The sequence below is a fragment of the Schistocerca americana genome, chromosome 8 (assembly GCF_021461395.2).
Source record: "Schistocerca americana isolate TAMUIC-IGC-003095 chromosome 8, iqSchAmer2.1, whole genome shotgun sequence".
Taxonomy (NCBI): domain Eukaryota; kingdom Metazoa; phylum Arthropoda; class Insecta; order Orthoptera; family Acrididae; genus Schistocerca; species Schistocerca americana.
The window spans coordinates 373,028,306-373,155,363 of NC_060126.1; the positions used below are offsets into that span (position 1 = coordinate 373,028,306).

At 43.2% G+C, this 127,058-nt stretch overlaps 1 protein-coding gene and 1 pseudogene across 1 annotated transcript; one reads left to right on the forward strand and one right to left on the reverse strand.

Annotated features, from left to right (window-relative positions):
- The first annotated feature begins 17,814 nt into the window (after positions 1-17,814).
- On the forward strand, positions 17,815-120,579 carry LOC124545175. Its single transcript, XM_047124014.1, has 5 exons — positions 17,815-17,944; positions 105,038-105,253; positions 108,964-109,203; positions 114,117-114,247; positions 119,535-120,579. The coding sequence occupies exons 1-5, from the start codon at positions 17,856-17,858 to the stop codon at positions 119,747-119,749; spliced, it is 891 nt and encodes a 296-aa protein (XP_046979970.1). The 5' UTR covers positions 17,815-17,855; the 3' UTR covers positions 119,750-120,579.
- On the reverse strand, positions 20,911-21,029 carry LOC124546064 (annotated as a pseudogene).
- Positions 120,580-127,058: the final 6,479 nt, after the last annotated feature.

Below are 127,058 nucleotides of genomic sequence, written 5' to 3' on the forward strand. Positions count from 1 at the left end.
ATGTATTAAATGTGCTCCACCATCCACAATATCTGAAACATGTCCAGGAGATTGCTCAAACAGGAGCTAACGGCTACGCAACATTTGGTTCAACAGGTAGTGTTTACATAAGAATGTTACTCCAAAATTCGTCAACATTGGATCAAAGTATACTTCGTCAGCTACAATGAAAGCTAACAAGGTGGACGAGAGAACGTGGGTAAGAGAAGAAATTCGGAACAGGTCCAGGATATGTGATTACGTTAACTTCACATTTAAAACTTTGTCACGCGCTTATTACAACCGTTACTCATCCGTGCGAGTTCGACAGTTTTCATTGAGATGCGGGTGTAGGTGTAAATGCAATTGTCCACCAAATATATCTATGTCAAAAAGAAAAACTGTTGCAGTTAACAAAATATGACACCTGTTCACAATCAACAGTTCGCTGATCGAAAAATGTACTTACCAAATATAACGATTAGTGTGGATGAGCTCAAAGTAATGAAAATAAAGGTATTAAATACGAGTGTGTTCCGTCATGCACAATTTCCGCAACAACTACAGACCAGCATTTTGTAAAACTAATAACATATAAAAAATTTTATTCAGTAGCAAAGACAAAATGCAACGTTTGGAGTAAAGTGATGTATATAAAATCACTTGCAAGCAGAGTGAAAAAGTGGGTACTAATCAGTCAAGCAAAGCTGTGACAGTTAGGCTACATGAACGAGAGAGAAGCTCGCGATTGAGGAAGAAAGATTCGATCTTTGCTGAGAATCTTGTAGCAGAAAACCATTCATATGAAGTAGAAAATCAGAGAAATGGCCCTGCTGGAAATACTGCTAAACGACAAACACATGACGCGGAATACCAGCCTAGTATTAAACGATCAGACTCAATTGCCATTTTCCCTTTTGTTAAATTAAGTTTTCGTTGCAAATACTACATTAAAAACGGTAAATTCATCTTATTTATCATCATTTGTCAAATGTATCTTCACATAAAAAACTTTGTTTACCTCTTTTTTTGTTAATTTAATTATTGTAATGTTTTCCTGTCAAAACACTCCGTCATTTAATATCTTTTGTACACAGTCTAATACATACACTCGATGGTGCGAAAGTTGACAGCTGTAGCGAAACTAATGCTCCAAGCGATGAGAAAGCAGAGTCACATGCGTCGTAAGGATAATGTTTGTTTTTAATTATTTTCTACTTAATTAACGAAATCTCTGTTATATTTTTGCGTTCTATGCGTTAGTATATTACCAAGGCACATGAATTATCGTGAAAAACATGTAAAACAGCCGAAATACACTGATTCGATGACATAAGCATTAACTTATTCATGAAGAAATACTTTCGAATATGTGTTTATTTGCAGCTTTTTCCGCTGAGAGCATGAGAATATAAACAAGTATTTCGTGCATAAAAATAATATATTTTTGTTGTTCTTTTCTAATGCAACTTTCCTTGGCACTTAAAACAATTTTATGGAGTCTAATGATTCGCGCATTCTTACGCTTGAGTCGACTAACTAATACACGAATATTTTTGTGAATGTGATCACTTTTGCTTCAAAAACGAATATGTTGAAGGATTTTGCCGTTTGTGGCTCAGATTTAGCAACAATTCTGGAATTGGTTTCTTCTGTGATGGGTAACAGTTTTGTTGCTTTTGATGATTTATTATCACGTTTACGTGGCTTTCCCTTATGGTACAGTTGTGGTGGCTTATTTTATACTTTAAATAATATAGGTTTTATATTCCATATAGGTTTCCTACGTTCCACATTCAGTAATTTGGCTGAAAGAGCAGCGAACAAAACTTTGCCTTGCTGGGCAGGTACATGACGTTTTTCTGCAAAACGTCAGGCCTTCTGGTGTTAACTATCAATTTTTTGTTATCAAAGGGCAACGACATTATTCAGCAAGTGTCTGTTACAAGAGAATCGCAAATAAACTGTTCTGCAATGCAACGTTTTTTACCTCCCAGGGTCCTAAGGAAACTAAATAATGGCAAAAGTGGAGTCATTTTTTTATTTATTGTCGGTCTTTATGGCACTCCATAAATTCCTTATTCTAAAAGCTATGTTACAGATCAATATAAATATTAGTATTCCAACTCATCCGATATCGTATTGAGAGGTGTCGCTTGTTGGTCGCTTGGGGCGCTGCTATCTCTGTGGGTATCAAAAACGAGACTGAGCGTCACGACTGTGATGTTAGACTGTGCTTTCGTACAAATAATATCTGTTGTACTTAATTGTTATCTGTGTTTGCTACTTTCAGTTGTTACCCGAAGATCGTCCGAGAAGGTGAATGCCGGTCAGTGACCGAAAGAATATAATTCTGCAGAACTTTTGGAAATGAAATAATATCTGTCGTACTTAATTTTTATCTGTTTTTACGACTTTCAGTTGTCACCTGAAGATCATCCGAGAAGGTGAATGCCGGTCAGTGCCCGAAAGAATATAATTCTGCAGAACTTTTGGAATGTTTTCCTTTTTAAGCGAATCATAACAATATTAATTAATTTTATACAGGAGCATTAAGGAATAGCTTGAAGAGATGTTACATATGGAAGGTAATTTGAAAACAGAGTAAAAGATAGATATTTATATTTAGTATTCATGTTTACTGGTTCGTTCCCTTTGCACTTATTTAATGTTTAACACTGCAATTAATTTACCACTTGCCTGTCAAAGATGACATTTGCTTTGTGTGTGTACCTTACTCTTACGTGTAACTTTTTTTTTTAATGTGGTTTACCAATATAATATTCTCTTTGTCGACGATAGCCAGTTGAAGACTGATGGTGGCCTTGTAAGCCGGAAACCGGCTGAAGAAATGAATCCATAATTTGGCGCTTTTGATGTAGCATTAAGAAGTTTTTCATGCAAGAAGCGACGGCTGCTGCTGCAGATTAAGGGTTTGAAGAGGCTAAACATCTAGGAGCACCATTCTGTTATTGACCCCTAGGACGGAATCTTCGCACCCCATATTTTTACTTGCAGTGTTAATTCTATGTGAAACTTGATGTGAAGGTCGATGGCAGCATGTCGCGACCTCACACAAATGCAGGATGCTTTCGATCGGTACCCCTGGGATTTGCAGGCTAGCACAAGTGGGGTGGTTGTAGGAATCTGGAACATTCTATAATAATTAGTACTGGAATACTTGAGTAAATAACTTTTACTTAACTTTGTCCTGCTACTGCACTCCAAGAACATAACAAATAACAACTATCTTTCTGGAAAACAAATGACTCGTTAACAAACATTAACTGGATTACACAACAAGCAAGATAACAAAATTCTGGTATTACGTGCGTAATACTTGCACGAACTACAGGCTGCGAACCTAGCGAGCTGAAGGCTATTCTAATCTGACTTCGCTCGCAACCTGTAACTGACTTGGCCGGTGCGATCTGCAAGACTGTCCGTGCGATACGGCGCCGCTGCAAGCGCCAGCGAGTCCAGAGAGATTGCAAGTGTTAGTCCGCTATCGATTATCGCAGCCTCTAGCGTGGTGCCTGACGTTGACATTACACGACTGTGAACTTTCGCATAGCATGCATCCGAGGCGGCACGTGGGTACCAACCCGGTATTCAGCTAGCGTGATGTGAGACACTGTCGATAAACGATATCCAAGCCGGCAGGCTCAGCAGCCATCTGCCCTCGTCGTTAATCCGTAAATGCATTTGATCCAGGCGGGGCTTGCCTTCCCGAGTCCTTGAAGCGGAGCGTTAATGCATTTACCTACCCAGGTAGGTAAGAAGTGACGAGAGAATAAGTCGGTATGTAGTTTGTATCATCACCGACACAAATCAAAGCATCACTCAAGCAATAAATATCCTGGGGAGAGAAAAAAAAGGAAAAACCTACACTGTAGTCAGCATCTTAGGATCCAAGTGCTCGCCAGACATGGTGGCCGAGCGGTTCTAGGCGCTTCAGTCCGGAAACGCGCGACTGCTACGGTCGCAGGTTCGAATCCTGCCTCGGGCATGGATGTGGGTGATGTCCTTAGGTTAGTTATGTTTAAGTAGTTCTAAGTTCTAGGGGACTGATGACCTCAGATGTTAAGTCCCATAGTGCTCAGAGCCATTTGAACCAAGTGCTCGATAAAGGACGAAAGTCTCAAAAGTGAAATGTCGGTTTATCGAAGAAAAAAATATCCTCTACTTAATTGCAAGACGTTCAGTAGGAAACATTTTCTCTTGTGAATGGGATTTGTTTTTTTACGACGGGCTTTCAATAAGTAATGCAACACATTTTTTTCCTGAAACCAGGCTGATTTTATTCGGGATCCTAATACACCATATTACACCCCACTCTTTTGGCTACAGAACATTGTTTTTCATCATAATCTACCCTCAACGCGCCGGCGTTACGCCACCTTACTGCGCCGGCCGTTGTGGCCGAGCGGTTCTAGGCGCTTCAGTCCGAAACCGCGCGACCACTACGGTCGCAGGTTCGAATCCTGCCTCGGGCATGGATGTGTGTGATGTCCTTAGGTTAGTTAGGTTTAAGTTGTTCTAAGTCTAGGGGACTGATGACCCCAGATGTTAAGTCCCACAGTGCTTAGAGTCATTTGAACCATTTTTGAGCCGCCTTACTGGGAGGGCGAGTATGCCTGTGTGGTACCACTCTGCTGGTCGATCTCGGAGCCAACGTCTAGCTACAACAATAACTTTCTCATCATCCACGTCGCTTCCCGCGGACTTTATCCTTCATTGTGGCAAACAGATGGAAGTAGGAAGGTGAGAGATCCGGGTCGTAGGCTGGAGGAGGAAGAACCGTGCAACGAAGTTTTGTGAGCTCCTCTCTGGTGCGTGGACTTGTGTCAGGCCTTGCGTTGGCATGGAGAAGGAGAAATTGGTTTGAATTTTTGTGGCGAGGAACACGTTGAGTCGTTTCTTGAGCTTGTTTTGTATTGTATGTTAACCGGGGACCTAGAAACGACGGAGAGGCTCCGTCCCCGCCGCAGCCGCATTGGTCCACAACCCCACGACGACTACCGCAGTCCACTTCACCCCTCCGCCGCCCCACACCGAACCCAGGGTTATTGTGCGGCTCGGCCCCCGGTGGACCCCCCAGAGAACGTCTCACACCAGACGAGTGTAACCGCTATGTATGCGTGGTAGAGTAATGGTGGTGTACGCGTACGTGGAGAACCTTCTTGCACAGCAATCGCCGACATAGTGTCACTGAGGTGGAATAAGGGGAGCCAGCTCGCATTCACCGAGGCAGATGGAAAACCGCCTATAAACCATCCACAGACTGGCCGGCTCACCGGACCTCGACACAAAACCGTCGGGCGGATTCGTGCCGGGGACCAGGCGCTCCTTCCCGCCCGGAAAGGCGTGCGTTAGACCGCACGGCCAACCGGGAGGGCTTCTTGAGCTTACTGGGGATAGCACAGTACACTTCAGAGTTGATCGTTGCACCAAGAGGGAGGGCATCAAACAGAATAACTCGATTAGAGTCCCAGGAGTCCGGCGCTATGAGTTTACCGGCTGACGGTCAACTTTGAACTTTTTCTTCGAAGGAGAGGTAGTGTGGCGCCCCTCCATGGATGGCCGTTTTGTTTCCGGTTCGAAGCTGTTTCATCGCCTGTGACGTTCAACAAAAACTGTCACATTCAGCCACGTAATGCGCAAGCAATTCTGAACAGATTGTCCTTCGTTGCTCTTTATCGTCTTCTGTTGGGCTACGTGGAAACCAAAGGGCACACACCTTTGAGTACCCCAACTGGCGGACAAATGACGAGTGTGTCAGAGACGTCTAGTCGAGCAGCGAGGTGTTTGATTGTGATCCGCCATTACTTTGAAAGAAAGTGTCAACGCATTCCAATATTGCACGAGTCACAGCTGCGTGCGGTCGACGGCACGTGCGAGATCGGATACGTTTGCGCGACTCTGTTGCGATAATGACAAACTTATCGTCCAATGACTTATCACGGTATAATTGTATATGCATGTATGTGGGTGTGTGCACTTATCACGGGATAATTATATATTATTTTTATAATTATATATTTTATGATTTTGGTTGGGGTGGCTTTAAGTATTGTGGGCTAGCATGAGACTTTTAATTAACTTATACTGCGATAACACTCGTACGGACTTCGGCTGCCCCAAAGTACGTACGATATAATATTTTTTAAACACAACGCGTGACTCACCGCCTTCTAATAACTAGTTTGCGTGAGCACTGCTATTTAGAAAAGAAAATATGCTTATTCTTACGCAAACTGTAATTATTACTATGGGTCTCAGGGGCTACTGGTTATTTATGTACCAAACTACATAAAGATTAAATGAGATATTGCGGAGCCTACTGGATAAAAATATTTTCACTCTTTTTGTTCATTGTTTTCAAGGCAAAACTGGAGAGAATCTCATGTGCCGTTAGGCGGCCAAACTCGAAACATGCTGAACTCATTCAGTATTCTAAATATTAATAAACGAAAACTATTTTTACCCTGTTAACTTTGAGACTATTGTAAGATCAAGGTAGAGAAACCTCTCACATTTACATTTAATATCATGAATCGTCAGCGTAATGGCCGACTATATCCTGCTGGGGGAGATGAGCTCCGCCCACTACGAAGTTCTGCCAAAACTTTGTTAATTATAATTGTTGTTGTTGTTGTGGTCTTCAGACCTGAGACTGGTTTGATGCAGCTCTCCATGCTACTCTATCCTGTGCAAGCTTCCTCATCTCCCAGTACCTACTGCACCCTACGTCCTTCTGAATCTGCTTAGTGTATTCATCTCTTGGTCTCCATTTACGATTTTTATCCTCCACGCTGCCCTCAAATACTAAATTGGTGATCCCTTAATGCCTCAGAACAGGTCCTACCAACCGATCCCTTCTTCTAGTCAAGTTGTGCCACAAACTCCTCTTCTCCCCAATTCTATTCAATACCTCCATCTAATCTTCAGACTTCTTCTGTAGCACCACATTTCGAAAGCTTCTATTCTCTTCTTGTCCAAACTATTTATCCTCCATGTTTCACTTCCATACATGGCTACACTCCATACAAATACTTTCGGAAACGACTTACTGACACTTAAATCTATACTCGATGTTAACAAATTTCTCTTCTTCAGAAACGCTTTCCCTGCCATTGCCAGTCTACATTTTATATTCTCTCTACTTCGATCATCGTCAGTTATTTTGCTCCCCAAATAGCAAAACTCCTTTACTACTTTAGGTGTCTCATTTCCTAATCTAATTCCCTCAGCAACACCCGACTTAATTCGACTACATTCCATTATCCTCGTTTTGCTTTTGTTGATGTTCAACTTATACCCTCCTTTCAAGACACTGTCCATTCCGTTCAACTGCTCTTCCAAGTCCTTTGCTGTCTCTGACGGAATTGCAATGTCATCGGCGAACCTCAAAGTTTTTATTTCTTCTCCATGAATTTTAATACCAACTCCGAACTTTTATTTTATTTCCTTTACTGCTTGCTCAATACACGGATTGAATAGCATCGGGGGGAGGCTGCAACCCTGTCTCACTCCCGTCCCAACCACTGCGTCCCTTTCATGTCCCCTGACTCTTATAACTGCCATCTGCTTTCTGTACAAATTGTAAATAGCTCTTTCGCTCCCTGTATTTTACCCCTGCCACCTTCAGAATTTGAAAGACAGTATTCCAGTCAACATTGTCAAAAGCTTTGTCTAAGTCTACAAATGATAGAAACGTAGGTTTTTTTCTTCTAAGATAAGTCGTAGGGTCAGTATTGCCTCATGTGTTCCAACATTTCTACGGAATCCAAACTGATCTTCCCCGAGGTCGGCTTCTACCAGTTTCTCCATTCGTCTTAAGGAATTCGCGTTAGTATTTTGCAGCTGTGACTTATTAAACTGATAGTGCGGTAATTTTCACATCTGTTAAGACCTGCTTTCTTTGGTTGCTATCATGAGAGGTGACAACTAAGTCAATAATACACACTTTCTAATAACAATTATATTTTACTAAATTACAACCAAACTTACATTAAATATTATCCAGCGCTACAATGGCGGCCTATGTCTAGACGAAACAAAAACAAAAGCACTTTCAATAAATCAATCGTCTCTGGTCATGTTCATTTTCATTACAGAGATAAAAAGAATGTTCTTTTATTTTTATATCACATCGCTGTTTGTGATTTTTGGTGGTATTATTTAACTTTTTTAATCTTACTTATACATCGCGCACACGTACACAGTCTTGAAATAATTTATAATTCACACGTGACACAAACAGAAACTTTTTTTTTTCCTTTTCTCCAAATGTCCATTTATGTGACGTACCGTCACAGACTCCGCTTGCTTTTTTTTTCACTGCCAGCTCTCCGTAGACATTCTACAAGTGCCTATAGTTATCTGCGATGCTCTGGTTCTTCTCCATCAAAAGGAACTCAGTGACAGCTCTCTGTTTGGAACGCACCCCCATGTCGTGTGACTAGGGGCTCCCGTCGGGTAGACCGTTCGCCGGGTGCAAGTCTTTCGATTTGACGCCACTTCGCCGACTTGCGCGTCGATGGAGATGAAATGATGATGATCAGGACAACACAACACCCAGTTCCTGGGCGGAGAAAATCTCTAACTCAGCCGGTAATCAAAGCCGGGCCCTTAGGATTGACATTCTGGCACGCTGACCTCTCAGCTACCGGGGGCGGGCAACACACTTCCATTACAGACGCCGGTAAAGAGCCGCTACCTATCAGAACTTCATGTAACTATAAAGGCTGCAGTGGGAAGATTCCACTGTGTCCCATAACAAAAATTCCTCACTCTTCAACTGAAATCGACCGAGAAAAGTTGTGTTGCATTACTTAGTGAATGTCTCTTGTAAAAACCAGCATTTCCCAACTCACGCACAGCGTGCTGATATAAGAAAGAAGTGAGTGTTCGCGACCTTGTAGAGTGGTGTCATTCCTTGAATTCCAGATGACTCTCGGAGCGCCTTCAAGGAGAGCTGCCGCTCCATTTCCGATCGCGCAATGTTTACGGGCAAGTTGGTGAGCCTACGCGATGTAGTCACCCGTGAGTCAGCGACCTCGCTGTTCAGTGAGAGGCGGCAGCCGGAGCGGGCGCTTCCAAAGCTGACCTGGAAACCTGTTGTACACAGTCGCGACCGCACTCTGTTCGTTTTTGGCCCGGCGCAAGGTACAGTCTGACCGTAAAGTGAAGAGCGTGTCAAGTTCGTGGTGGAGGACACTGCTTTTCCGAGACAAAAAACAACACTCCATCACTGCCGTACATGCTTATCAAGAAACTGCTTCCTGCCCGACTACATAGTGCGGTATGGGATGGTTCTGCAGTGTCTGTTCGTGTGCGTTTCTTGTGTTAGTTACTAACGTTAGTTCAATAGCCTTTTCGCCAGTAGCACGTGTTTCCATCATATAAAATCTTTGCTCTGTGTGGGACATATGGCGTCGCTTCAACTTGTATAAAAATGCCGCAGGAACTGTGGAAGTGGATACTTCGGAACATATTCTGCCACCAAATCTATGAAACGGTTGCTATCCATTCGATTCTAAGAAATTAGATTACATTAGTACTTGTTCCATAGATCATGAATACGACACTTCGTAATGATGTGGAACGTGTCAGGTTAGTGAAAGGTGTCTATACAAGATATTACATTACACAAAATATTACATGACACTTAATATTTTTTTTTATATGGGGGGGGGGGGGGTTGGGGAAATTACCCACTTGCTGTATCCAAAAATTCATCTAATGAATAAAAGGGGTTGCCATTAAGAAATTCTTTTAATTTCCTTTTAAATGCTATATGGCTATCTGTCAGACTTTTGACGCTATTAGGTAAGTGAGAAAAGACTTTTGTGGCAGCATAATTTACCCCCTTCTTAGCCAAAGTTAGATTTCACCTTGAGTAGTGAAATCATCCTTTCTCCTAGTGTTGTAGCGATGTACACTGCTATTACTTTTGAATTCGTTCGGATTGTTAATAACAAATTTCATAAGTGAATGTATATATTGTGAGGCTACAGTGAAGATATCTAGCTCTTTAATTAAGTGTCTGCAGGATGATCTTGGATGAGCTCCAGCAATTATTCTGATTACACGCTTTTGTGCAATGAACACTCTTTTATTCAATTATGAGTTACCCCAGAATATGATGCAATACGAAAGCAGAGAATGAAAATATGCGTGGTAAGCTAATTTACTGAGATGTATATCACCAAAATTTGCAATGACCCTAACAGCATACGTTTCAGCAGATCCTCAGTGTGTTTTATCCAGTTCAACCCCTCATTAAAGCATACACCTAGAAATTTTGAATATTCGACCTTAGCTACCGATTGCTGATCTAAGTCTATATTTATTAATGGTGTTATTCTATTTACTGGGTGGAACTATATATACTGTATTTTGTCAATGTTTAATGAGAGCCCACTTGCAGAGAAGGACTTAAGGATTTTCTGAAAAACATCGTTTACAATTTCACCAGTTAATTCTTGCCTGTTGGGTGTGATAGCTATACTTGTATCATCGGCAAAAAGTACCAGCTTTGCATCTTCGTGAATACAGAATGGCAAGTCATTAATATATATTAAGAACAGCAGAGGACCGAAGACCGAACCTTGCGGCACCCCTTTCTTGATTGTTCCCCAGTTTGAGAAATCACCAGTTTTTTTCATATTATGTGAACTGCTTATTTCAACATTCTGCACTCTTCCAGTTAGGTATGATTTAAACCATTTAAGCATTGAAAACACCTTCGCAATGGCTATGCTCAACCGTGATGAGAATGCCATCGAAATTCATATGCCGGTTATTGAGTTATAAGCGAACGAGTGTTACGTTCTATACTTCTAATAGACAGATAAATTCTGTTTTAAATTTTATCTGACTTACGACATCTGTTCTTACATAATGAACGGGGAATCATTCCATCACCAATACAAGCCGCGAAAGGGGAAATCCAGTAACGTAAGCGACTTTGAAAAGGGCAGATTGTTAAGATCCAGTGCCTGGGAACGAACATCTCGGAAACTGCCAAACAAGGCATCTATAAAAATTGGTTAAAGGACTGTGAAACCAGTAGTAGCTGACAAGGTGTTTGGCGTCCGTGCCTCACCGCAGATAGAACTTGTGTCTTCCGTAAAGCAGTTTGACAGCGTCAAATGAGGCAAAATTTTCGAAACTCTGAGAAATATGGAGGTCTATGCGGAAAGACGGATAATGTACAAAACACCCGAGAACCATGAGGGAACAATAAAACTGAAAAACCAAGAACGAAGTGTTCGGATTGAAAAGGGATGTATTATTTTGCCCCTACTATTTAATCTGTATATCGAAGAAGCAATGACGGAAATAAAAGAAAGGTTCAAGAGTGGGATTAAAGTTCAAGGTGAAAGGATATCAATGAAAAGATTAGCTGATGAAATTACTGTAGTCACTGAAAATGAAGAAGAATTACAGGATGTTTTGAATGAAATGAACAGTTTAATGAGTACAGAATATGGATTGAGAGTAAATGGAAGAAAGAGGAAAGTAATGAGAAGCAGAGGAAATGAGAACAGAGAAAAATTTAACATCAGAATTAGCGATCACGAAGTAGATAAAATTAAGAAATTCTGCTACCTAGGCAGTAAGCTAATCCATGATGGACGAGCGGGAGGACATAAAAAGCAGACTAGCACTAGCAAAAAAGGCATTCCTAGCCAAGACAAGCCTACTAGTATCAAACATAGGACTTGATTTGAGGAACAAATTTCTAAGCACAGCGTTGTGTGGTAGTTAAACATGGACTGCGGGAAAACCTGAACAGAAGGGAATATAAGCGTCTGAGATGTGATGTTACAGAAGAATGCTGAAAATTAAGTGGACTGATAAGGTAAGGAATGAGGCGGTTCTCTACAGAATCGGCGAAGAGAGGAATATATGGAAAATACTGACAAGAAAAAGAGACAAAATGATAAGACATATGTTAAGACATCAGGGAATGACTTCCATGACACTAAGAGGCAGCTGTAGAGGGTAAAAACTGTAGGGGAAGACAGACATCGGGGACGCAGGTTGGCCGGCCGAAGTGGCCGTGCGGTTCTAGGCGCTGCAGTCTGGAACCGCGAGACCGCTACGGTCGCAGGTTCGAATCCTGCCTCGGGCATGGATGTGTGTGATGTCATTAGGTTAGTTAGGTTTAACTAGTTCTAGGGGACTAATGACCTCTGAAGTTGAGTCCCATAGTGCTCAGAGCCATTTGAACCATTTTTGATGTAGGTTGCGAGTGCTACTCCGAGATGAAAAGTTGGCACAGGAGAGAAACGAAACAAACCAGTTATTACTGACTGACTGACTGACGAAAAAATAAATAATAATAAAAAATTAAAATAAAATACGCAGGATAGGCAGCGATTTGTGGCAGATTTGATGGCAGAGTACAATGCCGGTGTAGGCACAAGCGTTCCGGAACACGCCATACAGCGCACATTATTGGAGATTGAGCTCAGCAGTAGATAGCCTCCAAGGTTCCCACAGTGACCCAACGATGTCATCAACTACTACAATGCCGGTGTAGGCACAAGCGTTCCCGAACACGCCATACAGCGCAAATTATTGGAGATTGAGCTCAGCAGTAGATAGCCTCCAAGGTTCCCACAGTGACCCAACGATGTCATCAACTACTACAATGCCGGTGTAGGCACAAGCGTTCCGGAACACGCCGTACAGCGCACATTATTGGAGATTGCGCTCAGCAGTAGATAGCCTCCAAGGTTCCCACAATGACCCAACGATGTCATCAACTACTACAATGCCGGTGTAGGCACAAGCGTTCCGGAACACACCGTACAGCGCACATTATTGGAGATTGCGCTCAGCAGTAGATAGCCTCCAAGGTTCCCACAGTGACCCAACGATGTCATCAACTACTACAATGCCGGTGTAGGCACAAGCGTTCCGGAACACACCGTACAGCGCACATTATTGGAGATTGCGCTCAGCAGTAGATAGCCTCCAAGGTTCCCACAGTGACCCAACGATGTCATCAACTACTACAATGCCGGTGTAGGCACAAGCGTTCCGGAACACGCCGTACAGCGCACATTATTGGAGATTGCGCTCAGCAGTAGATAGCCTCCAAGGTTCCCACAGTGACCCAACGATGCCATCAACTACTACAGCAGTGCCCACCGGATCATCGAGATTGCACCGTAGATCAATGGAAACTTGTCGCCTTGTCGGATGGATCACGCTTCTTATTACGACCAGTCGATTGTTTACTCGAAATATACTGCCATCCATGCGGACGTCTTTTCTAAACACACACTGTGTCACAGACACAGGCCGTTGGGGGCAGTTCTGTGCTAAGGGGATACATCCACCTGGGCTTCCATGGGACCTGCGGCAGAAATCGAAGGTACAGTGGCACATGTGGACTACACGAACATTATTGTGGACTACTTGCATTCGTTTATGCTTGATGTCTATCCCAGTGGCAATGGCAACTTTCTCTAGGATAAATATCCGTGTCACATGGCCAAAATTGTGCTACAGTGGCTTGAGGAGGAAGATAATGATCTCACGTTGGTGTCTTGGCCACGAAATTCGCCCGACCCGAACCTAACGGAACACAGACGGGACGCTACTGGGTGCCAACGGCACACTCACAAACAAACGGCCCGTACTTAACGGGAATTACTTGACCTGTGCGTACAGATCGAGTGCCACATACCCCCGCAAATCTACCAACGAAATGTTTAATATATGCCACACAGAATCGCTACTGTATTTCATTCCGAAGGTCGACCAATACGCTATAAAGCCTCAGTGTACGAAGGGGTGATGGGGGTGGAGGAAGGGGGGGGGGTTGGATTAATTTATGTCCATCTTTTGAAAATATGTTACTTTATATTTCAAAATTTTGAAAAAAAATTGTTTTTAAGGAATTCTTCAACAACTTTCCACAATTTATTTCAAAGTTTTAAGTTACAGTTTTAAAAAAATTAAGTCACAGGTGTATATATCACTTCCCCAGTGATTGTCATATTCGATATTTTCAGGTTCAGGACCTTACTCACATCCTAGTATCCCATTAAAATGCGTATTGTGAGTAAAAGTCAACAACAATTAACGAAGTTTGCATTTCTTAATTTGATTAATGGGGTGCTGGGATGTGTAAAGTGTCCTCCCCCCCTTTCCTCTCATATTGCTAAGAGTGTGCTAAAATACATTTTTAGCTTCTGGAGCCTACTTATACATCAGCATCTCTTTGAAAAGTGTGATGTTGATGTAAGTCAACAACAAATAACGAAATTTTTTACAACTGGCGTGAAGTACCCTCCGTCGCCCCCCTGGTAATGCGCGTCATGAACAATGCGTTGGTATTGCTAGGGTTAAGCCGGTGGTCATAAAGTTTTGGGCCCACAGCACATGAAGTAAACGCCGACAGAATGAAGTGCAATTAATGGAAAGTGGCAGATTACCAAAAATACACTACTGGCCATTAAAATTGCTACACCAAGAAGAAATGCAGATGATAAACGGGTATTCAGTGGACAAATATATTATACTAGAACTGACATGTGATTACATTTTCACGCAATAGATCCTGAGAAACCAGTACCCAGAACAAACACCTCTGGCAGTAATAACGGCCTTGATACGCCTGGGCATTGAGTCAAACAGAGCTTGGATGGCGTGTACAGGTACAGCTGCCCATGCAGCTTCAACACGATACCACAGTTCATCAAGAGTAGTGACTGGCGTATTGTGACGAGGCAGTTGTTCGGCCACCGTTGACCAGATGTTTTCAATTGGTGAGAAATCTGGAGAATATGCTGGTCAGGGCCGCAGTCGAACATTTTCTGTATCCAGAAAGGCCCGTACAGGACCTGCAACATGCGGTCGTGCATTATCCTGCTGAAATGTAGGGTTTCGCAGGGATCGAATGAATAATAGAGCCACCGGTCGTAACACATCTGAAATGTAACGTCCACTGTTCAAAGTGCCATCAATGCGAACAAGAGGTGACTTAGACATGTAACCAATGGCACCCCATACCATCACGCTGGGTGATACGCCAGTATGGCGATGACGGATACACGCTTCCTATGTGCGTTCACCGCGATGTCGCTAAACACGGATGCGACCATCATGATGCTGTAAACAGAACCTGGATTCATCCGAAAAAATGAAGTTTTGCCATTCGTGCATCCAGGTTCGTCGTTGAGTACACCATCGCAGGCGCTCCTGTATGTGGTGCAGCGTCTCCGAGCTGATAGTCCATGCTGCTGCAAACGTCGTCGAACTGTTCGTGCAGATGGCTGTTGTCTTGCAGACGTCCCCATCTGCTGATTCAGGGATAGAGACGTGGCTGCACGATCCGTTACAGCCATGCAGATAAGATACCTGTCATCTCGACTGCTAGTGATACGAGGCCGTTGGGATCCAACACGGCGTTCCGTATTACCCTCCTGAACCCACCGATTCCATATTCTGCTAACAGTCATTGGATCTCAACCAACGCGAGCAGCAATGTCGCGATACGATAAACCACAATCGCGATAGGCTACAATCCGACCTTTATCAAAGTAGGAAACGTGATTGTACGCATTTCTCCTCCTTACACGAGGCATCACAACAACGTTTCACCAGGCAACGCCGGTCAACTGCTGTTTGTGTATGAGAAATCGGTTGGAAACTTTCCTCATGTCAGCACATTGTAGGTGTCGCCACCGGCGCCAACCTTGTGTGAATGCTCTGAAAAGTTAATCATTTACATACCACAGCACCGTCTTCCTGTCGGTTAAATTTCCCATCTGTAGCACGTCATCTTCGTGGTGTAGAAATTTTAATGGCCAGTAGTGTAGTTTACAACCCAAGCCAGTGGGCCGAAGGTTATTGGAAGACGTAGGAAGAGATAAGGATTATGAGTGACAGAAAGAGTCAGATGGTATAAAATTCCTTTAACGAGGAGAAGACGACATTGTGACTTGAAAGAAGTTTACCATGTTTTGTTGACCGTGTGGTACGAATGTATGTGGTGAATACTCGCTGGGTGTACCTGCGCTGTGTTGCCACCGCTTTAAAAGACGCGCTATGGTATGGCCTATAGGTGCTGAAGAAGTATGGGCCCCACAACGAACTTGTGACGTCACACCAGTCGGCTTATTCACCACACTTCGAGAACGCTCGGCTCCAGGTAGGGCCCACGGGAAATCAGTATGTACAGGGTGGCGCACGAAAAGTGTTACCAATTGTTTCTTTCAAAATTTACGACGCGCGTTAGATATCCCGCTCGGATCTCTACAGCAGTAGCAGCAGAGCTTGGAAAAACAAATGAGCTACGAAATGACGTGTAATTCACGATACTGCCGCTAGGAGACTAGTAAGCAGCAATGGCTGACAATGGAAGTCTGACGACACAGCAACGATCGGCAATTGTGTTACTTTTTCAAGAACGAAAAGCCTTGTTGTGACTCAGAGGCGTTTTCGACAACAGTTTAACACACGATGGGTCCCTTGCAAGAAGACCATCCACAGGGTGTACGATAAATTTGTACAGGAAGGGACAGTATTGGAAGCGAAGCGACGTCGGTCTAAGCCTGTTTGTTCGCCAGAGAATATTGAAGCGGTACGAGTTGCTGTACAGAGAAGTCCCGGCAAATCGTGTAGAAAGGCAGCAGTGCAACTGGGAATATCCAGACGCTCCGTTCAACGCATTCTTAATGGTGACCTCCATATGTACCCATACAAGATGACCTGTGCACAGAAGCTCACTGAAGAACACAATCAGCAGAGACTACAGTTTGCTCAGTGGGCGGAGGATAGGGAAGAAACTCTCAACAAAGTATGGTTTTCAGACGAGGCGCATTTTCATTTAGACGGTGTGATTTACAAACAAAATGTACGCTTTTGGGCCACTGAAAATCCACAAGTGCTTCATGAACGACAACATTATGCTCCGGGGGTTACAGCGTGGGCAACAATTTCCAGTCACGGACCTACTGGACCCTTTTTCTTTGAAGAAACTGTGAACAGCGAGCGTTATTTGAGCATGCTTCGCAATAGCTTCATTCCACAGCTTCTTGCTACTGCCTTGTCATTCAATACGCAGTGGTTCATGCAAGACGGAGCAAGGCCACATACTGCAAATACTGTATTGGAGTTTTTACATGAGCATTTCGACATGTGGATCATTTCACTCAGGTTTCCAGGTCACTTCAATGACGGACAAAATTGGTCCCCCAATAGTCCAGACCTCAATCCATGTGACTTTTTTCTTTGGGGGTACCTAAAGGAAAAAAATTTTCCCGGAAGGTCCACGTGATTTAATGGAGCTCAGAAGACTTTTTCTTCAAGCTTGCAGTGAAATTACGGAAGACATGTGCCTAGAGTAATAAATAATTTCAGTGTTCGTTTGAAGGAAGTTAGGAAATGAAATGGTGGACGTATTGAGCATGTGGTGAGTTAGAACAAATCTCCAGGGACGGCTCTTCATTGTAGTATACGTTCCTTTCAGATTGTACTGACAATAAAGTTTATATTCAAAAACAAAATGCTAACACATTTCGTGCGCCACCCTGCAATTGAAAAGGCACCTACTAAAGGTCTTAACTTTGTCGTGTGCTATCGAGTGCTCGCATTCATGCAAACCCGTAGTCAAAAATTGTTAAACTCGTCTGAAATAGTTGCCCGCTCCCCTCCAGAGACGGCTGCTGCCTCTCGTAACACCTGCAGTGTGCCGTGCTGTGAGGTACGCACCACGGCCTCGACGTGTGCTTGTGACGTAGTGGAGAAGTATGGAGAGTGGGGACTCGGGAGCCCGGAGCCCATTTCGCCGGCAGACTGTACTACTGGCGGCGTCTGCCTCTTGCGTCACTCAGTGAGTCCTCGCCATGCTGTGCTGTTGTCCACGCTTGTTGCTGCTGGCTGCCTGCGCCTTGCTGCTGCGGCGGACACCCTGCGCACACGCCTCGCCCAGCAGGTACTGTCCTTTCACTATCAACTACCTCTGTTAAAAATACAGTCGTCTGGCATGCTTGGCTGCGAGAACCCGAAGGGCAGGTTTCAGCAAACCTATCTCAAAGGTCCTTCCTGTCCTTCGCGCCACTGGCACCTCTCCTTCGCGAAGTGAGAATTTTATGTTAAGTGTGTGTGATTCTTTTTCATGACTATAATGTGTGTATGTGTGTGTGTGTGTGTGTGTTTGTGTGTGTAGTACGGTGTTTTACACTGACGGGAAAAAATCGCAGCACAAAAAAATAATTAATGTGTAGTAATGAAATTTAGGGAATACATTCTAATCTACATCTACGTCTACATTTATACTCCGCAAGCCACCCAACGATGTGTGGCGGAGGGCACTTTACGTGCCACTGTCATTACCTCCCTTTCCTGTTGCAGTCACGTATGGTTCGCGGGAAGAACGACTGCCGGAAAGCCTCCGTGTGCACTCGAATCTCTCTAATTTTACATTCGTGTTGTCCTCGGAAGGTATAAGTAGGGGGAAGCAATATATTCGATACCTCATCCAGAAACGCACCACCGAGCGAGGTGGCGCAGTGGTTAGCACACTGGACTCGCATTCGGGAGGACGACGGTTCAATCCCGTCTCCGGCCATCCTGATTTAGGTTTTCCGTGATTTCCCTAAATCGCTTCAGGCAAATGCCGGGATGGTTCCTTTGAAAGGGCACGGCCGATTTCCTTCCCCATCCTTCCCTCCCCCGAGCTTGCGCTCCGTCTCTAATGACCTCGTTGTCGACGGGACGTTAAACACTAATCTCCTCCTCCTCCTCCCAGAAACGCACCCTCTCGAAACCTGGACAGCAAGCTACACCGCGATGCAGAGCGCCTCTCTTGCAGAGTCTGCCACTTGAGTTTGCCAAACATCTCCGTAACGCTATCACGCTTACCAAATAACCCTGTGACGAAACGCGCCGCTCTTCTTTGGATCTTCTCTATCTCCTCTGTCAACCCGACCTGGTACAGATCCCACACTGATGAGAAATACTCAAGTATTGGCCGAACGAGTGTTTTGTAAGCCACCTCCTTTGTTGATGGACTACATTTTCTAAGGACTCTAGCAATGAATCTCAACATGGCACCCGCCTTACCAACAATAAATTTTATATGATCATTCCACTTCAAATCGTTCCGCACGCATACTCCCAGATATTTTACAAAGGTAACTTCAACCAGTGTTTGTTCCGCTATCATATAATCATACAATAAAGGATCCTTCGTTCTATGTATTCGCAATGCATTACATTAGTCTAGTTGTAACACAGTTACGTGATTAACATTGCAAGATCAGAGGTTAATATACGTGGGAGATAAGCCATTGTAAATGTGAAATGCTGGTATATTAATAAGCAGTGTAACTTCCAGAATAATGAGTGTAAGCATGAAGCCTTGTATGCATAGTGTCGTACAGGTGCAATATGTCAGTTTGTGGGCTGGAGTTTGATGTATTTGGTTGGTCAATACAGAGGCGATCAATGCTGTTTGTGGATGACGCTGGAGTTGTCGTTCAGTGATGACCCATATGACAGATGTGGTGACCGAGCAGGTCAAGGCAACATGTCAACACTCTGTAGAATATGTTGCGTTTCAACAGAGGTATGTGGGCGAGCGGTTTCCTGTTGGAATGCTGTTCATGAATGGGAACACAACAGGTCGAATCACCAAAGTGACGTACATATCTGCAGTCAGGGTGTGTGGGATAGCCACAAGAGTGCTCCTGCTGTCTACGAAATCGCACTCCAGACCAAAAAACCAGAGGGAGGTCCAGTATGTTTAGGAAAAAAAAATGGTTCAAATGGCTCTGAGCACTATGGGACTTGACTTCTGAGGTCATCAGTCCCCTAGAACTTAGAACTACTTAAACCTAACTAACCTAAGGACATCACCCACACCCATGCCCGAGGCAGGATTCGAATCTGCGACCGCAGCGGTCGCGCGGTTCCAGACTGTAGCGCCTAGAACCGCTCGGCCACCCCATCCGGCTGTGTTTAGCACACAGCCACGTTAGTTGCAGGATCCCAAGTGGCCTCCTTCTAACCAACATACGGCCATCACTGGCACCGAGCCAGAACCAGCTCTTATTGAAAACACAACAGTCCTTCACCGTGGCTTCCAATGAGCTTGACACTACTGAAGTTGCAAATGGCGGTGGTTTGGAACCAGTGGAACGCATCCTACACAGCGCCAGGTTCGAAGCTGTCGTTGACGTAACCGACTAATAGCAGTTGATTGTGTGTCTGTTGTTCCAACCGCTGCTCATACTGCACGATAGTCTACCACTCGGTAGTGACATATGGCCGTCCGGGGCCCGGTCTTCTTGTGACCGTATATTCTCGTGACCACCACTGCCAGCAATCACGTACAGTGGCTACATTCCTGCCAAGTGTGTCTGCAATATCGCAGAAGGAACATCCAGCTAATCGTAGCCCTGTTACCCGACCTCGTTGAAACTCAGTGAGCTGTTGATTAAGGGGTATTTCTCACCTTAAACGCATTCTTGACTAATATCAACTCACCTGATATGCTGCTAGCGACACTTTACGCGACTGGCACGAAATTTCAGTAGACATCGTCATTCAGACGTAAAAACATGCCTACCAACTTTCGTTTATGTCGCACAACTCTTACCTGGTGTCGTGATCTTTTTTCCATTGTATTTGTGTTGGATGATGGTAAAGGGAGAAGGGAGAGTGTGAAACCCGGTGCCGGCTCATAGGCTACTCTTCCCTAATAGCAACCAGAGGGCCACCCAACTTAACGCCCCCATGCGACTGTTGGATTGCCGTCAACAGTGTCACACAATCTTATTTCATGAGACGCTGAGGAGAGGCTTGGAATTTAGTTCAGGATTTTGGCACAGAGTCTGATAATCGGGAACATTATGCCATAACCCCTCCTTCCCTTTGCCGGAATGCTGAAGGGAAAGATGTTAACAGCGCGTGGAGTTCTAACACGGTCACCCATCCAAGTACCTATCACGTCCGATATTGCTTAACTTCGGTGATCTGACGGGAACCGGTGTATCCAACGAGGCAAGGCTGTTGGCACAATAGCTCGGTGTTGGGTATTCCTAGGTACCGAGAAATTCTTAAATGTTATTTATTCGCGAGAACCGATGTCGCGTATTCGGTTACCAGATTCGAGAGTGAGACCTCCCGTTTCACTTCGTGTATCGGCGACTCTCCAGACCTGGAGGGAACACTAACTGATTGACTCGTAACATATCTTCGACGTGTATTTGATTCCGTTTATTTCCTGGTGCCTTTTTCTACGGGAAATCGAGGTACGACTTTCACTCGTTCATTTTTAAGGTTCAGGCCCTCAGTCAGTAAAAACTGAACCGTTATAGGATAACTTTGTTGTCCGTCTGTCTGTCCGACCGTTTAAGACCCGTTTTTCCCAGGAACGGTTAGATGTAACATGTTGGCGGTATGAAAAGTTTAAGCAAAAGGTCAGTGCAATCAAAAGATACAGCCATATTTGTCACATAATTTGATGCTCGCTAACTCACTCACAAAATCTATAGATGAACTATTTACACATATCTTGGGTTTGGTGGTCTAGCGGTGAATTGCGTACCTGGATACCATGAGGTCGCAGGATCGGATCTCGGTCGTACCACGGTTTCGTTTTCTTCGATTTTCGTTGTAGACTAGCCTTCACCTCTAAACGATGTGAAGGGTTGCCAGAAACCACACTTAGTTCCGATTCGACGTTAAACTGTGGGTCCCCTTTTCCCGGTTTTATAACTGGGGTGGGTTAGGAAAACACATGTCGCCTGACTGGCGTCCAGTTAAAAAGAATTGCACCAGGTCAGTTAGATGCACATAAATTACTACTGTTATCTTCATACATAATCAAGTTTGTACGAAACCATCAGGGCACGAGTCGTAATTGCAGTTGTCCGGCTTCATTTAAGCAAAATAGAATTTTGTAGCAAAAGGTGTATACAACACTACAATTAATTTATGGAATACCCACGTTTGTCGTATCTGAGCCAAATGAGTTTTTGTAGACTTGTAATTATTTCTTTCTTAGCTTCCCGATTTATCCCAGCTGGTTCGATAGCTACTCCTGGATACTTAAATTTCTCTGCCTGGGTAATTGTGTCGAATTCGGTGATAAAATCTGATTGTTGAATCTCGTTCTGATCCCTTCAGTGTGGTGCGTCTTCTCCTATGAAACTTGGAACCAATTTTTTCCGCTGTTTCATTAAGTTTCTCCACAGATTGGATTGCTTCTGGTCTGTAATTGGAGATGACAGTAAAGTTGACAGGAAACAATAGACAACAAAGGCGAATTTAATTTTGGAGGCTTCTGTAAATATTTCTGCCTTTAGTTTCATTTTACCATTTCCTGATAAATTTCTCCAAATCTAAACTGACAAATAATGTCGATAATCCATCCCCTGACCTAATCCCTCTTCTGATCTCAAATGGTTCAGAAAATTCTCCAAAATATTTCAGTATTGCCTAAACTGTTTTTATTTTGTTTGTAGATTCGTGAGCAATGCAATACAACAGTTAAGATTTGATAGGGCGCAGAGCAGTTTATATGGCAAAATGCATAAAATGTATGCAGTAAATATGAGCTGTTCATAACTATTCTGTTAAATTACTGCACGACTGTTCATACGAATAAGACACAAGTAATGCTTTGGAAATGAACTTTGTGTAAGGAACTAATCAGCAATGAGTTTGGATGCTTACGAAATCGGACACAAAATTTAAAAAATGCAGTTAATATTAGTTTCACGCGTGTGTTACATTTTACATTAACAAAGCCTCACGCAGTCCAGTACAACATGTTTAATTAATTTTCGGTAACAATTATGGAAGCAGCAGAGGCTGAAATACTGATGAAGAATATTTTAAATAATAATTTCAAACTATGAAAAATCCAGGATGGAATGTAACAACATTATAAAAAGGAAAGTTGCTGCTCACCATATAGCGGAGATGCTGAGTCGCAGCCGGCCGCGGTGGTCTAGCGGTTCTAGGCGCGCAGTCCGGAACCGCGCGACTGCTACGGTCGCAGGTTCGAATCCTGCCTCGGGCATGGATGTGTGTGATGTCCTTAGGTTAGTTAGGTTCAAGTAGTTCTAAGTTCTAGGGGACTGATGACCACAGATGTTAAGTCCCATAGTGCTCAGAGCCATTTGAACCATTTTGCTGAGTCGCAGATAGGCACAACATAAAGAATCTCACAATCAAAGCTTTCGGCCATTAAGGCCTTCTTCAACAATTGATGTCAGACACACATACACGACTGCAGTCCTCTGAGTTGAGTTTGCGTGAGTGTGTGTGTGTGTGTGGGGGGGGGGGGGGCGGAGGGGGGGGATGGGTGGGTGTGGGTGCGTGTCTGGCACCTATTGTTGACGGAGTCCTTAATGGCCGAAAACTTTAATTGTGAGAGTCTTTATGTTGTGCCTATCTGCGACTCAGCATCTCCGCTATATGGTGAGCAGCAACTTTCCTTTTCATAATATTGTTGAATAATAATTTGTTTTCGTAATACACTGAGGAAAAGAATTAAAGGGTCACTTTTTGAAACCACGTCATTTTTTTACCCACTGTGTCGTATAGTGTGAAATTTGGGTCAGAGATGCCTACAGCCAACCCCTGTAATGGTGCAAAAGCATGGCGCCCTACGGCGTCAGCCTCGGGCTCGACGATTCTTTGAACACTAAGGTGGTCTACACAAAAGAAAAAAATACCAGAACCCAGAAGTTCATATGAGACGTAAGGTGCGTTAATGATGTCACATTGACAACAAATTTTCACAATTCTGCCCTGCGTCACCGTGAACATGTCACACAATGGGAAGGTGTACTCCTCCTCCTCCCTTCCTCCTTATCCACATCTCACACCATCGCTTGGCGCTTCTGCGATGGAAGTCACAACTGCGACACCCGACGTTGAAATTACGCGGTTTTCGTACTCGTGGACGAGGAAAACATTTTAAACACACCACCGGTCAGAATCGACATGAAAAGGCTTCAGGAGGTTGCACAACGGGAGTCAATAAAACCACATCATCCCTTTGGGACTTCATTTACATGCATTTCCCGATCGGAAATGATAGTTTGCAGTCTGATGTACAAGAGAACAGCTCTTCTCTAAGGACGTAGTGGTGCTGAAACGGCAGAGAACGTGATCTGACCCGTTTGGAGTATAGCGCAACCACAGTTTTTTTCTCTGGTAAACTAGGGGGGATTCAAAACCATTCAATGTGATTTGAACGTGATCCGAAGCAGCGAAGGGTGTTTACACTTCTCAGCCATACTGTTTCGCATCGTCCTGTGTATGATGACTGGGACGCTGCAACATTGACTCGTGCATGAATGAAATGACAGAGGCTCCCTGTAAGATGCCTCAGTTCGGTGACACCCTCGATGCCATTCACGTACCGTTGTTAAGCAGTGTAAAAATTTACCTGTACAGAGACAACCCTTGACTGATTCGTAAGCATCTTCATTCGGGCGACTCTACCAGCACACCTCAGATTCCATATGCCTGCAAGCAGGCTCTAGGGCAGCAATGAAGCGTCACTCAGTTGTTGGGTGCCGAAATGGTATCCTGTCCGTAGACGCCTAGGATCGGTCACAGGTTCTATCTGTACAGGTAAGTTTTTAAAGTGTCCAACAAAGGAGCGTAAGTAGCACCGAGAGCATTGCCGAATTAGGGGTCTTAGAGTGATACTCGGCCATTTTACTCATGCATGTGTTAGGACGACAGAAAAGGGTGCGAAACAGGAGAGCTGAAAAAGCACAAACTTTCTTTGATGCGTCAGACCACATTCCGATTTCATCGAATGGTATTGAGCGGTCCGTAGTAGTTCCACTGTATATACCAGAGCAAAAATTGCCCTTGCGATGCACTCCAAAGGGACCAGATTACGTTATGCATCTACATCTACATCTACATGGATACTCTGCAAATCACATTTAAGTGCCTGGCAGAGGATTCAGCGAACCACCTTCACAGTTCTCTATTATTCAAATCTCTTATAGCGAGCAGAAAGAACGGACACCTATATCTTCCCGCACAAGTTCTGATTTCTCTTATTTTATCATACTGATCGTTTCTCTCTACGTAGGTCGGTGTGAACAAAATATTTTCGCATTCGGAGGAGAATGTTGGTGATTGAAATTTCGTGAGAAGATTCCGCCGCAACGAAAAACGCCTTTGTTTTAATGATGTCCACCCCAAATCCTGTATTATTTCAGTGACACTATCTCCCCTATTTCGCGACGATACAAAACATGCTGCCCTTCATTGAACTTTTTCGATGTAATTACAATGAAATGAACACCCTTAGCTGTTTACAGGCGTTGACATACGTCAACGGGGACAGATGAAAATGTGTGCCCCGACCAGGATTCGAACCCGGGATCTCCTGCTTACATGGCAGACGCTCTATCCATCTGAGCCAGTGAGGACACAGAGGACAGCGCGACTGTAGGGATCCGTCGGCCGGAGTGGCCGAGCGGTTCTAGGCGCTACAGTCCGGAATCGCGTGACCGCTACGGTCGCAGGTTCGAATCCTGCCTCGGGCATGGATGTGTGTGATGTCCTTAGGTTAGTTAGGTTGAAGTAGTTCTAAGTTCTAGGGGACTGATGACCTTAGAAGTTAAGTCCCATAGTGCTCAGAGCCATTTGACTGCAGGGATTTATCTCTGGCACGCCTCCCGCGAAACCCACATTCTCAACGTATTGTTCCGCACTACATTCATAGCCGATTCCCGTAAGAGTTCGGACACTGTTTGTGCATTCGCACAGAAGAAGAAGATGGTCAAGTGACCGGTGAGCCTTAACTATATATGTACTAAGATGGTATCTGTTCTTTCGGACATGTCTTTCGGATATGTCCCCCGACCAGGATTCGAACTCGGGATCTCCTGCTTACATGGCAGACGCTGTATCCATCTGAGCCAGCGAGGACACAGAGGACAGCGCGACTGCAGGGATCCATCGGCCGGAGTGGCCGAGCGGTTCTAGGCGCTACAGTCCGGAATCGCGTGACCGCTACGGTCGCAGGTTCGAATCCTGCCTCGGGCATGGACATGTCCGAAAGAACAGATACCATCTTAGCATATATATTTTTCACTGTAATCCGTCAGTCCTCTCTGGTAAAGATCCCACACCGCGCAGCAGTATTCTAAAAGAGGGCGGATAAGCGTACTGTAGGCAGTCTCCTTAATAGATCTGTTACATTTTCTAAGTGTCCTATCAATAAAACGCTGTCTTTGGTTAGCCTTCCCCACAACATTTTTATGTGTTCCTTCCAATTTAAATGGTTCGTAATTGTAATTCCTAGGTACTTAGTTGAATTTACGGCCTTTAGTTTTGACTGATTTATTGTGTAACCGAATTTTAGGGGATTCCTTTTAGCACTCAGGTGGATGACCTTACACTTTTCGTTATTAAGGGTTAGTTGGCAATTTTCGCACGGTACAGATATCTTTTCTAAATCGTTTTGCGATTTGTTTTGATCTTCTGATGACTTTGCTACTCGATAAACGACAGCGTCATTTGCAAGGAACCTAAGGCGGTTGCTCAGGTAGTCTCCCACATCGTTTACATAGAAGATAAGGAACACCAAACGCCAGAAATCACTTCTGTTGTACTCGATGACTTTCCGTCAATTACTACGAACTGTGACGTCTCTGATAGGAAATCACGAATCTAGCCACATAACTGAGACGATATTCAATTAGCACGTAATTTCACTACAAGCCGCTTGTGTGGTGCAGTGTCAAAAGCCTTCCGGAAATCCAAAAATACGGAATCAATCTGAAATCCCTTGTCAATTGCACTTAACACTTCATGCGAGTAAAGATCTTGTTGTGTTTAACAAGAACGATGTTTTCTAAATCCATGTTGACTGTGTGTCAATAGTCAGTTATGGTTCAAATGGCTCTGAGCACTATGAGACTTAACATCTGTGGTCATCAGTCCCCTAGAACTTAGAACTACTTAAACCTAACTAACCTAAGGACAGCACACACATCCGTGCCCGAGGCAGGATTCGAACCTGCGACCGTAGAAGTCGCGCGGTTCCGGACTGAGCGCCTAGAACCGCGAGACCACCGCGGCCGGCCAATAGTCAGTTATCTTAGAGGTAACTCAAATGTTCGAACACAGTATATGTTCCAAAATTCTGCTGCACATCGACGTTAATGATATGGGCTTGTAGTTTAGTGTATTACTCCTACTAGCTTTCTTGAATACTGGTGTGACCTGTGCAACTTTCCGTTCTTTGGGTACAGATCTTTCGTCGAGCGAGCGGTTGTATATGACTGTTAAGGATGGAGCTTTGCATCAGCGTACTCTGAAAGGAACCTATCATTTTTATTAAGTGATTTAAGTTCTACAACTACATACATACTCCGCAATCCACCATACGGTGCGTGGCGGTGGGTACCTCGTACCACAGCTAGCATCTTCTCTTCCTGTTCCACTCCCTAACAGAACGAGGGAAAAATGACTGCGTATATGCCTCTGTACGAGCCCTAATCTCTCTTATCTTACCTTTGTGGTCTTTCCGCGATATATAAGTTGGCGGCAGTAAAATTGTACTGCATTCAGCCTCAAATGCTGGTTCTCTAAATTTCCTCTGTAGCGATTCACGAAAAGAACGCCTTCTTTCCTCCAGAGACTCCCACCCGAGCTACTGAAGCATTTCCGTAACACTCGCGTGATGATCAAACCTACCAGTAACATATCTAGCAACCCGCCTCTGAATTGCTTCTATGTCCTCCCTCAATCCGACCTGATAGGGATCCCAAACGCTCGAGCAGTACTCAAGAATAGGTCGTATTAGTGTTTTATAAGCTGTCTCCTTTACAGATGAACCACATCTTCCCAAAATTCTACCAATGAACTGAAGGCGACTGTCTGTCTTCCCCACAACTGCCATTACATGCTTATCCCACTTCATATCGCTCTGCAATGTTACAACCAAATTTTTAATCGACGTCAAGCGCTATTGGTCTGTAATTTTGAGGATCCGTCCTTCTACCCTTCTTATAAACAGGCGTCACCTGCGCTTTTTTCCAGTCGCTCGGGACTTTACGTTGGGCAAGAGATTCGCGATAAATGCAAGCTAAGTAAGGAGCCAATGCAGTAGAGTACTCTCCGTAAAACCGCATTGGAATCCCATCAGGACCTGGTGATTTATTTATTTTCAACCCATTCAGCTGCTTCACAACCCCAGGGATGTCTATCACTATGTCCTCCATACGGGAATCTGTATGAGACTCAAACGGCGGTATGACTGTACGATCCTCCTGCGTGAATATATCTCAAATGCTAAATTTAAAATTTCAGGTTTCGTTTTGCTGTCTTCCGTTGGATGGAAGCCTTCGACCCGCATACCGATTTTACGTAAGACCAGAATTTCCTTGGGTTTTCAGCAAGATCTTTTGCTAAGGTATGACGGTGGTAGTGGTTGTATCCTTCACGCATCGCTCTTTATACTGTTGCTTCACTACTCCGAGGATATCTACTTCTACGTTACTCATGTTCAAAGGGGTGGCAAGACCATGATGTTGTTAGAGAAGAAATGAATCCTACCGGGGGTTTCGGCAGTCTGATAGGCTGTGAAGAACGTTCTAGATCTTGAAATGTATGGGAATCGACTCGCCAATGGAAGGGGTGTTTTCATTGACACCATTTATACACCACCTCCTTAGGCCCCTTCTTGTCGATTCTGAGTGACGATGCGTCTGAAATGTTTTCCTCGGCCACAAGAGAACCGCATGATTTCATCGATGGATGTCGCGGTTCTGACCGACTTCGCAGAGGCGTCAAGAAAAGGGGTGAGATGTTGGGGTGAGATATGGAGAATTGGGGGTGGTGACAACGTTTTCATTGTGTGACATGTTCGCGGTTGCGTTGGGCAGAATTGTGGTGGTGAATGTTGTTACCAATGCAGCAACATTAATCCGACGTCAACTTCTGGTTTATCTAGACCTTTCTTCGCGTGTGTCGACACCTTGGTGTTTGAAGCTCCGCCGAACCTGAGGCTGATGTCAAAGGGTGCCACGCTTTTGCATCGTTACAGAGATAGTTTTCAGGCAGCTTTGAGCCAAATTTTACACTTCTGTGTCGCAATGGGGTGAAATGACGGGGTTTCAAAAAAGTGACCCTTTAATTCTTTTGCGCAGTGTATTGTGATAGCTCAGACGTCCGGTGTTAATTTTAGCCAGAACTTGTAGGTTGAGAAACCTTGATCCTAGTATAAAACTTCTCACTAACGTTTCGCCCCAGGGTATAAACATCTGTTAGCCGAACACATGAGGAACTGTCGCTGCGGAAAAACTGGTAAGTTGGCCATATTATAACAAGCAGTACAATGTGTAAACAATTAATTAGACGAAGAGAGTTTGAAATTGAATAATATAAAATACGGATCCTCAATTTTCGTAGGGAGGGGGGGGGGGGGGGGGGGGTAATCTCAAACGATTACTTTTAATGTTCGTGTACTTGGCCTGAAGATATCTCCTACTGATGAGGAAGAAACGTTGCTGAAAAGCTTCATTTTACTTGTTTTTTATTTGTTCATCAGATGGCTTGGGACCATGCGAGCTACAGCTACGTGCTATGAAAAGAGTCAACACGCAGTTTAGAGAATACTGATTAGAAGCTTTATGAGCAAAAGATTAAATAATTAATAAAATACGAAAAACAGGAAGTGCATGAATAAATAACACACCACAGAAGAAAGTTGTCAGCTACTGCGAGGGACTCCTGTACAGAATAGTAGTGTGCCACAAGGAAATTTTTCGACTTGGATTTGAATACTTGGGGTTTACCACTCAGTTATTTCAGTTATGCTGGAAGCCTATTAGAAATGAAACCTGATGAACAGTGCACACCTTCCTGTCCAGTGCTTGAGGGAGTGTACGAGTAAATCAAGCGCGTATCGTATTTCCGCTTAGCGTTCTCTGAATGAATGTTGCACGTACTTCTAATGAGTCAATATTTCCAGAAACAAATCACAGTGTGGAAATATACTCTGATAGAAAGTAACTGAATCACCAAGAAGTAGCTCTCCAGCACAAACGAAACTTGGTAGGCGTGTTTCTACTGCTGGAAGATGATGTCTATTAAAACTTCGCACCAGTCGCGTAAGAGTGGCGCTAGTTGGGATGCAAATCAGATTTGTTTTAAATATACGTTACAACGTTCGTGAGCGTTAGTTACCTTTGATATTGGACGTGGTTAGTTGATGTTTTTCAAGAACGTCTTATCAACACCTCACTGAATTTGAAAGAGGTCATTTAATAGGGCTGCGAGAAGCTAAATATTCCTTCTCCGAGACTGCAGAAAAACTTGCCAGGAATGTGTACTTGATTGCTGGCGCAGGGGTCATGAGAATGTACTGTCGCAAGGAAACAGGTCTGTGGATGGCCAAGTCGCACTACCGAGAGGGAACACTAACGTATTCTTTGTATGGCTCTGGAGCATCGTAGTGCATCTGCAGCAGCAATATGAGCAATGGTTGGCACCACAGTGACACAACAGACGGTTGCAAATCGGTTACTTCAATGACAGCTCTGAGGCAGAAGCTCTGTAGCGTACATTCCACTGACCACAAACCAAAGCCATCTGCGACGTCAGTGGTGCCAAGCCAGATCATATTGGAGGGCAGATTGTAGTGCTGTGTTTTCTGTTGAATGTTGGTTCTTCCCAGATGCCAGTTAAGGCAGTGTATTGGTTAGAAGGTGGCGAGTTGAGGGCCTGCGACTAACCTGACTACGTGATGGACGCACTGGACCTACAACTTGGCTCACAGTCTGGATTGCGATTTCGTATGACATCAAGAGCACTCTTGTGGTTATACCATACACCCTGGCTGCAGAACAGTATGTCAGTCTGGTGATTCGACCTCTTGCGTGACACAACAGACGGTTGCAAATCGGTTACTTCAATGACAGCTCTGAGGCAGAAGCTCTGTAGCGTACATTCCACTGACCACAAACCAAAGCCATCTGCGACGTCAGTGGTGCCAAGCCAGATCATATTGGAGGGCAGATTGTAGTGCTGTGTTTTCTGTTGAATGTTGGTTCTTCCCAGATGCCAGTTAAGGCAGTGTATTGGTTAGAAGGCGGCGAGTTGAGGGCCTGCGACTAACCTGACTACGTGATGGACGCACTGGACCTACAACTTGGCTCACAGTCTGGATTGCGGTTTCGTATGACATCAAGAGCACTCTTGTGGTTATACCATACACCCTGGCTGCAGAACAGTATGTCAGTCTGGTGATTCGACCTCTTGCGCTGGCATTCATGAACAGCATTCCATTCCTGAGCTGGGGACTGGTAAGCGCCGCCAGTCCCCTGTCACCGTAAGCTCTGAGCATACTTCAGCGACCACCGTGCGGGGCGGCGGTGGAATGTTGTGTGTCTCAGGGAATGGGGATCTTGGCCTGACCACCCGGGTCGCGAGGATGGAATACACCTCTATAAAAAACCCCTCAATCTCAAGGTGTGCTGCGCGCCGATGAGATGCATGGCTGTTGAGGTGGAACAGTCGTTAGCGGGCGACCTCTGGGGAGTCTGCCGCACCTCAGTTGTATAAGGCTTACCTAGGCACGCGGGGCTCTGTCTAGGTGGACTCCTAGTTCCCTAGCTGCTCGTGGGACCGAGATGGAACCCTCGAACTTTTCTTCTTCTCCCCCCAGCGGAAAGGGTGGGCCGCTGGTAGGTTCTAACACCCAATCTCACAAGAGGGCTCGTGTCGCCAGTCCTCCTGATTCAGGTAGTAGTAGTAACAGAACGCATGCTGCTTCGCAGAATGTGTTTCTTATAATTAAAAGAAAAGATGGGAGTTTCGACAAAGTTTCGCCATTTTACATCCAGAAAGGCTTAGAAGGTATTGCTGGTACATTAAAATCTGTAAAGCGCTTGCGAAATGGCACCTTGTTGGTTGAAACATCTAGCTTCCAGCAAGTCCAGAACCTTCAGAAGGCACAATTTCTTGGGGAGTTTGCGATTGAGACTGAATTTCACAACACCTTGAACTACAGCAAGGGTGTTGTGACTTGCCGAGATCTCGTTGATATTCCCCTAGACGAACTGAAGGCTGAATGGTCCCGGGAAGGAATTGTCGACGTGCAACACGTTATGAAACGGGTGGATGGTGCTCTCCTGAAATCTGACTCGTTCATCCTTACGTTTAACAGCACCAAATTGCCCGAGCATGTGAAGGCAGGTTTCCTACGTCTCAGTGTACGGCCTTATTACCCCAACCCCATGCGGTGTTTTAAGTGCCAACGCTTTGGACACACTACTCTCGGCTGTAGAGGGGAAGCCACTTGTGGGAATTGTGGTAAAGCCGCCCATGAGGGAGTTGGTTGCTCCTCTCCTCCCAAGTGTGTGAACTGCTCTGGGGATCACCCTGTGTGGAGTAGGGAATGTAGAGTTTTCCTTGAGGAACGGAAGATCCAGGAACTTAAAACCACCAAACGCATCCCGTACGGTGAGGCAAAGAAAATTTACAAGTCCCTGCAGCCGCCCACGTTCGCTGCTTCCTTTTCTTCCGTTCTGAAACAGCCAGTCTTGAAAACTGATGCCGCTACACAAACGGAGGTTGCTACTGTCAGCACTAGCACCTGCGTTTGTCAATGTACGTGTGCTGCTGCTGTTCCTGTGAAGCCTGCTGCTCCTCCCCGGCCTTCTGACCAGGCCGTGGTAGCTGACGTCATGGAACTTCCTGCCCCTTCCCAGGTCCAGTCTTGTGCAATGCCCAGCGCTGCTACACCCCCTACTGCTTCTGAGGTTTTGGCTCCACTGCCACCTCTGGCCAGAAAATCGAAGCCCAAACCAAAGGTGAAGACTCGACCGCTCAAGGAGACTGACGTTCTACAGTCTGCTGATGTTGATGTCATTCTTTCTGACGTCTCTCTCGACTCCTCTTCAGAGGCGATGGAGGTTGATGTCAGACTGGGGCAATCATCTCGCCCCAAAACTGAGCCTCCACCTGTTGTGGGCTCTCCTCCCCGACAGAAAGTGAGACTGAAGGTCCTCCCACCCTGATCGATGGCTCCCATTATACAGTGGAACATGAATGGATTCCGGGCACATGTGGAGGAACTGCACCTCCTAGCACGGCAACGCCCCCTGTGCTTGTGTTTACAGGAAACACATCTAAAACCCTCTGATGCTCCTGTACTCAGGGGCTATACGTTGTATCGCAAAGATGACCTGACTGGAGACAGAGCCAAAGGCGGAGTCGCCGTGTTTGTCAATAATGACCACCACTCCTCTGCTCTCCCCCTGGATACTGACCTGCAAGCAGTTGCAGTTGCAATTCATTCCCGTCGAAGGCTTACTGTTTGCTCCCTTTATTTACCCCCTCTGGATGCAATGACCTTAGACGCTCTCACAGATCTTATCGACCAACTCCCCCGCCCCTTTCTCCTCCTGGGAGACTTCAATGCCCATCATGTCCTGTGGGGTTCCACTTCTCTTTGCACTCGAGGTCGAATTTTGGAGAGCCTCCTCACATCTCAAGTGTTGTGCATCCTTAACACAGGTACTCCAACTCATTTCTCTGCCGCTACTGGGTCATTCTCAGCCATTGACCTATCTTTCTGCTCTCCCGCCCTCACCGACTCTGTTCACTGGGAGGTCATTGACGACCTTCATTCCAGCGATCACTTCCCCATCCTCATTCATCTCCTGGATGGTGTATTGCTGGGGCAGAGGCCGCCATCGTGGATGGTTGGCAGGGCTAACTGGCCTCTGTTCACTCGATTGGCTGTCTTTGAACGCCACAACAGCGTACAGGAATGGGTGGATCACATCACACTTGTGATTCATCATGCTGCTGACCTGTCCATGCCACAGTCTTCTGGCCCTCCTAAGCGGCGCCTTGTGCCTTGGTGGACGGATGAGTGCCGTTCAGCCATCCGGGACAGGCGTGCGGCTCTTCGCCGATTTAAATGCCGCCCAACAGCAGTCAATCTTACCGCCTTTCGCATCGCGAGAGCCAGGGCACGCCGTGTCATTAAAGAGAGCAAGAAAAGGTCATGGCAGGAGTTCCTGGACTCCATCAACCGTTCCACTTGTTCCACAAAAGTATGGGAAGCCATCCGGAGGATTTCCGGTAAACACAGCCGTCTACCAATAGCTGCAGTCCTGAACCAGGGATGCCTCCAAACAACACCCAGAGCCATTGCTCAGACGCTGGCAGAGCATTTTGCACAAAGTACTGCCACTGCAACCCAGGATCCAGCATTTCGTCGCTACCGTGCGACTGTCGAACGAGCGAAGCTGGACTTTCGGTCGAACAATTCTGAGGCCTACAACTCCCCTTTCTCCATGTGGGAACTTGAATCGGCACTTACTGCGGCTTCTGACACCGCACCAGGTTACGACCGCATCCGGTACTCCATGCTTCGCCATCTGCCAGCGGCGTCAAAGGAAATCCTCCTCGAATGTTTTAATCTCATATGGCGGACGGGAGTTTTCGCCACCTCGTGGAGGGAGGCAATCCTCATCCCTCTCCTCAAACCAGGAAAGGACCGCACATGTCCCAGTAGTTATCGTAGTATCGCCTTGACAAGCTGTGTCGGAAAGACCCTGGAACGGATGGTTAACCGTCGTCTGGTCTGGCTGCTAGAGACCAGACAGCTCCTTAGCCGCTTTCAGTGTGGATTCCGAAAATTTCGATCCACAGTCGACAACCTGACCCTCCTCGAGGCGGCTATTCAGCAGGCTTTCCTCCGTCAGCATCACTGTATCGGTATCTTCTTTGATATCAGTAAGGCATATGATACTACTTGGAGACACTGTATTCTTGCACAACTGCATCAATGGGGCTTTCGTGGCCGCCTCCCTATTTTCATTCGGTCTTTCCTGTCTCAGCGGTTTTTTCGGACCCGCGTTGGTAACACACTGTCTGATCGCTTTGAGCAAGAGAACGGTGTCCCCCAGGGCAGTGTTTTAAGCGTTACCCTCTTTGCCATAGCAATCAACAGTATAACGTCTACAGTGCGGAGTCCAGTACAGTGCTCCTTGTTTGTGGACGACTTTGCTGTTTTCTGTTCCTCCTCTAGTGTTGCATCCGCGAGGCGTCAATTGCAACTAACGGTGCGGCGGTTAGAGGAGTGGGCTGCAAAGACGGGTTTTAGGTTTTCTGCCGATAAGTGTGTTTGTGTTCATTTTAATCGTTCTCGTCGTCTTTTTACGTTGCCTGCCTTGCATATGGGGGATACTGTCCTACAGTTTGGAGACACAGTGCGGTTTCTAGGCCTAATTTTTGACTCCAGGTTGTCGTGGTTGCCACACCTACGTGACTTGAAAGCCAGAACGCTGAAGGCACTGAACATCCTCAAGTGCCTCAGCCACAGGTCTTGGGGAGCGGACAGGGCGCGTCTCCTTCAGTTTTATCGAGCTTTCGTGCGCTCACGGCTGGACTATGGCTGCACAGTATATGGGTCAGCGAGGCCGTCTTATTTGCGGATCCTTGACGCTGTTCACCATGCTGGGAATCGACTGGCTACGGGTGCTTATCGGACCAGTCCCGTACCCAGCCTCTGTGCTGAGGCTGGCGAACCGCCACTTACCATCCGGCGGCAGCTCCTGCTGGTGCGCCAAGCTTGTAAGTTTCTTGCAGCTCCCAGCTCGCCTGCTCACCATCTTGTTGCCCATCCACCTCTGGATCGCCTTTTTTCCCGCCGTCCCCGGGCTACGTTGCCGTTTGGGATCAGAGTGCACCGTGTGCTTGAGTCCCTCGGTGTGGAGTCTGTACAACCCCAAATCCTGGATTTTAACCGCCTGCCACCCTGGTTACTGAAGAGGCCACGTGTGATTTTAGATTTATTGCAGTACAAGAGAGATTGCACTCCTGCCACCGTTTTTAATGCCGCATTTTCTGCTATTTTATCTGAGCACCACGACTATGTAGCTGTTTTTACGGATGGTTCGAAACAAGGGGATTCCGTGGGTTGCTCAGTTGTTTTTCCGGATCGTGTCCTCAAGGTCCGCCTGCCTCAAACTTTTACTGTCTTTGATGCAGAATTGTCTGCGATCTTGCGGGCACTGGAGCCGATGAGACTTTCTTCCTCTCTTAAATTTCTTGTCTGTTCCGATTCACTCAGTGCCCTTCAATCCTTGCACCGTTTGTATCCGGCGGATGAAGTAGTCCAGACCATCCAGGATGCCCTCCTCCGACTACAGCGACTAGGGAAGGTTGTAGCTTTCTGCTGGGTTCCGGGGCATGTCGGCATTGCTGGGAATGAATGGGCAGATCTCGCAGCCAAGGAGGCGTGTCTTGATCCACACGTATCTCAGTGTGCTATCCCGTTGCACGCACTCACCTCGCTGTTGAGCTCCAGAGTCATGTGTCGGTGGGAGGATGAGTGGCTGGAAGTGACTGACAATAAGCTCCGTCTAGTCAAGCCCACAACGCGTGTGTGGTGTACTTCCTTTCAGCCCCATCGACGGGACGAGGTTCTCCTCACTCGGCTTCGAATAGGCCACAGCCCTATGACGCATGGCTTCCTGCTCCGGCGAGAAGACCCTCCATTGTGTGGTGCTTGCGGCGTCCAGGTCACTGTGAGCCACATTTTACTGGATTGTGTTTTATTTTCTGACCAGCGGGCCTCGGCTGATTTGCCAGCGGACCTGCCAACTCTTTTAGGCAACACTCGGACGAATGTGGTTAAAGTTTTAAAGTTCTGTGCCTTGTCAAATGTTTTTACAAAGATTTTAGGGAGCGGATTTTAATTTGCTCACTGTGTGACAAGCTCGCCCATCTTTTCTGTAAGTGCCCAGCCAATGACACATTCCTGTGTCATTCTTGTTGCTCTGTTTTCCCTTCCCTTCGGTTATACTTTCTTATGTAGTAATTTCCCTCTTTTCCTGTTTTCTTTGAATGTGTTTTTCAGTTTTATTAGGTCTCTCCACATTCGTTCCTTTTAATGTGTGTCAGGGCGCTGATGACCTCGATGTTGAGCGCCCATAAACCCCAACACACACACACACACACACACAACAGCATTCCAGGGGTGTAGGGGTGTTTTCCAACAGGATAACACATATCCACATGCCACTTTGGAACCCAACTTGTTGCCTTGTCGATCACCAGAAAGGTCTCCAATCGAGCACATATGGAAGATTATCGGACGACGACAATTCCAGCGTCATCCATAAACAGCATTAGCCGTTCCTGTGTTGACCGACCTACTGCAGCAGGCTTAGAACTCTATCCCACAAACTGACATCTGCCACCTGTACAACAAAATGTATTAACACATGAAGGTTTGCATGCATGTATTCAACATTCTGGCGTTTACATTAGTTATTAAGACACCGGCATTTCACATTTGTAATGACGTATCCCGTGCTTACATTAATCTGTGATCTTGCAAACTTATTTCATGTGTTACCTAGAGAAATGTAATCTCGAAATTTATTTCATTGTTCTAGATTTAATATTTTTGGGTGTAAGACACCTGAACAGCCGGATACAATAAGTTCGCGAAATGAGACCGCAGATCAGAATGAGTGCGGTCTGTGATCGCAATGTTGCCCTAATATAATGCCGTACGAGATAACAAAATGAAATTATCAAAGTTGACAAGCCTTCATGTGTAAACCTGGGCACAGACAAAAAAAAATGTTCAAATGTGTGTGAAATCCTATGGGACTTAACTGCTAAAGTCATCAGTCCCTAAACTTACACACTACTTAACCTTAATTATCCTAAGGACACACACACACACGCATGCCCGAGGGAGGACTCGAACCTCCGCCGGGACCAGCCGCACAGTCCGTGACTGCAGCGCCTTAGACCGCTCAGCTAATCCCGCGCGGCGACGACACAGACATGCTGCCCGAAAATTTTAACTGGAATAGTTACCTTTCAGTTAATTATCTATGTCCGTTCACAATAAACTTTCGCAGAAAAGAAAATGTGATTGATGGCAAGTCTCTTGATTCAGTAGGTCACCCCACATTCCTCTTCAAACTTCTCAAATGCCTGACTTTTCGATCACTCTGCTGGGAGCTTCTTCAGAATTCCATTGGTGCTCCTGTACAATTGAACTAAGAAGATGTTAGCTTGTATTGTAGCATTTCAACTCAACGACTTCTACGTCAGTGTTAACAAGTCACGTTATAAAGCATTTTTTTCAAACTGGTAGGGGTAGGTTGTAGGAGCAGTAGTTATTCGATCTACAAAGAATGTGAGAAAAGTAATGAGACTGACAACACTGCGAGTGATCTGGCAACACTGTTCTGCTTGTGTAGACCGGTGTGTTCATCCCTTCCAGATGCTCTGTCTGAGTTTCAGCTCCGTACAGCCATCATGTGGTTTTTGAGAGAGCTATCAATGAAGTTGTATTTTTGTTATGTGTTACAAAAATAGAACAGCGGAATTTGGAGCAACGTTATGCCTTTAGGTCTTGTATTAAACTCGGATATTACACGAGTTACATTTGAAAAGTTGAAACAGGTCCATGGGGAACATTCTTCAGTAATAGTATAAGTTTTTAGCTGGCATAAATAATTTTTGGAAGGCCGGAAACACGTTGAAGATGAGTACATGGTTCGTTTGTTACATATTTTTACGAGCTTTCAACAGGAACGACTCCAGTAATGGATAGGAACTGTGATTGCTGTGTACAGATGCGAGCTGAGTTGGCGACTCTTCGCTCACAGCTCTAGGCTCTATTGGCTAAAATGGTTCAAATGGCTCTGAGCACTATGGGACTTAACTTCTAAGGTCATCAGTCCCCTAGAACTTAGAACTATTTAAACCTATCTAACCCTAAGGACATCACACACATCAATGCCCGAGGCAGGATTCGATCCTGCGACCGTAGCGGTCGCGCGGTTCCAAACTGTAGCGCCAATAACCGCTCGGCCACCCCCGGCCGGCTAGGGTCCATTGGCTCCCGTCACGCAGCTTGAGGCTGCTGCCAAGGGGTGTCACTGTGGGGGGCCGTATGCGGGGATGGGAGGGACGTCTAGCACGTCCCACGTGTCCCCCAATCGGTCCACTGCTGTGGCCGCCCATGGTACTACCTGCGCTGAGGTTGACCCCTCACCCATGGTCAAGTGGGAGATCATTCCAAAGTCTGGCAGGTCGCGAAAAACTTTCCGAGGGGCCGATCGTAGGGCCTCCCCGGTTCGTTTGACGAACAGGTTTCAGGCGTTATCTGTCGCTGACGATACCTCTAAGCCGGATGCAGTCGTTCAGAGGAAGCTTCTCGGCCTGGAAGGTCTGGGCATTCACGGAGGGTGGGTTTTCTGGTAGTTGTGAGCTCCAACGTTAGGCGCGTAATGGGGCCCCTTAGGAACATGGCCGCCAAAGAGGGGAAGGAAGCCAGTGTGCACTCCGTGTGCATACTGGTGGGAGTCATTCCGGATGTGGAAAAGGTGCTTCCGGATGCCATGAAGAACACAGGATGCAGCCAACTGCAGGTGGTGACTCATGTCGGTACCAATGTCGTGTGTCGCTTTGGATCGAAGGAGACTCTCTGGTTTTGGTCAGCTAGCGGAAATTGTAAAGACTGCCAGTATTGCTTGAGCGATTAAGGCGGAACTCACCATCTGCAGCATCGTCGACAGAACCGACTGTGGTGCAGAGCCGAGTGGAGGGTCTGATTCAGAGGCTCAGGTGGTTCTGTGATTGTGTAGGCTGCAGATTCCCTGACTTGCGCCACTGGGTGGTAGGTTTTCGGGTTCCGCTTAATAGGTCAGGAGTCCACTACACACAGGAGGCGGCGACACGGGTAGCGGGGGCTTCGTGGAAGGGACTGGGCGGTTTATTAGGTTAGAGGGTCTCAGGGAACCACAGAAAGGGCGTCCGTCTGAAAGGGGGCAGGAGAAACACAGTAAGGTAGTTATAGAAACGATCGGCATTGTAGTTGTAAATTTTCGTAGCTGTGTTGGGAAAGAACCAGAGCTCCAAGTCCTAATAGAAAGCACTGAAGCTCAAATAGTTGTAGGTACAGAAAGCTGGCTAAAGCTGGAAATAAATTCAGCAGAAATTTTTTCAAACAATCTAATAGTGTTCAGAAAGAATAGGTTATATACAGTTAGTGGTGGAGTATTTATTGCTGTCAGAAGTAGTTAGTCTTGGAGTGAAACTGAAGTAGATAGTTCGTGTGAAATAGTATGGGTAGAGGCTATAACTGACAATCGGACTAAATTAATTATTAATTGGATCGTTTTACCGACCCCCAACTCAGAAAATATAGTTGCTGAACAGTTCAAAGAAAACCTGGAGTCTCATTTCAAATAGGTAGCCCACACATACAGTTATAGTCGGTGGTGATTTCCATCTGCTGGAAAAAATTATACGTTTAAAGCCGGTGGCAGGCATAAAACGTCATCCGAAATTCTACTAAATGGTTTCTCAGAAGATTATATTGAACAATTAGTTCATGAGCCCATTCGAAGCATAAATGGTTGAGAAAGCATACTTGACTTCTTAGCAACAAATAATCCTGGACAAATAGCGAGTATCGTGACGAATTAGCGACCACAAGTCAGTTGCTGCTAGGCTGAATACCATAAAACCTACAAGCATCAAAAAGAAACTCAAAGTATATCTATTTAAAAAAAGGCTGATAAAAATGCTTTTAACGCCTTTTTAAGAGACAGTCTTCACTCCTTCCGATCGGATCATATAAGCGTAGAAAAGTTGTGGAATGATTTCAGAGAGATAGTATCGACAGAAATTGAGAGTATATACCACATAAATTAATAAGTGATGGTACTGATACCCCATGGTATGCAAGACGAGTCAGATCGCTGCTGCAGCAGCATCGAAAAAAGCATGCCAAATTCAAAAGAACGCAAAATCCCCAAGACTGGGAAAGTTTTGCAGAAGTTCGAAATATAGCGCGTACTTCAATGCGAGATGCTTTTAATAATTTGCACAACGAATTTCTGTCTCGAAATTTGGCAGAAAACCCAAAGAGATTCTGGTCATACGTAAAGCACACCAGTGGCAAGACGCATAACAACGATGACGTCACTGATGACAGTGCCACTAAAGCAGAGTTATTAAACACGGTGTTCCGAAACACCTTCACCAAAAAATACCAAGTCAATATTCCTGAGTTCCAATCGACAACAAATGCTAAGATGAGAAACATAGAAGTAGATAACTTCGGCGTAACAAAGCAGCTTAATAAAGCCAAGACCTCCGGTCCAGAATGTATACCAGTCAGGTTCCTTTCAGACTATGCTGATACAATAGCCCCAACTTTAGCAGTTATATACAACTGCTCGTCCACAGAAATATCAGTACCTAAAGACTGGAAAATACCCACAAAGGGAAGTGGAGTAATCCGCTGAATTACAGGACCATATCACCAACGTCTACCTCCAGTAGGGTTTTCGAACATGTACTGTATTCGAGCGTTATGAACTACCTCGAAGAAAACGATTTATTGACACATAGTCAGCACGGATTCAGAAAATATCTTTTTTGTGAAACACAGCTAGCTCTTTGTGTAATGAGTGCTATCGACAGGGGATGTCAAATTGATTCCATATTTTTAGATTTCCAGGAGGCTTTCGATACCGTTCCTCACAAACGTCTTCTAACCAGACAGCGTGCCTATGGAATATCGCCTCAGTTGTGCGACTGGATTTGTGATTCACAGTTCGTAGTAATAGACGAAAAGTCATCGAGTAAAACAGAAGTAATATCCGGCGTTCCGCAAGGAAGTCTTACAGGCCCTCTTGTTCCTGATCTATATTAACGACAGGAGTCAATCTGCGTAGTCGTCTTAGATTGTCTGAAGATGATGTTGTCATTTACCGTCTTGTTAAGTCATCAGATGACCAAAACAAATTGCTAAATGATTTAGGTAAGACATCTGTGTGGTACTAAAAGTGGCAATTGATCCTGAATAAAGAAAAGTGTGAAGTAATTCACATGAGTACTAAAAGAAATCCTCTAAAATTCGATTACTCGATAAGTCACACAAATCTGAAGGCTGTAAATTCAACTAAATACTTAGGGATTACAATTACAAATAACCTACATTGGAACGATCACATAGATAATGTTGTGGGTAGAGCAAAACAAATACTGCGATTCATTTGCAGAGCATTAGAGTGTGCAATAGGGCTACTAAAGAGACTGTTTACACTACGCTTGTCCGCCCTAATCTGGAGTATTGCTGTGCGGTGTGGAATCCGCATCAGGTGGGACTGACGGATGACATCGAAAAAGAACAAAGAAGGGCAGCTCGTTTTGTATTATCGCGAAATAGAGGAGATAGTGCCACAGACATGATACGTGAATTGGAAGGGCAATCATTAAAACAAAGGCGATTTTCGTTACGACTGGATCTTCTCATGAAATTTAAGTTACCAGTTTTCTCCTCCGATTGCGAAAACATTCTGTTGGCACCCACCTACGCAGGGAGAAATGATAATCACGATAAAATAAGAAAAATCAGGGCCGTTGGAGAGTGGAACGGTAGAGAGACTGCTTGAAGGCGGTTTATTGAACCCTCTGCCAGGCACTTTATTGTGAATAGCAGAATAATCACGTAGATGTAGATGTAGAAGTCGGCCGTGCCGGTTCAAAGGAATCATCATGGCGTTTGCCTGAAGTGATTTAGAGAAATCACGGGAAACCTCAATCGACGCGGGTTTGAACCTTCGTCCTCCCAAATGCGAGTCCAGTGTGCTAATCATATTGAAAACACTGACTAGAAGAAGGGGCACAATGATAGGACATTTGTTAAGGCGTCAGGGAATAACCTCTACTGTACTAGATTTAATTGTAAAGGCTAAGAAGTGCAGGTGAAGACAGAGATGAGAATACACCTGGCAAATAATTGAGGACGTAGGTTGCAAGTGCTACTCTGAAATGAAGTGGCTGACAAAGGAGAAGAATTAGTGGTGGGCGGCATAAAATCATTCAGCAGACAGATGACTTAAAAGAAATACAGTTTTTCAAAAGTATTCATCTGGTTTCACAAGACTACACTATCTGATAAATAGTATCCGGACACCCCTATGTAAAGCGTAATTGACGACTAGATGTTACCAGAGTTGCAGTCAGTGGAGTCAGTAGAGAAGTAGTAGCACTCCTTAGCTGAGTGATCAGCGCGTCTGACTCCGATGCAGCGGGCCGGGGTTCGATTCCCGGCCGGGTCGGAGATTTAATCCACACAGTTACGCGACGTTGTCTTGTCCTCAGCACCATTTCGTCTTCATCGGCGTGCAAACCAGTCAATATGAAGTTACCTAAAAAGACTTGCAAACTCGGCAGCCGAAGTACCGCAGTTGGGGTCTTCCTGCCATCGATGCCATACGATCATTTGATTTCGGCAGTGGAATGGCATGGACAAGACAGCTCAGTGATACCGAAAGTGGGATCGAGGCATGTGTCGCAGTGTTTAGCACACTGATCTCGCATGCGGGAGAAAGACGACTGAAATCCGTCTCTGGCCATCCAGATTATGCTGTCTGTGGTTTCCCTAAATTGCTTCAGGAAAATTCCGCGATGCTTCCTTCCATAGGACACAGCCAATTCCATTCCCATCCTTGGAAAAATATGAGCTTGTGATCAATGATCTCGCTGTCGACGGGATGTTAAAACACTTAATCTCGATTCCCTCTTTCGTTCGAACGAGGGCTAGCCAATGGATGTCATCTGAGTAACAATCCATCAGGGACATTTCAACCCTTCTAAAGCTGCCCAAGTCGACTGTTGGTAAAGTGATTGTGAAGTGAAAGCGCGAAGGAACAACTACAGCTAAACCAGAAGCGGGAAGACCTCATGTACTGTCGAACATTGCAGAGGGTGGATGTAAAAAATCGCATGAAATCAGCGGAAGGGACAAGTCCTCAGTTCGAAAGTATTACAAGCTGTCCACCGTGCACAATGACCCTGCGTAGGGAGTTAAAAAGAATGGGACACATTGGTGGGGCAGCTTCTCACAAGCCACACATTTCTTGCAGTGAATACCAAGCGACGCTTGACGCGATGTAAAGACCGACGCCACCGGACAGAGGTGACTGGAGGGCAGTAATTTGGAGTGATGAATCACGCCGTGTCCTGTAGCATTCCAACAGAAGGGCTGCGTTTGGTGAATGCCTGGCTGGACGTTACCTGCGCCAACAGAGACTTACAGAGAAGGTGGTGTTAAGGTAGATGGGTGTCATTCGTGCCTAGGTTGTGGTCTCCTTACTGCAGTTATCAAAACGCTAACTGCTGAGGGTAAGAATATGTAAGTATTTTAAAGCATTGTATAATGTGCACAACATAGAGACTGTTCGAGTATGATTACTGTTTGCGGCAGCATGACAATGCACCCTGTCATAAAGCAGCACATGTGAGTCAATGGTTTGTGGAAAATAACATAGCTGAAGTGAATGGAAAGTGTTGTGGTGCCATTTTTCAACAGGACAACGCTTAATCGCACCTGTTACATATGTCAAAGAACTGTATGCGTGATGTTGAGGTTCTCCTGTAGCCAGCAAGTGCCTCAGACCCTTTCTCAAAAGAATATATGTAGACCAACCCTGCTGTCAACTACTTCCTGGGAGCACTATTAAGGATATCGAGAACCAGTTACACAGTTGTGAGTCAACTTGCCTCAGGAGAAGATGCGACGACTTTATGACACCCTTCACAACTGAATCACTGCTTGCATCCATGAACTAAGGTGGTGTAACGTCTTTCGGATAAGAAGTCTCTTACTGTAAACTTCTTTGTATTGTATATTTGACTAGAATTTGTAATTAATGAAATCAGACCACATACACTATGTGATCAGAAGTATCCGGAAACCTGGCTGAAAATGACTTAAAAGTTCGTGCCGCCCTCCATCGGTAATGCTATAATTCAATATGGTGTTGGCCTACCCTTAGCCTTGATGACAGCTTCCACTCTCGCACGCACACGTTCGATCAGGTGCTGGAAGGTTTCTCGGGGAATGTCAGCTCATTCTTCACGGTGTGCTGCACTGAGGAGAGAAATCGATGTCGGTCGGTGAGGTCTGGCACGAAGACGGCTTTCCGAAACATCCCAAAGATGTTCTATTGGATTCAGGTCAGAACTCAGTGCGGGCCAGTCCATTACAGGAATGTTATTGTCGTGTAACCACTCCGCCACAGGCCGTGCGTTATGAACAGGTGCTCGATCTTGGTGAAAGATGCAATCGCCATCCCCGAATTGCTTTTCAACAGTGGGAAGGAAGACGGTACTTAAAACGTCAATGTAGACCTGTGCTGTGATAGTGCCACGCAAAACAACAAGGGGTGCAAGCCCCCTCCATGAGAAACACGACCACACCATAACACCACCGCCTCCGAATTTTACTGTTGGCGCTACAGACGCTGACAGATAACGTTCACCGGGAATTCGCCATACCCACACCCTGACAATAGATCGCCACATTGTGTACCGTGATTCGTCACTCCACACAACGTTTTTCCACTGTTCAATCGTCCAATGTTTACGCTCCTTACACCAATCGAGGCATCATTTGGCATTTACCGGCGTGATGTGTGGCTTATGAGCAGCCGCTCGACACTGAAATACAAGTTTTCACACCTCCCACCTAACTATCATAGTACTTGCAGTGGGTCCTGATGCAGTTTGGAATTCCTGTATGATCGTCTGGATAGACGTCCGCCTATTACACATTACGACCCTCTTTAACTGTCGGCGGTCTGTGTCAGTCAACAGACGAGGTCGGCCTGTACGCTTTTGTGCTGTATGTGTCCCTTCACGTTTCCACTTCACTATCACATCGGAAACAGTGGACCTAGGGATGTTTAGAAGTGTGGAAATCTCGCGTACAGACGTGTGACACAAGTGACACTTTCGAAGTCCGTCAATTCCGCGGAGCGCCCCATTCTGCTCTCTCACGATGCCTAATAACTACTGAGGTCGCTGATTTGGAGTACCTGGCAGTAGGTGGCAGCACAATGCACCTGATATGAAAAACGTATGTTTTTGTGGGTGTCCGGATACTTTTGATCACACAGTGTATCATCTCAGACTGTCAAGTTTTATTTCGTCTACTCCCCCTCTTCTGTGGCTGGTAAGACGATCCGCTGGTCAGATGTGGTCGACAAGACCCTTGACGACGAGCATGCAACCATTCACGTTCCCACGCAATCCAGCACCGGGTCACTGAAATATCCGAATGTGCCACAAATCTGGATACTGCGACAAATGGAGACCCCCAGTGAGGCCCACTTGAAACTTCGTCAATTTCTGACAACGCGTCACACGATTATTGGCGTCTCCGCTTCCTCCACTCCGATCTGTTAACATCAGACGCTTGTCACGCCCAGGCCCAGTACCAACACTAAACACCAGCAACACAGACGTACTCTGGTAGCCGTTTACCTGTCACAGGGAACTGCAAGCCTAATCACTTACATGCTGCCTGGTGGTGTGCACATGTGCGAAGTTACGTTGACATCTGATCATATCTTCTGATTCATCATTCATTCGCCGGCCGCGGTGGCCGTGCGGTTCTGGCGCTGCAGTCTGGAACCGCGGGGCTGCTACGGTCACAGGTTCGAATCCTGCCTCGGGCATGGGTGTGTGTGATGTCCTTAGGTTAGTTAGGTTTAAGTAGTTCTAAGTTCTAGGGGACTTATGACGTAAGATGTTGGGTCCCATAGTGCTCAGAGCCATCATTCATTCACGCGATGAGACCCAGTGGACCGCGCGCCACCACAGTTAGAGCTCTCCATTCGTCTCTGTCTTCTGCTATCTGTCTGCAGTTTTCCGTGACTCCCAGCTGTATCAAAGTCTTCTCTCACTCAATTGATCCACCTCTTTCTAGGTCTTCCCACTGGTCTGCCGCCTGACGGGATCCAGTCCATTGCAATTTCGGGCCACTTGTTGCCTCCATTCTAACTACATATCCAGCCCATTGCTGTCTTTTGCTTCTCATCACTCCCAAGATGTTAGGCTCCTTGTACAGCTCTTCTAATTCAGTGTTATGGCGTCTTCTCCATTCTTCAGTTGTCTGATCTCGGACTGGTCCAAACATTTTCCTGAGGACCTACCTTTCAAATGTAAGCAGTTGGTTAAGGTCTTGTTTTCGAGTGCTCCAGGTTTGAGAACTATAAACTACTACTGGCATTATCAATGTCTTATACAACCGTAGCTTCAGTTGTTGAGAGACACTTCTACATTTTAATATAGGGTCTAGAGAGTGATAGCATTTGTTTCCCGCATGCAGTCGTTCATTTATCTCTGCTTCAGTTGATGTTACTTCTGTAAAAACTGATCCAAGATATTTGAACTCTTTCACACGTTTATACCTGGTGTTGTTCACAATTAAATCTTGAGAGTTTTGGATCTTTCTTCCTATGGTCGTATACTCAGTCTTTTCAGAGATAATTTGCAGACTGATCCTAGCTGTCAATAGCTCCAAGGTCTTGATACTTCTCTTCAGATCTTCTTGTGTGCATGCTAATAGTGCAATGTCGTCTGCATAGGTCAGATATGTAATGTGGTCATTGCGAATTTGAATGTCCTGGAAGTTTTCTTTGTTGAAATCCCGCATTACCCTCTCATGTTCGAGGTTGAAGAGGACAGGTGATAGCCCATCTCCTTGGCGTAATCCTGTTACAACTTGGAAGCTTTCTGTCATTTTATTGCCTAACTTGACCATAAGTTTTGTGTCATTTAGGCATACCTCTACCAGTTTCACCAATTTCAAAAAATGTTCAAATGTGTGTGAAGTCTTACGGGACTTAACTGCTAAGCTCATCAGTCCCTAAGCTTACACACCACTTAACCTAAATTATCCTAAGGACAAACACGCACACCCATGCCCGAGGGAGGACTCGAACCCCTGCCGGGACCAGCCGCACACTCCATGACTGCAGCGCCTTAGACCGTTCACCAATTTCTTTGGTATATCGGACTCTGTCATAGTTCTAATCAGACTAGGTCTATGTATTCCGTGGTAAGCCTTCTTGAAGTCAACAAACAGGAGATGTATCTCTCGTTCGCATTCGTACATTTTTTCACAGACCTGTTTTAGGACAAAAATCTGGTCCGTGGATGATCGTCCTGCTTGAAAGCCTCCTTGGTATTCTCTCTGTTGCTAGAGGTTTTATTCGTTCTAATGGGCAGTCGGAAAAGATCTTATAACAGGTGTTGTAGCGCTATGCCCGTATAGTTGTCACATACTGATTTGTCTTTCTTTTTATATATGGAGCATATCACAGCTACCTTCCATTCCTCAGGTATTTAATGTTTTGCTCAAATTTTCTCGATTATCTTGTGGATTTTGAAACAGAGTATTTCCTCTCCAGTCTTGAGAAGTTCAGCGCGAATTCCATCCTCTCCTGGACTTTTCCCATTCTTAAGTTTTTTATCTGGTTCCTTATGTCTTCAATGGTGGGTGGAGGATATTCTGGGTCTGCTGTTACTGGGCCATCAAACTCGAGTAGTTCGGTTGGTTCATCAGAGTTTAGTAATTCTCTGAAGTATTCCACCCATCTTATCCTAATTTTCTGATCTTCTGTTAACATTCTTCCACTGGAATCTTTTATGAATTTGTGTTGATGGTATGTCCTCCTTTAAAACTTTACACTTTTCTATAAAGTTCTTAATGCCTATTTCCATGAAAGTATTGTTGAGCTTCTTCCATGATGCTTTTTACACATTTTCTCTTTTATTTGCTCAAAGTGGCTTGTGTCTGCTGTCGTATTTCTACGAACTTTTATTTTTCTTCTTCCTGCATATTACTTTGTATCCACAAAAGTTTGGCCCGTTGTCTCTCCCTGAGAATCACACTCTTTTTCCCTTTGTTCGCTTTGGGATTACTTCTTGGGCTGTTTCATTAATGGTTTCTGCAATCGCCTTCCAGTTCTGATCTACCACAGTATCTCCTTCCTCTTCATTCGAAACCTCAAAACGGTTTGTCAGTGCTATCTTGAAAGTTCTTCTTATATCATCTTCAATCAGACTCTCCTGGTCATATCGAGTGACTCTTTGCATTCTTTTGTACTTCCTGGTTCTCCATGTTGTTTCCATCCTTTCCCTGACAAGGAAGTAGTCTGCTCCATATTCCGCACCCCTTACCGTTTCGACATTTTGTATCCATTTCTTTATTCTCGTCTCTACAATTAGGTCGTCAATTTGATTCACCGTCTTCCCATCCGGAGACACCCATGTCCCTTTATATATTCTCTTCCAATCAAAATCAGTACTACTTATAAACAAGCCTTTTACAGTCGCAAAGCTAACCAGCCTTGTGCCGTTATCACTGCTCACATCATGTAAACTATGCTTTCCGATGGTCCCCATGAAGGCTGCTTCTGTCCCAATTTTCGCATTAAAATCTCCAAGGATAATTTTGTAATGTTCACTTGGTACATTGTCTAAAACCGTTTCTAATTCTTCATAGAAAATATCTTTGTTGGTGTCATCGCTTTCTTCCGTTGGGACATGACAATTTATATATGTGAGTTTGCGTTTTCCTGTGTCTATGGTTAGGAGTGAAATTCTGGGGTTGATTGATTTAAAATCTATGAGATTGTACAGAGTGATTTCTTCACTACAAAACCAGTTCCTAGTGAGTGTTTTGCTTCGGAGGCTCCAAGGAATATGACATAGTTTTCCATTTATGTAGCTCCGGTTTCTGTCCATCGTGTCTCTTGCAGAGCCAGTAGATGTATGTGATACTTATCTGCTTCCCTTACTACGCATTTTGCTGCCCCAGGTTGGTATAGGCTTCTGACATTCCAGGTCCCTAATTGTATTTCCTTCCGTAGTCCTTGTTCTTGCTTAGGTCGTTTTACAGAGATCAGTCCTATCCGAGGCTCTTCCGTGATGCTCGTACCGGTGTTCACTTTTTCCAGAACGGGCTGGTAGCCCGTCGCCAACCCCCAACCTGGAGGACCAGGATTCTTCAGTCTGGGTTTTCTCCCGTAGAAAGATTGGCTTCTCCACGCCACAGAGGTCTTTCTGCCCTTTTGTACATGTACCAGGGAATGACAGGAGAAGGAAATGGTGAGGACAGGTTTGAGATAAGAAAGGGGGCAGCAGGTCGCTGTGGGACACAGTTTGTCTGGCTCCTCCCCTTTGGCCAGTCCGGATGTGTGACCATGCAGGTAGCTCCGGATCTGGAGCACGCAAACCTCGCCGCCCGCACGGACAGTGTGCTACGTTAGGACGGTGTCCCCTGAGGAGGCATGTCTTCTTATTGGTTCATTTTTTGCCTGCCATTGTATTTTTATCACTGGAATCTCTAAGGGTCTTTTCCCTATGTTTTTAGTTGTTGTCACTCTTAACAGGCCCCAGAAAACATTAGCAGGTGGTCTACGACGGTAGCGCTTCAATGAGTACCGTTTAGCAGACGCAATGTGGCGGACATTTGAGGTGGTATCATCACTGTATTTTCGGTTTCGGCCGGATGCGTGAACGTTGCGCGCGTTGTGTGGTTGAGGCTGTGGCCGGAACTGGATGTGGCCAGACGGCTGCCGGATGTATCTAAAGGTGGCGGTCGTTGCTTATTCACAAAGCATTGCGTGTCCTCCCGGAAAACGTGGAAGTATTGTTACGTCAGGCGTATCAGCAAAGCGTCTCTCGTGAAGCCTCGCATCGAAGTCTGTCACACTACGAAGACCTCTGCTCCTAGTGTTCAGCTGACTTTTCAGTCTTTTCTATGAGTAAAAGGAAATGTCCAGGCTGACTGACCCATCATCGCCAGCCAAAACCGCTCACAATAGAAACACGAAAGTTGGATAGGGTGTTGAGCTTATGGTGTACACATCGTTTAAGAAGGAGTTTTTCATAATTTCACCCATAAGGTTGTGGAATCGGGGATGAATGGTTGTTTTTGAAAACATGTCACTATTAAGGCAATTTTGGAGCTAGAAATTTGAAACTTGGTTTTTGTTATTTCGGCCAGAAACAAAAAAAAAAACGTGTTTCAGAGGTTTTGGAATTTCAAGCGCTAAGGGGGAGAAAATTTGTATGGAAACATTTCATTATGAATGCATTTTTGAAGCCACATCTATAAAAATGGTATTTGGCTTCTCGATAAGAATTAAAAAATAGGTGTTTCAACATTTTTGGAAATTAATTTCCTAGGGGGGGTCAAATAGGGGTTGAAAGTTTTTATGGAAATATTTCGCTATATTAAAACATTTTTAAAGCTAAATGTATGAAAATTAGTTTTAGACTTCTCTGTTATAGATAAAGAAATAAGTTTTGGGATATGGAAGTTTCTATAAAATCATCACCGCAAAAAATCAGGATGCTACCAGAATCGTTTTTGGTCGGAAGTACATTCGGAAAAGATCATGCTTCTATTGCCTTAACTGGTTTGGAAAGTATAGAAGTTTTGCAATTTGTGAGCCACATCAAAGAAAACTATTTAACTGTTTGCACAGTGTGAACATTTGCGCATGAGCAGTGGGCGTAACACCATAAAAATTCGATTTAAAAAAATCTGTGAAGACCATGTAGTCTACGCGAGCGATGATACGGGCTCTAAATTAATGGATCCATATATTCGCTTGGTCAGCTCGGGGATTTTATCTTGTATATCACATTTCAAAGCCGGTTACTACATTTCTTCGTGAACTATAATAAAACTGAATATCTCTTGTAAAGGAAGTTCTTAAGGGAGCACATCTGAGGATATAAAGAGAATTAGAGCAATGGAAAATCTCTTTATAAGAGTCGCAAGTTATGTAAGTTCGTAAGATATAAGGGGAAGTCAAACAAAACGAGGCACATGAAAAAATAGGTAAACTGTTAATCATTGCAAAAGTAACCACCGTAAATATCAATACAATTATCCCACCGTAAGACAAGTTTGTCAGTGCCTTCGTGGCAAAAAGTTTGCTGTTGTCTATGGAACCATGGTGTACCTAGGCGTGCAACTGTTCGTTCGCCCGCTCACACGTGGCCAAGGTTGGTTTGACTACGCTGCAGAAGTTGCGCTAGGAAGCCCTTACACATCCTCCACACAGTCCCGATCTCAACTCATGCTGTTTCCATATTTTTGGAGCCCTGAAGGAAGACATCCGTCGCCATCGATTTCCTTCGGACGAATAGGTACGCGCCTGGGTGCAACCGTGGTTCAGTACGTAACCAAAACCATTTTTCAACAACTGCTTTGACCGTCTTGTCTCATAGTGGGACAAACGTATTAAAAATTATGGCGATTACTTTTGAAATTATAAACAGGTCAGTGTGGTCTCATTTTGATTCGACGGCACTTTATATTATGACCCCAATTTTAAGGGCATGAGGCATTCTCGTTTCTGAATGAAATGTGTCCCATAAAAGCAAATAACAGCTCAATCTGACTAACTTTTACCGTATGTACTGCAGTAACCAAGAAATTTCTCATAGCTCATTGATTTAAAGTAAGCTAACGGAAAAAATTTCAACATCAAAAAATAATTAATGCACAGTAATTAAATTTCGGGAATACATTTGCCTGGGTAACATATGATATTAACACTGCACGATTACAGGTTAATTAAGCGCGAGATAAGCCATTAAAAATGTGAAACGCTGTTACATTAATAACCTGTGTTATCGCCAGAACGTTGAATGCAAGCATGCAAACGTGCCCGCATTGTGTTGTATATGTACCTGATGTCAGTTTGTTGGATGGAGTTCCGTACCTGTTGCACATGATCAATCAATAGAGGGACGGTTAATGTTGCTTTTGGATGACGCTATAGTTGTCGTCCGATGGTGCCCCACATGGTCTCCATTGGAGACAGAGATGCTGATCGATCAGGGCAAGGCAACATGTCGACATTCTGTAGAGCATGTCTGGTTACAACAGCGGTATGTGGGCGAGTCTTATCCTGTTACAAAACACCTTGTAGTGCTGTTCATGAATGGAAAGACAGCAAATCGAATCACCAGACTGACGTAAAAATTGGCAGTCAGGATGTGTGGGACAACCACGAGCCTGCTCCCGCTGTCACACGCAATCGCACCCCAGCCCATAACTCCAGGTGTAGGCCCGATGTGTCTAGCACGCAGACATGACGATTGCAGGCCCCCCCACTGCTCTCGTTCTAATCAAAACACCGCCATCACTGGCACTGCGGCAGAACCAGCTTTCATCAGGGAACACAACAGACCTCCATCCTGCTCTCCTTTCAGATCTCGCTTGACACTACTGAAGTCGCAAATGGCGGTGGTTTGGGGTCAGTGGAATGCTCGCTGCAGGTCGTCTGGCTCGGAGCTGCCCTTGAAGTAACCGATGTATAATAGTTCGTTGCGTCACGGTGGAGCCAACCACTGCTCAGACCGCTGCTGCAGATACAGTACGATGCGACAGAGCCATACGCTGAACACGATGGTCTTCCCTCTCGATAGTGCTATGTGGCCGTCCGGAGCCTGGTCTTCTTGCGACCGTACATTCTCACGATCACAGCTGCCAGCAGTCATGTACAGTGGCTACATTCCTGACGAGCCTTCCTGGAATATCGCAGAGGGAACATTCAGCTTCTCGTGGCCCTGTAACAAAGCCTCTATCAAATTCGGTGAGATGTTGGTAATGGCGTCTTTGGAGCCTTAAAGGAATTCTTGACGAACATCAGCTCACCACGTCCAATCTCAAAGGTAACAGACTCTCACAACTGTTTCAGCGTTTGTTTAAAGCAAACCTGATTTGCATCCTCATCGTGGCGCTACTAGCGCCAGTCTTATGCGACTGGCGCGCAATCTGAACAGTCGTTATCTTTCAGATGTAGAAACACGTCTACCAACTTTCGTTTATGTGGGTCAGCTATTTCGTGGTGTACATCGTCGTAATTTAAGACAAGGTAGCTGTAGGTGAACGCCAGAACCATTTTAACAAATATCAACTACCCACGCCCTATCTGTGCTACTGAGTCCCTCTATAATGAATTCTACTCTGCTTTTGTAATTGATGAAAGTCTATGTGAATGCATCTTGCCGCTAACTTGGTGTAAAGTTTTGTCTGTACAGAAGTGTATCTATCGCCTTTATCGCTCTTTCCCTCTCACACATAAATCGGTACAATAAAGTCAGGGCTTCGTGTTTTCTAGTTAGGCTGATCCGTGAAAAGACAGAGAAACAATTATGCTAATGGAGGATTCTCTCACTCTCTCTCTGTCCTTTATCTGTGTACAGTTCAAATATATTATTTACGTGAAATCAGCCTAGTAGAATCTCTGGTGGAGCCCTTCGTCTTAATATTCAGCGGCTGGCTTGCTAGAAAAGATCTTTACATTTGTTATTATTATTAAGCGCTGCATTCAGTTGGGAAAATCGATCGTTTGAACAATTCGTTCAGTTTACGACAGATCTAAAATTTCAGATGTGGACGAAGCCTTTTTGGACGATTTCAAAAAACTCAGAGATTGCAGGCTCTCTTCGTCACAGCTGAAACTTCCCAATTAATTACAGGGCCCAGACAATCATCAATGGTTCAGACAGAGAACTCATTCGTCATTCACTCTAGAATAAAATGGTCACAAACCTTATTTCTGAGGAAAGTTGTATATTGAATCCATTTCCGTACATGTTCCGTTTTCTGTTGGTTCCAAGCCTCATGTAATTTTCTTTTACAGGTTTTTCTTTCTCTTTATCTATCACGCTAGCGGCACAAACTTTCCTAGCTCGCTTTAGCGCGAAGAAGAGTAAATAAATCTCCTTTAGCAATCCGACAATCTTCCAACCGATACTTCCGAAGCTGTTCCTCTCTCTCTCTATAATAACCATGGAGCATAAATTTCTGTACCTCTGTTGTTCCAAAGAATAAACGTACTAGAAAAATACCTTGGCGTCGACGAGCTGTCGGCGCATATATTACTAGAAAATCTGATCAGATACTTTTCAAACGTAAATACATGTGGATGATTTGGTTGACCATTATTAATTATTGCGTGGTAGAGGGTAATTTTCCGTGGGGAGATTACAATGCCCCTCGCAGCGAGCGAAGTTTGTGAGCTCAATTTTGATTCACCGAACACACTTCGCGAGCTATCTGTTAGCGTGGATAACCCGGAAGTGATGATTGTCAGTCCTCCGACTGAAAAAGAATATTATATTTGAGACAGACGAAGAAAAGAAATGTTGAAGACAGAAGAAATGAAGAGACCGGTACCGCGGATGTATTGCTTTTACGTGCATCTAGGTGTTATATTTGCTGTGCACAACCAAGGAAGATGATCTTTCATGAACTGATGTCAAGGTCTACCCATTCGGGAACTTTCCTTAGCAGGGAAACCTTGGAAAACCTCTTAAGCCTAGACCCCCAGCCTACGGTACATAGAAGATAGGAAAGCCTGTAGAAGAAAAAAATATATAATTTTGAAGTAGATCTCTAAAGGAAAGACAGGGATCAATTTGTATCACTATTTGGAGAAGAGTGGTTTGTGCCTCTAGCAAAAAAAACGTTTTACAATAAATAACGTGAATTCTCGTTTTACAATCTTGCTCCTGGTACAATATCTTGCGGTGCTAAACTCCCCCGGGTCTTGCATGTCCCCGACGTCCACATTTGTAGTCGGTTTTCTACGCGGCCCCCTCTGTAGTTGATCTTCTACGCGGCCCACAATGGGAAGAGTAGAAGGAACAGGGATACTCGAATTCACATGCAACATTCATTCCAAAAGAATTAGCAATGACCAAAAGGAAAACTCTTCCTATAAGAGAACTGATTAGGTTGCACCGTCCAAGATTCTCCTTTTTGAAAGCAAAATCCTTATGGCTTCATGGATCCTTTTTGTTACGACGTACTTCAAGGAATTCAACCATTAACTAATGATGTTGCCAAAAGCATCATCCGATTTACTCCCTTTTGAATACTCCTTTTGACTTTGCCTCCCCACTTGTGCTTATAAGTCCAAAAGTTCTAACACATTTTCTATCACTGATTTGTTCTTCGTAATTTAAAGGATTCATGTAACTTACTATAGATTTTGGATTCAAATCATCGAATAATGGAAAGTGTAGTTCATTTTATACCAAGACATCATCCATATTTCCTTGATAAGTCATATAATTTAGCTATACTCAAAACTTTTTATTCTAAATACATATATTTCTTCGCTTGAGTGCTGAAATGTAAAAGTTATTAGTATTGAGGAATGCGGATTCGCTTCTTTCAATTACCCTCTGATTCATACGGTGTTCATCCATGCTCATGTATGGAAATGGATTTTTCACACAAAATTCCCAAACGAACACGAACCATTAAATTAATACTGAATCTATGAATATTACTTTCTTTAATCATTCATTAATAAATTAAAAACTCTTAACTTCTAATTATAACACCTATTCCTTTTAGAGTTCAACATGAATCAGTTTATCCTCGCGTTTGGTGAGAGTCTCTTACAAAGCATATCTGTATCGTCTATATCGATTTTAATTCTCGCGCCGACGTCAACTGTTTTGCGCGGGAAATTATCTTTGCGGCGTTAACCGTCACTCACGATTCACTACCACAACACATCCCTTCACACGTTTACACATGTAAGCGTTCACATGAGATTATATATGAATATTCACTCGGAACCTCTTTTGATTATTCCTCGTCATTTGCGGGAAACATTTCATTCTTCTTGAAGGTCAGTTAGATCCTTAATCATTCTTGATGACATTAGCAATGCTAAAGTTCTATGTTCACCCAAACCACAGGTGAAGCCTATCTCCACTATCTTCTTTACAACACTCGATAATAATAGTTAGTCACTATTTCTATACTCTATGTCACTGATTAACTATTTCAATTTAAAGGTTTCTATCACTACACACACAGTTTATTGTTATGTTTTTTACGAGCGTTCATTTCTGTCACTCGGAACACCATTCCTCCCTATCTTCTAATCTTCATTATACTTTTTTAAGTCGTTATGAGAAAATAACCCTTTTATTTTGTTCGATCCCGGGTATGCTAACAGATAAGCCCCCGGATTCGGAATTTGTAGGATAATGTATGGTCCAGTATATAGTAACTCCCATTTCTTTATACTTTTCTTTATTACGGTTGATTTGGTATGTCGTTTAACTAGTACCTTCTCTCCGACATGGTATGTCTGTACCCTTTTGATTAATTTGTCATATCGTTGTTTTCTTTGATCAGCCTTTTTCGTCATATTTATGATAGCTTGTCTTATTTTTTTCTTCCCAAGGCATCTCAGTTTCCTGAGTTTTGGGGATATGGTCAGTCCAGAAGTTTTCCTCTTTTGCTCCGAACATCAATTCACAAGGTGTATATCCAGTTGAGGAGTGGGGCATGTTATTGTATATCTGCTCAAACTCTTCCACATAATTTGCCCACGCAGTTTGCTTATTATGGCAATACGTCCTCATAAATCGATTGAATTCTCTAAAAATCCTCTCAACCAAATTGCCTTGTGGGTGGTAAAATGATGTTAGTATATGTTTCACACCGACTTGAGACAAAGTCTGCTTCCATCGGAGTCCCGTGAATATTTTAGCATTGTCTGTTATGATCGCCTTAGGTGTACCAACATGTGGAAGATAATCCCTTATCAATCTTAATACAATTACTTTGGCTGTAGCCGCCTTTATAGGGTATAGCTTTACGTATTTCGTACACACATCGAGAAATGCCAACACATATTTAACACCACCTCTTGAAGTAGGTAACGGTCCACACAGATCGCATGAAATTAATTCTTTTGGTTCTTGTACTAATATTGAGCATAATGGGTGCTTAGTCCCTTTTGAATCCGGCTTTGTTTTTTGACATATTATGCATCTCTTTAAGACCTCATGCACTCTGCGCTTTATGTTGGGAAAATAACAGTACCCACTTATTTTGTCTGCACATTTTGTCGCACCGAAATGTCCCCAGGTTAAATGAGTGAACCATACAAGTTTCTCTATTTGTGCCTCAGGTATACAAACACACCAACGGACTTTGTTTGGCCTTCCACAGCGGAAAAATAATACGCCATTTACCAGCTTGTAATAGTTTGCCATCTGATCCGAAGGTTGCTGTTGTAACCTTTGAATGACACTTCCACATTGAGCATCCTTTTTCTGTAACTGGGCCATATGCACACACAAATTGACGTAGTACGTCTTAAATGGATTTTCCTGTAGCAGCAATACAGGGAATTCTGAGGAATTATTTACTTCAATCTCTTTTGTTAAACCCTGCGGTGACCTTGATAGAGCGTCAGCAATAATGTTTTGCTGCCCTGAGACATGTACGATCTTAAACTGGTATTGTTGCAGATCGAGCGTCCATCTAGCCAGCCTGGGGTGTAACAGTTTACACGTTTATAAAAACGTTAATGATTCGTGATCGCAATATACGATAGTCTTCGACCCATATAAATAATAATGAAATTTTTTAAATCCCCAGACGACCGCAAGAGCCTCTAATTCTGTCGTCGTGTACGTTCGTTCACAGTTGGACAAAACACGACTAGCAAACGCAATAGGACAAAAGGTAAGCTGTCCATTTATCTTGCGTACTTGGAAAAGGCACACTCCAAGACCCACATTTGACGAATCTGTTGACAAGTAGAATTCCTCTTGCATGTCCGGATGGTACAAAAGTGGTGCATTTACTAATTGCTTCTTTATCTCTTCAAATGCTTCTTGACACTCTAATGTCCAGAGCCAGGGCACATCCTTCTTCAGCAAACTATTTAGAGCTGCTGCATTCATGGCCTGATTCGTTATAAATCTTCTAAAAAATGAGGCAAGACCAATAAACACTTTTAATTGCCTCCTATTTCTCGGTGTTGGAAACTTACTAATCGCAATTAGCTTCTCCTTGGTCGGTAAAATTCCCTTTGCGTCAACTATATGCCCCAGGAACTTGATTCGGTTTAGTGCAAAATGGGATTTCTGTAGGTTAGCAGTTATTCCCATGGTTTTGAACACGTCCAACACCCGACTCAGTAAGGTAATATGCTCCTCCCAGGTCTTCGATGCAATAAGCATATCATCAACAAATACTGTTATCCTGCTTCTTAGTTCTGGGCCTAGAGCATAATCTAGAGCTGCTATAAAGATTCCAGCAATAATGTTGAGTCCGAAAGGAACTACAGTAAATTGGTAACTTCTTCCGGCATAAATGAAAGCTGTATATTTCCTTGATAACTCATCCAGCTTGACCTGCCAATACGAACTCCGCAAATCGATGCTCGTCAAATATTGGACATCCTGGAACCGTTGTATCAGTTCTTCTATGTTTTCCGGATGTGTTCTCACTGGAATTATGATTTTATTTATTTCCCTGGCGTCGAGTACCAGTCTCACAGTTCCATTTGCTTTTGGCACGACCAACAATGGGGAGCAGTATGGGCTTGTAGAGGGTTCGATCAAACCCCATTTCAACATGCGATCTATTTCTTTTTGAACTTGAGCCTTTAACCTCCAGGGAACAGGATAGAAAGTTCTACAATACGTTTCGTGTGGCTTAACGTAGAGATGGCATATGTATCCCTTAATAACTCCTGGCCTTTCGTCAAACACGTTTTCATACACTAATAATAATTCTTTGAGCTGCTTCTTCTGCTCTTCAGTAATGCAGTCGGATTCATTTAACTTCTCATACACTAATTGACCGAAGTCTCCTTTGACTTGGAACTCATTATTTACGTGCTGTTTAGAATTTTGTGCAGTCCTGATTACTTGCACACTGATCCCACTATTATATTTTCTGGTAAGGCTTTCCTTTTTCAACAAGTCCAACTCAATTTCTTGTTTATTTACATTTAACCAAATTTTTCCTGTTTTAAAATCAATTCTGCGTCCGTATTGACGTAGGCTGTCGACTCCTATAATGTAGTCTACCACCAAATTTTTTACAACAAGGAATGTGCTTAATATTGCTACATTTCCGACTTCTACACTAAGTAGTGACTGCACTTTTACATTAGCCGATCTAGCCCCAACGGCGCCTATTATTCTGCAATTTTGAACTGGAAAAATTGGTACTCGTCTTATATTTCTGATCTTGTTGAATAGAGCCTCCGAAATAACATTCGTGGTTGCAGCTGTGTCCAAAACCGCCACTATAGGTACAGTCTCCAAAATGACTTGCACTTCGGCTACTGCCACCTGTTCCTCATCCTCATCTTGGAGTTCTAAGTCTTCGGTCAATTCATCTGCCAGTAATCGTCCATCATTATACGTTAGCATGGGTACACATATCCTGTTGCCCCTCAACCAATTGTTGACCGCTCCTCCGGGGCACGAGTGGGTCCTTACAAGTTTGTTGGATTTTGATTCGCCTGGTGGTTGACATCGTCCGTCACTTCGGTAATTACCGGTTGATTCGTAGATGTCCGTCCCCACTGATGTTGGTTATTTGAATCTATTCCCCCCGGTTGATTCCACTTTCTATTACTGTTATTGTTCCAGGCTTGCGGTCTGAAATTTCTTTCGTTCCCCCATACGGGATTGTATCGTTTCCCATTCCTGTTGTTCCTTGGATAGCCCCTCGCAAGACTATTGCCGGTATTATTATTGAGATTTTGAGGGGTTTCTCCACTATTTATCGATCTCTGTGCGTTCCCTTGCCTACCATTTGGCGGAGGTTCTATCTCCCTATATTGGAATCTGTTGTTACGGGCATTCTGGTTGCTCTCTTCTATAATGTCTATATGATCTAACGTCGTGAGGAACGACTCCAAGTCTTTATCGTTCCCGTAAATTCATTGATTCCGGATGTTAGTTGGTAATCTTGCCTTAAGTGTGTTTATTACGTCTGGCAAAGGCATAGGTCTGTCCCAATATCTAGTTTTGTTTATATATTTTTCAAAATACTTCCTAAGGCTTCCTTTTGAAAAAGAGAAAGGCTCTGGGTAGAGCACCTCCTGCCTTAGGCGTTCCTGTACCCCTTCTGACCAGAATTTTGCTAAAAACGCTTTCTCAAAATCGTCATATGTCGAGCAAACAGAAGTCATGTCCGAGGCCCAGATCGCCCCCGAACCTTGTATATACCCAGTCACGAAACTGATTTTCTGCCACTCCGACCAATTTCTGGGTAGCACTCCTCTAAAACTTCGGATAAAAACAATCGGATGGACCCCCCTTTTGTCAGTGTTAAAAATCTGGAATTGCCGATGCTTTATCATTTTTTCTTCGGCATGGCAAAGGCTTTCGTAATCTCCGTAAGATAAAACTTCACGCGAACAACTAGCTCGTGGCAATTTAATATTCGAGTTACTCACACAAGTCGGTATCGTGTGCGAATGTGCAGTAACTGGCTCTACAGACGCTGCCAACTTCTGCTGCTGGCCGGTATTCATTTGTTCTGAGCCTTGTTGTGAAACGCGTACCGACTCTTCTATCGTTTGTTTCCAATGCTCGAAATCAGCACCTAAATGCTGTCGCACTTCCTCAAGTCCTTTCGCAAACAAATTATCTTCCTGTTTGCCGCATAGACTCTGGAATGCTGCTTTAACATTTTGCTCAACGTTTTCACACATCAGCCTTTTGTTTTCTAATGTGATTTCGGATAATTTACCCGTTAATACGTTAATTTGGTGGTCTATAACGTCTTGACGTTCGGTCAGATGTTCAACACTTTCCTTTAGGTTCGTCTGCGTACGTGCCAATGCAGGAAGTTGCGCAATTGCACATGACATGGCATCTTGCTTTTGTACTAATTGCGGAACCATTTCCACCTGTTCCCGTACGGTATCTATCTTAAAAGCCACATACTCCTTCATTTCTACACGTACGCGTTGAGTAGATTCCTCACATTGAGCTTTAACCAATTCTATTTGTGCAGTTAATTTTCGTTCCGTCTCTTCGGCCTGATCTTTAAGTTCCTTTGTCCTCGCCTCTATCCGCTGCTCTAATTCGGAAAAACTGTCATGTAACTGCTGCTTAATCTCAGCTTTCAGATTTTCCTGCCCCTCAGTAACTGAGGCTAATTTCGCATTCAAATCATTTTGCCCCTCGGTAACTGAGGCTAACTTCTCATTAATGTCGGTTTTCATATTATTCATGCTCTCGGTTATCATCTGCATCTGTCTCATGATAATTACTAATGGATCTAATCCATGTTGCATACTTGCTGTTACATCTCCAGCCGTGTCTACCGGGCGTTCTATTGCACTATCTGTAGCGATCGGTTCTACAACACTTCTTACTACATCACTATTATCCGTGCTCACAGCTGAAGGCTGTTGCGGGTTGCTCTGCTCTGCTTGACTCATCTTAAACATTGCCCTAGTTATCTCCCTTCACACAAGAATACTTCTGTGGCTACATTTTTATAATACTTATACAGGCAAATGCAACTAGGGCAGGTCAATCAAACCACGTCTGGCATGAGCACAATTAGTAAATGTTCAACTCTACGTCTACTTCCTCAATAGTAGCAAGCTTTAATAAAAAATTATAGATCTGGCCTGTTTTCTGCGCCCAGCGTGCTGGTTTTATTTGTAGATCCACTTAATTTGCCTGCGAGTATTTCTTCTCTTTTCCAAGTTAAGCTGTCTCGTCTTAGTTCACATGAAACAGAGAACAAAATTATTTTAACAACGTCCAAAAACGTGTCCTGTCACGGATTGGCCATTATAATGAATTCTACTCTGCTTTTGTAAATGATGAAAGTCTATGTGAATGCAGCTTGCCGCTAACTTGGTGTAATGTTTTGTCTGTACAGAAGTGTATCTGTCGCCTTTATCGCTCTTTCCCTCTCACACATAAATCGGTACAATAAAGTCAGGGCTTCGTGTTTTCTAGTTAGGCTGATCCGTGAAAAGACAGAGAAACAATTATGCTAATGGAGGATTCTCTCACTCTCTCTCTGTCCTTTATCTGTGTACAGTTCAAATATATTATTTACGTGAAATCAGCCTAGTAGAATCTCTGGTGGAGCCCTTCGTCTTAATATTCAGCGGCTGGCTTGCTAGAAAAGATCTTTACATTTGTTATTATTATTAAGCGCTGCATTCAGTTGGGAAAATCGATCGTTTGAACAATTCGTTCAGTTTACGACAGATCTAAAATTTCAGATGTGGACGAAGCCTTTTTGGACGATTTCAAAAACTCAGAGATTGCAGGCTCTCTTCGTCACAGCTGAAACTTCCCAATTAATTACAGGGCCCAGACAATCATCAATGGTTGTAACCTCCCCACCAAATTTAAAAGTAATGACAATATTATTTAGAAATGCAAATGGACATTGCTCTAAGTGTAATCTCTCCACTGAAATTTTAAAGACAGAAATAATAAATGAATAGGAGCCAAACGTAACCTCCCTGCAATTAAATTTAATGACAATAAAACTGAGAATCGCAATCTGACTCAAGTATAAGTTCTTCATAAAAATTAAGGTCCATTCAGTGATAAGAAAATCTCAGTGATAATAATGATTCAATTAAACCGAAATATCGGTCTTTGGCCCTGTGCAAAAAAATCAAAATTAAATTCTTACCTCATTGCAACACCTAGTCAAATTTCTGGTCTTGTTGTTGCGCACCGCTTGGAGGAACTGCATTGCAAATAATAATATTCCCTTTTTTTTTTTTTTTTTGTAATCTAATTGAAAACTGAAACTTTTGTTTAGGGGAAGTGGAACGAAATAGTTACTTCAATTAAATGAAAATTTTATGTAAAATTGCTTTTGAAATCAAAGTTATTATTGGGGGCACTTGTTGAAAATTAGTTACAATAATTAAACTTTACATTATCCGATGATTATCTTAATTAACAGTATACCTCATTCAGCATCTTGACCAGTGTTGCCGACAGACCACATCACACAATCCCACTGGACTGCTACCACTGACCGACCGCTCTGCATGACGACTACTAGCGTACTGCATGCGACGACTACTGACAGAGTACTGCTCTCAACTAGACAGAGCTACAGACTCGCAACGACTGACTGACAGACTGAGAACCGCTCGCAACACTCGCGCAGTCAAGCGCAAACTCTCTGGTCACAGATGCTACAATGCCTCGCCATCGCTGCTATGTTACGTACGTGTTTCATAACCCTCCACTGGGGGGGGGGCAAAAATTTGGCAGCGATGGTGAGTCATTTGGACTTGCCAAGCGCGGCAAAATTTTTATTTAATTAACAAAATCCTACAACTTACAGAATATTTAAATGTTGTGCACACGCACTAAGTACAAAATATATCAGACAAAGACAAAATGTGAGTACAAAACATAGTAGCAAATCAGAAAAGTGTATATACAAATTATTTGACAGATAACAAAGTGCACAAGCACTGAAAAAATTCTTTAGCATATTCAGAACAAATAAACAGACTGGCAAAAAATATTATGTTGACAAGTGACATGAGTGCACATGCACTGCAGTTGAGAACATATCAGTAAATGATGAAATGTATATACAATTAGTAACAAATGACATAAGTGCATACGCATTGAAGTATTGAATATACAGAATAGTACAAATCATATTGAAAAATGAGAAAAGTGCACAGGCACTGAAGTTCAGTAGAAAACATATTAACACCTAACATAAGTGCACATGCACTGTAGTTCAGAACATATCATTATATAAAAGACAAGAGTGTACATATACTGTACTTCAGAACAAATCAAAAAAATGTCTTTAGCATTTTCGCAATAAATAAACATAATGGCAAAACATCATGTCGACCAGTGACATAAGTGTACTCGCACTGGAGTTCAGCGAATCGAAAAAAAATGTATAATCCGCGAACATAAATGATGTTACCAAAAATGATTTTCATTATGTGACAAGAATTAGGATAGGAAAGGGAAGGATTGCATCATGGTTGTAGCACTTTAGATTGCACACAGCTGTTTTGAAAGTCCATATCTTTCCACAGAAGTACAACACCAAGTGACACAACTTGAAGTTCTTTTCCCCTCAGAATTTATCAGCGTAGCCAAGACACTGAACTGTCGTAGTAATATTCCATTTTTTTTTTATTTTGGCAGTATATTAGGTACACCAAACAGTGGGACCATAATAACGTCTTCATCGCTCACGGTGGTGGACAGCATGTCGTGTCAACACCACGCTCTTACACGGCACATCAACGTAGAATTAGTGCAAAACCAAATATAGTGCTCCATGATCACTAGGATAAACAGGACAAATGGACATTGCAGTAATTCAGGGTAGTTAGCTCATAAGGTGAAGGACATTAAGTCACATAATATTGTCAATTACAGTAGTAGTTTGCGGCATTCATAGCCCAGCTATTGAACATTTCTGTACCATGTATGTAGTATTACAGAAAAATGTTCATTAACTGTTTTACATAGAATCAGTAATGTTCTTTTCCTAGTTACAAAGCATTATGAAATAATCGCGTTCTTTTCCAGTTACAAAGTATAGCATAGTTAATTAATCATTTGTCATTCTAATATAGTAATAATCATTAGCCTTCTTCTAATTACAAAGCATTATTAAACAATCACATTCTTTTCCAGTTACAAAGTATGGCATAGTTAATTAATCATTTGTCAGTTAATTAATCATTTGTCATTCCAATAGTAATAATCATTAGCCTTCTCCTAATTACAAAGCATTATTAAACAATCACATTCTTTCCCAATTATAAAGTATGGCACAGTTAATTAATTATTGTCATTCCAATCGTAATAATCATTAGCTTTCTCCTAATTACAAAGTATTATTAAACAGTCGCATTCTTTTCCAGTTACAAAGCATAATTAAGAATCATTAGCCTTCTTCTAATTACAAAGCATTATTAAACAGTCACATTCATTTCCAATTACAAAGTATGAACATTGAAAACAAGAGCTAAATTATGGCATAATTAATAACAATTCATCGAGTGACATTAATTATTGGCACTCAGTGGCCAGTAATAGAACATGAAAAATCATCATTGAAAACAGGAGCTAATTAATGGCATAATTAATAACGTAATTCATTTAGTGACATTAATTATTGGCACTCAGTGGCCAGTAATAGAACATGAAAAATCATCATTGAAAACAGGAGCTAATTAATGGCATAATTAATAACGTAATTCATTTAGTGACATTAATTATTGGCACTCAGTGGCCAGCAAATATTGAATAGAATAAAACATTGTTCATCATTCAGTATTATTCAGATCATTAAGAAGTCATTATTAAAAATCAGCTAATTACAATCATAGCATTAATAATCACGGGCATTATAAGTAGTCTCATTACAATAAACAGTGGCAGTTATTAGCCAGTTATAAAGCATTATTTTATATATGTATATTTTTTTTGTCTCATTAAGAAGTCATTACTCAAGTGACATACTATTCAGAGCTAATCAGTATTATTCAGAATTATCATAAACTAGTGACATTATGTGGGACTGGTAATACATTTTTTTGGTAGCAATGCATTGCGTTGGGATCGATAATTAATTGCTGAGGCATAACACTATTTGCTTTTGACCTATTGCTACAAATGAGGATAGGTAACGTCATTCGTCATGAGTCAGCTGTAGCAAGGTTATGTAACAAGGCAGTATATGTGATCACATTTATAAATGATAAACACAAATGGGTAAAAAAAAATGCAAGTACTAGAACAGGTATAATAAGTAACAGGTTTAGTAAGTATCATGAAAAGCTTCTCCTGGAAAAAAAATACAAAATGGATTATTGAGCTGAAAGAAGAAACACATACTATGCTGAAAAGTAGTGAACTTCGAATTAACAGGTAGTGAAATGTGTATAAAAATGTGTTCCATAGCTGTCCTTTCCAAAACTTTCCGTCATCCTACTATGCAATATAACACCTGCTGTCAAAGCAAACTGCAACAAATACTTAAATAACTACATAGCATAAATACATAACTTCAACATTATCCTCATCTGTAAAGAAAACTTCATTATCCATATCATCATAACTTCATTATTATCATCACCTGTAAAGAAAAACTTCATTATTCATAATACCATATCCCTCATCATTATTCATCAGTATTCATTATCATCTGCAAAAAATTACTTCATTACTCATTATACAACTATTCCTTATCTCTAGCATATTTCATCACTAAAACTAAGATGTGTAGTTCAGTCTGACAGCCTGCATCAATCACCTTGTATTCTGAAAGAAAAAATTAGTTAAGACTGCTATTCTACGATGAGTATAGTATATTTTTGTTAATGCTTGTTAATCCTGATCCATTTACTCTTCCTCATAAAGTTATTGCATCTCCTTTCGTTTATTCCGTAGGTGAAATTCCCGTTTCTGTTGAATTTATTTCTTACATACATCATTTCTTTCTGAAATTGATGAACAAATATTAATGTCTTGCATTTAAATCATATACCCACTAAATAATGACTAGTTGGTGGTGACATAATTAACCCTACAGCATAACATGACAGAAAACGTAATATGTCAAAGACATTGACAGTGTTCAGATGCAAAAATGTACACAGAATATCACAATGCAGCAGCAAAAAATGTAAAACAGTCACGATGTTGAGATGTCATAAAGCAAAAAATGTCAAAGTCAACTAGTGTGTGTTATAGCTTAACTATTTCACAATACATACAAATAAAACTGGAGTATAATCATACACAAAAAAGTGGAAAATGTGCACGGTCTGATGTGTAACGACAAGAAAAGCGACCTGCTAACCTTACCTTGCCGGGCACTTGCCAAGAAAAAATACGATAATCATCAGTAATTAGTCAGGTGAAATAATTGCATTAGTGAATAGCATCATAGTGTGTTGAATCATAAAGTGGTTTCATTCAATAAACGGTTTAATGTTTGAGATATGGTGGTTGCCTTTCGATTTTCTAGTTCTCAAAGTTTCGACGTGTACAACATTGGGGTGAGGGATGCTGCGAATCCGATATGGACCGGCGTATAGAAGTTCAAATTTACTGCACTTACCTTTTAATTTGCTGGATAAATAGTGTGTACGTACTAATATCTTCTGTCCAACGTGAAAGTCTCGGCGTCTACAAACCCGTTTTTGCTGTCTTCTCCGGCGCTCTGCGGCACGTTTGATGTTGTTCAGCGCAATGTCAATTATTTCGTGGTGTCTTAGTCGACGACATTTAGGGAAGTTTACTAATTCTTTAATTTTGTTTGGTGGTTCAACGTTTTTCAATATAACAGACGGAGATAGCATAGTGGATTCATTTGGAATGGAATTAATTACATCTTGGAATGAGAGTATGTATGTATCCCAATCAATATGTCTTTTGTGGCAGTATATTCTACACAGTTTACCAATTTCTTTCATTAATCTTTCACAGGGGTTCGAAGAAGCATGGTACTTGGATATATAAATCGGAGAAATGTTTCTTGCTCGTAACATGCGTGTCCATACACTACTACGAAATTGTGATCCATTGTCAGAAATTACTTTCATCACATGCCCTACATGAAATAGAAAATGTTTTACAAATGCTTTCGAAACAGTTTTAGCAGTAGCTTTACGTAACGGAGTGAAAGTAACAAATTTTGAAGTGAGCTCAACAGCGACAAAGATGTAGCAAAAACCTCTGTTAGTTCTCGGAATCGGACCAAAAATATCTACTGCGGCCATGTGTCTTAATTTAACAGGTATAATGGGATATAATGGAGGAATATGTGAAGTGGTGTCTGATTTAGCTTTCTGGCAAATTTTACAAGACGCTAAAACTCGTCGTATACGTTTCTCCATGTTAGTAAAATAAGGGTTCTGTCTCAGTATAAGAAAACATTTTCGTGCTCCGTAATGTGCGTAACTTAAATGAGTGTACCAGATTAGTTTGTTAACCAGTTCGTCAGGAATGCATAATAACCAATTGTTGCTGTCAGGATGAGAGCGGCGAAACAGAATGTCATTGCGTACAGTGTAGTGGTTCCTAATCGTAACATTTTTCCTATCTTGCCAAAGGTGTTTAATTTCTTTCCACACATTGTCTTTATTTTGCTCCTTTGCTATGTCCTGTAATGACGATGAAATAAAGTTTTCAAATGCAACTTGCTGAATGTACATGACACTGAAATTTGTTTTGCAGAAGTTGGTTGCTACGTCTTGCTGATTGTTGCTCAGAGAACGCGATAGTGCGTCTGCTATAACATTTTGTGTGCCGGGAATGTGAACTATTGAAAAATTAAATTCCTGTAAATAAAGTTTCCATCTACTTAATCTGTCGTGAGTAAATTTAGCCGAAAGTAAAAATTGTATCGCTCTGTGGTCTGTGTAAACGGTGGTATGTCTGCCATAAAGAAAGTGCCTAAATCTCGTGAAAGCCCATACAACACATAATGTTTCAAGTTCTGTAACAGAATAATTTCGCTCAGCAGGTGACAGAATGCGACTTGCAAATGCGATGTTTTTAATTACTGTAGAGCCATCTTCTTCTATTTCCTGTAAAATGTGTACACCTAAAGTGGTATTGGAACTGTCGGTGGCAATGGATAATTTTCTAGTAAGATCTGGGTGCGATAAAAGTGGAGCATTCAACAAAGCATGTTTCAAATAACATTCTCGTGAACAAAATTCTGCGTGTCAAAAGTAATGTTTGCGTTACTGGAATATGAAACCTGTACTGTATATGGTCAAATTCTATCGTACGTGCTGTTATTTACGGGAGAATGTTGTGGCATATCCACTATATGAACTGCTCTGTTATTTCTTACTGACGTGTTACGCTATAGATGACACCTATTGCCTGGTTCATTCATGATAATGTGTTGTTGCTGATGTTCTTGCTGCTGAAAAGATCGACTGTTATTAAATGTACGCTGAAAATTGTGCTCATTATTTTTACGTTGGTCATGATAGTAATTTCTATACGGCGCATTGCGATACGAGTTGAAATAGTGTGTTGTCTGTACGTAGTTATTTCTTTGCTGCCATGCGTTACTATTTGTTGGAGCTGGGACTATACGTGCACGCGGCGAAACATCAAAGTTCGGTTGACCTTGTGGACTGCATTGTTGGTTAGGTATGCTAAGCGGCTGACTTTCATGTTATTGTGGTGAAAAACATCTATTGTTATAAAAATGTGGTTGCGACTGCTCAAAATTTTGTACATACTGATGATTACGATTTTATCTGTTACTAAAATTACGGCGGTAGTTGTCATTACGGGAGTGCCTACTGAAAATTGTCACATTCGGTAAAAGATTTGTCATATCGGGTTTTCATTATAACGTTTCTTAATTCTACAAAGAGCAATAGTTAAAAAGCAGTTTTGATAGATATAAAGGAAAGTGGAAGAGAAGGCAGCAGTGCAGAAAACTAAAGATGAAACAGCACTACTACAGCTCGGGGCCCTATGCTCGCTACGGCACATATTCATTAAAGCGTAATGAATCCCCTGAGGTCAATTACGCACTGCAAATAAATTTTAGCTTTAGCGTTGCAGGCAATGGCGGTAAAATTCCAAAACCAAATTGTTGTAACCATGTTAATTCAAATTTCTGCATAATAGATAATGCTGATGAAAACACAATAGCAAATTGTCGCCTCAGATTCAAAGCTAGTTTCTCCATTACAGATAATAGCGGTGAAAGTACAAAAACAAATTGTCGTATATAGCTCAAAGCGTGTACCTGTGTTCTGTCATTATTAAATTCTTTACATTTTCTTACAAATACAAATTGCTTATTATCAACGCTCTCGTCACTGAATTTGAGAACACGTTCAGGTTTGTGTGTGAATCTGTTCGTCTGTGTCGTTTCGTACTTCAAGTTGCGTAGCTTTTCATATTTTAAGTCGCGTGGCTTTTCGGATTTTACGTCTCGTAGTCTCTGTAAATTGCTCACATTATACGCGCTGCGTAAGTCTGACAAATGTTCGCTAAGTGGCGTCTGCTGTGATGTGTTATTAACTGAGATGCTTTTCATCTCTGTTACTTCTTGTTGTAAACTCGATAACTTCCTACGTAACGTGTTGTTAGATGAATCGATCTTATTAATTGTCTGCTGTAAATTTTGAAATTCAGGTGTTTGGATAAATGAAACCGGTGCAGTATCGTCTGATTTATTGTCATTAGTATTTTCGATAACATCAATACGACTGGCCAATTCATCATACTTTTCAGTCAGTATTTTTGCCTGATCATCGGTTTTAGAATCGGACGCATTAATCTGTTTTTGCAACTTACGCGTAGTTTCGCTCAGTTTTTTAACATCAGCTTTGATGACATCGCAATCCTGTGTTAGATCTAATTGTTCGAATCTGTCTGTCACTGTTTGAATATTCACTGTGTGTGTATCTGTTTTTGATTTAAGGTCAGAAATTTCATCCCGTAATTCCGCGTTCAATTGTTCTATGGTATTAATTTTGTCGGACACTGTAGTAATATTATTGTCTACATACGTCTTCGCTTTCGCGAACATTTTACGTTTGTCCTCTTGTCTTTGTGCAGTGATTGTTTCCATGACTTGTCGTTTTGCTTTGTTTTGATCTTGAATAAATTTGCGGAAACGCGTATCACTGTTTTGTATGTGCTGATTAAAGCGCTCGTTAATCTGAGTGTTTTGCTGTTCGAATTTCGCGTCTATCTTTGCGTCCATTGTGCGCGAAAGTTCTACCGTCATTGCTTTAAACTCGTCCCGTAATTGTGTAGCTTTTTCAGAGCATTGTTTAGCGACTCCGCTAATTTCGTCTCTGAGTGTTTCTGTTGCGACTGTTTGCATTTCTCTTAATTCTTGCGCAACAGATTTAATTTCTTCGCTATTTTTTTGTGAACACGCCTCAATTTCCGAGCGCAACTGTTCCTTAGTGTCATGACACTGCGCGGCAACAGCTTTAATTTGTTCACTAAGCTGCCTCGAATTGTCGTCAAATTTTTCATTTTGTTGTCTGACCTGTTCACTAAGTTGCTTGAGGTTTTCATTCTGTTGTTTGTTATCTTCCCTAAGTTGTTTGAAATTGTTGTCTGTTTTCTCACTCTGTTGTTTGATATTTACACCAATACCGTTCTTAAACTGTAGCATTATTGTCATAAATTGATCCAAACTTAAAGTAGCTGTTGCATTCTCAGTACTCTGTGATGGAGTACATGCAATTGTCACGCTTTGTGTGACCATTTGGTCATTCTGCAACTTACAAAAAGGATTATCAGTCGGATGTACACTGTCAGACATTATTTCGGAATTAAATGGATCCGTCATACTCTCACTACACTGACCATTTCCATTCGAAAAATTTGTCTGTACATTACTTAGATTTTCTAAATCGGGTGTGTTAAGCTCGGCAGCGCTCATTACTATAGACCGCTCCGCGTCATCAATTGTCGTCAAGTTAACAGACGAGACAATTGAGTTCGTTTGTTCATCATTAAGGTAAAAGTCATCACTAGTGGTTGGAATGCACTGATTGTTAGTGAACGCAGGATTGTCATCATTACACTGCGTATCATATGTCCTATCGGTAAAGTTGTTTGAGTCGGTAATTTCATTCATAATACCTCGCGATACACTATTCACAGTCTTTCGCGGCATTTTTACAATAGTCACAATTTTTCAGAAAATAAATAAGCACAATGCAAAAGGAACACACAAATACAACAGAGTAACGAATTGCCGTTGACCTGTAGAAAGAAAGTCACAAGTTAATAAAAGCGTAGCGCCAAATCCTAATTCTATCTAAGCAAATAAGAGCAGATATCTGACTGTTGCTCAAAAGACTCCCAACGAAATTCGATCCTGGCAGGGTCGCCAAGTGCAACCTCCCCACCAAATTTAAAAGTAATGACAATATTATTTAGAAATGCAAATGGACATTGCTCTAAGTGTAATCTCTCCACTGAAATTTTAAAGACAGAAATAATAAATGAATAGGAGCCAAACGTAACCTCCCTGCAATTAAATTTAATGACAATAAAACTGAGAATCGCAATCTGACTCAAGTATAAGTTCTTCATAAAAATTAAGGTCCATTCAGTGATAAGAAAATCTCAGTGATAATAATGATTCAATTAAACCGAAATATCGGTCTTTGGCCCTGTGCAAAAAAATCAAAATTAAATTCTTACCTCATTGCAACACCTAGTCAAATTTCTGGTCTTGTTGTTGCGCACCGCTTGGAGGAACTGCATTGCAAATAATAATATTCCCTTTTTTTTTTTTTTTTTTTTGTAATCTAATTGAAAACTGAAACTTTTGTTTAGGGGAAGTGGAACGAAATAGTTACTTCAATTAAATGAAAATTTTATGTAAAATTGCTTTTGAAATCAAAGTTATTATTGGGGGCACTTGTTGAAAATTAGTTACAATAATTAAACTTTACATTATCCGATGATTATCTTAATTAACAGTATACCTCATTCAGCATCTTGACCAGTGTTGCCGACAGACCACATCACACAATCCCACTGGACTGCTACCACTGACCGACCGCTCTGCATGACGACTACTAGCGTACTGCACGCGACGACTACTGACAGAGTACTGCTCTCAACTAGACAGAGCTACAGACTCGCAACGACTGACTGACAGACTGAGAACCGCTCGCAACACTCGCGCGGTCAAGCGCAAACTCTCTGGTCACAGATGCTACAATGCCTCGCCATCGCTGCTATGTTACATACGTGTTTCATGGTTCAGACAGAGAACTCATTCGTCTTCTGAGGAAAGTTGTATATTGAATCCATTTCCGTACATGTTCCGTTTTCTGTTGGTTCCAAGTCTCATGTAATTTTCTTTTACAGGTTTTTCTTTCTCTTTATCTATCACGCTAGCGGCACAAACTTTCCTAGCTCGCTTTAGCGCGAAGAAGAGTAAATAAATCTCCTTTAGCAATCCGACAATCTTCCAACCGATACTTCCGAAGCTGTTCCTCTCTCTCTCTATAATAACCATGGAGCATAAATTTCTGTACCTCTGTTGTTCCAAAGAATAAACGTACTAGAAAAATACCTTGGCGTCGACGAGCTGTCGGCGCATATATTACTAGAAAATCTGATCAGATACTTTTCAAACGTAAATACATGTGGATGATTTGGTTGACCATTATTAATTATTGCGTGGTAGAGGGTAATTTTCCGTGGGGAGATTACACCTCCCTGTAGGAGAAATTCGTGCAGTGCAAATGGAGTTGCACACGATATCTTACAACATCTAGTAAACTGAAAATAAGCTTGTATGGTAGCTAAATATCGACTTCTTCGTCCGTGCAAATATGTGCCTTGAAGTTTCACTGCGACACGCACCTACCTTCATGGTTCATAACTGCATTCCAAAATGAAATTCTCTCCCTGCTACAGCCAAATCATTCGCTCTCATCGTGGAACACAGTGAAACAGAGTCCAATTCATTCGTGAACGGCTGGCCAGGGTGGCCGAGCGGTTCTAGGCGCTACAGTCTGGAACCGCGCGACCGCTACGGTCGCAAGTTCGAATCCTGCCTCGGGCATGGATGTGTGTGTTGTCCTTAGGTTAGTTAGGCTTAAGTAGTTCTAAGTTCTAGGGGACTGATGACCTCAGAAGTTAAGTCCCATAGTGCTCAGAGCCATTTTTCTTTCGTGAACGAGGTTTTTAATGGAGTACTTGAACAAGATCAGAGGAGTGGGAAATGACTTTCTAAGAGCTGTAGATTATATGAAAACTGAATAACCATTTACATATTATGTAGAAAATGGATACACGGTCTCACGTCTTATTGTACATATAAGCTTCCTTCAACAGGCCACATGACTTCAAATCATCATAAATTTACTAAAGCCAAAAAATTAAAATTTATTCATACTAACGCTCGTATTGTTATTTAATGAGTGGAAAAGCACTGGGATAAACTACTTGGAGATTCAGACGAATGAGTACAAAGTGGGTTTTGATTCCCATTTAAGTTGTTGAACTGAAGAAAGAAACTGATCTTGATCACGTGAAATGTAATTGCAAAATGTCTATCGTGAATTCCTTGGCTGGCGCCGTAGGGTGGTGGGGTTTCGGGTTCTGCTGAATAGGTCAGGAGTTCACTACACTCAGCTGGCGGCTACACGGGTAGCGGAGGCTGTGTGGCGTGGACTGGGCGGTTTTTTAGATTAGAAGGCCTCGGGAAAGTACGGGGTGGGCTGCAATCTCAAAGGGTGCATGACAAATACAGGACGTGCTTCGATCAAGGAACAGTCGGAATTGTAGTTGTCAATTGTTGTAGTTGTGCTGGGAAAGTTCCTGAGCTTCAAGCGCTAATAGAAATCACAGAAGCTGAAATCGTTATAGGTACAGAAAGCTGGCTAAAGCCTGAAATAAGTTATGCAGAAATTTTTACGAAGTCTCAGACGGTGTTCAGGAAAGATAGATTAGGCAGAATTGGTGGTGGAGTGTTTGTGTCTGTCAGTAGTGGTTTATCTTGTAGTGAAGTCCAAGTAGATACTCCGTGCGAATTGGTATGGGTGGAGGTTATACTTAACAGCCGAACTAAGGTAATAATTGGCTCCTTCTACCGACCCCCAGACTCCGATGATATAGTTGCTGAACAGTTCAGAGAAAATTTAAGTCTCGTAACAAATAGATACCCCACTCATACGGTTATAGTTGGTGGGGACTTCAACCTTCCCTCTATATGTTGGCAAAAATACTTGTCCAAAAACGGTGGTAGGCAGAAAACATCTTCCGAGATTGTGCTAAATGCTTTCTCCGAAAATTATTTCGAGCAGTTAGTCCACGAACCCACGCGAATTGTAAATGGTTGCGAAAACACACTTGACCTCTTAGACACAAACAATCCAGAGCTAATAGAGAGCATCATGACTGATACAGGGATTAGTGATCACAAGGTCGTTGTAGCTAGGCTCAATACCGTTTCTTCCAAATCCACCAGAAACAAACGCAAAATAATTTTATTTAAAAAAGCGGATGAAGTGTCACTAGAAGCCTTCCTAAGAGACAATCTCCATTCCTTCCGAACTGACTATGCAAATGTAGACGAGATGTGGCTCAAATTCAAAGATATAGTAGCAACAGCAATTGAGAGATTCATACCTCATAAATTGGTAAGAGATGGAACTGATCCCCCATAGTACACAAAACAGGTCCGAACGCTGTTGCAGAGGCAACGGAAAAAGCATGCGAAGTTCAGAAGAACGCAAAATCCCGAAGATTGGCTAAAATTTACAGACGCGCGAAATTTGGCACGGACTTCAATGCGAGATGCCTTTAATAGGTTCCACAACGTCACATTGTCTCGAAATTTGGTAGAAAATCCGAAGAAATTCTGGTCGTATGTAAAGTACACAAGCGGCAAGACGCAGTCAATACCTTCGCTGCGCAGTGCCGATGGTACTGTTACCGACGACTGTGCCGCTAAAGCGGAGTTATTGAACGCAGTTTTCCGAAATTCCTTCACCATGGAAGACGAATGGAATATTCCAGAATTTGAAACACGAACAGCTGCTAGCATGAGTTTCTTAGAAGTAGATTCGCAACTCAAATCGCTTGATACGGGCAAGTTTTCAGGTCCAGATTGTATACCGATTAGGTTCCTTTCAGATTAAGCTGATACAATAGCTCCCTACTTAGCAATCATATACAACCGCTCGCTCACCGATAGATCTGTACCTACAGATTGGAAAATTGCGCAGGTCGCACCTGTGTTTAAGAAGGGTAGTAGGAGTAATCCATCGAACTACAGACCTATATCATTGACGTCGGTTTGCAGTAGGGTTTTGGAGCATATACTGTATTCAAACATTATGAATCACCTCGAAGGGAACGATCTATTGATACGTAATCAGCATTGTTTCGGAAAACATCGTTCTTGTGCAACGCAGCTAGCTCTTTATTCGCACGAAGTAATGGCCGCTATCGACAGGGGATCTCAAGTTGCTTCCGTATTTCTAGATTTCCGGAAAGCTTTTGGCACCGTTCCTCACAAGCGACTTCTAGTCAAGCTGCGGGTCTATGGGGTATCGTCTCAGTTGTGCGACTGGATTCGTGATTTCCTGTCAGGAAGGTCGCAGTTCGTAGTAATAGACGGCAAATCATCGAGTAAAACTGAAGTGATATCAGGTGTTCCCCAGGGAAGCGTCCTGGGACCTCTGCTGTTCCTGATCTATGTAAATGACCTAGGTGACAATCTGAGCAGTTCTCTTAGGTTGTTCGCAGATGATGCTGTAATTTACCGTCTAGTAAGGTCATCCGAAGACCATTATCAGTTGCAAAGCGATTTAGAAAAGATTGCTGTATGGCGTGTCAGGTGGCAGTTGACGCTAAATAACGAAAAGTGTGAGGTGATCCACGTGACTTCCAAAAGAAATCCGTTGGAATTCGATTACTCGACAAATAGTACAATTCTCAATGCTGTCAATTCAACTAAGTACCTGGGTGGGAAAATTACGAACAACTTCAGTTGGAAAGACCACATAGATAATATTGTGGGGAAGGCGAGCCAAAGGTTGCGTTTCATTGGCAGGACACTTAGAAGATGCAACAAGTTCACTAAAGAGACAGCTTACACTACACTCGTTCGTCCTCTGTTAGAATATTGCTGCGCGGTGTGGGACCCTTACCAGGTGGGATTGACGGAGGACATCGAAACGGTGCAAAACAGGGCAGCTCGTTTTGTATTATCACGTAATAGGGAAGAGAGTGTGGCAGATATGATACGCCAGTTGGGATGGAAGTCATTAAAGCAAAGACGTTTTTCGTCGCAGCCAGATCTATTGACGAAATTTCAGTCACCAACTTTCTCTTCTGAATGCGAAAATATTTTGTTGAGCCCAACCTACATAGGTAGGAATGATCATCAAAATAAAATAAGAGAAATCAGAGCTCGAACAGGAAGGTTTAGGTGTTCGTTTTTCCCGCGCGCTGTTCGGGAGTGGAATGGTAGGGAGATAGTATGATTGTGGTTCGATGAACCCTCTGCCAAGCACTTAAATGTGAATTGCAGAGTAATCATGTAGATGTAGATGTAGATGGGAATAAATCAGGAAACGTAATGTACTCGTATAACTACGTGAAGACCGTGCAAGCAAGCAACTATCTCACCACAGTCATGGACGATGACGCATCAGTGAACCTGTTTCAATATTACAAGAAAAACGTCAGTACTGAATAGACCGGCACGTGCAAGAAACAGGAAAGCAGAGCGTGTTCACGGCAGCAGGTGGAAACCAAGGACGTGTCTTTGTCCGGCAAGCTGTGCGGGGACTCGCTAACAGATCTGCGATCCAGGCGCTACTATTGACTGGATAATCTCAGAATTTGTGTGGCGTGTTTAGCACATGCCTTTGCGGTCCTCATCCAAATACGAAACTACTCTAGCAGACGGAAAACTGACGATATGTTCTTCGAGTCATCCAAGAGCTTAACGGTATATGTATGGATGCATGATATGAAAGATATCTATAGTATATGGCTTTCACATTATTTGGTAAAAGCTATCCTCACTGATAGTGCAGTATTCCACCTTCAGCGAGCGTATGGATTGCCCGATACCTGAAAGCCCTATGTCGCATTGATGTGTTATGATATACGGTTTTATTTCTTTTTTTGCGTGGGTCGAGCTACAGATAGATAGGGAGAGGAACGTTACCAAACTGCCGCACCAGAATTTCCATGTCTGTGGGATGATTAAAATTTCATACTTACATTAACTTATTTATAGTACAGAAAGAAGCCGTAGTGGTGTGAATACATGATAGCTACAGGGCAGGGGGTGTGTAACGTTATTCAATTGTTATGGAGGAGATCGCAACAAGACATGCTCATACAACGCGCCCATACAGTTTATCGGCATCTTTCGGGCTTTGAGAAAGGTCGAATCATTGACATGAAGGACGTGGGGGCATCATATCGACAGATCGCGCACTGTTGCATATATTCCAATATAATGGCTGCAGAATGGCTGGTAACGAGATGGACTGAGGACAACTAGTGGAAAAAGCAACTAGCGCAAGTTCTTCCAGAACTCAATTATTCAAAATGACAGTCACAATCGCATTATTTACTTTGCCGCCAACCGGTTTCAACCCGTGATGGGGTCATCTTCAGGGCAATTTACACCATTTGGTCGCTCGCTGGAGTCGTTACCTTGCCTGTGCACGGTTGGTTACCATCGTGGGTTGAAACCGGTTGGCGGCAAAATAAATAATGCGATTGTGACTGTCATTTTGAATAATTGATTATAAGTAAACCAATCGCTGTTATCTCCACACAACTAAGTTGTCTAAAAAATTCTTCCAGAAGGACTCCACCGAGAGAAGAACGTGTGATTGTAAGACTGGCTCTGATAGATAGGCGGATGACAAAAGCTGAAAAAAATGGTTCAAATGGTTCTAAGCACTTTGGGACATCTGAGGTCATCAGTCCCCTATACTTAGAACTACTTAAACCTAACTAACCTAAGGACATCACATACATCCATGCCCGAGGCAGGATTCGAACCTGCGACCGTAGCAGCTACGTGGTTTCGGACTGAAGCGCCTAGAACCGCTCGGCCACAACGGCCGGCACAACAGCTGAAATCCGAACAGAGTTCACACGCTGTCACCATCTCAGGTTGTCATGTGTCGTTTACCGCTGACGCCAGACAGCAAACAACATAGGCTTACATTATGTAGAGTTACTCAAGTGGGGCTTTGAGTGATAGTCTCGTTCTGTTTGTGGCAATCGACTCCAACGAGTGTGTAGACGATCTGGTGAAAGGTCGCAGAAGCAGCCATTCTCAAGATCCATACCTTTCCAACTCTTGAAATCATGGCGTGGGGAGCTAGTTCTGACAATAGGATTGAATTGGTAAGTGCTGAAGGCAGTCAGAATAGTCATAAATATGTCGCAAGGATGTTAAACTCCTTCACCATGCCGGCCGCGGTGGCCGTGCGGTTCTGGCGCTGCAGTCCGGAATCGCGAGGCTGCTACGGTCGCAGGTTCGAATCCTGCCTCGGGCATGGGTGTGTGTGATGTCCTTAGGTTAGTTAGGTTTAAGTAGTTCTAAGTTATAGGGGACTAATGACCTAAGATGTTGAGTCCCATAGTGCTCAGAGCCATTTGAACCCTTCACGGCACCGTCAGGATACAGGTGTCAAATGGCCCCACACTGTTGATCACACACAAACGGCTTGAGGAACGTGTGGATACTTGACTGACCTGTGCAGTCCTCCGATTTGTCACCGATCAAACATGTCTCGGATGTGACAGAAACTGTGTAATCTCGCATCAGCCTCCACCTAGGTATCTTCACCAATTAATAGTGCATATATTCTTCAGATGACGTTCTGAGCCGTTTGCTTCCATGGCACAACGATACAAGAGTGTATTCGTTCCCGTGTGGCGTCAAACCTCATGCTGATGTTGATTATGGAAATCAGTTTCAAATGTAATGAAATCTGAATTCATTAGTACCCGCTGTTTGATGAACATCTTATCAAAAATGTTCAAATCTGTGTGAAATCTTATGAGACTTAACTGCTAAGGTCATCAGTCCCTAAGCTTACACACTACTTAACCTAAATTATCCTAGGGACAAACACACACACCCATGCCCGAGGGAGGACTCGAACCTCCGCCGGGATCAGCCGCACAGTCCGTGACAGCAGCGCCTAGACCGCTCGGCTAATTCCGCGCGGCAACGTCTTCTCAAAGTTTGATAAATATCGAACTGGTACGTCGTGGTATAACACTTTACGTTTACGTCCTCTAGATTTCGTTTTTTTTTTCGTTTTTATGTGTTTTTACCGTATTTCATAAAGGTAATAATAGCACAGATTGCAAATTTTGTGTTATCAGTTTCAAGTTAAATACTGAGAGCGTTTTCGTATTGCATGAATGCGGGTGACGCAGTACCTCCGCCAACTGTCAAATGGTTCAAATGGCTCTGAGCACTATGGGACTTAACATCTGAGGTCATCAGTCCCCTAGAACTTAGAACTACTTAAACCTAACTAACCTAAGGACATCACACACATCCATGCCCGAGGCAGGATTCGAACCTGCGACCGTAGCGGTCGCGCGGTTCCAGACTGAAGCGCCTAAAACCGCTCGGCCACACCGGCCGGCCGCCATCTGTCCACTGTGAATGTGGTGGTATGTTTGTGATACTGAGACAGAGATGGTGTACAGGAACAATTTCGACTGTAATTGCGCTTACGTGGTAGATTAATCACATATATTATTTTTCAAGTCAACAACCCTTTTTCTCAACACGTATTAATCGTAAAGGGATGGAGGAGGTATCGGTAGAACGGATTTTTAACCGGTTTCTGACATTGCATACCGATTTTGCACAAAAAGTACTGTTTGTGGAAAATTTAGACACAAAAGAGACTTTCCATTATCATAGGCTAAAGGGCATCATGGAAGAACAACTTCATACCCACATTTTACAAAGCTGTCTTATTAATAAGGGACTCCATTTTCATATTATCATATTACAAATACCATTTTATTTGCCTTAAAGCCGGCTGCGGTGGCCGTGCGGTTCTGGCGCTGCAGTCTGGAACCGCGGGACTGCTACGGTCGCAGGTTCGAATCCTGCCTCGGGCATGGGTGTGTGTGATGTCCTTAGGTTAGTTAGGTTTAAGTAGTTCTATGTTCTATGGGACTTATGACCTAAGATGTTGAGTCCCATAGTGCTCAGAGCCATTTGAAGCCATTTGCCTTAAATTTGTATACAGCATTGTCAATGATAATAACTGTGAATACTCCGGTAGTCTATTACCTCTGCCTCTATCACTTAAAGAAAATGAAAAGCAAAGAATACGTAAAGATTACATTCTTACGTCAAATTTCCTTTCCATTTAGGTGCTGTAATCCTCTGCAAACAATTTTGTTCAAACTTCCTGGCAGCTTAAAAGTGTGTGCTTGGTAAAGCACTTGCCCGAGAAAGGCAAAAGGTCCCGAGTTCGACTCTCGGTCCGGCACACTGCCAGGAAGTTTCATATTAGCGCACACTCCGCTGCAGAGTGAAAATCTCATTCTGGAATTTTGTTCAAAATTATGTGCATGGAAATGTATATACAAGAATGTATCATAAACCCGTGGTTATTGTTTCAAGTCGTTCGATTCATTTTTAAAGATGTTTTCTCTTCATCCCCACAACTACCCTTATCTCAACAACTGCTGCCATTATTGGAAACATAAACAAGTGTGAAAGTTCCTCACGGATCTTCTAGTTTCGCTGTTAATTTAGTCAGAGATATATCTGTTTTTTTTTTTTTTTTTTTTTTTTTTCATGGAGGCAAAAAAAAAGAACGGGGATGACGCTATAGACTTACGCTGTACGTTGTTACGAAGCCAGAGTGGGCGGGGTCTGCCGCCAACATGAACAGCGCAAAAGATCAGCAGACTGCTGTTTACAATTGCTTCTTGTTCATTATTTCTGTCGTGAGTATGCGACAGCTATTCTAAATACTAAAAACTGCAGTGTTTACATGAATAACACAGTGTCAGGACGGGAAATTCGAACGTTTTTCTGTTCTTCAATGCGTATTTTACGATACACTTGGTCTCGTTAATGTAACTTCTTTTTCCTGATATATTTCAAACAACAAAGAAGAGTAGGTTACGATGTGAAAAGGAAGCTTTCGTAATCCATGTAATTTCACTTTTACTGTATTTGTATCGATAGCAAATGAAGCTGGATCTCCGAAACCAATGTTTGTATACTTACTAGTACTGCTTCTTGTTCTATATTTTTTTCACCTTTCAGCTCGTATGCACAACGTTTTTAATGTTCACGTTTGCAAAAAACGTACCTAAGAGTTCTTTGCTAGCCCATAAAGTGTGCAATGAGGAAAGAAGCAAGGCATACTATCGTATCTTGAGCATCTCAACAAATTGAACGATTACTGAAATGTACACCCGTATACGACGCAGGCTGACATTTTTGATGAAGCAACTACGTCTCCACACAATCAAAGCACCATATATTATTTGGGGTGAGACCACGAGAGTAGACATTCCCAACGGTCAAAATGTGGCATGGGCACTTCAGAGTGACGTCACCGGGAAGTATCACCGCAGTGAACAATTGAAACACGAATTTGGTGATCCTAATGTTTTTGGGCTACGTGGGCTGGCGGACGTCGTGTTCCAAGTTTGTGACTTGACGATAGCTCCCTTCTTTTTACCTACATTTTTTTGTAGTTAAAAAGTCTACTATTAAATAGGCTATATAATACAGGAAAAACAGCCGGCCGGTGTGACCGAGCGGTTCTAGGCGCTTCAGTCTGGAACCCCGCGACCGCTACGGTCGCAGGTTCGAATCCTGCCTCGGGCATGCATGTGTGTTATGTCCTCGGTTAGTTAGGTTTAAGTAGTTCTAAGTTCTAGGTGACTGATGACCTCAGACATTAAGTCCCATAGTGCTCAGAGCCATTTGAACCACTTGAACAGGAAAAGCACAATCACCCCCTCTCTTTTCGTGCTGTTGCTCGTAGAGGTAACATGTACCACCCCATCCCTCATTATCAACGGACAAATGAAACGCACTGAAACATTTTCGCATGGTATAAGTAACTGAGATGATTTTTTCTGTGCAACTAAGTAGTAGTGACTTTAATACATTGACGTGTTTTGAAGAACAGGAGGGATTTTATGTAATTTGGTGCAGGAGTATTGTTGATGTAGAGATAAGAATTGAGCTATTTGTCGGCGAGATGAAAGGTATGTGTAATTTACTGTCCTTTAAGTTTTTTCTTTCGCTTCAGTTCAAGTACTCTTCCTGCCCATACATTTTATTCGCGAGAATAACAGCTGTAGATGGACTAAAGTCTTTGGAATTTAAATCTGAACTTGAACATTCTGTACAGGGAATTTTTCTGGTTAATTTATTGAACCTGAGAGTTGAAGTATTAAATCGTAGAGAAAACTCAGTTCTGAATTGCTTTATAAGACTGCTTTATAAGCGTCTTAGTCACAGTGCACACGCGTGGCTGAGAGAGTTTTATTCATATCGTGGCAAAGTACTTTGCTTAGTGTAAGTTAATTATCGGACTGAAACTGATACACTGAAAGCTGAAAGTTTGTTGCCAAGGTGAAAAGAGTGTGCTACCTGGGTGTGTCCGACAGTTTGTGCAGCTTTCGTGCACTTCTCTAACGTCAATGAACAGTGATTTTTTTGTGCTGTTGCTTCCGAGCGGATAGCTCTAGAAGTGCATGTAATTTAAAGAAAATTAATGCAGAGAAGAAGGGTATTTTCCGTCTGCCACAGAGGAAGAGTCACTTACGATGGCTGTTTTTATACGTGTTTTATAGTTTTATAGTCATTTCACCAGAATAAATAATACGAAGTTTCATTGTCGGCTCCAGGAACTAGTATTAAATTTTATAAGTTACGGCATTATATGCCTTTTTATGTTTTATTTTATACCTTACTAGCGGAAAAACCCAGCGTTTCTCTGGTATTTATTTATAGCTGTGCGTCCCCGCCCGTACCATGCAGCGTTTGGCCTTGTGCTTAACGTTTATGACTGCACTATATGTCGCAGTAGGTTATAATGTTGTAGGTGCAAACGAGGATACGGTCTGCGAATTGTAGTTTGTTCCGAAGTAATAAGTTCAAACGTTATGCATGAAGTGGCCGTAAATCACGCATCTAATTCTTTATGACGTCATATCTCCTGAACCATGGGACAAACAATGATATAATTTTGCACTTACATTCAGTGATACATGTGCACACTGTCTGTAAAATGTGTCGCGAACGAAAATTCCTTTCATCAATTTGTAGGGGTTGTCAGGGAGAAAAAATTTCATAACGGTTTGAAATTAGGTGTAAAGTTCGCTGCAAGTCGCTAAGTTCTCTCAATCTGAATCAACAAAGTTTGGGAATTCGCATGTCGCGGAATACACTTCTTTTTCACCCCCCATCGGCACCACTTTGATAGGCAGCGATTGTCGCCTCACAGTAAGGTATGGTTGAAAGCCGTCCAGTGACTTAGGAGGAGATGTGGAACGTTTACGCACCACACACACACACACACACACACACACGCACACACACACACACATACATACACACACACACACACACACACACACACACACACACACACACGGATATACATATACATAAGTATATAATTTGAATGGCTGTCCTGGCGCCCGTCATATTGTTTCACGAACCTTGTTGTTTGAAGTTGTGGAGTTCACACAGGTGACAAAATTCCAATTTCGCGAAGAGAACCATCCACGGTCCATGGTTCAGCTACGTCCGGCTGACACTTATCTGGCAAATGTCTGAGTCTCCGTAGCCAACCATAACACGCAAAGGGCGCTCATCCGCCTAGTACGAACAAGCAACGGCGTTAGGACACCCTCCTGTGACGGCTCTGTCAGAGGCTACGGACTGACCACCTCGGCTGGCACAACACAATCTCGTAACAAACTCTGGGCTTCCAGTTTCCTCTCTCTACGGCGTGTAGGCATCACGTCGATCATGAGTCGGCCCCTTCATTGATCCTACCCCAACCAGATCCAACTGCCAGCAAGTACCGGCTGCCAAATCGGACGACATCTGTCTGCGACTGTCGCTCAGTGCTTTTTTACACTACTGGCCATTAAAATTGCTACACCAAGAAGAAATGCAGATGATAAACGGGTATTCATTGGACAAATATGTTATACTAGAACTGACATGTGATTACATTTTCACGCTGTTTGGGTGCATAGATCCTGAGAAATCAGTACCCAGAACAACCACCTCTGGCCGTAATAACGGCCTTGATACGCCTAGGCATTGAGTCAAACAGAGCTTGGGTGGCGTGTACAGGTACAGTCGTCCATGCAGCTTCAACACGATACCACAGTTTATCAAGAGTAGTAACTGGCGTATTGTGACGAGCCAGTTGTTCGGCCACCATTGACCAGACGTTTTCAATTGGTGAGAGATCTGGAGAATGTGCTGGCCAGGGCAGCAGTCGAACATTTTCTGTATCCAGAAAGGCCCGTACAGGACCTGCAATATGCGGGCGTGCATTATCCTGCTGAAATGTAGGGTTTCGCAGAGATCGAATGAAGGGTGGAGCCACGGGTCGTAACACATCTGAAATGTAACTTCCACTGTTCAAAGTGAAGTAAATGCGAACAAGTGACCGAGACGTGTAACCAATGGCACCCCATACCACCACGCCGGGTGATACGCCAGTATGGCGATGACGAATACACGCTTCCAATGTGCGTTCACCACGATGCCGCCAAACACGGATACGACCACCATGATGCTGTAAAGAGAACCTGGATTCATCCGAAAAAATGACGTTTTGCCATTCGTGCACCTGGGTTCGTCGTTCAGTACACCATCGCAGGCGCTCCTGTCTGTGAGGCAGCATCAAGGGCAACCGCAGCCATGGTGTCCGAACTGACCGTCCATGCTGCTGCAAGCGTCGTCGAACTGATTTGCATATCACAGCATCTTCTTCCTGTCGGTTAAATTTTGCCGTCCGTAGCGCGTCATCTTCGTGATATAGCAGTTTTAATGGCCAGTAGTGTAATTTATGATTGCTATGTGAAATAACACATTTTGTTTGTTCATCCCTTTTGTTTCTCATTTCTGATGTGTTTATCCTCGAGCATCTGCTTGTTTTTTGATTCGAAGGTCAGAGGCACCTTCCAGATTTATAACTTCCAGAGTTTCGTACAAATACGCTATGTGATCAAAAGTATCCGGACACCTGGCTGAAAATGAGTTACAAGTTCGAGGCGCCCTTCATCGGTAACGCTGGAATTCAATATGGTGGTGGCCCACCCTTAACCTAGATGACAGCTTTCACTGTTGCAGGCATAAGATCAATCAGGTGCTGGACGCTTTCGTTCTCGCAGGCACACTTTCAATTAAGTGCTGGAAGGTTTCGTGGGAAATGGCAGTCCATTTTTCACGGAGTGCTGCACTGAGGAAAGGTAGCGATGTCGGTCGGTGAGACCTGGCACGAAGTGTTCTATATGATTCGGGTCAGGACTCTGTGCAGGCCAGTCCATTACAGGGATGTTATTGTCGTGCAACCACTCCGCCACAGGCCGTGCATTATGAACAGGTGCTCGATTGTGTTGAAAGATGCAATCGCCATCCCCGAATTGCTCTTCGACAGTGGGAATGAAGAAAGTGCTTAAAACATCAATGTCGGCCTGTGCTGTGATAGTGACACGAAAAACAAGGGGTGCAAGCCTCCTCCATGAAAACCACGACCACACCTTAACACAGCCACCTCCGCATTTTACTGTTGGGAGTGTTCGGATACTTTTGATCACGTTGTGTATATATTATACTGTTAATGAGGTAGTATCGATGTCACTTTAACTCTTTGTAATTTGCCATCTCCATAAGCAACAGGTTATTCCCAAATGTTCCGACAGATGTCCCAAAGTATACTGTAGATTTCAGACGTGCATAGTGTGCAGATTCAAATCATTTTTATGTTACTCGATTCTACTTACTGCATTCACAACTATTAATAAATGCTATCGGCTTTATTACTAGTTCAGTGCTGAAAGTTTTTTTCGTTCCCTTTGTACCTCTCTTTACACTGTCCTGTGTTGCGATATGACTTGCGGCAGGTGTTTCTGATACCAGTCACGTCCAATGTTTTCGAACGCGCGTCACGCACGGAAGGAGCGACAGTGTATCACAGCTGTGGGGTTCTTACGTGGCCGCTGAATATAAAGAGACGTGAAAGGTTCGCAAGCGTTGCTGACTCACTCACCGTAACGCTGGCCTTAAGTATTACTGTCTCAGTCACGCTGCTGAATCTGCGCTGTGCGCTGTTGTACCGGCTCCTCTGATTATGTCGTCATTACTTCAACGTGGTCAGAACATTCCTTCTTGGATATTTGCTGCCATTAGGGAGGTGTATTTCCATATCCATGAGAGCTATGGAAGTACTGCTAAAAGTTGCTTTTCGGCACTAAATGGATTTATTTTAATGCTTGCCAGTTGTATGCGTACGTTAATCTTCATGAGGCAGCGTTGACTGGGCACACATGGAAATAAGTTCAGCCTGTAATTTTTTTTCTTTTGACCTCAGGAATGGAAAGCCAAAACATAGTTTTGTACAAAAGGAAAGGTAGCTATTGTCAGCTCAATCTATTGTAAATGTTTATTTCTGTATATTGATGTTGAACCCAATATGGGGAATTATTATTTAACAACCTTTATACCTCAGTCGCTGTTTTACAAATCCTTTCAATTTCTGACTTGCACCTTTCTTTCAAGGCTCTGGAAGAAACACGAGCAGAACTGTTACTGTGGTTAATTGATGAATCAGCCCTAGCTTCCACCTTCTTTGCCTTACAATAAATATTGTCATTTCCCGAAACTGGTAATAGAAGTTTAGACAGCGATACGTTGTTCAATTTTTTTTAAAACTAAGACCCTAGCAGCAGACATCATTCGTTCCATTTGAAAAGACGAAGTTGACACCGATAACCCCGTAAAACGCCATTTACGTCGTCGAACATCAACGTTGAGCGTCTCGTCGTTATTGTGCGACTGAACGTTCAGAGACGATGCGACCTGGGCATACGGTACGTGTGCCTCAACGTGATATACGCGACAGCAGCGCGCTACAGCGAGAGTTGTCGTTCGTATCTGGCCTGCAATTCACACTGTTTACGAAATGGATGGGCGTAAAATTCCTACCTTAGCTATATTAAAACGCACGTTTCCTCCCTTGTCCATATGCTAGTAATGTTGTTCTGTCTGTAGTATGCATAAATAAAAATTTCAATATCCGTGAACATGGTATGAGCCAGAAAGGAAAGTACCATGTCCAGTCAATAAGGACATCGGCTTACAAAAAAGTCCACTGCAAACAGTGCGATGGAAATTTAAAATAGTTCTCGTCATCAGATAGAAATTGCTTCGTCATCGTCATTTTTTATGAAAGCCCCTAACGTCATTCTTACTTCATCAATGTTCGTATTCAGTAGCAGAATCGTGAAATACAAAACTTGAAACGAGAAAGTACAAAATACCGCACTGCAACTTGTACACGCTGTCTAGTAGACAGAGTCAATCGAACAAAGAACCTCAAAAAGATCGCAATCATTTTTACACAGGGTGAGACAGCTAAGTCATAACACCACTTGTATCTCCCCAACCGTAATAGATACAAAGATGCCGTTTGACCAGTGAACAGCAGGGACACGGGCTACTTGAATACATCACGTTTCACGTTTGTGCTATTTTTTATTACAGAGATACGAGGCAATCTTTGTTTTTTTTATGGGACCCTATGTTAAATTTTAGCTTAACATGATGGGCTTAAAAACACGGCTTCAAATATGTGTATATCATAATATTTAGGCACATAGATTTTGAGACACAGATATGTTCTCGTATTGTGTTCGTCCTTCGAAGCGGCGTTGTCTAATGCGACCTTTCCTGTTGGCCACTGAGGAACTTAACAAATGGTTCAAATGGCTCTGAGCACTATGGGACTTAACATCTGTGGTCATCAGTCCCGTAGAACTTAGAACTACTTAAACCTAACTAACCTAAGGACATCACACACATCCATGCCCAAGGCAGGATTCGAACCTGCGACCGTAGCGGTCACGCGGTTCCAGACTGAAGCGCCTAGAACCGCACGGCCACACCGGCCGGCTGGAACTTAACAGGTAAGGCGTATTTTTCCTGCTTCTCGATAACGTCACAAAGTGACACACGAGGTAGCTGGAGAGAAGGGTATAAATGTGCTGCTGGGGTAATGAGACATCGCATTTCCGTCACAGTTTCTTGGAGCAGACATGTACACCAACGAAGAAAAGTTAGATATGCTTCTAGTGTATTGTGAAAGCAGAAGAAATGCTGTTAGAACAATAAAGCGATAAGGAGAGCTGTATCATGATCGTGAGCATCCTACGCGCCAGCTTCTTGCACGTATTTACAAGAAACTACTTGAATCGGGAACATGGAATGCCATACAGAGGACAAGGCAGAAAACTACAACTGGCGAGGTACATGAAGAGGGCGTTCTAACGTTGGCGCTTAACGAACCTACTGTTTCATCGCGACGTATCGCTTCGGAATGTGAAGTCAGAGAAGTGTTCTACGCTTACTGCAGCGGCATAGAGTTCACCCGTTTCACCTCTCGTTATATCAAGCACTCTCCGGTGTGGATTTCGAACAGCGCCAGGAATTTTGCCAGTTTACTCTGCAGCGCCTACAAGATGATCCAACGTTTTTTCAACGGGTGCTTTTTACTGACGAAGCGACTTTCACCAACCACGGTAATGTGAATTTGCATAATATGCGTTACTGGTGAATAGAGAACCCTCATTGGCTTCGACAGGTACAGCATCAGCAACCGTGGAGTGCTAACGTGTGGTGCGGCATCGTCGGAAATGTCATTGTGGGGCCGTACGTCATTCCGGGTTACTAAATGACAGTTCCTACGAAACGTTCTGCCCATTTTGCTGGAAGATGTACCACGAACTACGCGTCAGTGCATGTGGTTCTGACATGACGGCTGTCCTGCTCACTCTTCCCGTGTGACTACAGAGCTGTTAAATGAAATTTCCCGGATTGTTGTATAGGACGACGTGCTGAAGTGAAGTGGACAGCCCGGTCTCCGGATTTGACCCCTCTTGATTTTTTTCTGTGGGGAGCAATCAAACAGTGTGTATGCTCAAATACCAACTACGCCAGACGATATGAAGCAACGTATCATCGAAGCGTGCGCTGATATCTCACGTGACACCCTCGCAGCCGTTAACAAATCATTCGAACGGCGACTACAAATTTGCAGCCGGCCGGAGTGACCGAGCGGTTCTAGGCGCTACAGTCTGGAACCGCGCGACCGCTACGGTCGCAGGTTCGAATCCTGCCTCGGGCATGGATGTGTGTGATGTCGTTAGGTTTAAGTAGCTCTAAGTTCTAGGGGACTGATGACTTCAGAAGTTGTCCCATAGTGCTCAGAGCCATTTGAACCATTTTTGAACAAATTTGCATTGCATCAGAGGGAAAGAATTTTGAGCACATGCTTCAGTAAAGTTTTGTATCAAGTACAGTATGTATTTTGCATCTTTGTGTGTATTGCTTCGTATTGTGATCAATAGTACATATTTTCAAATAAAAAACAAATACTTACGAAATATTTGTGACCAATAAGGGTCTCTTCAGTTACATTTGTATTTCTGTTACTTAAAATGTATTAACATCTTGAGTTCTCTACTACTTTAGTATCACAGTTGTCAAATAACTGAATAATATTTGTGCGATATCATCAGTTAATTTTTACGCAAAATATCCGCAGTATGTATTCCTATTGTCGGGTAAAGGGGCGTGTTTGTGTAAGGACGGACTCGCGACGTTTACCACGTACTCTACACAAGAGGAAAGGTCGCATTGGACAACGCCGCTTCGAAGGACAAACACGATACGAGAACATATTTGTGTCTCAAAAACTATTGGCCTAAATATTATGATATAGACATATTTTAAACCATCTTTTTAAGACCATCGTGTTACGCTAAAATTTAACATAGAGTTCCATTTAAAGAAACCAAAGATGGCCTCATATCTCTGTAATAAAATATAAAATAGCGTAAATACGAAACGTGATGTATTGAAGTAGCCCCTGTCCCAACAATTCACTGTCCAAACGACATCTTCGTATCTATTACGGTTGGGGAGATACAAGTGGTTTGTGACTTAGCCGCCTCACCCTGTATAAAGTCGAATATTATAGAATATTCCCTTATTAAACTGATAAGGAAACATCAGAACCTATTGGAAAAAGACGAAGGCACTCTGTGGTGTGCCCTGTGTGTTGCCTGTAATCCAGTTACCTGCGTCCCAATAAAATTGAAGTTCCTGCTTCTCTTCCAAAAAATCTTTTTTCCACTTAGACACATTCATTCTTAAGGTTTTCTTGATGAAAATCACTGGAGTAGGTTTTACCACAACTTTCTCCTTCCGTATCCCATCGTCCCACGGCCAGAGAATACTAGAAGACGTCCACCGTCACCTGCGAGCGTTGGCGAACGTTTTGTCTCTAACAGAAGTTGTCTCCTATGGCGAAAAAAGCTTGCCAAATTTAAACGAACGCAAACGTCCCAAGATCGGCGATCTTTTACAGAAGACCGAACTTTATCGCGGACTTCAACGCGAGATGCTTATAATAGTTTCCATAACGAAACTTTGTCTCGAAACTTAGCAGGAAATCCAAAGAGATTCGGGTCATATGTAAAGTATACTAGCGCAAGAAACAATCAATGCCTTCTCTGCGCGATAGTAATGGAAATACTATCGATGACAGTACTGCTAAAGCAGGGTACGAATCAAGCCTTCTGAAATTCCTTCGCCAAAGTATACGAAGTAAATATCCCACAGTTAGTATCAAGAACTACTACCATAGCTGCCGACATAAATAACTTTGTAGATATCCTCGGGGTAGTGAAGCAACTTAAATCGCTTAACAAAAGCGTCTTCCGGTCCAGACAGTATACGAGTTAGGTCCCTTTCAGAGTATGTTGATGCAATAGCTCCATACTTAACAATTATGTACAACCGCTCGCTCGACGAAAGATCCGTACCCAGAGACTGGAAAGCTGCACAGGTCACACAAATATTCAAGAAAGGCAGTAGGAGAAATCCACTAAATTATAGTCCATATCATTAACGCCCACATTCAGAAGTATTTTGGAACATTTTTGTGTTCGAACATTATGAATTACCTAAAAGAGAACGTTCAACTGACACACAGTCAACACGTATTTAGAAAACATTGTTCTTGTGAAACACAACTAACTCTTTACCCCCACGAATTGTTGAGTGCTATTGACAAAGGATTCAAATTGATTCCGCATTTCTAGATTTCCAGAAGGCTTTTGGCCTCACAAGCCCTGGATTCGTGATTTCCTGTCAGAGAGGTAACAGTTCCTAGTAATTGACGAAAAGTTCCTTATTTATATAAACGGCTTAGGAGACATTCTGAGCAGTCGTCTTACGTTGTTTGTAGATGATGCTGTCGTTTATCGTGTATTAAAGCCATCAGAAGAGCAAAACGAACTGCAAAACAATTTATAAAAGATATACGTACAGTGGAGAAATTGGCAGTTGACCCTAAATAACGAAAAGTATGAGGTCATCCAGATGAGTGCTGAAAGGAATCCGTTAAACTTCGGTTAGACAATAAATCAATCAAATCTAAAGGCCGTAAATTCAACTAAACACTTATTAAGTAGAATTATGAACAACTTAAGTTGGAAAGAACACGTAGAAAATGTAGTGGGGAAGGCGAACAAAGACTGCGATTTATTGCCAGAAAACTTAGAAGATGCAACATATCTACTGAAGAGACCTCCTGCATTAAGCTTTTCCATCCTCCTTTGGTGTAGTGCTGCGCTGGGTAGGATCACTACCAGACAGGATTAACGAAGTACATCGAGAAAGTTAAAAGAAGAGCAGCACGTTTTGTGTCGTCGAGAAATAGGAGAGAGAGTATCACGGACATACGAAAATATTTTGTTGACGCCGGTATACATAGGGATAAACGTGCATCATAATAAAAGAAGGGAAACCAGAGCTTGCACGGAAAGATACGGGAGTTCGTTCTTTCTGCGCGCTGTTCGACAGTGGAATAATAGAAAATTATTGTGAAGGTGGTTCGATGAACCCTTTGCCAGGCTCTTAGATATGATCTGCAGAGTGTCGATGTAGATGTAAATGTAGATATAGATGTAGATGTGATGCAAAGACTTTGAAACACCCTGTACGTAGGGGAGAGAGTTATACCTTGGAACACATTACAGTCTTTCGCCTCTAGCCAGCCGTGTAATAGAAGTTTAACATATTTTCTTATTCCATTTTTAAATGATAGTGTTCATTTTATGCGTACTGCATTCTTTTTCTAAAATTACAAAATTTACTCTGGAAAAGTAAGATTTTTCCAAGTGTGAAAAACTGTTCCAAGGTACAACATGGTGATGTGCCTAGGACAAATATTGTATTCAAATTTAAAAGCGCTACAATCGAGGAAAATTTGTCAGTACTGTATTTAATAGTCTATTTGTTGCATTATAATTCTACTACACAGCAATAATCAGCACAAGAGATCAAATTAAGAAGAAGTATTATTAAAAACCAGTTGCATGTTAAAACATTTTGAAACAGATTTCCATTACCGAGACAGTGAAATTTGCTAAAACGTTAAAGGAATACAATGTGTAAGTGCGCTGCTTCTGTGTTGACAGCACTGTGTAGCGCTTTGCATTGGATCTCTGACTGCGCTTATTTGTATGAGACTCTGTGGCTGGTTGGACTCGTTGGAAGTTAATCGCCAGTAGTGTTGGGCAGTTGGAAGTTAGTCGCCAGCAGTGATGGAAGTACCGTTGGGCAGTTGGATGTGAACGGCCAGCAGTGATGGATGTTAAATGTGAGAAGTTAGCATTGATGGAGGGTAGAGGTCTGAAGTGTTAGCGAGGGCTAACGATCTGTACATGTTCGACTTGGAGACTGAATATTATTCGTGATTTTATACCTTTGTACTAGATGTCAATGACGATTTATATTCGTGTCTGAAATGGACGTCACATTATTAAGGCAAAAAAATATTACACTATTTGGTTTGCAACAAAATCTTTCCTTTGCTAACCACATGCCTATTAGTAGTTAGTGGCTTTAGTAGTTAGAATCTTTTATTAAGCTGGCAGTATTGACGCTCGCTGTATTGCAGTAGTTCGCGTAATGAAGATTTTTGTGAGGTAAGTGCTTAATGAAATGTATAGGTTATTGTTAGGATTTCTTTTTAGTCAGGGCTATTCTTTTGAATTAATTATCTGAAGTCAGGTTATCTTTTTTTGAGCAGTCAGATTGCGTTGCGCTAGGATATTGTGGGTCTCAGTCATTCAGCAATTTAAGTACAGCCACACTCATTTAAATAAAGAAGTTTCAAATGTTACATGGTAGAAAGGCCTCCATCCGTGTCAGGGTACAAGAGGGTGCACGATGGATGAAATGTGGCTAAACCACCGACAATCTATGTAACTCTTTACAAGAATGCGCACAATTTTACTCGTTACAAAACTCTGTAACCGAAGAAATAACAATATCCTCAAAATGGCTTTAATGCGTGCATATTATACAGTGCCTAAATGTTTGGACCCGGTAATGCATTGAGGTAACAGAACTCATGGGATAGCGATATGTACATATACAGATGGCGGTAGTGTCGAGTACACAAGGTATAAAAGGACAGTGGATTGGCGGAGCTGTTGTTTGTACTCCGGTGATTCGTGTGAAAATGTTTCCTACATGATTATGGCCACATAACGTGAATTAACAGATGTTGAACGCGGAATAGTACTTGGAGCTAGAGGGACGGGGCACTGCATTTCGCAAATCGTTAGGGAATTCAATATTCAGAGATCCAGCGTGTCAAGAGTGTGCACATAATACCAAATTTCAGGCATTATCTCTCACCACGGACGACGCAGTGGCCTTCACCTAAAAACCGAGAGGACTGGCGTTTGTATAGAGTTGTTAGTGCCAACAGACAAGTAACACCGAGAGGACTGGCGTTTGTATAGAGTTGTTACTGCCAACAGACAAATAATACCGAGAGGACTGGCGTTTGTATAGAGTTGTTACTGCCAACAGACAAGTAATACTGCGTGAAATAACCACAGAAACGAGTGAGGGACGTACGATGAACGTATCTGTTAGGACAGTGCGGGGAAATTATGGCGTTAATGGACAATGGCAGCAGGCGACAGACGCGAGTGCCTTTGCTAACAGCACGACATCGCTTGTAGCATCTCTCTTGGGCTCGTGACCATATCGGCTGGACCCTAGATGACTGGAAAACCGTGGCCTGGTCAGATGAGAATCGATTTCAGTTGGTGAGAACTCGGGTTCGAATATGGCCCAGACCACAAAACCATGGAATTAGTATGCGCATGAATTGTTCGTTTTAACGGCTAAGCTCACTTTCATTAGGATGAGGCCGTCAAAAATGCAAAATTGGCGCATTTGGGTGACTGAGGATCCGCATTTCGTGAGCAAGTAGTCTCAATGGACGACTGTGTTGTGGGCCGTGTTCAGTCAAGGAATAATCGGTGCGATATTCCTTGATGGAACAGTGAGTATCGAACGGTACGTGAAGGGTTTTGAAAGTGATTTCATCCCCATTATCCAAAATGACCCTGATTTCGACAAGATGTGGTTCATGCAGGACGGAGCTAGACCTCATCGAAGAGGGGAGTGTTTGATGTCCTGGAGGAGCACTTTGGGGACCGCATTCCGGCTCTGGGGTACCCAGAGGTCACTGCTAGAGGTCTCGATTAGCCGTCATATTCTCCGGATTTGAACACATGCGACTCCTTTTTATGGGACTATTTTAAAGACAAGACGTACAGCAATAACCCCAAAACCACTGCTGAGCAGAAAACAGTCTTGCAGGAGGTCACAGACAGCATCAATGTTCCGACACTTAAGCGGGTCATGAAGTATTTAGCCACTCGTCTGCGCCACATCATCACCAATGATGGCAGGCATATCAAACAAGTCATAACCCAAATCCGAATATCTGTAGTGACGCTTACATGTTGAATAAGGTGTGTGCACGTAGTAGTTTGTAACTAAGTTACGTTTTTTTCATAGTTCAATAATTGTCACCCCGTAAGAAGAATGTAAAAAAAAGGAACCAGAGGTCTGTAAAAACAAACGTGCACCTTTATTTGAAAGTATTGCCCACCACTGTTGAAGCACTTTATCCACTGGCTAGTAAAATTTCTGACTCTGTGTTGTGAACCAGTTCAGAACGTACTGCTTGTCGTCCGCGTACGAGATGAATCGTTTGCCTCTCAGAGCTTTCTTCACCTTACCAAAAATGGCGTAAACCGCAGGGTGACAGGTCCGGACGGAGTGACGAATGACTGATGAACTCCCATTTGAATGTCTGTAAGAGCTGCTTGACTGGTTTTTTTGTGTGGGTCCTTGTATTCTCTTGGATCAGAATGACCATCCTGGTGAGCTACTCCTGTTGTTTCTATTTGATCGGTTTGTGGAGGATGGTCAATATTTGTGAGTATCGCTGCGCGTTCAGCATTGTCCCAAGCAGCAGTTGATACGAACGGGTCCTTTTCTCCGAAGAAGGTGAGCATAACCTTTAACGCACTTGTGAGGAGAGCCCTGAAATTTTTTTGTCGCGGAGACATTTCATGCTCCCACTGGAGACTTTGTCGTTTTGACACAGGTTTGAAGTGATGACACCATGTCCCGTCTCCAGCAACCACTCACGAAAGGACCTCGTCGCCTTCTTTATAACAGCCTTGCAAATGTTCAATAGAGGGTCCCATTCCACACGTTTCCTGTGCTGGCTGAAGACTGTAAGACACCCATTGGTCGCACTACTTTGCGAAATTTCATTCTGTACTCAGTGTTTGCGTGAACACTTACCATGATCAGTCCGAACTCTCCGGCAATGGCTACTACTGTAACTCGCCTGTCTTGAATAAGGAGGACATCCACCCGCTGTACAAATGGATCGGTAACGGGGTGTGGCGTTCCAGATCGTGCATAATCTGGCAACAACATAACGACATCCGTCCGTCCTCAAATCGCTTGTCCCACCTCTTAACCCTTGCAACGGATGTGCAGGGCTCTCCGTAGGGATGTGCAGGGCTCTCTGTACACTTGTGCCATTCTCTGGTGAATAACCATTCCCAGCACTTCTGCTGTCAAGAAACGAACTACCTCTTTGATCTTCTTTTGAGCCTTCAGTTCACTTTTTCCAGCACGACTGAGTGCAGTGGACGGTTGACGGGTGCACATATTCTTTCCGTCATCGCATGGCTGTTCTCCGGTGAGTTTGCGACCCTCGATGTGCTTACAGGGACCACGTCTTCTTACGCAGGCAATAACATTGCAAATCTTTTCCGCGATTTTCATTTTACAGTCTCCAGCTGATTTTTTAATACACTTTACATATTGGACTGTGTAGCACATCGCTAGCGGCTTCTCTGTAATCTTCTCACTTGTCTCTGCTGCTGATAAATATGAGGTATGAATTTATTCACACCTTTGCCCTGTAATGTCGTAAACTATAAGAGGCAGCCAAATGAAAACGATTGAAAAAATAAGTAAGCCGTTTATTATTTCGAAAGTAATCGCCATAACCGATACCACAATTATCCCACGGTGAGATAAGACGGTCGGTCAAAGGCGGTCAACACCTTCACGGAAAAATGTGCGTGATTGCCTACGGAACCATGACTGTGCTCAGGTGTGCATCTCTTCGTCCGAAAGAAAACGACGCCCACTGATGTCTTTCTTCAGGGCTCCAAAATACATGGAAATCTCATAGGGATATATCGGACTTGTGTGAAGGGTGTGTAAGGGCTTTCTAGCAAAATTCCTACAGCGTAGTCGAAACTTGCTGCAGAATGAAGACGCAAACATTCCTGGGACACTGGACTTGATGGCCCACTTCAGTTTTCACAAAATTTCCGCATAGCGCTGCGCGCTAACTATCGCATCGTGTTCCAGGAAATCGATGAGCAACGGGGCATTTGTGTGGAAGAAAAGGTCATTATGACTTTCCAGATGGTGTGCCTGTTGATTCGAATACCCTGCAGGAGTTTCGCTGGGATGCCTTTGCACATCCTCAGTACAATTACTATCTCTTCGCAGGCGATTTCCGTGTTTTTGGAGCCCCGAAGAAAGACGTCGGCGGCCGTGGATTTGTTACGGACAGAGAGGTGCACACCTGGGTAAAATCATGGTTTCGCACGTAGCGGCAAACATTTACCCATGAAGGCATCGACCGACTTTTCTTACAGTGGGATAAATGAATTAACATTTATGACAATTAAGATTGAAGTAACGAACATTTTACTTACGTTTTTCCTTCTGTCTCTCATGGGCAGTATCTTAGATGGCCTATTAGTCAGCATCTATATTAATGACTCAGAAACCAAATTTATTAAAACAAACAAAGTAGAAAAAGACAAAATCATTTATTACCAACATCATGTTTACGACACCTCGATACTATACAATGGGTCAATCTCTGAAAAAGAAAGCTTGGATGGGAAACTTAAAAATATACAGTACAAAGAACATTTTACAACTGCACACCGAACGCTACATGGAATTAATTTTCTTGACCTAAACATAACCATTCACAACAACAAACATAACTTCCAAATTTACGGGAAACCCACCACACCAGGTGTCATTATAAATAAGACATGCCACCCAAATCAAAACAAATTAACACTTTTTAGATCATCACTCAACCATGTAAACAAAATTCATGCTGAACCTGATGTAAAATTCAAAGAACTAAACATTTTAAAAACAATAACTCACAACGACACTTTTCAATAACCCATAGTTAACAAATTAGATTAAAAGATGAAAACAGCATCAACAACGCAGTTCTCAATAGCAGAAGAAACTAAATACATATCAATGTCTTTCCATCGTAACATGTCATATCAAATTTCAGAACTGTGTAAAGTACACAAATCAAAATAATTTTCCACACAAACAAAATCCAAAACAAAATAGTTTTAATACTTAATCATCCCACCTTTTCACAAATATGGTACACGTAAAATAACAAGAGCTGACAAGTGCGAGAATTATCGCACAATCAGCTTAACAGCTCATGCATCGAAGCTGCTTACAAGAATAATATACAGAAGAGTGGAAAAGAAAATTGAGAATGCGCTAGGTGATAATCAGTTTGGCTTTAGGAAAAGTAAAGGGACGAGAGAGGCAATTCTGACGTTACGGCTAATAATGGAAGCAAGGCTAAAGAAAAATCAAGACACTTTCATAGGATTTGTCGACCTGGAAAAAGCGTTCGACAATATAAAATGGTGCAAGCTGTTCGAGATTCTGAAAAAAGTTGGGGTAAGCTATAGGGAGAGACGTGTCATATACAAAATGTAAACAACCAAGAGGGAATAATAAGAGTGGACGATCAAGAACGAAGTGCTCGTATTAAGTAGGGTGTAAGACAAGGCTGTAGCATTTCGCCCCTACTCTTCAATCTGTACATCGAGGAAGCAATGATGGAAATAAAAGAAAGGTGCAGGAGTGGAATTAAAATACGAGGTGAAAGGATATCAATGATACGATTCGCTGATGACATTGCTATCCTGAGTGAAAGTGAAGAAGAATTAAATGATCTGCTGAACGGAATGAACAGTCTAATGAGTACACAGTGTGATTTTGAGACTAAATCGGAGAAAGACGAAGGTAATGAGAAGTAGTAGAAATGAGAACAGCGAGAAACTTAACATCAGGATTGATGGTCACGAAGTCAATGAAGTTAAGGAATTCTGCTACCTAGGCAGTAAAATAATCAATGACGGACGGAGCAAGGAGGACATCAAAAGCAGACTCGCTATGCCAAAAAAGGCATTTCTGGCCAAGAGAAGTCTACTAATATCAAATACCGGCCTTAATTTGAGGAAGAAATTTCTGAGGATGTACGTCTGGAGTACAGCAGTGAAACATGGACTGTGGGAAAACCGGAACAGAAGAGAATCAAAGCATTTGAGATGTGGTGCTATAGACGAATGTTGAAAATTACGTGGACTGATAAGGTAAGGAATGAGGAGGTTCTACGCAGAATCGGAGAGGAAAGGAATATGTGGAAAACACTGATAAGGAGAAGGGACAGGATGATAGGACATCTGCTAAGACATGAGGGAATGACTTCCATGGTACTAGAGGGAGCTGTAGAGGGCAAAAACTGTAGAGGAAAACAGAGACTGGAATACGTCAAGCAAATAATTGAGGACGCAGGTTGCAACAAGTGCTACTCTGAGAGGAAGAGGTTAGCACAGGAAAGGAATTCGTGGCGGGCCGCATGGAACCAGTCAGTAGACTGTTGTTGTTGTTGTGGTCTTCAGTCCTGAGACGGGTTTGATGCAGCTCTCCATGCTACTCTATCCTGTGCAAGCTTCTTCATCTACCAGTACCTACTGCAACCTACATCGTTCTGAATCTGCTTAGTGTATTCATCTCTTGGTCTCCCCTCATGATTTTTACCCTCCACGCTGCCCTCCAATACTAAATTGGTGATCCCTTGATGCCTCAGAACATGTCCTACCAACCGATCCCTTCTTCTGGTCAAGTTGTGCCACAAACTCCTCTTCTCCCCAATCCTATTCAATACTTCCTCATTAGTTATGTGATCTACCCATCTAATCTTCAGCATTCTTCTGTAGCACCACATTTCAAAAGCTTCTATTCTCTTCTTGTCCAAACTATTTACCGTCAATGTTTCACTTCCATACATGGCTACACTCCATACAAATACTTTCAGAAATAACTTCCTGACACTTAAATCTATACTCGATGTTAACAAATTTCTCTTCTTCAGAAACGCTTTCCTTGCCATTGCCAGTCTACATTTTATATCCTCTCTACTTCGTCCATCATCAGTTATTTTGCTCCCCAAATAGCAAAACTCCTTTACTACTTTAAGTGTCTCATTTCCTAATCTAATACCCTCAGCATCACCCGACTTAACTCGACTACATTCCATTATCCTCGTTTTGCTTTTGTTGATGTTCATCTTATATCCTGCCTTCAAGACACCATCCATTCCGTTCAACTGCTCTTCCAAGTCCTTTGCTGTCTCTGACAGAATTACAATGTCATCGGCGAACCTCAAAGTTTTTGTTTCTTCTCCATGGATTTTAATACCTACTCCGAATTTTTCTTTTGTTTCCTTTACTGCTTGCTCAATATACAGATTGAATAACATCGGGGAGAGGCTACAACCCTGTCTTACTCCCTTCCCAACCACTGCTTCCCTTTCATGTCCCTCAACTCTTATAACTGCCATCTGGTTTCTGTACAAGTTGTAAATAGCCTTTCGCTCCCTGTATTTTACCCCTGCCACATTTAGAATTTGAAAGAGAGTATTCCAGTCAACATTGTCAAAAGCTTTCTCTAAGTCTACAAATGCTAGAAACGTAGGTTTGCCTTTCCTTAATCTTTCTTCTAAGATAAGTCGTAAGGTCAGTATTGCCTCACGTGTTCCAGTATTTCTACGGAATCCAAACTAATCTTCCCCGAGGTCGGCTTCTACTAGTTTTTCCATTCGTCTGTAAAGAATTCGTGTTAGTACTTTGCAGCTGCGGCTTATTAAACTGATTGTTCGGTAATTTCCACATCTGTCAACACCTGCTTTCTTTGGGATTGGAATTATTATATTCTTCTTGAAGTCTGAGGGTATTTCGCCTGTTTCATACATCTTGCTCACCAGATGGTAGAGTTTTGTCAGGACTGGCTCTCCCAAGGCCGTCAGTAGTTCCAATGGAATGTTGTTTACTCCGGGGGCCTTGTTTCGACTCAGGTCCTTCAGTGCTCTGTCAAACTCTTCACGCAGTATCGTGTCTCCCATTTCATCTTCATCTACATCCTCTTCCATTTCCATAATATTGTCCTCAAGTGCATCGCCCTTGTATAGACCCTCTATATACTCCTTCCACCTTTCTGCTTTCCCTTCTTTGCTTAGAGCTGGGTTTCCATCTGAGCTCTTGATGTTCATACATGTGGTTCTCTTATCTCCAAAGGTCTCTTTAATTTTCCTGTAGGCAGTATCTATCTTACCCCTAGTGAGATAAGCCTCTACATCCTTACATTTGTCCTCTAGCCATCCCTGCTTAGCCATTTTGCACTTCCTGTCGATCTCATTTTTGAGACGTTTGTATTCCTTTTTGCCTGCTTCATTTACTGCATTTTTATATTTTCTCCTTTCATCAATTAAATTCAATATTTCTTCTGTTACCTAAGGATTTCTACTAACCCTCTTCTTTTTACCTACTTGATCGTCTGCTGCCTTCACTACTTCATCCCTCAGAGCTACCCATTCTTCTTCTACTGTATTTCTTTCCCCCATTCCTTTCAATTGTTCCCTTATGCTCTCCCTGAAACTCTGTACAACCTCTGGTTCTTTCAGTTTATCCAGGTCCCATCTCTTTAAATTCCCACCTTTTTGCAGTTTCTTCAGTTTTAATCTACAGGTCATAACCAATAGATTGTGGTCAGAGTCCACATCTGCCCCTGGAAATGTCTTACAATTTAAAACCTGGTTCCTAAATCTCTGTCTGATAGAGTAGCATGGAGAGCTGCATCAAACCAGTCTCAGGACTGAAGACCACAACAACAACACCATTATATATTCTATCTCATACCTTTTAGTATCTCCAGGGTTCTTCCATGTATACAACCTTCTATCATGATTCTTAAACCAAGTGTTAGCTATGATTAAGTTGTGCTCTGTGCAAAATTCTATCAGGCGGCTTCCTCTTTCATTTCTTAGCCCTAATCCATATTCACCTACTACGTTTCCTTCTCTCCCTTTTCCTACACTCGAATTCCAGTCACCCATGACTATCAAATTTTCGTCTCCCTTCACTATCTGAATAATTTCTTTTATTTCATCATACATTTCTTCAATTTCTTCGTCATCTGCAGAGCTAGTTGGCATATAAACTTGTACTACTGTAGTAGGTGTGGGCTTCGTATCGATCTTGGCCAGAATAATGCGTTCTCTATGCTGTTTGTAGTAGCTTACCCGCATTCCTATTTTCCTATTCATTATTAAACCTACTCCTGCATTACCCCTATTTGACTTTGTGTTTATAACCCTGTAGTCACCTGACCAGAAGTCTTGTTCCTCCTGCCACCGAACTTCACTAATTCCCACAATATCTAACTTTAACCTATCCATTTCCCTTTTTAAATTTTCTAACCTACCTGCCCGATTAAGGGATCTGACATTCCACGCTCCGATCCGTAGAACGCCAGTTTTCTTTCTCCTGATAACGACATCCTCTTGAGTAGCCCCCCCCCCCCCCCCCCGGAGATCCGAATGGGGGACTATTTTACCTCCGGAATATTTTACCCAAGAGGACGCCATCATCATTTAATCATACAGTAAAGCTGCATGTCCTCGGGAAGAATTACGGCCGTAGTTTCCCCTTGCTTTCAGCCGTTCGCAGTACCAGCACAGCAAGGCCGTTTTGGCAAAAAAAAAAAAAAAAAAAAAAAAATTAAAAAATTAACTTGTGACACTTGCTCCTATTACTACATACGGCAAACAGGAAGAAACTTTGCAATTCGATATTAAGAGCACATAAGCGCACTCTGTTTCGAAAATTTAAATAAATCAAGTTTTGCGTCCCACCTAGCACGCAATTGTCATTCAACTACAGACGTTAAAACAAAGTTACATATTCTACACATTGTAGACAAAGAAATAAATATGGAGATCCTACAACAACTAGAGATTTTCATCCACAACAATATACTGTCTTAAACGAGCAAACTGACTTAGCAAACAACTAATTTTTTCAAAATTTCAAAGAATGTTTAAGCTTTAAAAACTAACCAACCTAAGGATAAAACCTCACTCACACACACATACCTTTCATTTTCTTCTTCTAGTATACATACACCCACACGCACACACACACACACACACACACACACACACACACACACACACACACACACACACAATAATCTTCATTCACAGCTCTAATGTTTATATCATAAGTAATGAACAATGTTTATTAGACATCAAAATAAATATCAAACCTGATTTCAGCACTAAAATATTGGATGAAATATATCCAAAATAATTGTTTTATAGATTTTGTAAATAGCAAATGAGAATTTTGTAATGTAAATACGTATTTTTGTGATAATTAATATAACATAAATAGGCATATACTTAGTGTTGCCGATGTGCAATGCAAGTGCTGAACAAAGAAAGTCTCTGGCCCAACACAACTCTTACAACATGTATTTAATCATGCTCTTTGGTTTATTTACGATAGTTTTTAACTGTGGCGAAATTTGTGAAGTGGTGAAACATTAACGTCACTTGAAAACATACCTTATGTTTTCCAAAAACAATGTGCCGACCTAGGAAGAAGCAACAGGTACTAATAACTGTAAGTGATGAAACTAAATTGATCTCATAACGTGAATAATTCTCACCACATTCGGTGCTCACATGTTTCGTTTATACATTCTGTCACAGTTACTCGAGCCCACAATGCACTAAACATCCAATAAATATATACCATCTGATGATGAATCACTAAGCCATAAACCGATAACGGAGAATAAAAATTCAGGAATAAAATAAAAGGCGACTGGTTTGTGGATACCGTTTTCTCATTTTCATTTTACTGCTCCTTATATTTCGCTGCAGATATAAAACTGAACGTGAGCTAGACAATGGTGCTATAATGCCTGCCACTTTACGGGTGAATGTTACAGCGGAGTGGAGCTTCGCTTCGGCGGGTACCCCGGCCTGGCGTGCGCCGACGGCCGCTACCCAGTGGCCCTCGACAACGCTCGCCGAATGCTGGTCGCACTGTTGGTGGTCGGCGCAGACGACAGGATTCACAGAACCTTCGGCTGTTTCTTCGAGGGAGATATCCGCCAGCTGCAGGCCATGGCAGCCGAACATGGCTTCCGCTTCATCAGCCTTCTGTAAGTGCTAGTTAATACACGTTTAGTTTTGGGACATTTCCCGCTCACCACAATAACTTCAATTGAAACGGGACAAACGCTTGACAGCTAATATGATTATCAGGTAACTCGCATTCGTTAGGGGTACGATGTTCCAACTGTAGAGGGAGTGACCAAAAATATGGAAACACATAAAACACAGCAGATTACCTTGCCCAATACGGTCTAGGAATAACTTAGGGTATCAAAATTGCTTCGTGGCGTCTTGGAATGGATAAACACAGGCACTGTATGGTTTTCGAGGCACTCTTTTACCGTTAGTCCTGCAAAGTAGTGGCAAGTTTATGTAATGATGATGCAGGTGGACAGCGATCACCTACCTTTCTCTCCAAAGTATATCTACATCTACGTGATTACTCTGCTAATCACAATGAAGTGCCTGGCAGAGGGTTCAATGAACCACCTTCAAGCTGTCTCTCTACCTTTCCACTCTCGAACGGCACGCGGGAAAAACGAGCACTTAAATTTTTCTGTGCGAGCCCTGATTTCTCTTATTTTATCGTGATTATCATTTCTCCCCATGTAGGTGAGTGCCAACAGAATGTTTTCGCAATCGGAGGAGAAAACTGGTGATTGAAATTTCATGAGAAGATGCCGTCGCAACAAAAAACGCCTTTGTTTTAATGATTGCCACTCCAATTCACGTATCATGTCTGTAACACTATCTCCCCTGTTCCGCGATAATACAAAACGAGCTGCCCTTGTTTCTACGTTTTCGATTGCATCCGTGAGTCCTACCTGATGCGGGTCCCACACCGCTCAACAATACGCCAGAATAGGCCGGACAAGCATGGTGTAAGCAGTCTCTTTAGTAGACCTGTTGCACCTTCTAAGTGTTCTGCCAATGAATCGCAGTCTTTGGTTTGCTCTACCCACAATATTATCTATGTGATCGTACCAATTTAAGTTATTTGTAATTGTAATCCCTAAGCATGTAGTTGAAATTACAGCCTTCAGATTTGTGTGACTTATCGCGTAATCGAAATTTAGCTGATTTCTTTTATTACTCATGTGAATAACTTCACACTTTTCCTTATTCACAGTAGAGCACAAAGGCGCAATAACTTCGAGATGTGGTTACTGTGGCGATCAAGGGGGATGTGAATATGCATCCTTGTGCTCACAAAAGAATCCTGGACGATGGGGCTGCGAGGACCGTTAGGGAATAAAAATTGTACCGTGAGATGTTCCTGATCACCCAAAATGGTCACGTAATCCTCGGCAGTAATGCAACCTTGCCGAGTACCCATGAGGCCCATGGAATTCCACGATGTGGCCGCGGAAATCACCATCGAACCCTCGCTATGTTTCACTCTTGGGACGTGAACTCCCCTGGAAGTTAGAAACAGTGTGAAACAATACTCATCAGACCAAATGACATTCTTCCATCGCTCCTCGACCAAATGACATTCTTCTATTGCATCACAGTCAACGTTTTTTGGCTTTGGTACCACGTTTTCTTGTTAGGGCATTTGCATCACTGAGTCTTTCTGGAATTCGTCAACGTTTTATGGCTGTGGTGCCACGTTTTCTTGTTAGGGCATTTGCATCACTGATTCTTTCTGGAATTCGAGCTCATCCTGTAATTCCCAGCTACTGAAGCTCCATTCGTGTTGTTTTGGTGCTGACAGAACTCACGAGTGTGACATTCAGTTCTGCAATCACTTTTTCAGCTGTCGCCCACTTCTTTTCCGACACAATACTCCTCAGTGACCGTATGTCGCGATCACTCAACACCACGTTCGTCCATGTTGTGACTTAGCAGATGATGTTTTTCCGCTTTTCCTATGTGCTGTATAAATCTTGAAGCACCAAACACTTCGGCTACTTTGGTTTGAAAGCAGCTTCATAAGAGTACCAACAACTTTCCCACGTTATAATTCGCTTATCTCCGACATAATGCGCTCACAACTACACAGAACACTGTTCTGACCACGATAAACACCTGCCACATACTGACGACAATAAACAGGCACTGTTCGTAGTCAAATACAACAACACAATTTGCAGGCTTGGATAGCGTCTGCACTTAAGTTCAAGCATGTATTTCTCACAGTGTTTTCACGTTTTTGTTCAACCCTTTTACGAATAACGAAAAACGTTATTAATGTCAAAATCCACCAGCACGTAGTTTGCGCATGCCAGTAACGTAATACGATAGTGGCCATTAAAATTGCTACACCACTAAGATGACGTGCTACAGACGCGAAATTTAACCGACAGGAAGAAGATGCTGTGATATGCAAATGATTAGCTTTTCAGAGCATTCACACAAGGTTGGCGCCGGTGGCGACACCTACAACGTGCTGACATGACGAAAGTTTCCAGCCGATTTCTCATACACAAACAGCAGTTGACCGGCATTGCCTGGTGAAACGTTGTTGTGATGCCTCCTGTATGGAAGAGAAATGCGTGCCATCACGTTTCCGACTTTGATAAAGGTCGGATTGTAGCCTATCGCCATTGCGGTTCGTCGCATCGCGACACTGCTGCTCGCGTTGGTCGAGATCCAATGACTGTTAGCAGAATATGGAATCGGTGGGTTCATGAGGGTAATACGGAACGCCGTGTTGGATCCCAATGGCCTCGTATCACTAGCAGTCGAGATGAAAGGCATCTTATCCGCATGGCTGTAACCGATCGTGCAGCCACGTCTCGATCCCTGAGTCAACAGATGGGGACGTTTGCAAGACAACAACCATCTGCACGAACAGTTCGAAGACGTTTGTAGCAGCATGGACTATCAGCTCGGAGATCATGGCTGCGGTTACCCTTGACGCTGCATCACAGACAGGAGCGCCTGCGACGGTGTACTCAACGACGAATCTGGGTGCACGAATGGCAAAACGTCATTTTTTCGGATGAATTCAGGTTCTGTTTACAGCATCATGATGGTCGCATCCGTGTTTGGCGACATCGCGGAAGTGTGTATTTGTCATCGCCATACTGGCGTATCACCCGGCGTGATGGTATGGGGTGCCATTGGTTACACGTCTCGGTCACCTCTTGTTCGCATTGACGGCACTTCGAACAGTGGAAGTTACATTTCAGATGTGTTACGACCCGTGGCTCTACCCTTCAGTCAATCCTTGCGAAACCCTACATTTCAGCAGGATAATGCACAACCGCATGTTGCAGGTCCTGTACGGGCCTTTCTGGATACAGAAAATGTTCGAATGCTGCCTGGCCAGCACATTCTCCAGACCTCTCACCAATTGAGAACGTCTGTTCAATGGTGGCCGAGCAACTGGCTCGTCACAATACGCCAGTCACTACTCTTGATGAACTGTGGTATCGTGTTGAAGCTGCATGGGAAGCTGTACCTGCACACGTCTTCCAAGTTCTGTTTGACTCAATGGCCAGGCGTATCAAGGCCATTATTACGGCCAGAGATGGTTGTCCTGGGCACTGATTTCCCAGGGTCTATGCACCCAAATTGCGTGAAAATGTAATCACATGTCAGTTCTAGTATAATATATTTGTCGACTGTATACCCATTTATCATCTACATTTCTTCTTGGTGTAGCAATTTTAATGGCCAGTAGTGTAGATCGGAGCTTTGGTCACACATGTGTGAGGATGGACCATAACAATAGGCTAATTGGCATCAGGCCATGAGCAGTCCACTAGCGTTAGTGATGGATACTGGCAGTGATGATGTCTGCTTTCAGACCGGCCTCAGTGAGTCTGGCAATCCCCGAGGCGGACTGCGTGGTGCCTCGGCCGGGGCTGCCCAACGACGTGTTCGACGTGCAGATGAACCTACTGGGTGCGGCGGCCCCCGCCGCCCCTGCCGGTTGTCTGATGTACAGCTCTGCCAAGGTGGGGCTCGTTTCCAGGGAAGCCACCAATTCCACCGACAGCGACGCCGCAGCTGATGATCCACCTGCTGATGGGGCGCTGCTTCTCAGGTGGGCGCTCACTACATTAACCCGTGGTGATTCCGTACTTGATCTTTATCCGTCGCCCATCTTCAAAAGTTTTTTGGATTCTGTTTTTATTTATTTTGTCTTTATTAATTTTGTCTTTTTGTTTTAATGCACATCGATGCAAATTTATACTTAAAAGTTAGAATTTGGTGAAAATATAAAAAAGTATTTATTGGAAATGCACTATTTTTCTACATAGTTTCCATCACGTTCTATGGCTTTACCTCAGCGTTGTGCAAGAGCATGAGTTCCATTTTGGTAACAGCTCTTGTCCTCTGCTTGCAGTCGTGTTTTCACTGCACGAATTACACCATCATCATCTTCAAAGTGTGTCTGATGTAGGAAATACTAAACTAGCCCCCACAGACGGAAAAGGGCGCCAGGTCTGGGCTATAGGGCTATAGGGTTCAAATGGTTCAAATGGCTCTGAGCACTATGGGACTTAACTTCTGAGGTCATCAGTCCCCTAGAACTTAGAACTACTTAAACCTAACTAACCTAAGGACATCAAACACATCCACGCCCGTGGCAGGATTCCAACCTGCGACCGTAGCGGTCGCGCGTTCCAGACTGTAGCGCCTAGAACCGCTTGGCCACCCCGGCCGGCGTCTACGAAATTCCCGTTGTCGGTAGCAGCGGTTGTGATTGGACGTCCCGAACGTGAATGACAATGGAGCTCAGTCTCTGCACTTCCTGAGTCTTTAGATCTCTTTACCCAACACCCAACAATACATCTATCACCTTCATCATTACTATACACTGCACATAAAAGGTTATAAATTTTCACCATGTTTCTTTTTTTCGCAAACAAGAATTAAGTGACAGGATGGTACTTGCAGCGAGTTTGTAGACGCCATTTTGATGGTTCGCTACGTCTCTGCCATCTGTCGGAATCGTTCGAAACTTTGTACAAGTGCAGAAGAAACATCAAATTAGAAGCACCTGCAAGGATGTTTTCCTGTATACATTAATGACCCTAGTACCTACGTGTGCCAACATACGTAAGCAGGGTCGATTTCAAATCGCACGAGGTCCATTTCAGTAATGAATTGTGGTCACCTATTCAGATTTATGTACCCAGATTTTTTAAACATATATTTGGACTTCCATATGGTATGTGTAGGCAACATCTAATAAAATTTTCTTTCATTAATTTAAGCTTATCGAATGCTACACACCTTGATTTTCGAACCACTATAACATTACTCACTATACTAAAACTAATCATAACAGTCGACTTATTAACTCAAATCACATAGCAAGCAAAAATCAATATTTACAAGCAGCAACTCGCCATCATAAAAGTGAAATAAGCTCAGGGCATTTCTGTCCTCAGCGACAGTGGTGAAGAATTGCAGGACCTATCGAACGTAATGAATAATCAAATGGTCACGTCCAGATCTATGGGGCATTTGGATGGGACTTCATCCATATTGATTGCACAGGAATGTGAGAGCAGGAGTACTGGTCGTCAAGGTTCAAATCGATCACGTGTGACCGCCGCAAGGCAGATCGCTGTAACGTGCACCAAGTACATCGTAATCCCTTCACAGCCCGCCCTGTTGGCCATGCGGTTTAACGCACTGCTTTCCGGGCGGGAAGGAGCGCCGGTAGGCGGCACGAATCCGCTCGGCGGATTTGTGTCGAGGTCCGGTGAGCCGGCCAGTCTGTGGATGGTTTTTAGGCGTTTTCCAACTGCCGCGGCAAGTGCGGGCTGGTTCCCCTTATTCCGCCTCAGCTACACTACGTCGGCGATTGTTGCGCAAACAAGTTCTCCACATGCGCGTACACCACCATTACTCTAGCACGCGAACATAGGGGTTACACTTGTCTGTCTAAAGTTGTGTGTTAAACATTTCCTTATAACACTAGGCTTGTGCAGGTCAAATTTCCTTACCATTTGCAACCTATAGTGCATAAAAAACCTGCTAATCTATGAGCTGATGTGCTGGAGAATGTGAATTCTGCTGAAACTATTTCATTATCTGTGTGACTCTTAGGTACTGCAACATATGACCTTCTCTGTAATATTGTGAAAATTATAAGAAATAAAATAGCAAAAGCGCTGCAGAATTAAGCCTGTGGTCCGTGAAGATCACGGAGTGTAAAGTAAATTATCACGATGGAGTTCCAAATGTGCACAGGAGCAGATGAGGTGGACATGGCTTGGACCATAGACAAACGGTAGAAGATAAAGTGCGAACGCCACAAGTACTTTAAGTAACAAATTGATTCTACAGAATGAATTATCCCTTCAGGAAGAGCATAAGCCCGCATCTCGTGCTCGTGCGGTAGCGTTCTCGCTTCCCACGCCCGGGTTCCCGGGTTCGATTCCCGGTGGGGTCAGGGATTTTCTCTCCCTCGTGATGGCTGGGTGTTGTGTGCTGTCCTTAGGTTAGTTAGGTTTAAGTAGTTCTACGTTCTAGGGGACTGATGACCATAGATGTTAAGTCCCATAGTGCTCAGAGCCATTTTTTTTGAAGAGCATAATATGTCGTATCAGTAATTCAACATCACAGTTTTACACACTGAAGCGCCAAAGAAACTACTGCAGGCATCCGTATTTGAATACAGAGATATTTTAAACAGGCAGGATACGACGCTGCGGTCAGCAACGCCCATGTAAGACAACAAGTGTCTGGCGCAGTTGTTAGATCGGTTACTGCTGCTACAATGACAAGTTATCAAGATTTAAGTAAGTTTGAACGTGGTGTTCTAATCGGCGCACGAGCGATGAGACTCAGCATCTCTGAGGTAGCGATGCAGTGCAGATTTTCCAGTACGACCATTTCACGAGTGTATCGTGAATATAAAAAATCCGGTAAAACATTAAATCTCCGACATCGCTGCAGCCGGAAGAAGATCCTACAAGAACATGACCAACAACGACTAAAGAGAATAGTTCAACGTGAGCGCTGTGCAACCATTCGCTGCACATTTCAGTGCTGGGCCATCAACAAGAGTCAGCGTGCGAACCATTCAACGAAACATCATTGAAGGCCCTAACGTGTACCCTTGACGACTGCACGACACAAATCTTTACACCTCGCCTGGGTTCGTCAACACCAACACTGGACTGTTGATGACTGGAAACATGTTGCCTAGTCGTTTCAAATTGATCGAGCAGATGGAGGTGTACGGGTGTGAGGACAACCCCATGAATCCATGGATCCTGCATGTCAGTAGGGGACTGTTCAAGGTGGTGAAGGCTCTGTAACGGTATGGGGGACCCCTGATAAGTCTCGATACGACACGGACAGGTGACACGTACGTACGCAACCTCTCTGATTAGCTGCATCCATTCATGTCTATTGTTCATTCTGACGGACTTGGCCAGTTATAGCAGTACAGTGCGACATCCCACGCGTCCAGAATTGCTACAGAGTTGCTCCAGGAACACTCATCTGAGTTGAAGCACTCCCGCTGGCCACCTGGCTCCCCAGACATGAACACTGTTGAGCATATCTGGGATGCCTTGCAACGTGCTGTTCAGAAGGAATTTCCACCCCCTCGTGTTCTTACGAATTTACGGATAGCCCTGCAGAGTTCATGGTGTCGTCTCCCTCCAGCACTACTTCAGACTTCAGTCGCGTCGATTCCACGTCATGCTGCGGCACGTATGCGTGCTCGTGGGGTCCCAATGCGATATTAGGCAGGTGCACCAGTTTCTTTGGCTCTTCAGTGCATATCGACACACAGTAGTTCCAAAATCCATACTATCATCCATACCAATATTATTAAATACTAAAGTAACTCCATCTGTTACATTTTCACGACAGAACTGCTGAATCGATTGAGACATAGGGATCATAAGTTGCTTGTATCCACGGTTCAAAAATGGCTCTGAGCACTATGGGACTTAACATCTATGGTCATCAGTCCCCTAGAACTTAGAACTACTTAAACCTAACTAACCTAAGGACATCACACAACACCCAGCCATCACGAGGCAGAGAAAATCCCTGACCCCGCCGGGAATCGAACCCGGGAACCCGGGCGTGGGAAGCGAGAACGCTACCGCACGACCACGAGATGCGGGCTTGTATCCACGGATGGGTGAACTAAAAACTGGATGCTGGCCTCCACATGGTCTTGGAAATCAAATGGACCACAAAAGGATTCAAAGTCATACAAAAGAAAACGCAACACAGGAAGATCGTTCTTCCATAGCTTTGAAGTACACGTACATTCAAGCAATGTGAATGGAACGCGAATACCTCAAGGAAGCTGTTACTAAATTCTGTGATGCAGCAGGCTGAATGCGTCAGTCTCGAAACACGTAAGACAACCGTCTACTACATCCATTCGACGAAGAGAAGGAACAAGAGCAAAGCTTTTTTCGAACACATGAAGTTCTACAAAACGCATTTTCGTGTGTCGCGTCCCTATCGGCTATCGTAGGACTTATCGTGACATACTACGCGGTGCTTTGGAAAGAAACGCCTCGCTAGCAGACGAATCTGCGAACGGGCAAACATCCTTTGAGGAACAAGTGACTCTTGCTTGGTGCGCGACAACTGGAAACGGCAAAAGCAGTTGTATTTCAACATTATTCGGACACTGTCGTATGTCATTTGTCTTGCAATTAAGTGTGCCCTTTCCTGAAACACCTCGATTAACTCTTATGCGGTGGAATAGATGTACTGTTCCTGCGGTAGAGAAGTCGGAGATGTTTGCAGGTTTGTCAGCTGGCACTGGCGCTGCGGCCTGAAATACCGACACTGACCTACTTGTTGCCACCCAAACAATGAGAGTTTTGCCCCGCAGACAGAGGTCTTACGCTTCGAACTACCTGTTACATATGTCTGATCTCGCTTTGTTCTACTGCGTCTAGTGTGCGCCTAGCCTGCTTCTAGCGCGGTACCTGACCCTATCCTCTCGTCTCGTGTCCGCAGGTTCCAGCGAGTGTCCTTTCCGGCGCTGGAGTGCCGGTTTCGCGCGCAGACGCAGCCTGACGTCATCCTGCGCGGCCTCGTCCAACCACCGGACGACCACTTCACTTGCCGCTTCCGCTACCGCATCAAAGGTGAGCAGTTACTGCTGCTGTTATCTGATACAATCATAGGTCAAAATGTAATGATAAGTATCGGGAATGAAATTCAGTTGGCAAACTCATTGGTTTCTGAGGTCTTTTGGGAACATCCTCTATTAAAAATATAGATGACTAACATGTTATCGAGTAAATACCAACAGATGAGGAGAATCTACGAATCGGTCTTTGTAGGATGTAATAAACAGATTTGTTACGTACAAAGAGAATAGACTTGCGTGACGCGGTGGGAGCCAGACCTGTTTCGAATGTTACTGACCATGACACGACCTAGCCTCGCATTTTTTTTCATTTTATCAGTGTTGACTATTTCTGTGTTTCCAGCACCTGGAACAACTTGAAAATGACTGATCGTCGAAATTACAGTATCTACTGCAGTGACAGGGAGACTTTTTCGGTGCAAAGTTAAATAAATTAATTTGCCATTTCTCGAGTGCAGCAAGCCACATACTAGACGGGACTAACGTGATGGAGTAGACGTACGTAACTTTAATCCATCCATCACGCACAATCGTACACCATGGAGGGAAGCACTTGGAATGCAGAACAGACGATATGATGGGTACCTTCACGTAGTCATACCTCATGTCTGTAGGACGTCAAGGCGAGAGTGTAATCGACCAGCGTTAGTTAAATGACGTTGCAGGATTAAAGGACTTGACTTCGTACATGGATAAGCAAAAGGAAACGTAAAGAAGCCGAGAGGCTGTATGAAACTACGCCCGCACACACAACGAGTATCATGTTTCCGAGACTGTTCGTACAATTAATGGAAGTAAGTTAACGAGCTGTACAAGCTCCCAAATTGGAAGAACCCTGGCTACTCATGTGGGCGATGAGCCCTCAAACATTATTCATCCAGTTGTACGTCAGTTAGGTGTCGTGCACACTCCTGTGCAAAAAATTAAATTGGAACAACATCTGCAGCTGCAGCTTTACTACTCACTGAACGAGCTAGCCGGAATTCCCACCGTCATCAAACATCGCGCCACGTTAAGTGCGTGTCACAGCCGTCTGTGGGTGATCCTCATTACTCCTGTGTGCGTACAGTCCGTGGACGTAGTCTACTTCACCATCGACGCAATCATGCATGAACAGCTGAGACTTGCCACACTGCAGTTGCAAAGTGCCACCAAGGTAGATGTGCAGAGAATTTGTGGGTGAGCACTGAAGTGTCCCAGCTTGCGGCACTTTCACAGTAGGTCAGTTGATAGCACTCAAAAATCAATTTATTAACAAAATCAGTTTATGTTCACAAATATAAGTTCTGAGATCCTTAGCAGTTCAAAATAAATAAGGAAAGAACTTCTTGAAAATACAGGAATGACTTCTTTGACAACTTAAAGTTCTTGGGAAACAACACAAGTAAATCTCTGCGTGAGACTATCTTCTGAAAAGTTCTCTTGCAAACGCAGCAGATTATCTTCTTACACATCAACAGTAGGCAGAAATTTAAAGTCCCATCTCACGAGCAGTACAGGGAGGTCCAGCATCAGACTCCGCGGTCGGAGCAGCGGGTCGCGATGCCCGGTGGTCTCTATTGGCAAGAGCGACGTCGAGTCAGGGCGGCGGCATATCGCTAGCGATCTTCTAAATGGTTCTGAGCACTATGGGACTTAACTTCTGAGGTCATCAGTCCCCTAGAACTTAGAACTACTTAAACCTAACTAACCTAAGGACATCGCACACATCCATGCCCGAGGCAGGATTCGAACCTGCGACCGTAGCGGTCACGCGGGTCCATACTGTAGCGCCTAGAACCGCTCGGCCACCCCGGCCGGCGGCGATCTCCTAATTCTGTTGGTGCTCGCCGGGCGAGGGTAGTTATACCCGCGTGGCGGATGACTACCAGATAGCTGTTGGTCTAGCGGTGTGGGCTCGGAATGGGTGAGGAAAATGGCGCGGCGGGTGTAGCAAAGGGTCTGTAGACGTGGCGGCCTCTACTGCTCTTGCGCGCGCCTTCTGAACTAATCTGTTTCCTGCGGGGCAGGCGAAGTTCGGTTTACTTCGACCGGAGCGCCTGCGGAGCTACAGCGATGACCCGCACAGCGCTGCTACATTGCGGGTTGTCGGCCTTGCAGGGGACCCCAGAAACACACCAGGATTGGTCAGTGATTGGTTAATAGGCCGGGATATGCTTTCTCCCGGTTTAAGTACACCAACATGCACTGTGTCTGTGAGAGGAACTGTCCATCCGTAGTTCATCTCCTTAAATCATCGTAAGTAAACGTGTTTCCATCATGATGGAGCCCTTGCCCATCTTACCTGTGGACGCCTACATTAGACGGTTCCCTGTAAGACATGCAGGAAGAGCAGACTCTGTTTCGTGGCCAGCTCGTTCACCTAATTTCACATCACTTGATTTATTCTTGTGAGATTCATGTGCAGCGTTTACGTACGAGGAACCGTTGAAACTAAAGGGGCCATCCCGGCAAGAATTATCGCTAAACTTGACATTTTATTGTTCAACACTAGGATTATTCAGACGAGTAAGACCCAGCTTTGCGTTTCTGTGTCAAGCATGCGTAGAAACTGGGAGAGCCCACGTTAAGCAACTGTTATGAATGTAGTACCTTATGCGAACACTACAGCTAAATAAATCTGTTACAAAAATGAATATATTACAACACCAAAGATAAATTTGTAATTTTCTCAATTTCGATTTCGCTTTTGAATCAGTAGTTTTCGGACCACTGTTTTTCGTATCAAATTGATACATTTACCCTTTTATGTCATCCCTAAAAGAGTATGCCAACACCACAGAAACACCCTGTATATGATACATGATATTGACTCGGTTGCATCCGTCTTTGCTCCCATGACCTACATGTGACACCTTAAGAATGCTCAGGTGGATCATTACATCGCCTTCTCATTCATACGATTTGGTTCTTTGTCATGTTGAAATTCTTCCCCATGAAGGTGATCTTGAGCTTTCAGTCGTAGTAATAGAATGCGATGAAGTTTAGTTGTGCCTGTTTGGATATTACGAGAACCCTGTAGTTCTAGTAGTATATTATCATAAGAGCAGGAGTCAGTTTTTCTTATTTTCTTTTTCGTGATATTTGTTTTTTGGTAATACTATGTATGATAATACTATAACGTATAGAAAGTATATTTTTAAATATAGTTCATTATACACCAATAAGTGGATTCTCTGTGACTGCAAACTGTTTCCAGAATGAGATTTTCACTCTGCAGCGGAGTGTGCGCTGATATGAAACTTTCCTGGCAGATTAAAACTGTATGCCGGACCGAGACTCGAACTCGGGACCTTTGCCTTCCGCGAATCGAACACGAGACCTTTGCCTTTCGCGGGTTCCCTTTACTGCTTGCTCAATGTGGAGATAGATTAACATGAAAGAGGCACTGCAATCCTGTCTCGCTCTCTTCTGAACTAATGCCTCCCTTTCAGTTTCTTCGACCCTTATAACAGCAGCCTGATTTTTCTTCAAACTGTGCATGCTTTTTTTTCATTTGTTCGTTACTGATCGTTGTGTTAGGTCGTTGCGGACGTCGCAAGACATCCTGTTCAAGTTCGGTGGTTGATCCTTCCACTCAGTTTTTTTATTACAGAGGCCAACCGGCTCTCTGACCGAACACGATGAGCTACCGTGCCGGCGTCTGAGCTACCCAAGCACGACTCACGCCCCGTCCTCACAGCTTTACTTCTGCCTGTATCTCGTCTCCTACCTTCCAAACTTCGCAGAAGCTATCCTACGAACCTTGCAGAGCTAGCACTCCTGGAAGAAAGGATATCGCGGAAACATGGCTTAGCCACAGCCAGGGGGATGTTTCCAGAATGAGAGAGCTCTCCGCGATATCCTTTCTTCCAGGAGTGCTAGTTCTGCAAGGTTCGCAGGAGAGCTTCTGTGAAGTTTGGAAGGTAGGTGACAAGATATTGGCAGAAGTAAAGCTGTGAGGACGGGGCGTGAGTCGTGCTTGGGTAGCTCAGGTGGTAGAGCACTTGCCCGTGAAAGGCAAAGAAAGGTCCCGAGTTCGAGTCTCGGTCCGGCACACAGTTTAAATCTGCCAGGAAGTTTCAACGTTGAAACTATCTACTATATATATCTACTATCCCCCCACGTGCCATATGCCGTCATCTAATTAAAATCGACGTGTTCTTACCAAGTGTATTAATTTTCTTCTCCAGCAGTGTAGATATGGAAGTAGGGTGTTAATTAAAGCAACAATCTCCGCAGTCGCTTGGTATTGCATTCTATAAACATCAACATACATCACCTAGACTCGATGAAACTCAAAGCAAATGAATTAAAGTACACTGCGACAATAAAATAAGAAACGTGTCAGTCCGGCGTTAGACTGCCACTTATCACTAACCAACTTTCGACCATTTAAATATATGTTAGACGTTAAAATATTTCTCTGATATAGAGAAATTTTTCTGGCTATTGCCAATCTGTATTTTGTATCCTCTGTACCCTGGGTATCGTCAGTAGTTTTACTTCCCAAATAACAAGACTCATCTACTACTTTTAGAATATAATTCCCTTATACAATTCCCTCATAGTCGCCTGGTTTTATTAGACTAAGCTTCATTCCCTTGTTTTAATTTTATTGATGCTCATCTTATAATCTCATTTCAAGACACTATACATTCCAGTCAACGGAACGTCCAAGCCAGTGTCAGAAGTACAGTGTCATAGACAAACCTTAAATTCTTTATTTAATAGCCCTGAACTTTAATCCCATTTCCAAATTTTTTTCTTGGTTCCCTTTACTGCTTGCTCAATGTAGAGATAGAATAACATGAAAGAGGCACTGCAATCCTGTCTCGCTCTCTTCTGAACTAATGCCTCCCTTTCAGTTTCTTCGACCCTTATAACAGCAGCCTGATTTTTGTTCAAACTGTGCATGCTGTAACCTTTCCCTCTCTGTATTTTGTCCCTAATACCTTCAGAGTTTCAACGCGTGTATTGCTGTCAATACTGTCAAAAGCTTTCTATAACTCTAAATCCTTCAACTTATATTCCAGGTTAAGTCAGATGGTCAGTATTACCTCGCATGCTCCTAAAATATTCTGGAACCCAAACTGATCTGTAAGGATCGGCTTGTACCAGTCTATCCGGAACAATAGAAGTAATTAATATGCAAGTAAATTAATGCAATTAATGTCACCATCCTACGTCGTCATCTCCCTGTGTCACTGAGTACACATACACACCTCGCAGGGCCAATACTGCTTCATTGGCTCAGTAAGTTGTGTGTACGTTTCGCTCTTACTTGCCGCTGTCGCCCTCAGGTCAGGTGTTGGGCGCCCTGCTGCGCTACCTTTCGGCGGCCTACATGCTTCCCTTGGACACGCCACCTGCGAGCCTACCGATGCTGACGCTGCGACCATTCGCGTGCGGCGCCGGTACCGGTGACGACGCGGACGTCGACTTCCTGGTGACGGGGCCCAGAGGCCGCTCGGCGGGCTGCAAGTTCTCCTCTGGTGACCACCAAAGCTCCGGCTGATCCTGTGTCTGGCATCACCGTAATCGCTCAGACTGTGACTACAGGCTGCGTTCTTCTTGCACGGTCTTGAAAGAAACTGACAGTGTAAATTCCGTACATCTACACTCATTAATTTATTTACAAACTCGTTTCACGTGGAGGATCATTCTTAGTTTATGAAAGTGCCATTAATTATATGCGATTGGTACCACAACCACAAGTGGGCGATTTTCATTAAAAAAAAATACTTACTATTTACCGCTGCTGTGATAGAACACTTCTTGTAAACACTGCTGCATAGCTTGTGTATTTAAAGAACAAAATCACAAAACCCGTAAAATCTGATGTAGTGTGTGTTTATTTCTCTACAACCAGTTTAGATCAAGTGACTATGCACAGGTCACCTATATAGAAAGAGAAACATGTAAGAAATAGTATACAGTGTGTCAAAATAATTAATATTAACTGTTCTCCGTAGCAGATACGAATACCATAACATCGGTTAAAGGGATATTCCTTGGTGTCACGTACATATGTAATTGTCAGTTGCAACATCTAAATGAAATAGTTAAAAATAGAATATATGTAAAGACTTTAAAAACATAGTATAAGTATGTATACACGTTGTAGATACAAATGTAACTCGAGTATTTTAATATTTTGTGTACTATTTTATTTTTTATCTAGTATGTGATATGTTTTATGTCTTTATTCTTACTTCTATTTTGTGACGCAGATATCTAATAAATATTCTTATCGTTTACTTGAGTTTTACTTGCTCTCTCAAGCTGCGCCTCTTCCCCCTCCCTCCTCCCCTCCTCCCCACCCCATCCAACCAGCGGTCCGCTATAAGTTTGGTCAGTATTAGTTTCCTTCCTTCGTCCCTAATTTTATTTTGACGTTTTCTTACAAATATGTCTCATATTGTCTTATTATTATGTAACTTCATCTATGTTACGCAACTTTGTTACAGCCACTATCCGATTATACACGATACAATCGTGTACTAAGTGACGTAATATGTTGTTTTCATTAAGTAATTGGGATGCATCTTTCGTATTTGTACTCTATGTTCGTTTTTTGTCAATTTTTCATTACATCATTTTTCTAAGAAAGCGTGAAATAACATGTATCCCTCGTTTGTTGTTGTTGCTGTGATCTTCAGTCCAGAGACTGGTTTGATGCAGCTATCCACGCCACTCTATCCAGTGCAAGCCTCTCCGTCTCCGAGTAACTACTGCAACCTACATCCTTCTGAATATGTTTAATGTATTCATCTCCTGGTCTTCCTCTACGATTTTTACCCTCCACGCTTCCCTCCAATACTAAAGTGGTGATCCCTTGATGCCTCAGAACGTGTCCTACCATCCGACCCTTCTTCAGTCAAGTTCCGCCACAAATTCCCCTGCTCCTCAATTCTACTCAGTGCCTCCTCATTAGTTACGTGATCCATCCATCTAATATCTTCGGCATTCTTCTGTAGCACCACATTTCGAAAGCTTCTATTGTCTTATTCTCTAAATGTTTCAGTTCCACACATAGCTACACTCCGTACAAATACTTTCAGAAACGACTTCCTGAGGCTTAAATCTATACTCGATCTTACCAATTTTCTCTCCTTCAGAAACGCTTTGTTTTCCATAGCCAGTCTACATTTTATATCCTCTTTACTTCGACCTTCATCAGTTATTTTGTTTCCCAGGTAGCAAAGCTCACTATTACCTTAAGTCTCTCATTTCCTAATCTAATTCATTCAGCGTCACCTGATTTAATTCGACTTCATCCCATTATCCTTGTTTTGAGTTTGTTGATGTTCATCTTATATCGTTCTTTCAAGACAGCGTCTATTCCGTTCAACTGCTCTTCCTGCTCTTTCGCTGTCTCTGACAGTGTCGTCGGCAAACCTCTTAGTTTTTATTCCTTCTCCATTTATTTTAATTCCTACTCCAAAGTTTTCTTTTGTTTCCTTCACTGTCTGCTCAACACACAGCTTAAAAACCTCCCTTCTCAATCACTGCTTCCCTTTCATAACCCTCGACTCTTCCAACTGCCGTTTGGTTTCTATACAAATTGTAAATAGTCTTTCTCTCCCTGTATTTTGCCCCTGCCATCTTTAGAATTTGAAAGAGATTATTTTAGTCAACATTCAAAACCTTCACTAAGTCTACAGATGCTAGAAACGTAGATTTGCCTTTCCTTAACCTGTCTTCTAAGATAAATCATAGGGTCAGTATTCGAGCATTTCTACGGAATCCAAACTGATCTTCCCCGAGGTCGGCTTCTTCCAGTTTTCCCATTCGTCTGAACCAAATTCATGTTAGTATTTTCCAATCGTGACTTATTAAACTGATAGTTCGATAATTTTCGCACCTGTCAACACCCGCTTTCTTTGGGATTGGAATTATTATATTCTTCTTGAATTCTGAGGGTATTTCGCCTGTCTCATACATCTCGCTCACCAAATCTAAGAGTTTTGTCATGGGTGGTTCAAAATGGCTCTAAGCGTTATAGGACTTAACATCGGAGGTCATCAGTCCCCTAGAACTTAGAACTACTTAAACCTAACTAACCTAAGGACATCACACACGTCCCTGCCCGAGGAAGGATTCGAACCTGCGACCGTTGCAGCAGCGTGGTTCCGGACTGAAGCGCCTAGAACCGCTAGGCCACGTCATGGATGGCTCACCCAAGGTTATCTGTAGTTCTAATAGAATGTTGCCTACTGTCGGGGCCTTGTTTCGACTTAGGTCTTTCAGTGCTCTGTCAAATTCTTCACGCAGTACCGTATTTCCCATTTCATCTTCATCTACGTCCTCTTCCATTTTCATGATATTGCCCTCGAGTACATCACCCTTGTGTAAACCCTCTATATACTCCTTCCACCTTTCTGCTTTCCCTTCTTTGCTTAGGACTGGTTTTCCATCTGATCTCTTGATATTCGTACAGGTCCAAAGGTCTCTTTATTTTTCCAGTAGGCCGCATCTAGTTTACCCCTAGTGATATTGGCGTCTACATCCTTACATTTGTTCTCTAGCCATCCCTGCTTGGATTTTGCATTTCCTGTCGATCTCATATTCGAGACGTTTGAATTCCTTTTTGCCTGCTTCATTTATTGCACTTTTACATTTTCTCCTTTCATCAATCAAATTCAGTATCTCTTCTGTTATCCAAGGATTTCTACTAGCCCTCGTCTTTTTACCTACTTGATCCTCTGCTACCTTCACTATATCATCTCTCAAAGCTACCCATTGTTCTTCTATCGTATTTCTTTACCCTGTTCTTGCCAATACTTCCCTAATGCTCTCTCTGAAACTCTCTACAATCTCTGGTTCTTTCAGTTTATCCAGGTCTCAACTTTTAAATTACTACCTTTCTGCAGTTTCTTCAACTTTAATCTACAGTTCATAATCAATAAATTGTGGTCAGAATCCACACTTGCCCCTGAAAATGTCTTACAATTTAAAACCTGGTGCCTTAATCTCTGTCTTACGATTACACAATCTATCTGGAATCCTCCAGTGTCTCCAATCCTTTTCCACGTAAACAACCTTCTTTCATGATTCCTAAACCAACTGTTAGCTATAATTCTTCTTCTTCCGTTCCCAGTAATTAGCAACGTAGGTTGCTTTGTCATTGACTTTCAAAATATCGTCTTTGGTGCATGTTATAGACATATCTGGGCAAATCAATAGGTGGTCCAAGTCCTGTATTGCTCCGCATTCACACCTATCGCTATCACTGTAGCCCATTTAAATAGGTTTGATTTGCACCCAATTACTCCAGTGCGCAGCCGGTTTAATGACCTCCAAGTTGTAAAAGGTAGTTGAAATCCTGCAGATCCCTCCTCAAGTAGTTCCATTGTGGAGTGTGGCACCATTTCTTCCCAAGGAGATAGCCGCCTTGCGACGGGCTTGGTGGCGAGCTCTTCAGTAGTTTCAATGAAACTCCTGCGGGATTTCAGCCGGACACGTTGTTTTTGGTGCATATGCATCGGGTGTCGAGGATCATTCTTTTGTTTTGATCTTTCGATCTCGGCGGCTACTTGTCTGCGTATAGTGGGTGGTGCTACGCCTATGATGGGATAAATTTTGTCTTTGGGAGTTAGTTTGAGGCATCATGTTGCAATACGTACAGTTTCGTTTACGGCGACGTCAACTTGCTTAGTGTGAGCAGAGTTCCTCCAAACTGGCGCCGCGTATTCCGCTGCTGAGATACTCAGCGCCAGGCCCGTGGTGCGCAAAACGTGTGGTTGAGCTCCCCACGATGAACCTGTTAGCTTCAGCAGTATGTTGTTCCTGGCACAGAACTTTTTTTAGTGTTGTGACAGTGCTGCTTAAAAGTATGCCCTCTGTCCAATGTTACTCCCAGGTATTTTGGGCTGTTTGTATGCTTCAGCTCTTCCCCTTGTCACATGACTCGGAGTTTCCGTTTGGCTTGTTTGTTCCTAAGATGGAAGGCGGATACTTGAAATTTACTAGGGTTTGGTTTGAGGTTATTGCCTTCGTAATAGGCAGCAAGTTCTGTTAAGGCTCCTGTGAGATTCTCCTCCACTTGTTCAAAGGTTTTATCCTGTGTGGCCACTGCTGCATCATCGGCATAAATGAACATTCGTGTCTGGTGGCTGATGGGAAGGCCACTCATATAAATGTTAAATAATATTGGAGCCAAGACACTACCCTGTGCAAGTCCATTTTTCTGTGTCCTCCATCGGCTGTTTTTAGATTGAAAGGTTACATAGTAGCGTCTGTTCTGTAGCATGCATTGCACGAACATAGAAAGGGTGTAGTGCTTAGTGACATTATACACATTCTGGGTAAGCAACTTATGGTTAACTGTGTCATATGCGGCACTGAGATCCAGGAATGCGACCCCAGTTACTTCTCCTCTCTGATAGCCGTCTTCGATGTACAGTATGAGATTAAGGATTTGGCCACACCATGATTTTCCTGGTCGAAATCCAGCTTGTTCGTTAATGAGGGCTTTGTCCACATAATCAGCTATGCGTTTGAGGATCATTCGCTCCAGCACTTTAAATAGATGACAAAGCAGTGAGACAGGCCGGAAATTTTTAGCTTCAGCTGGGTCTTTTCCTGGTTTTAGTAACGCAACAACCCGAGCTTTCCTCCACAGTTTAGGAATTTGCATTGTTGTAATATAGTTATTCATTAGCTCTAGGATCCATACTTGTACTCTCGGTCCAAAATGTCTAATTTGCTCAGATCTCACATAGTTGAGGCCAGCAGCCTTATTATTTTTCAAATCGTTGATGGCATCTTGTAGTTCCTGAATGCAGAACGGGCGAGCTAGGAAGCTAATCTCCTCGTTCAATTTTCTTTTGATTTTGCCATTCCTGATCTTCCTTTTAGTTTTTCCGTTCATGAGCAGTTGGTGAGCTATCTGATCTGGTGTAACTTCACTGTAATTTGGTTGTGTTTCTGTTGGGTCGTTGCTGAGACTTTTGAGCAGTTTTCATGCCTTCTTGCTGCTGTGCTTCATGTCCGTCTCTTGTAGGAGGTTGCACCGCTTTTCCTTTCTCGCTTCGGGGATACCAAACATCAGTACCTCACCTGCCTGGATCGTTTCCTCTGAGAAGGGGTCTTTATTGTAAAGTTCTACATACTTTTTCAGAGCTTCCTTGCTGCTACCATTGAGTCCAGCAATATACTGAGTGCGGCACCCTCTAGGTATGCGCCGTCGAGAGATTTTCTTGACGAGGTCTATAAAAGTTCCATATGATTGTACTTCTGGTTTAATTTCCAAGGTCTCCGTATCAAGGTCCTCTGTGAAGAGTTCCCAATGAGCTTTTTTGAAGTTGAAGCGTCTCTTGAAGGGAATTACATCTGATTTGATTACTGCCGTAATGCAGCAAGTTATTGCTCTGTGTTGCTATCTTGGAATTGGGTCCTCGATTTGCTTTACAGTTTGCAGGGATACCTTCTCGGAGACAAAGATGTTATCTGGATTATATCCTCGTTTCCATCTTCCGCCGCTAAACGATGCAGGAAACTCTGAGTCATGTATCAATTTCAGTTTAGCCTGGTCTGCCCAGATCTCCAGCATTTCGCCATCGTCATTTGTCTCTTTATAGCCCCATGCGAGACCGTGACAGTTAAAATCTCCTAGTACAACTTTAATGTTTTTTGAATGGAAATTTCCAGGCTCCGTAAATTTGAACCTCGCACTGGGTGGTTTGAACACGGATGTTACAGTACATAAATGTAGCTCAATAGTTAACATTTCTATATTTTCATTGCAGTTCAAAGCACAGGAGCATACGTCTAAGTTCGGTTTCACAAATATAGCACTTCCGTACCTTTCGTGTGGTCTCTCAAGAACTAATTTCATGCCCTGTATTTTTGGTCCGTGGCTATTTGGTGCTCTGTATGTTTCTTGTAACACTAAAACATCAAAGTTGTTTCGTTTGCACATGTCAGGTAATAAAATTTCATTATTTACAGATAAGCCTTCAGTATTGTAGGAAGTTGTCACTAGTGATGGTATTGATAAAGGCCTTTTTTGGGGCTCTTCGGAGAGCTGTTTTGGCGTCTTTGGTTTTGATGCTCTGGTGTTTGCAGGATTTGCCGACTAGGTCGTTTCCAGGGGACGCCCGACTGCTTGTTGTTCGTGTGGTGAACGCAATCTTCGTGGAGGATCCTGCAGCGTCCCCCAGCTACAATTAGGTTATGCTCTGTGCAAAATTCTACCAGGTGGCTTCCTCTTTCATTCCTTATCTCCCGTCCATTATTAACCTACTGCTTTTCCTTGTCTTCCTTTTCCTACTATCAAATTTCAGTCCCCTATGACTATTAAATTTTCGTATCTGTTAAGTATCTGAATAATTTCTTTTATCGAATCATACATTTCTTCAGTTTCTTCATTATCTGCGGAACTAGTTGGCATATAAACTTGTACTCCTTTGGTAGGCGTGGGTTTCGTGTCTATCTTGTCTACAATAATGCGTTGACTATAGTGTTCGTAGTAGCTTATCCACGTTCATAGTTTTTTATTCATTGTTAAACCTACTCCTGCAATATCCGGACTTGATTTTGTATTTATGACCCTGTATTCGCCTGACCAGAAGTCATTTTCCTCTTCCCACCGAACTTCATAATTCCCACTATATCTACCTTTAACCTATCCATTTCCCTTTTTAAATTTTCTAATCTAGCTGCCCGATTAAGTGATCTGACGTTCCTCCCTCCGACGCGTAGAACGCAAGTTTTGTTTCTCCGGATAACGACAACTCCTGTCTCCGCCCGGAAATCCGAATGGGGGACTATTTTACCTCCGGAATATTTTACTCATGAGAACGCCATCATCATTTAACCAT

Coding starts and splice junctions, on each gene's coding strand:
- LOC124545175 (XM_047124014.1), top strand. CDS start 17,856: ATGCTGTGCTGTTGTCCACGCTTGTTGCTGCTGGCTGCCTGCGCCTTG. Junction 105,254..108,963: donor TTCCGCTTCATCAGCCTTCT/GTAAGTGCTAGT, acceptor GTCTGCTTTCAG/ACCGGCCTCAGTGAGTCTGG. Junction 109,204..114,116: donor GATGGGGCGCTGCTTCTCAG/GTGGGCGCTCAC, acceptor TCGTGTCCGCAG/GTTCCAGCGAGTGTCCTTTC.